This window comes from Epinephelus moara, chromosome 8 (genome assembly GCF_006386435.1).
Source record: "Epinephelus moara isolate mb chromosome 8, YSFRI_EMoa_1.0, whole genome shotgun sequence".
Taxonomy (NCBI): Eukaryota; Metazoa; Chordata; class Actinopteri; order Perciformes; family Serranidae; genus Epinephelus; species Epinephelus moara.
Window position 1 is genome coordinate 12,444,425 of NC_065513.1, and position 144,179 is coordinate 12,588,603.

Sequence of the window (144,179 nt, forward strand, 5' to 3'; positions counted from 1 at the left end):
TGCTTTTCCAATACTGTAGACATATACAACTTATGTAATCATAGCCTTTATTGCAGTGTGAAATTATGAGACATGTGCCATCTGTAAAAAGTGTATCATTTTGTCAGAAGCATTTGAGGCATCATTAGAGGTTAAATTATAAAGTACAGTGCTCTGAGACAGGAGCCCTGAGGTACCCCTGAGGGGGTTGTAGAGTTCTGCTTTTCACAGCCCAGTCAGCAGAACAAAATGTTGTCATTGTACTTTTCTGCAATCCATAAATACGTTACATTTCTACATTTCATATGTATCATATAAACATTTCTAAAGTGATGTAGTATATGAGCTGAATTTTTCATCGGGGGTTGGAGGGGGTGTGGGATGGCATGTGACCTAGCTGAGATACCTGCCAAGCTGCATACCACTGTTAGAGACCAATAAAACAGGCTGTGTTTCAGCAAGTCATTGCTGAAACACAGCCTGTTTTATTTTCTATTGGCTTTTTAGGCTCCAAACATGGGTATTTTTTTAGTGTCCCATTGGCAGGGATAGTGCCAAGAAAAACATTTGTTTTTTTACCAAGACATTGCTGCATTTCCTGCTGTGATTGTGCCCCCAAAACCTGGTATTTTCAGCCAAAACATGATCTTTTCCTAAACATAACCAAGTGGTTTTTGTGCCTTCACCTGCATGTTAACAACAGCATTGTTGAAATGTAACGTTTCAATGTACAGTAGGCTATCCCCTACATAACACCATGCAAATGTAATGTATCTGTACAATGCCAACATTTTTTTTCCTGGCTTTTTGGTCATTTTTTCAACAGTGACACATATTGCAATGTATTACTTACAGTCATCAAACCATTTAAAAACGTTCCCGTTCTTACCTAAATCCGGATAATATGTCACTATGTTAAATGCTTTAGAAAGATTAAGAAGCATGTGTTTTTCATTAAGAGTGTGAATAAGGATGTAGAATTATTTCCACCCTTTCATACCGTTCTGGGAGAGTGCATTTTATTAACTCTAAAGGGCATAAAAGAGTATGTGGTTTATGACACCTGTCGTCCATTAGGTCCCCATTTCGCACAAGAATCCCCACACCCACTCACTAGAGTAATTCAAGACATAGAAATCTATTTCACATGAAAATGATAAAGAATAATATCACCAGATATTATTGTTTCTCACCCTATTGATATTGACATTAAATTGGGCATATGCACCTCCAGGAATTCGGACCATTGAATCAAACAATTATTACGTTTTTCACATGTCTGTGAAAACATGGATGCTTCACTAACATCTTCCCCCCGACAACACAGATGATCTATACAATTAGCAAAGTTTCAAGGTGGACATCGAAGATTAGTGCATGTCACGAAATCAATATCTGATCAAATGTCTCCCCTTCTGTTCCTGAGATATGACATTGAGTAATGGCCAGATAAATGTTTTATATAGAATATTACGATGTCACAGTGAAGTTGACCTTTGACCTTCTGGATAAAATTACTTCATCATTTTATCCTATTAGACATTTGTGTGAAGTTTTATCATAATTAGCATGAGAATTTTTTTGTTACGGCCAAAAACATGTTTTTTGAGGTCACGCTGACCTTGACCTTTGACCAACAAATTCTAATTGGTTTATTCCTCAGTCCAAGTGGATGTTTGTGCCAAATTTGAAGAAATTCCCTCAAGGTGTTGTTAAGGTATCGCGGTCACAAGAATGGGATGGATGGACATATGGACAACCTAACAACATAATGCCTCTGGCTACAGCTATCACCGGTGCATGTCTGTGGTATATTTATGGTTGAAACCAAGATGGATATCAAACAAAGTCTACATACAAGTACAAGCAAATACAGGTTAAAACACTGGTCATTTTGGTCATGATATATGGAAATGAATGGCCAGTGATTCTTGTGGGGAAAAAACCGTTATCTCTAGTTGTAGTCCAACTCTTAAAAATCACTGTACATCAATTCTTATTTGTGTTGTCGAACCAATCTTGTACATCAATTCTTATTTGTGTTGTCGAACCAATCTGACATGACCCACTTTCATATTTCATCTGGCTTTTTGGGGGTATTTTGCTATAACTGGCAGAATGCGAGCAAAGCAGAAATGCATGGATCAATAATTAGGTTTCGCAGTGTATTTATAGTCAACACTGGAAGGAATATCACAACTTTAACTCTTCTTTTAAAGCAACTTAAAGCTTTTCATGCTTTTAATCTGTCTCACTGCTGGAGGTTGACTGCTTGTCAAAACATTCTTTAAATAAAATGACTTGTGTTTTAGATTTCGTGACCCGCTGGCTCCTTGATGATCATCCGTAATTCTTTCTAATGTTCCCACAGGCATAATCAAGTCAAATTTAACCCCTCAAGAGAACAGAATGTGGCTCTCCCGACATGAAAAGCATGGAAACCCAACCCATAAACAACAAAGGTATAGTGCCACCATATGCACTCACCTCACTTTGCAAATAACTCAGCCACCAAATTGCTTCCTATGAAACTTTAATGACTGTCTGTGACTGACTGAGCCCTGAATAATAGAGCAAGGGAAGGACCTGCTTTTTTGCAGCATAATGAATCCCACTGAAACAGAGTGTATAAATGTATAAATTGTAAAGTAATTAGAACAAAGAGAGACTTTAAACTGTGTTGAAGCAGGTCCTATTTACCCCGACGCTGACTCCTAAATGTGCAACTTTAATTACCCGGCGAATAACACGTACAAAATATCTAAGCAGCAGGTAAATATTTCTGAGACGGAGGGCTCGTCCCAAAACATCTGGCACTTTATCCCCTGCTGCCTCTATGACTTAAAGAGAAAGAAAAAAAAGAGAAAAATACTGCTTACACTTCTTTTTCTCTTTTGAGATACTCAGGGCTGTATACTGACTATGCTCGATGTGTGAAGTGACTTGATCCTCAGCTTATCACAATTCATTCATCTTTCTTATTTAAGTAAAAGTTTATGAAGTTGTATCTTTGCTGGACGACACTCAAAGCACTCAGGGGGTTCTTGAACTTTTCTGATGATTTGAAATTGAAAAGTTGTTCATCTGACCTAGATTCATATTCTGTTTTATTTTTAAGCAACTATTTTCTTAGTATGTGTAATGAGCATCTCATCTCTTTAGGCCAATTCCCATGCTGGAACACCAGCAGCAGAGGTGCTACAATAGTCATGAAGCTAATGAGAGAAAGGTGGTTGAAAACACCATTAAAACACTTATATATTAAAGGTGAAGCCAGTACTCTTCTGAGTCTCCTCTGCAGCAACATTGGATAGACCTTTATAGGGTAGTCTACCTTTTCAAATATTGCTCTCATGCATAAGAAAACACACTTCTGCAAAGAAGCCTGTGAGGATCAGCTGGTAATGCATTATAGAGATGATGATAATGGGCTTCTGCATTTAAATCCTGCGTCAAACAACCACTTGATAGTTCCCCGAAAATGAGCACTTTATTGCCTCGCAAATGTAAAGGTTCTTCTTTGGCGACTCTGTTTATTCTATTTTTCATTTGTAGATTTCCTTATATATAATGCATCACGAAAGCATTGCACTGCACACATGAGACCGCAGGGCAACGAGGTTTCTTTATCAAAAAAAAAAAAGAGTTCAGTGTTGAGCCTATAATTCCTCTCCTATAGGGAAAGACTCAAAGACAAGTTAAAGTTGCAACAGGTCAGGCTTTTCTCATGTGCTGTTTGTAGGTATATGTACGAAAAGTAATGCACCAGAATTTGTATATAACCCCTTATTAGGAAGGCTGTGATCATCTGACCAGTGTGCTGACGGGACTAAAGAAGTTAGTAGTATAAAGACTGTAAGTCTACATAAGGAGGAATGGTGGGGTCATGGATGAGTCAAACAAACACAGGACTTTTCCCAGGAGACCAGTGTTTAAAAGCAAGCAAACTTTGAGTTTTTTTAAGGTAAGTCATCATGAACTGATGCCCAACCATGCTTCTTTTCTTTAAACTAACCTATATAACCTTACTTGCCTAAACGTATGTAAGTTTACACGGAGTACGTAATGTGACGACACCCAACCATGATTGTTTTCCTAAAACTAACCAACTTAATTTGATTTCCTAAATTGTAACTTTACATTAGGTGTTAATGTGAAGACGCTCAACCATGATTGTTTTCCCAAACCTAACCTACAACTACGTTACGGCGCCCAACCATGACTGTTTTCCTAAACCTAACCCACAATTATGTAACTTTTCTTCACTGAACCTAATCTGCACGACTTAAAGTATTAAGTGCATTAAGTTAAGTGCATAACTTTAAGTTAAGTATGAATCATGACATTTATGGGATGCTGATTTATTAAATACTATCTGAACCATTGTATGTGGACACACTGACACCTTTTTACATGATCATTTCTTTAGAACAAATTAAATAAACTGTAAAACACAATGAGACTGTGTCGGGTCAGATTACTTTGAAATGTAGTCAGTTACTGAATTCAAATTACAGTTTTGTAATTAGTAACGTAATACATTGGATTACAAAAAAATGTGATCTAATCTGAATATTTTTGGTGTACTTTTGGATTACTTAAATAGTCCGGATTATTAAATTGAAAAATATTGCACCTTATACTAAAGCATTGGTTACCACGAAATAAAGTTTCATAGTTTTAAAATTGCCAAGTTTTAAAGATGTAATCAAAAATTTAATCAAGTATTACTTGACAATGAAACTATAATCTAATTACACTTTTTAAAAAATGTTATCTGGACTGACACAGTAACTTTTTTTTTTTTTTAACAATCCGATTATGTAATCCTAATTTGCATTTTGTCCATAACTAGCCAGCCCTGTTCTGTGTTTAAATAGGAAATGTGACAAAGGAAATTCAGCCAATGAGGAAACGTCGCTCTGTCATGTCAGTCATAACCAAACTTGGGAAGGAGAGACCCTGAGGCTCCGTCCCGTAACACACACAGTTTACAGACTAGTTAATTGCATGTTCATGCACTGCAGGGCATGTATTTACTGTCTGAAAAATGTAAACACGCAGCACAGCTAAACCAAACTTACACGCACTAATACTGCTTTAGAGAATGACATAATGGATTAGGCTCCAGCAATGAGCTATTTCCAAAACCATTCCACTTTGATTAGTTCAACTAAAAATAATCAGCTGCGTTGCTTATTAGGGCAAATTCATCCTATTTCACAAAAGGACTTTATCTAAATAAGAAAAGTGTAATTATATAGGGTTAAAAAAACCAAGGTGACTTTTAAAGACCAACAATGATTGTTCAAAAACATCCAGTCTTTCCCTCTTTGAATCCTTACCTATCTGTTAGCATGACACAATCATCATCATGGCTAATTATGGCCTAATTACATAAAACCCTCCCTTTTTCAGTTTGTGATTTTGTGAAGTATATTCCCTCTCTAAATATGTTATCTCATAGAGACGGCAACATCATTTTTTTTCATCATGATTTATGTACACTGATGCATCTTAAATAAATAACTCCATGTAATGAATTCATATTTTGTATCACTTATCCAGGAGCCTGAATGTTTATTTTTCTGTTATGCTCTTTCATTATATTGTTGATTATAGTCAGAATGCTGTATGGGTGTTTCTACTTTGTTTGTACTTTATGTGCAAATAGAATTTTAATGAAGCACCTGAGTTTGAGTGACTGAAAGTTGTGTGTTTGCATGAGGGACGGTCTGATCTAAAAACCTTCCACACACCATCAGACTTATAATGGGTTGTTAGGCACTCAATTCAATTCAGTGCACTTTGCCTTATTGTAGTAAAACATAAGAATTCAAAGATTTAAAAGAATACAAACAGCCACCACACACAATATTCTGTATATCACGTACCTACACTTTTCAGAACAGTTTTCAAATGTCATGCAAATAAGATAAGTCCATAAACTGCAACACAGCGTCAGCCTCTTATTGCATGAATTGCAAAGTCACACTAGTTTTCCTGCTCTGTAGCTACTCATGGCTTGAAACATGGGCAACAACACTTATGACAGATTTACCATCAAGATCGCAGGTTGCACTGATATGTGTACCAGAGATATATTCAAGGGAAAAGGTTTTGTGGATTACTGTAATGCTATCCACCCAACCCATTTCAAGACAAAGGCCAGTGACTTTTACCCAGAGATTATCTTCCAGATCAGGTATTTCAAATATCATGAAAGGCCATTTTTAAAATATAAGCACGGGTGATAATCTGCTGTTTGCAGGTGGCTGACATGGCTGCACCTTTCGGTCTGACAAATAATTATTGGAGAATCCATCTCAGTGAGAAGAGTAAAAGGTCAGTGAAAGATGAATAAATCTCTCTATCCATCTGTCAGTATATTAAGTTGATAACAATGGCGAGAACCTGCAGATGTAGTGCAGTGTGTAGTGCATATGTACCAAGGCCGTAGCCATGGAGTCATGCCTCCCCTTCCTGCCACCCTCCCATAGCTGAGATCTACATTAACATCATAATTAACACCATATAAGGCACATTCTGATCTCTCTGAATGGGTTTGAGGCAGGTTAACTGCACAACATATCAAAGTGTGATGTGCTATCTACTTTCACTTCTCTGTATGTCTTCTGTAATTGGCAAGCAGAAGGTAGTAGTTGTCACCTATGTGAGAATGATTACATTTAATTTCAGGATCTGACTGGTGTGCACTCATTTTTCACATTTTCATACAAGGTAAGATCAGGTACATAAACTCATCATGTAGTCAGTACAGCACATCCTCCCTCTCTGAGTAAAGCTTTCACGGTGTTCCTCTGCCTAAATGTTGCCTAAAAGGAGCCTCACTTTGCAGCGTCATTGTCGAGCAGCACGTTTTCTCACACTTCAGGTGCACAATTCATGAATGACGCGTGATCTCCCAAGACACATGTGAGGCAGCTCACCCTTTGAAGAGCAGATTTTGTTTGACGTTCAGCTGAAAAATGTGCTACTATGAGTCTGAGAGGTATTATCTAAAACAGAATAGCTCATTTTCACACGTCTTAGTTTCACCCCTGCTGTGGTGTTCATGGAGCAGATTTCATAAATGCATTTCATTCTTAACACAATCCACAGGCATCAGAGGAAATCCTGTTTGACCAAGAATATTACCACACTCTCAGCCAGATGTTGATATGAATTCATTTGCTCATTTCTTTCAACCACAAGTGATCTGGGTGCTGATTTCTCTCTTATCTTTACTGAAGTCATGTATTTGGAGATTAATGTCAACAGCTCTTAAAGCAGGACATTTCTTTCTGTGTGCACAAGGGGTTGCTGTTACCACACATTACGACTCAGACTCTCCAAGGCTGTGCAGTCAAGAATGGTGTTTTCCACACTGTGTCCAATGTGATGAATGTCTGTGCAAGGCAGCATAAGCAAAGTATGAAAAATGAGTATGAAATGACCACAGAATTACAGGTTCCCCTATCTCCTCCTGTGTTTCCCTCTTTCTTCTGCTGTCTGTTGACTGCCCACTTCATAAGGCCCATTCATTTGAATACCAATAATCCCCCTGTCGCCACCTCTTCAGCAGCGTCTCCAGACACCAAGAGGTGTTAACTGTTTATCTACATACACTCCCCCTGCTGCCTGAGTGTGGATGAATGTTGCTCGTCAACATCACACTTAAGCTGTCACCATAATTAACATTATAACAAGCAGCTGATAGGGACCAGAAATCCTCATTACCCAACTTCCTGTAATTTCCTGTCATTTTTGAATGAATGATTGGAGGTATAAATGGATGATCAGGATATTTGGCTCATGCAATCCCCTTATTTTTGGTTGAGGAAATATGATTTCAGTCGCTATGTCATCATCATGTTCAGCAGTGTGTGTTGTTACACTGTGTATGATGCCATCTTCACACTGTGGATCCTCATGTCACCCCTCATTTCAGCAAGCTTTGGATTAAAAGCAACACAAATTGAAATCTGAAAAAAAAAAAATCTAAGGGCTTCTGTGAAGATATACACCAGATTTCATTCCAAATTTATCTCCATTTATCATCATTATTATTATTATTTAATTCATGGAGCCTCCCACTGAGCCATGTAAATAGCTTAACTTACATTACAGCATTTATATTTAATACAGATGTATTTAACCTGTAATACACATGAGCAGACAGTTATTGAAAAATTAGATATTCAACCAATGAATTAAATGATATGATTAAATAATACGTGCTAATTAAATATTAAAGGCTGAACATATATGGTAGGTATACAGTATATACTGTATTATAGGCTTTTATGTGTGCTTAAGGACGCCTACGCCTCTGATAGAGGGGAGAAAGAGAGGGAGAGAGAGAGGTGGGGGAGACGTGGAGGAAGAGAGGAAAAGAGAGAGAGACACTGCATGGAGCGGAGGATCAGTCTATTGGCGCTCAAATGGGTTATTGCGCACACAGCAGGCTGAACTATAGCGGCGACTCCAACTACGACCCAAGTGTGAGGGCGTCCTGTGTCCGCGCGTCACACACAGACCAGGGGGGGCTCGTGCCGCTGCGGAAAACTTGCATATATTTGATTTTCTCCTCTAATTGAAGACATAAGTGATGCTCGTTACGTGGATCGACTCTGAGGCTGCATGAACTGCGATTTTCCTCATCTGTGAGCAGTTTAATGTGCCCTTTATTCATTTCTTTCAGAGGATCACTCCTTCCCTCAGTAAGGATCGGTAAGTCATTGTCCTCTTCACAATTTATTGACACAGTTTTTCCCTCTTGAGACTCCCAGGAGCCAAGATGACAGCCATGACCAGCTTATACTGACAGATGTTAGTTCCTGAACTGATTTTATTTTACATTTAAAGAGTGAGGAGGTGTGTTATTTATTTTAAGCACTGATTTAAATTACCTTTTTCTCACACTTGTGTCTGAGCATTTTCACCTATCCATACCTAAAAAGTAGCAAACGTCAGACTCTTATTAATTCTTCATGAAGCAGGTCTGGTCTCTCAGACATCAACCTCAAGCTGCTCCTCACTACATGATCTGCTGTCTGAAGAATGAATTTCTCACATTTTCTAATTTAAACCTCTCTGTGCAAACATTTTTTTTTTCCTAAAACCAAGTCATGCCTTTGATTGCTGTGTGCCCCACTCTACCCCCAACAGGTTCTGTGATGTTGGACTGGAGGTTATCATGTCTTCTTCTGCAGGCAGCTGCTTTGCTGCTGCTCAGCAAGGGGGAGAGGATGTGCCCCGCGAGTTGTCGCTGCGAAGGAAAGATTGTTTATTGCGAGTCTGGCATCTTCCAAGACATCCCGGAAAATATCACCACAGGATGCCAAGGTTTGTCTCTGCGCTATAACAGCCTGCTGGTTCTGTTGCCATACCAGTTCGCTCACCTCAATCAGCTTATCTGGCTTTACTTGGACCACAACTCCATCAAAGACATAGATGCTTTAGCTTTTCATGGTGTGCGCAGGCTCAAAGAACTCATCCTCAGCTCCAACAAAATAACTCATCTGCACAATAACACGTTCAGCGCTATCCCAAACCTGCGGAATCTGGACTTATCCTACAATCAGCTGCAGTCTCTGCAGCCAGGACATTTTTATGGTCTGCGCAAGCTGCAGAATCTCCACCTCCGATCTAATGGCCTGAGACAAATCTTCATTCGTACGTTTCTGGAGTGCCGCAGCCTGGAGTTTCTGGACTTGGGTTACAACCGCTTGCGGAGCCTCACCCGCACAACGTTCTTAGGGCTGTTCAAACTGAAAGAACTTCATTTAGAGCACAATCAATTTTCCAGGATTAATTTCTTCATTTTCCCACGTCTTACCAACCTCCAGGCTCTTTATTTGCAGTGGAACCGCATACGATCCATTAATCAAGGCGTGCCTTGGACCTGGCACAAACTACAGAAATTGGACCTGTCAGGGAATGAAATCCAAATCCTGGACCCAGCAGTTTTCCAGTGTATGCCGAACTTACAAATACTCAACCTTGAATCGAACAAGCTGAGTAGTGTGCCTGTGGAAGCCGTGGCGGCGTGGACCTCACTGACCACTGTCAGCCTGGCAGGTAACTCTTGGGACTGCAGCCCCAGCATCTGCCCTCTTATGGGATGGCTCAGAAACATCAGAGACTCCAAAGACATCAGTATGATCTGCAGCAGTCCCAAGTCTGTGCAGGGTGAAAGAGTCGTGGATGTGGTGAAGAATCACTCGACATGTGTGGACATGTCAAATGTTTTCTCAACCACTGCTCTTATTGTTTTGACTTCCAACCAATTTGTGAACATCACAACTCAACTCTCTCCCTTTGGTGTTACAGACCCTGGCATTGAGTCACCCATTCAGACATTGACCCCTTCGCCTGGCCGTCCAAGTGGGACTGACAGAAAGACAACTGAGTCCATAAACATGAGCTCCACATCACCCATCTCCCCTGAACACCCTACATCGTTTATCCCAGAACTACAGTTTGAACATATGGCTTTCCATAAAATCATTGCAGGCAGCGTAGCCCTGTTCCTGTCAGTGTCATTGATCCTTCTGGTTATTTATGTCTCGTGGAGGCGCTACCCCAACACCATGAGGCAGCTGCAGCAGCACTCAGTCAACCATAAGCGCAGGAAAAAGGCCCGTAAGCAGGAGCAGGACCTTAACTCTCAGTTGCAAGAGTATTACCTGAGCTACCATTCAAACTCAGAGACAATGGACTCTTTGGTGACTGAGACGAGGCCGTGCACGTGCACCATATCAGGATCCATCGAATGTGAGGTCTGAGCTGCCAACTCCACCTTACGAGACTAAAAGTGCAATTGCTAAGCAGAGGTAAATGGTTTTTCCACAAGATTAAGTGCTTTTATCTCTAATGTGAGATGATAGATTCTGCAGCACTGAAGGAAATTCTTGGGGGCATAGTACAATATCATTATGTGCACAGAAAAGAAGACTGGAACGGAGAGATATATTTGGAGCTAATTATCACCCTGACTGACATGAGAACAGTGGCGGGGTCAGCCAGTTTAGCTGTATATGATCTAACATAACGCCTGGACCTCTGCTACAGTAGAAGTCAGCGCTGTAGAGAGACTGACCTTATTCTTAGTCAAACTATATCGCCATAGAACATACGAAACCAACAAAGCCACTTTTTACTTGCTAGTTTTTTATTTTCATTACGTAGCTTGTGAAGCATTTAGGATGTGTGTGTGTGTGTGTGTGTGCATCTTTGAGTTTTTGTTTGTGTGTGTGAGAGTGTGTTATGGGGATGAGCTGATAGTCTCCTGGTTTACTGACGTCTGGTTGGAAGAGTTACAGTGTTGCACCTTGTTCTCACAAGATATTATTTGTCCAGTTAAACGGTTCTGCATTTGGCATACCAATGCAGCAACTAGAAGTAGCAGTTCATCAAAATGTGGGGGAACAATCGCTAAGAGAGAGCATCTTGTCCTGAGATCTTTTGCATGAATCCACTCTCCTTACTGAAGATGCTCCTCTCTCTTATTAAATGATCAGTTCTAATTGATGATAAAGTTGCATTTTGGTTCATTGTGGCAAACAAACTAACTATATTTAAGTCTAATCTCAGGACTGGTATTTTCCAAGCTGTAAAAAAAATTTGTCAGGCCCATTGAAGGTCTTGATGTGTCAAACGTTCCGATGTTGATTTTCATAAAGAATTTTGTATCGATTATTCCTATCATTATGATTATGCATTGTTTGTGTAAAGACATAACAATATGGGTACTTGGCATTCTATGTGATAATGACTGTGTAATTAAAAGAAACACTTGACAATTGACGAAAAACTGTGTGTGATGAGAATATGGATGACTGGTACATGATATGGAGAGGAAAAAAAAAATCCCATCTCTAAATCCATGCATTGTGCTCTTGATGTTATACAATTCATTGGATCTGCTGCTGCATGCGAGGGGAGCTGACATATTTTCCATCACGCATCTTGTTTTCTGGCTCTTGTCTCTTCTATCCTCTCCTGGCACTCCAGTATCGACAGCAGTATTGATTGTATCTGGGTTACACACCTCAGATTCAGAGTAGGGGGGCCCCCGTGTCAGTCCCTTGAACATAAATGAGTCAGTGTAGAGATGAGCTGTTTTGTACTCTCGGTTTTCTCGTAAACAGGTTTGCTTTTAGTGGAGCCCAAACGGCGGTCCCATTCTTTGCTTGTACATGAGACAAAAAAAAAAGAAGATATTCCAGGCCCTGAAACCAAAAAGAGATTAGGAATCTCTCTCTTTTATATAACCCTGTCAGTTTGGAAATATTGCTCTTGTGCTGTGAAAGGAAAGGGAGAATAGATGCTGGCTACTGAGGGACAGTGGGTGTTACGGGTCAAAGCAGTTCTGCTATTAAGAAGATATCACCCACTTTGGTCTGTCTTCTTCTTCCTGTCCCCTCCTTTCTTTTATCCCTGCCTCGTTACTTTTTTTTTCTCCCCAGTTTGATTGCTGTGAGGAGAGAAAATTAACCTGCACCAGAGGATATACTGTATGTGCATGTGTTAAACCAGGCAGGATTAGGCAGTGCTGGTGGGAGAGTAAGAGCTATCAAAAAGGTTTTTTTTTTTCCCATTGTGAGACTCGACTAAAAACAATTATCTATTGCTCAGTACAGTCCTTCCTCCACAGCTGTCGGTTGTTTTCTCAGACCTGTTGTGAACTGATAACATCTGATTTCTTCTCCTTGTTATCAACCATTAGCATGTTCACACATCTCGTGTGGAGTACGTACAAAGCCTGACTGGTCAAAGGTTGTTGAGATAAGGATTTATGATCTCCCATAATTCACTTTCTAAACATGACTCAGGCTTTCTTTAGCCTCCAGGCAGGCATGGAGGCACGCTGCCAACAGAATTTATATCCATATATTTAGTTTCCAGCACTTGCATATATGATGAATTTCTTCTGAGGGCCAATAGGAAACTCTGCGAGGGCATACAGAAAATGTAATATGAACAGAACAAATGATTTGTTGATCTAATTTTGGCAGATATTGTAATTAGTGTTTGATTTGTCATATAGTGACTGATGAAAAGCAATTCCCTGTGCTTTGAAATCTTTTGGTGTCGTGTAGCTGAGAAAAGAATGCTGATTAGAGAGCTGTGGTCTGCATCCTGCAGATCACTATTGAGGATATTTGTTTGGATGAAGAATTGTGGGAGTGCACAGTATTGACTTAGTACAACAATGCACAAACAGAACCACACTCCATCGGCAAAATCTGAGAAAACGCAGCCTATACGCTCCAAGAAATGAAAAATGTCTTTTTGAGTTAATCGAGGTATACCATAAGGCACTCCAAACAGATGAGCAAAGCCAAAAACAGAATCAGTAAAATCTTGCCTGTGAACATCCAGAAAAAAACAGTGTGTTTTCTCAGTGCTTCCTGTAAACACTCACTGTGAGGGGTAACTTGCTCAGCCCTTATTGGCAGGCATGAAATTTTGATTTACATCTTTCACTGGGGATCTTTTCTAAGGTAACATGTGCGCAGCGTTCTGTTCATCTTTGCCGAAGGTTATGCCGGGGATTTAAAAGGTAGGCACAATGAACCAAAAGCAGCAGTGATGATATTTTATTGTCAATATACCCCAAATACATATTTCCTTTTTATCTGCCAGCCATTTCCATTTATGAGGTAAGTAATTCCAAGTAATAGTTCAGCATTTTGGTAAATAGGCTTATTTGCTGTCTTGCTGGGAGTTAAATGAGAAAATCACAGGCCTCTTTCACCGAAATATGGATATATAGGTCGACCATGCAAAGCAGCTTATTACAACCCATACTTTCATTGCCTCTAGTGGCCATAGTAATTATTATGGAAGCAGAGTAAAAAGTAAAAGTAAGTTAGATGACGTAGTATAAAAAGCAAAGTTTGAGTAATGTTGGGTAAAGATGGAGGAAGTCTCTATACGGTTGGCAGGCAAGCCCCCAGGAAGTGCACCAGGCTTTGCAGCCAACTTTCATAGTGGTCAAACAATGTAATTACACTGCCAAGAGATGCCATGTGGACTAAAAAGACTTTTTCCCATTGACTTACATGGCAGAAGAGACATCTGTAAATCAGTGGCTGCATTTTTTAATGACACAGCCCCTCGAAATGACTCATTTCAATATCCGGGTTTGAACCATGCAATCCAATAACATTTGGAAAGTCTAGAAGAGCCGGACGATTAAATCACTTTATCCCTATTCAAGTTGGTGGAGCGCTACACCGGATGGGCCAATCATCTAGCTAATTTTACATGTGGCAGTTGAACCTGGCTTTGTGCGCCACTGAACAAGTTCCATAGGAATGAACCAGCCCGGCCTCCAGCACTGTATCCAGTTCTCTTTATACATCCATGTGGCGGGAGGGGTGGTGAATGGATCAAACAAGTGCAGGACTTTCACTCAGGAGAACATTGTTTGTGGGAAGAAGTCAATGTGGATTTCTTTCAATAGTAGCGTAGTATGTGTGGTATACTATGCTAGTGAGGAATGTGAGGTGCAGTATGCAGTGTCTGTTAGAGCTCTAAGTCTCTGCCTGTGTCCGACATGGCACAACCTGACCCGATGGGTTCAGGCCAGGCCAGGCTGTAATTTCTAATTATTCATCCCGGCTTGAATCAGGTCAGGCTCTAGCCATTTTACCTTTTTTTTTTTTTTTTTTTTTTTGTTTTGGCAGTTCTGATGCTTAAATAGCAGGAGTTTTAATGACAGACAGAATAAAGAAGGAAAGAGAGACAATGAGGAGACTTGGTTGGCAGTGTTTGCTTCTGCCTCCCCAGCAGTGGGAGAGATGTGCGAAACATGGAGTAAGGAGCGGTGATCATCATCTGTGTGCCCATTCGGCATGGACCACCTTGCACTCTAGACACACCGAGGGGCACGGCCCACTCTGCTGAACCTGTCCTGCACGAGATGACAGATTATTAAAATAAGGGAGAGAAGAAGGAGAAGTGGTGTGAGGATACACATTAGCCCTTAGCTTGTCATGAATGTTTTAATATTACAAAAATATAATGTATAAAATATAATTCATATTTTTTACAATAGAAATTCAGGCTTTTAATCAGGCTTGGGCCCAAATCTGCTGCCATAGGTCAGGCTCGGGTCGGGCTTGGACAGAAACTGTGAGGGTTTATGTGAGGTTGGGCCTGATTTTTGGGCCCAATCAGAGCTCGAACATCTGTCATGTGACATATGTGACGTGACGTTAGTAACAAAAGTACATATTTAAAGCCAAACCATAGTTATTTATAAACCTAACTACCAACTTTTCTTTCCTAAACCTAACCACAATGTTTTATAGCAGAATAGTGACCATTTCATAACATTAAGGTCGTCTTTACAACTGTCATTATGGGGACAGTCATGTTGTTTTGGAAGCCAGTGGAAACAAACCCATTCTGTCATTTAGGTTTGAGAGACTGTTGAAAAATCAATACCACTCTCATGTCTTTTCAATAAACATAATGCTACAGTCAGCAGCTGGTTTGCTTAGCTTAGCATAAAGATTGGAAGCAGGAGGAAACAGCTAGCCTCGCTCTGTGCAAAGTTAACAAAATCTACCTACTTTAAATCTGCCCTGTTTAATATCTTCAAAAGCCAAAGTGTAAAGGAGATTGTCCCCTTGTACCGAGCCAGGCTACCTGTTTCCAATATTCTTGCTAAGCTAAACCAACAGTCTACAGGCTGCAGCTTCATATTTAGCACACAGACGTGAGAGTGGTATCGATCTTTTCATCAAACAAACAAAAAAAGAAAAAAAGAAATGCATTAGCATACTTCCCAAAATGTTGAACAGTTCCTTGAAGCAAATATTTCTTGAGAAACAGCTATCAGCAGATCAATTGTGCTAATGTGCTGCTAAGTTCTATAAATGCTTATAGCTCCTTTCCATGAGCATATTTCATTACTGCACTCCCTATTGCATTTGTACTTACCAGCCTACCATCCACTGGAAGGGATTTCTTCAAGGATGATCGAGCCAGAGAGGTCTTAAATTGGACAAAAGAACTCACTAGACATAGGACAGACACTTTTCTTTCTTTCTTTCTTTCTTTCTTTCTTTCTTTCTTTCTTCCTTGCTTTCTTGCTTCCTGTCTGTCTTTTGTCTTTCACAACAAACAGTAGCATCACGTCTACTCTAATATGAATTTAAGTATCCAACATGTAGTACCTTTAAGCTAGCTAGTCAAAATAATGAGTTCCGGGCTGTCAAATTCAAATGATTAACGTCAGCTGAAAATAGAGTCAGTGAAGTATGAAAGTATTCAAAGACAGTTGGCACAGTTCGGGAGAAAAGTTGTCCCGTCTCCTGTGCCTCACAACAGGATTTCTTTGTTAGTCCACCTTTTGTGCACTGTATGTCACCTGTAAAATTCATTTGAATGCTAATGCTTTTGTTACGTGTCCCAGTGGACCCTCAGAGGAGGAAAAAAAAAAAGTCTCCTTGCTTCTTTTTTGTTCATGTCAAAGTGTTGGTGGTGGTCGGAAAAGAGAGTCGGAAAATGATTTTGTTTTTTTTTTCAATTTATTACTCACTTGAAACTTGAACAGAATGCTTAATAAGAAATTGCTCTGTATTTCTTAAAGCAGTAGGCGGGAGAAACTTCCATCAGTCGACCAATATAATCATCGTGTTGTCAGTATCTTTCTCACAGCTGTGATTTGTGTCCCTGTAATGATTTTGACAATCACATGGTTTTTCACAATAAAATAGCTTTCTATTACAGTAAAGTCCTCTCAGCAGTGTGGTGTGGCATTGTAAAAACCAGGAGCGGAAAGGTTGTTTCAAACATCTAGTGTGATACATTACATTTTAGGAGTTACTTTCTCATCCATATTAAGTAATCCCAGAGCAGCTATAGTTTACTTAACATCAAGAAATCATTTGCAGCATAAAGCCAGTTAACAGCTTGACCTTTATAGCTGCATTTTTACGTCCCTTTGACAAAATGTCTGCTACACTTAAAGTCTTAAATCAAAGTTATCTCATGGCCACAGATTTAGATGAAGTTATCTTGTATCTAACACATGCTGTACACTGTATGATGTAACAGTAATATAGTGCTTTCTTTGGCAATGTTTCATTGTTTCTTTGATTTATTTCCCTTGATTCTTCCACAGCTCTGCTTCCCACACCGGGGAAATCAACCAAAAGCCAACAACAATTAAATGTATAAGATTTATAAGCAGCGCACCTAGTCATATTGCTGTTTCCTTAGTAATAAAACATCACTATGGTGCCTATGATAAAGACAGTGTGGCATGTGTCCGCTGAGGATCCACTTTAGAGGTAAAAAGGGAAAGTCATTCAGTTCTGCGAAAAGAAATTTCCCCTGTTTGGTAATCTTACACTCGAATACACACACACACACACACACACACACACACACACACACACACACGACTCAAACTCTTCTTTCAAAGACAGTCTTGTGATTTGACAGCGGCCTATGTGACTGACAGACAAGCTGACTTGACAAAACCAGAACAAAAAATAACAATAATAAATAAAATATGTGACATAGTTTTACATTCTGCCCAAATTCTCTCCATTGCCATTGTTGTTATTGTAAATCAGGAGGAAATAAAATGCAGTGTGATTGATCATTTGAAGGCAGATTAGGTATTACACCTCTGCGACAACATTTTCACACTGTGGTAAAAGAGGCAACATTCATACCAGTAAATGTTTTGATTCCAACATACTGCATAGTAACAGCAGAACCACAAACACTGCCATTATAAACAGCTGTAAAATATTGCTCTTATTAAGTTTTTTCTGCGTAGGGGCTCCTTTTGACACAAGTCCCTCAGGCTCAATGCTGTGGGCTTCTCTGCTACTGCATGAATGATCGCAGCATTAGTGCAGCAGAGGCATAGAGTGCCACAGTGCTCTGAAACACCCCTAATAAAGATAAAAAGTACCAAACCCATCTTTATTACCACAGAGACTCCACAGTGAATGTTGTTAAAGGGCAGGGGGAAAAAGTTACACAGGACTGAATGGGAGGTGGATTGCTGTTGGATCACTGGGGTTTGACTGTCTTTAACAACTTGAACCTTATAGCAGCTGGGATTTCCACTACAAGGTCTGATTTCCGTGCAGCAGATTCTTCTTCAGTAGTTTGCAAAGTGGCATTGAGTGATGTCTGGCATCTATCAAAATCTATTGGCAACCAAAGAGCTGTAACAACACAACCTAATCATCAAAATAAATGTTGGTATTGTACGGTTTTGTAAACCATGGATATGGTACATTTGTACATTTTGTACGTTAAATTTTTTACTCTTCCTTTGTAGTGAATATGAAGACACTTAATGTTTCTGTACATTTTAATATTCAATTTTATGTTGTGACAACACTGGTTGATATGTGGTGAGGCCTACATTAACCACACATTGTTTGGTGTTAGGAAATGTTTTGTCTCCACACAGCTGGAAATGTCCCAACATCTCGTTAAACATACCTGATTTTGTTGCCATAAACAAAACAATAAAATACAGCAAACAATACATACTGAAAATACAGATTTTGTTTTCCACAAACACACCTTTCCCTATGTCTCTTTTAAAATAGCCGGGTTTGTCACCAGAAACACGGCTGGAAGTGTCCCAGCGCCTCTATAAAATAAGTGCAACTGTTACACAGCTAAAAATGCCCCCTTGTCTTATTAAAGATACCCATTTTGGTCTCCCCAAATGCAGGTGGAAATGCCCCAATGTCTTGTTAAAAATATTCAGTTTTGTCACCACAAACATGGCTGTAAATGTCCCAGCATCTTGTTAAAATACCCGAGTTTGTTACCACAAACACAGCTGAAAAAATCCTTATTTCTCATCAAAAATACCAGGTTTGTGACCAGAAACACATCTGAAAATGTCCCAAATTCTCATTAAAAATGACCGTTTTGGTCATCCTAAACATCTTGTGAAAAATACCCAGTTTTGTCACCACAAATATGGTGAGAAATGTCTAATGAATACCTTTTTTTACCAGAAACACAGTTAGAAATTCCTTGCAGCATTGTTAAAAATACCTGTTTTTACTGGCACAAACACAGCTGGAAATGTCTCAACATCTTGTTAAAAAATCTGTTTTGCTCACCACAAACACAATTAAAAATATCCTGACATTTTATTAAAAATACCTGGTTTTGTCACCAGAAACCCAGTTGGAAATGTCTCGATGTCTTGTTAAAAATAACCAGTTTTGTCATCATAAACATGGCTGAAAATATCCTGACATCTTATTAAGAATACCTGTTTTTGTCGCCACAGACACAGGTGGAAATGTCCAGACGTACTGTTAAAAATACCCACTAAAATCCACTCTTCCTCCTGATGAGAATCTTATCCCATATGTGATCTGAGCTATATCACTGTAGAAATGTTGATATGGTCAGTATAAAAGCTACAATAGTTATTGGTGGTTTGCAGAAATGTACAATACACTTTATATTTGCGACTGGGCTGGACATTAGCATTAGCCTGGCACAGCTGACACCGTGGCATAAATAATAAAACCACATTTTCAGCAGAGCTTGTTTGCTAATTAGAGCAAAGATCCATCAGCTGAAGTGGATGTATATCACATTTGAAAGTAGTGTTATTATAAGGCTGTTTTATCATCTGACATTTTTTTGGCTTGAGGATCAAACCTCCTGGTCTGAGCTCCATCAACAATGCATCGCTCATTTTTGCCAAAGGGACAGTCAGACTCTTACTTGTTGACAAATTGTTTCAGGTGACAAACAATGCAATCTTGTATTGATATGATTGAAGTCCTACGTGTGGTCGTCTAGAGACTCCCAATCATCATTCATCACAGCTAGTCTCGTTCCAGACCTGCCTCCTCACAGCTGACTCAAATTGCCGGTTTTTCTGTAAGAGCTGAAGATGCTCCAAATATTGATCTTTTTAAAAGTTACATATGAGAGTGCCTGCGATGGTTTGATAACAGTGATTATCATCCTGTTTTTTTCTGTATGTTTCAAAATAGCAAGCCAGAGTGAGAAAAGCTGCTTCTGTTGAATACAATTACTTCTCCACAATGCAACGCTACATTTACATCCAGTTCAATAACACACTAATCAGCTGAAGTAATGATTGCTCTGTATTTCCCCAGTCCAATCTATAACTCATGACATTTATGAATAGGCGTTTGGCTATAAAACACCTTTGGCATTGTGCTTCTGAGAGACAGAAGTTAGTCTGTGTCAGTGTATGATTACTGCAGCTAGAAATAGTGAACTAATTAATTAGCAGCTAGCTGATGAGAGTTTCTTTTTGTTGACTTCACTGTCCTGGCAGCTCTCGAAATAATACCATTCATCACCGTTGGCTATTTATTGAATAATTATATTTTGGTACGATTAGCATGATCTCAATTTTCATATCTTCTGCAATATGCAATTTTTGTTTTGTTGTTGGTTCTTTTTCTTTATGAAAATACATTGCTGTAATATTAATGCACTCTGTCCTTAATGCAGTCATCTCTATAATGTTATGATAACTTGAGTGGTCATGTGCAATGAGTGTTGTCGTAGCAAATTGCTCTGCTTGGTTAGACTAGAGAGATATTTTAACATTTTAAACAGATTATATTTATTTATCCACTTTATTCAATGCATGGGAAAATGCGTGTACGCCAGAGCAGCAAGAAAGCTGACATTACTAAGCAACAGTGGGGTTTTATTGGGTCATTTGAAATGTGTGTGTTTGACTTGCCTCTGAAGGACAACTGTGGAGTCAGGGAGTTGTATCACAGTAACTTTTTAACACGCTATCATCTGTACATGACATCTATAATTTGCATTTGAATTGCAAAACCAGCATACAAGTAAATAAAACATGCTCATGTAATAAATTAATATATTAGTCACTGCACTGATCTGCATATTTACAGCAGTATAAAGTCATTTCTTATAAACAGTGTAAGGATGAGACTGCTGATATTTAATATTTATGTTTCTGTCAACAAATCCTGTTAAAAGACCACAGCCACTGATGTGTTAGTACGTCTCTTAATAGGTTTCCCACTTCCCCAGCCTATCTGTTGTTCTCATCCTCAAGCATATTGTTTCCTACTTATGGCGTAATCTTTACAAAAGGGTTACAAATGTATACTTTTATTTTTTTAAAAGGCTTTATAATTCCCTGAGACAGCTGGGTTATGTAGTTTTTATAAAACATTACTTAAAGGAGATTAAATAGCACATCCATTGGGTCTATATTCAGGCACATTATTTGATGCTCTAGTGAGTATTTTCAGCAGCACGACTGTGTACGTGGGACCCACTCGAAATAAACTAAGGTACCCATATTTATCATAATAGTAATAAATAACATATAAAATATTTAAGGCTTTTCCTTCAATACTTTGCATTTATTGGACAAAGCAAAAAGTAGCTATATTCAGCCCAGTTGCCAGAGGAAAATGCTGACATTGTACATTTCTCCAAACCACAGACATTTTACATTTGTGTACTTCATACATGTCATAACAGCATTTCTAAAGTGACGTAGTACATGAGTTGAGATGCCTGCCACGCTGCAGACTACTGCAGACCACTGTTTGAGACCCACAAAGAACAAATCCAGTTTCTTTTAGCGAGTCATCCCTGCACTTTCAGCTGCTTTTTAGCTGCCAAAGGTGGTTGTTTCTCAGTGACCCGTTGCTGTTTCCACCAGGGATAGCGCCGGGAAAAGGGTAATTTTTTTTACAAGACGTTGCTGCATATCCACCAGGTATAGTGCCACAAAAACAGGTTGTTATTTACAGAGGCATCACTGCGTTTCCACAGGGACAGTGCCATGAAAGCCCTTGCTTTTTACCACGACATCGCTACATTTCCTGCGAGGATAGTGGCATGAAAAGTGATCTCTTTACCAAGATGTTTCTGTGTTTCCTGCTGGGATAGTGCCAAAAAAAGTGGTTGCTTTTTACAGAGACATTTCTGCTCCTGACAAGATAGTGCCATGAAAAGTTGTTGCTTTGTCCAAGACATAGCTGCCTCTCCTGCTAGGATAGTGTTACGAAGCAGTTGTTTTTTACAGAGACATTGCTGCTTTTCCTGCCGCCAAAAAAAATGAGCACCACATTGGGTATTTAAACCAAAACTTGATCTATTCTGACCCATAACCAATGGGATTTGGGGCACATCACTGCGTTGCATTTTAACATATCCACTACATAACAATTTGCAAATGTACCACATTCATGGTTTGCAGAAATGTATAATGCCAACATTTATTCTTGCATTTGAGTTAGTATTTTACCTAAATAAAACATGCTTTAGGAATCTTAATCTTCATTTAAAAAAATAACATGTCTCTCCACGATACATTTATGCAATTTAATTTGCAAGCAAAATATTCTAATCACAATCAAGTTGCACATCATTTGCACAATGATGAAATCGTGCATGACAGATGGCAGACACCATCGTTGCAGTCAATGCACCATATGTAACCTCTCACTAGGACAAATGTGCAATGCATCATAACAATGCATCACATCTATATTAATAAAACTTGAAAGGAAAACTTCATTAATCAATAAGATGTAAGATGTGCAACACTATGCAGATCCAAACAACTGGTCATCTCTATAAGTCCATAACCTTATCCTCTCAGCTCATTTGCGCAGTGAGTCATTAAAGCAGTCATTAAACATCTTGATGAGGATTGACCCATGCAACTGCTTGAGCATACAGCACCTTATCACATAGGACACACTCAGGATATTGAACTTCACTACAACAGTGTTTCAACTGCAACATAATAAATGAGACCACATGTTCTTATAGCCTGGTCTACTTATCTTGACTCGTGACCAAATCCAACACAAACAAAGCTTCTTGGTTTTATGCAATGTGTCTGGGAGGAAAAATATTAGTTCTAATGTGGCTGAGGATCTATAGTCTGATGTAAATAAGAAGAAAGATATGGTGCAGTAAAAATCTATGAGGAACAGTAGACTGCCTTTTCCCATGCACTGTGAAAAAGACACAATTACTTATTCTGTTAAAGGTCTGAGAACACCCCTTTGTGCAAACTAATGCAGTGTTATTTTGCCGGTGTCAACTACACTCAGAACTTACATTGTTGTTTCTAACTATTCTATTCTGAACAATGTAGAAAAACCGCACAGATTGGATGGCCCTGCCCATCTGATCCTCACTGAACTGTGTGATATTGGGCATCTGTGTGTCTTAAGTGGAGTAAAGCGAGGGCTTCTCTGGTTCAGTTCACAGTTCAGCAAAATCACAAATGAAAAGCATCAAGTATTTCTGTCCGACTTCTTTCTCTTCATCACACCAGACTTGTGTCAAAACTCTTTTTTTCCTTCCAGGTTAAATGGGCAGCTCAATTCAGAGCGGGCAATCCACCCACACCATCAATTTATCTGGATGAATGGTGTGTGTGTGTGTGTGTGTGTGTGTGTGTGTGTGTGTGTGTGTCTCTGTGTGTGAGAGAGACAGAGAAGCTTTAGACCTTCAGAGTATTATGTGAGGTCATTCCTTGATGTCTTCTGGCCCGTCCTTGCTTCTTAACAGGCTAGTTTATGGTTTGTAGTTTGATTTAAAGTCAAAGTCAGGACCAGGCTAGGGTTAATAATACGCTGAAGCGGTTCTAATCAATATCTTTATATTAACAATGGCTGAAATGACTGTGTAATGTGAAAGGTCACTCGTAATGATAAACCGACAGAGAACTATCACTCTGCAGTTCCCATCAGCTTTACTGAGCGTCTTAGCATCTTTCAGCTTGTTGTTTTGGTTTTATATCCCATGACTTTACTGTTCTGGTTCACTCTCAGTCACGAGATAGCTCTATAAACCAACTCCACACCGCCCAGCATTAAACAGCAGACAGACAAAGTTAGCCAAAAGCTAGTGAGCACAATGGAGCAGTTAGCAGCTAAAGGGACTGATACTGGAAGCTGTTAGAGAACAAAACAGAGCTAGAAGTAAGGGTGGGAATTGATACGAGTTAATAGTTACCAATGCCATAATGGCTTCCCTTTATCGGTCCAATTCTTCATCAATTTCCTTATCCATTCCTGATCAGTTTTCTGTTGTTAAAAACAGTACGCCTACACGTCTACAGCATCAACACAACTGTTTTATTAAATGTGAGTCTGAACACAGTGTTGCAACAGTCTGTCTGTCATCATCTTAAATGGATGAAACGAGAGAATATTTGGACAGCCTTCATTTTCATTTAGGATTTCATAGTCAAAGAAAAAATCTGCTCAGCCTGCCTCATGTTGCCAATCTTGAAACCCATCCGCTATTGGTTTGACAATGATTGAGCCTCTTGGGGCAACGGACAATATTTCGTGGGGTTCTGGTGTAGCCAGTTGATATCTGGGCCAAGACTAACTCTTCTGTCATTTTGGCTAATGTCTATAAAGAGATATCTGCATATGAATGCTGATAATTTTTAAAAAAGCTAACAAAAAACTAAATTGTCAGCAGACGATGGCCAGTGGGTTCCAAGACTGTATTTCAGCCAGTGCGTTCCGCCTCGTCTTCTCTCCGCACTGTTTATCTGCAGGCTGAACATAATTGGTTAATACCACAAACGGACAACAAACACACTGCAGATCGGCCTACCAAAAACTTGTCTCATTGCCTTCAGATTCCATGTTTATATGGAGATACTGATAGAAATTAGCGTGGCACTGATGTTATTGTAACAGAATATCTCCCCTTCGGTAATGGTCAAACTGCTAGGACGCAGTGTCACTATAGCGTAGTGTCAAATACATGGCATTCCTGGAATTGAAGCCCATGTTGCATAGAAAGATGTTTCAGCATATTGCTTGTGTATCCACCCTTAACTGAAATCTTATCTTACAGACATTACAAGCACCACTGTTGTCATTTTTCTTTGTGAAATAAAGCCATGCTTTGGACCAGTTCCTGTCTCAAGCATGACTTCTTGTTGTTCCAAGAATATAAAGGTGGACAGCATGACAGCTCCCCAAAAGTGGAGCCAAAACCTCAATCTGGCTGGCTGCAGTATAGGTCTTAAACTCTCCCTTTCATGTTAGTGAGCATGGGATATGGGCCAAACTAAAAGATTAAAGTGTATAATAAATATCTTTTTCCCAAAAGATGGTTTCTGTCATTTTAGGCAGTTTTTATCACCCTGAAGTGTTCATTTTCCTGATAATTTTGGTTTTAATTAGTTATGTAAAAAGCTAGGCCATAAAAATGCTGTCTGACGTCATGATTGACAGCTGTATGTGCCAATCAGTGTGCTCAGGATCAATGGTGCTGCTTAGGTTGGACGATCGTATTGGCGGGAACTTAATCCCCATCCATACTGTTCAGGCTCCAAATAATGAAGATGGCAGTGTCTGTAGCTGAGAGATTTTGGCTTCACTTTTGTACAGTAGGAGGAAGTGGAGATGTATCATCCATCTTTATATACAGTCTATGGTATTTACTAAAGCCAGAAGTAGCAACTCGAAGTGAAGAGAGGAAACAGGAAATGGAATAAACAAAGAAATGGGGGTAGCGTGTCAATCTTGTGTTTACAGCTTCATGAGCTTTTCCCAAGTGAAAAAGTTATGTGTTGTTTTTATACTTGGAAAGCGAATAAACTACTTTCCCAGAAAGATGAACTGTTCCTTTAAGCTTTGGGTTACATTTAAGGTAAGAGCTGGGATGAGCAGCAGTTTGTAAATGACAATGGTGGATGGAGTGTGTAATAGCCTGAGTGCTTGTGTAATTGCTGTGTGAGAGTGTCATGCTTTTATTACTGCCCAGAACTGACTGTAATAGTCAGACTACAACAAAGTCAAGTTCACTAATTTGTAGCTGTGACAGACAAACAGCATCAAAAGAATGCAAATTCTATTCCACAAACTATTGTTAGTGTTTTGATGAAAATTGCCGTCACTCTATGAATTATTATGTTGCTTTCAAGCATGGCCAAGCATGTATGCAAATCCATTCAACTGAGTTTCAACTCTGCAGAAATAATTTCCTCCGAATGAACGTGTGTGTGTTTTTTTATTGACTGAGGATACAGACAATAAAGCATAACATCGTGCTCATTTTCATCACCAGTCTTTTTCTATAACACAGTCAGTGAACAAGGCTTTTTTTCTAAGAATCTTTCTCTTAATTCATATTAAAAAAAACATAGAGAAGTCAGCATTAAATTACATCATTATATCATAATTCCCCAATGTGTGTGGGATATATGAGCTATCGTAGAAGCAGAGAGGGGGAGAGAGATCTGAAATTCTTTTTCAGAGAATACAGTTTCTATCCCACTCCTGCAAGCGAGGCTTAGGGGACCGTAGTCTCCATGGACTCTCTCTGTGTGCCAGACTTCACTGGGTTTAGCACGAGAAGCACAACTTATTGGATTATGGGGTCCACTGTCCATGCTTATATTGCTGGAGGCTGTGTGTGCATGTGTGTGTGTGTTTGTGCATGTGAGTGAGTGCATGTGCGGGTGCATATGTGGGTGGGCAGCTTGTGAACCGAGGGAGGAATGGAGTAGTAAATACACGATAAATTCTCATTTACTTTCGTATTTTATGTGCGGAATTTCTCATAGAGCCCTGCCTTTTCATGTTCAGAGGTTAGAAGTTTAAGCAGGCCCAAGGAGCAGCCTACTGTAAATGAAGGGAGGCCGTTGGGGCTTTTTTCTTGTTTCATGTGGGTTTAACTGCACCTGTCTAATTTCAGTCCTCAGGAAGTGTTTCGTCTGCATGCGCAGGATAAGGTTTTGGCACACATTCCTGCTTCGATGGACTCTCGGCTGATCATAATTGTCCATATGCGGACAGAGATTCTCAGTGGAAGTGATTTACTGGAACAAAAACGCTCTCTATGGGTGTCCTTGGTGTCTATTCGATGTAGTAACCCTGCTCACCCTCCTCAAATTTGTGTGGGATGTTGTATTTCCACACTGAAGTTAATCTCGCTCTCTCTCTCTCTCTCTCTCCCTCTCTCTCTCTACTTCTCATTTGCCCCCATCTACATTTTCTTTTATAACCGCTTTCAATGTTGCAAAAACAAAATCCTGATAATGCCACCTCTCGCCGCAATAGTTTCAATATCATTAATACTAGAGAATGAAAGCAAAGTAGGCAACTGCTGGGATTTTGTCCTGCTGTGTCCAGCATCATTCAAGCATGCTTTGATGGTAGCTCTGCCCTTTCCTTAGCGGGTTACTTACTGAGAAAAAGAATCACAGAGGCTGGGAGGAATCCTTGCATTTGCCTCTTTATTATTTATTCTGCAGCATGGCACATGGAAAGCATGCAGGGCAGGAGGAGCTGAAAATGCACCGTGCACAGAGAGGGAGTAATCATAGCGGCTTCACAGTATAACAAGACAACACATAAGCTTGATTCTGCCTCTGCAGTCATTATTGCATGGTGTAACTAACGCCACCCAAACTGCAGAGTGTATGTTTATGATGGGCAGGACATCTGTGAATACGGACTGATTGTTGTAAAGAAGACAAAAAAAATCAATTTTGCTGTCAGAGTGGACATTTAATTGCAGACATTCAGCAGGGGTCATGAATATGGTGTGCGGCCCAGAATGTGCTGGCTGTATTCCACTCACGTAGCTCTTTGAGGGGCTGAGTGACTGCCTCCCTCTGCCAGAAGCGCCATCCTTGTCCCAGTGGCGTTCCACCTTAAAAAGACGAATATATGTGCCTGACATTGACACACCGTGACTCACGCAGCCGTGCTATTTCAGTATGGCTGCTGGCAAGCCCAGCCTTTCTGTAGCCTCTCCCCTCCCTGCTTTGGTCATTTGTTTGCCTCCTCTGCTAGGCTGTTTACTTGTAATTTGGACATCTGTCAAGGTGGTTTGTTTGCTACCCTGTGGTGTGATTAGGCTACCTTTGCCAAATCTGGGAAGATGGATGGGGTTATAGCAAATCTTGGCGGTAAAGACGAGGCTGGAGTTTGGCTACCTCTAATCAACCAAGTTTAGTGGGATAATTACGAAAGCATTGGGTGAACAAAAAGGGTGCTGTGTCACTAAGGTCACAAATGTATTCATCACACTCTCTTTTGCAGTCTTAATGGTGGTCTTGTGCAGCGTTCCACTACGGTCTGTTTGGTCCCGCCTTGTCCTGTCACACAGTCTGTTCAGCGTTCCAGTGCCAGAACCTTCTCTTACACCAAGAGGGGGGGCGGGGACGAGTGGGGCAATTAACCACCTGCTGGTAAAGCAGCTACACAGCATCGCTTCACACACACCCTGACATTTTCAGGATCACTCATGAACACATTCATGAGTAGATTTATAGATATGGTGTCACTCCTGCACGCTGTGTGAAGCTCAGGTATAGGGCTTGCAAACGCGGCGTGGAACAAAAGAGGCAAGGGGGTGGCTTTCACATTTGCTCTCTGATCATGTTTCATCCTGAGCGTTACTAATTTGTTCATCTCCTTAATGAACATTATTGGCAGGATCACATTAACCCAGCACTTAGGTTTCCTAATGGCAAACTTCATGCTCCGTGCTCACATCACCTACTGTACACTCTCACAGAATCAATAGCGAATAATTCCACCGCTTTATCCAACTTCATCGACAATGACTTTCTTTTACTTTTTGGGTCATCAGCCACAGTGAGATTCTGTTCGTTAAAAACAGATTATATAAGCCACCTTGAACACTCATCTGGAGCTGTTTAAAGATCCAGTGTGTCGGATTTAATGTGATATATTGGCAGGAATGGGATATAATATAATAAGTATATTTTCACTAGTGTATATCACTTGAAAATAAGACTCATTGTGTTTTCATATCTTAAAATTAGCTGTTATATCTACATATGGACTTAGACTTAGACCTTTAATGTCCCCAGGGGGCAATTTTGTTTGCAGCAATTTTGTTGGAGCAGGTCCTCGTCTACAGAGTCCGCCATGTTGCACTGCCATGTTTCTACAGTGGCTTGGCACATGCAATCTGAAATCCTCAACGCTAGTTACCACCAAATGCTCAACCTTCTCCTTCAACTCCACACTGAACCTCACCATTTTGGTAAATAATTCATAGCTGATAAGAAGTGTTGACACTGTAGGCTGACTCAGAATAGCTCAAACTATTTGTGATCCCTGTGATAAGCTTAGTCATCCAATAAAGGCTTTATCTACTGACTGACTACTGCAGCAGTTGCATTCCAGTATTGCAGCTCTGTCACTGTCTTGTCACTGAAATCAACTCAGGTCTCTTTGTATGACGTCTGCCTGCAAGTGTGTTTTCATGGGTGTGTCAGGAGGGTGTGTTGGGGAAGGGCTGGAGGATATGCAGCAGCAATTTGTCAAACATGAATAAATTACTTTGCTGCTAAACCACCCTTCTTTAAGACCTACATAGAATAATGTGTTATTTTCAGAAATCAATTTGACTACATGTAAACTACATCACAGCGTACAGAAGTCCTATTATACTGCACACGGGAAGTTGATATGGCATGACAGATAATTGATATGTTTACCAGCATAAAATGCAGCGCAGCAACATAAGCTGTCAAACAGCTCAACACTAACAGGTAATCATCGCTCTCGTAAGCTGCTGCACATTAGCCCGTGATTAGAGAACAAATACTAACATTCAAAACTTATTGTTAAGTAAATGAACTCATTTCCAACCTACAAAAAGGAGTTGCCAAAAATAAAACTATTCAAAGGAGGTTTTAAATGTTGCCAACTCTAGGAGTGGCCAACAGATGCACTATGGACAGAGAGGGTGTGGCCACAGTTATTGCTACCGAGTTTCACCTGAGAACAAAATAAGCAGGCTCCACCAGTACTGAGACACTGCCAGGCCTCCAAGGACGTACCTTAACTCTGGATTATTTCTCCACTTTAAGGTAAGTCAGAACTACTTTATTTTTTCCTCTATTTGATTTTCTTCCTATTGTGTGTACTTAAGAACCAAACAGTTGATCTTACCTCTGCTTGTTTTACATTGATATTTATTTTAGAGCAGCTCCAAGGTGCATGGTTAGATTTAAGATAAACAACTGTGTTAGAGAGGTGGATGACGATACTGAAGAGACCTTTTCACTTTTGTGGAATCAAATTAGAGACAAAGGTAGTAGACGTTCACTGGAAATACACCCTCACAGTAATTTCTTCACTTCATGTTGCTTTCAGGGTTATAATGGAGCCTGTATTCACAAGTCTGAGGCTAAAGGTGGCTGTGCTGTTTCTGCTAACAATCCAGCGGAAGACAGGTGAGTCTTATTTTATGTCTAAGGAATATGTTTAAGGTCTCGGATAAGTAAGGCTGAAGTAAATACAGCATTTGTCTTTAATTGCTTTTTCTTGCCCCCTGACTGCCCTTTACACAGGAAGGCACTAATATTCTGATCATAGAGAGCAGAGAATATATGTTCACTGACAGAACTGGTGTTTTTTCTGTCTGCTCCGTGACTCACACAATACAGCGCCCAGTCTGACATGCTCTTAGCTTATGATCCAACAGTAATACGAACTGCTGGATTGCATTGCTGACAATCAATGAACCGTGTACATATAATTTAGGCAGCTGGCAGGTACCCTGCATCACATTCATAGCTTTTTTCATATGTGCTCCTGTTGCTAAGGTTCAAACTGGTGTGTGCATTTGTAAAGTAAGACACTGAGAGACTTTAATTACTTGATTTCAATCCAGGCTGTGTATTGTGATACACAAACAACACAAAAACAGAGGTGAAATTAAATCAAGCACACACAGCAGAGTGAAAGAGTACATAAAGAACACATGTAAAGCTCTTATCACGTCAGGGCCCAAAAGGAGGTGCATAGGATTTGAATATTTGCAGCTCTTTGTGTCAAGCTTAGAGACTGCACTCACTTGAAAGTTAGATGCCTCTCCACATGGAAAACACGTCTTCTGTAGATCACAGCATTTTGCCCAGAGGGGCTTTTGCAGTGTAAACATTTGACTGACTAATTTGAGCCTTTTTTTTTTTTTTCTTCAATTTCCCTTCGTCACATCTGCCATTTACATGCCTTCATAAATACCTCTGATGTAGCTTGTTTTGTGGCAGTGGCATTGAAGTGCTTTCAGAGTGATATAGTGGATTTAATGGTGTCAAAAGAGAGGCTGTTTTGATTTATCAGCGTGGTCCATTCAGACGTTTAGCGAAGGTTAATCACCTAGATGGGAGAAACGGTGGTGAGAAGTTTGCTCCAGATGTCTGAGAAGTTGAATGACAACATTACCAAGATAAATAGCTCCGATCTGCTGAAACACATCGCCACGTAATAACAATCAGCTTCGAGTTCTTTCTATAAACGTCAAGCTATCAGGAATAATTAAAATCCATGGCCATAAACAGTGAGTCAGCAGGGTGTGTGTCAACCCAGAAACAGCTTTTAACTGCCACTTGTCAAGTACATTTTTCATGTGTGCCCATCCATTCACTTTTCATCATCATTTGCCCATATATTTCTGACAACTAATGAGCCTCAAGAGTTTTAAATTAATACATAACCCATTTTCACAAAAATACCACTTTTGCTTCTATTCCTGCTCCAAATCCTCCTCAGTTTGACTTAAGAGGCCAATTAGTCTCAGATCAGCACCTACTCCAATCTGAGACTGTTTATGAGCACAAGCCCAGAGCTTGAAAGCCATTAAGTTGGAAAAATATTAATGCATCTGAGAGAGAAATTATTATTTTTCTGTCTTTTTGTATATTTGTCTTTTGGCCTGGGTAGATGATTATGAAAATTGGAGGGTGGAATCAGTGTATATTATGAATCAGACAAAGCTGACTGTAATTTTTCGGACCCATTAGATGTGACAGAAGCGATGCAGGTGACATCCTCCGGCCCACAGACCATTCAGAAGGCTGAGGGGGAGACAGTCATCTTGGGATGCACGTACACCCCCGACTCCCAAGACACGGGAGAGCTGGACATTGAGTGGTACAACGTGAGCCCGGACATGACACAGAAAGACAAACTGGTGGGTGTGGGTTTGAAGACAGAGAGGAATGTTTCAGAGAAAAACCTGTCTGGGAGGTTGGGCAAATTATGAGAGTGTTCATTAAACATGCAAGAGCTGGGGTTATACATTTTTACCTTTGGGCTCTGTTACTGGGAAAACCTGCTTTTGAAGAAGTGTCATCACTCAACCCAATCTTTGCATTTCAGATCTTATCGTATGCAGGGGGCAAGACGGACAACTACGGTGACCCCAAAAGGCTCAAGTTCATAACGGACCCCAAGCTGGGAGACGCTTCCATCTCTCTCTCTGATCTGAGGCCCTCAGACACAGCCACCTACCAGTGTAAAGTCAAGAAGGCACCGGGTGTCGACATGAGAAAAGTCACTGTGGCGGTGTTGGGTGAGAAGGAACTGCTCTTTTACCGGTTCTACCTGTTCATTTTCTCAGTCTGCTCATTCCTCTTTTAAATGGAGCTCTCACTCATATGGAATGTAGACACTCTCAGTCAGTGATCACACCTCTCTCTGTAGCCATACCTCACATTGTTCTCCTCTCCCACACCTCTAACCCTCCCATGATGAACTAAAGCATTGATGTGTTTATTTGTTCTTCTGTCTCCAGTCCCCCCATCGGCTCCAAAGTGTTGGGTCGAAGGCGGCGAGGAGAAAGGTGGCACGGTCGCCCTCCGCTGCAAGTCATCTCGGGGATCCAATCCTCTCACTTACACATGGAGGAGAGAGAGCAGTACCATACCAGCCACTGCGACCCAAGGTGAAGAAGCAACTTTACAGACAAAAAAAGGCTTCTCTATAGCACTTTTCATCATGCTGCATTTGTATAATATGCTTGTACTGAAAGCTCTCTCCTTTCATTAAGACCTACAGACTGGAGAGCTTTTGATAAGGAACCATACAGACAGCAACGTTGGAACTTACGTGTGTGAGGCAAAAAATGCTGTGGGCAAAGGACAGTGTAAATATGCACTGCATGCATACAACCGTAAGTCTGTGCGACATCATCATCTAATTTTACTTTTAAGTACTTAACACCAAGGAAGCTTTTAAATTGTGGTCTGCATGGTGGAGTAGACTGAGTATTTGCTGCAGTCTGTCATGCAAGTTGTGGAATTACATGCAAGCCCACAGCCAAGTCACCAGAAGTAGGCTAACTGTTGGTGTTTTATGTTTCTGCAAACCACAAAAACATTAAATTTGTACATTTCATGATTATCATATCAACATTTCTAAAATGACATAGTATATAACCTGATTTTGTCATCAGGAGGTGGAGGGGATGGTTGATGGCGTGACACCTAGGCGAGACATAGACCACTTTTTGAGACCAACAAACAACAAAACCAGTTGTGTTTTAGCGAGTCATTGTTGTGAGACCTACTGGGATAGTGACACAAAACTGGGTATTTTAAGTCAAAACGTGATCTTTTCTTTAACCATGACTGAGTGGTTTTTGTGCCTAAACCTAACCACATGTTAACCACAGTCTTGAAATGTAAAGTTTCAATTTATTTGCTACATAATTACACACACATAATGTTTCTGTGGTTTGCACAAAGGTACAATGCCAAGATTTATTCTAGCTACTGGGTTGCGGCCAAGGAAGGAAAGCTGCACTTCTTTCACCTTAAAGGGGACCTATTATGCTTATTTTCAGGTTTCTGCTTATATTTTGGGTTTCTGCTAGAACGTGTCTACATGCTTTAAGGTTTTAAAATAATTAATTTTCATCATACTGTCTGTGCCCTAATGCCTGTATTCACCCTCTTTCTGGGACACATGAACAACATTGGCAACAAAGTTTATATGTGTCCCTGATATTAGGATGTAGCCACATGTAGCAGTGTAGACTACGTAATGTAAACACTTGCAGTAATGTGCCTGGAGTGGATGATGATACAAAGAAATTCGTCACAAGCTGATGTCAGCTTCTTTCGAAAGCAGAGGAAAAACATTTGTAAACAGAGTATTCAGAACAGTCTGAAGCCTGAGGTTTATGCTCACAGGGATTACTTTTACAGTCGCTTATCTCATTATTTGGAACTTTGGTCACGTTCAATATTAACATCCGACATTGTAACATTATGACAAAAAATAAGGACAGGCATAATAAAGCACTATGTCTTTTATTCCAGCTACCAATAAGGTGGGTGTCATAGTCGGGGCAGTGATAGGTGCTCTCCTGCTGCTGCTCCTCCTCCTGCTTCTCATCTGGCTCCTGGTCTGCTGCTGCCACAAGCGTCGCTACGAAAAAGAGGTGGCAAATGAAATAAGGTAACGTATCAGAGCTGGAGACGATTTCAAACATGCATGAGATGGTCTTAAATCTGAGGATCTTTTGATGTGTCACTTGCTTCCTCAGGGAGGACGCCCAGGCCCCAGAGAGCCGACCCTCCAGCAGAGCCTCCAGTTTACGCTCAGTGTTGGCATACCGCACCCACCCTGGGGTGCAGTACAGCTCTGTGAAGAAGCACCTGCCCAGCGTCAGTGAATCAGGACACAGTCCCATCTACACAGGCGAGAGCAACGGCGCATCACAGCCAACCACTGCAGGGGTCGGCCGTGCCCCTCTTAAATACGACCATCGATATGGATACCCTGTGTAAACACAATCCAAATGCATCATAGACTTTTTATCTTTAATATGACGACGCCCCTGAAGAAATGACTTTTAAGTATAACACATATAAAGAACTCCATGTAAAGTATGTATATGACAAATGGTGCTTTGCAGTATATTTACCCGGAGAATAATGGGAGTGCTGGTGTGGAACTACTGGGGACTCATAAAATCTTACCTCAACCCTTAGACAAATACAAATGTACAGCTGGTTGACTTTCATAATGCACTGTAGCACATCACGGCTAGTGAATAGGTTCTCATCGTTACACTGATTTTGCTAAAGCTATGTAAAATGTATTTATGTATATGAAAAAACTCATATTTTTACTGAGGCTTTTTTTCTATGACGCACACGACAATCAATTTATTACTTTTTTAGAAATATGTGTACAATAAAACATGTTTTAATGACCCTCTAAATCCCATTTAGGGTTTGCTGAGCGTTCAGTTTTGTGTCAGGGCTCCATCTTTTATGCTTGATGGTATAAGGGCTGACACAACACAACAACATAACATTTGAAACACATCTCCCATTCACAGGATGCAGGATGTGACAATGTCTTTGTAGAAGATGAAAATTTAATTGAAGGAGTCTTATTTTGGCATCATAATGGAATAAGATATTTTGTTTTGACATGCAAAATTAAATATGATATGAAAAGAAATTATCTATACTGTCAGAGGCTGAAATACAATTTAATTAGAGAGGGTCATAATATTTGGGAGAGCAGTGAAGATGAAGATGAAGATGGTGCGAAACGAGGCGTTAAAATTCTGAACTTTGTACATAAACATGGTGGGAAAAAAATGATCTGTCTGTGTCCGCAGATTGGAGCTATTTTCAGGGCTGCAACTGGATAAATATAAATTCAAACTTTGAGCTGCTCATGAATCAGATTATTGAGAGAGACTGAAGCCAGTTTTGCCCCTGATCCTCTTATGTGCATTTGCCTCCTGGGAAAAAAAAAATCATTTGCAGAACAAAAGAGCTACAAAATTGCATCATTTGTGTTGTGTGTTTCTCCAGTTTTCGCTCGGCAGCCGGTAAACTAGTTATTAGTCTAACAGCTAGTAGTCGAGGCGCTAACCTGCAGCTGCCACTCTGCAAATCCAGAGTCAGCACTTTGCCCGCGGCCCCACCTCTCGTCTGTATTGGCGTGAACCCATCTTCAAAAGGTGTATGCTGAATTAATAAGAGCTGCGAGAAGTGGTGAAGGTTGGTGGGCCCTTGGTAATAAATTCTGCCAAGGGCCCCCTTAATATCAGAATCCCCCCCATCCTGCTTGAAACTGTAGAGGCTGTTGAGAAACAGTGTTGCTATTTCAAATGACCAGAACCAAAAAGCATCAAACTTTCAGTTTTAAGACAGGCTTCCCTCTCTTTCAAATTAGCTTTTATTTAAAAGTTAACAAGCAGCAAGGGGCAGATTATGAGACAATGGGCCCCTGGGCAAAGATGTATAAAAGGCCCCACCACCTCTCCTACACAAGACTGGAAACACACGACTACGTGGTGACTGCTTTTTTTGTTGTTGTCATTTTGTGTCTTTTTTAGTCGTTTTGCCCTTTTTTCCAACACAGTTTGCATATTTCCTCGTCTGACAGGTTGTTACAGCACACCTCACACACCAGGGCTTTCACTTGCTTGTCCAGCTTCTATTTGGACACCTTGTTGACAATCTCCATGCAAGTGTAGGCCTGGGGGGGTTTGACACTTTGAGCCCCAGGGCCTGTGCCTGGTAGACCCGTTCAGTAATCCATCCATGTGGGCGGCACACATACGCACACACACTCACTCAAAACATGTTTACTATGTCTCTGGGGTGTTTTTTTTTGTCACTTGTTTGTTTCACACGAAGACAAATTGAAAACTTGTCAACTTTTGTTGGTACATGCCCACGTCTGTATCTCTCCATTTGCTCGGTCTTTCTCTGATTACTCGAGTATTTTAAGTGGGTACACAAGCCTGTCCTTTGATCCATGCATGGACTGGAGAAACAGATACAGTAATTAATTACAAATGCTTGTCTGGCAACCTCACTTGGAAACCACATAATCTCTTTTTTTAATAATAAGTTTCTTAGAGGGCAGAACTCCTCATAGTGTTGGCATAGTAATTATTTTTTAAAGAGCAAAGGCTCCCACTGCAGAATGTTCTTTCATATCTAGATTCAAAGAGTTTCCACATGAAAAAAGACCTTTTTTAAAAAAAAGCTATTGTGGAAAAAGAGCAGAATTTCTCCTCAAAATTTGGCTGTGGATTGTTTAGTATAAAATACATCATTCAATACAATAATAGAATCAACTAAGTTAAAGCGTTATTCATGAAGATGGATGAGGACCTGGGTAAGCCGTATTAATTGTTCATGAAATCAGGACTGTGTTTGCTACGACTGGATAGTTATGTATGTAGAACAAGCAAACAAACAATCTGAATTAAATACAAAGTAAAATATAATTGAGGTCAACTTCTTGTTAAAAGTCTGTCTACAAAGTTTGTGTCCTCTCCAGCACAAACTATGGTGATAAGGTAGTGCATTATAAAGGCTCCTGAAGGTGATTCTGAGGTGATTTGCTTTTCTTATCAGGTAACTAGGTGTGTGTGTGTGTGTGTGTGTGGGTGTGTGTGTGTGTGTGAGTGTGTGTGCGGTTTGGTGTTTGTGGCCGAGCTGCAGGAATAACCATTTGCATTCGTAGCCGGCAGAGTGTGGTCTGCGGATTGGCTGAGCTGTCACGCCGCACTGATCCACACACAGTAAAGTGACCGGATATTCCTAATGAGCACATATCCTGCCCACCCCGTGTCAATGCAAATACACCGTCACCACTACCTGTGGTCACAACTGATGCAAATCACACCTAAATGCTTATAAATCCCAGCCAAGGAACACGTAAATCCGAGGATTTCACCTTGCTGTGTGCATCCTGCAGACAACTCCAGGCTAGGATTAATGCTTGGATAAACAAAACAACAAAACAAAGGATTCTTCAGCTGCAGCCGAAAGTATTGAGTCAGACAACGTATTGTGACGACAATGAGGCACTGAGAGTATAAGCAGAAATCTTGAGTAGGATTCAAAGTGATAAAAAGCCTCATGGGAGCCGTGTTTGAGGTAAAAATGGTTGTTTTTTGCTCCTAATTGCTCTAACCTTCTCACCTCAGCTACACTTTACTTCATTTTGTGTGTGGCCTCCTAAATTGTAGATTTCACATATATTCTTAACCATAATAGGTTTTAATTGAGCCTATTTGGATCTGTTTTATGTATTTCAAGAGCTAAATGTGTGAATCTTTTCCCCAGGCCCCACCGACAAACTGTGACTGATTTCATTCTGTGGGATCAGAAATGAAGAATCCTCTAGTTTGGAGTCTGTGTGCATAATTTTTTGCCTTCATCTGCTTGAACGAAGCAAAAACAAAACTCGCCAGAACCCCACACAGACTGCTGAGTGCCACATAGAGGAATAGTTATTCTCATAAAGGTTTACTTTACATTACATCATTATGTATGGGACGAATAAATTGGCCCTCTGGGTAATGACAGGTCTTTTGGCTGTCACCACCATCTTTTTCAATGTCTACATCTTCTTGACGAGTCTGTGGAACTACAAGCAGAAGAAGAAGTGGAGTCCCAGTGAAACTATCATCTTGGCTCTGTCGGTGGCTAGCGTGGCCCACCAGCTAGTGTGCTACTTCTGGATGACCATGGATGAGGTGGACAGTAAGTGCCACATTGCTGGGATGCCCTACAGCATCATGCTGCTGGTGATCTACAGCCTCAAGTTCACCATCATGTGGGACACAGGCTTTCTCACTTTCTACTACAGCACCAAGCTGGTGAACACACCCAATCAGTGCTACACACATATCCAGGCTGTCATCCTCAAGCACGTCATCTTAGCTGTTTGTTTTATCCCTGTGTGCGGCCTGGGCACCTGCATGCCAATGCTCGTGGTGTTTCACCCTGACAACTACACCGCAACGAACAGCGACTGCGGAGTTTTACTGCCCGACACCTTCTCTGGCAAGATCTACGAAGCCACGTACCTGCTCCTCGCTGATGTACTGCCAGGGGTGCTCATGGTGAAATGCTGCATCTCCATCTCCGTCCACCTCGCCATCCATCTCCGCCACATGAAAGCCAGCACCAACGGAGCCCATGGGCCAAAGCTGGGCTCCCAGATGAGAGTGATCCAGATGGCTTTATCTCTGGTGGCCGTCTTCATCCTCTTTCTCGTGATCGACCTGTACGTCAACTACCAGATATCGGTGAACCATGAGAACATCATCGTGCTCACGTTCTTCTTCACATCCATCTACACGACTGCAACGGCCATGGTGCTAATCTACGGGAAAAAGACATTCTGGAAATCTCTGATACATGAATATAATGTCTGTCTGGATGAATATCCGTGTTTGTCTTGTCTGAAGGTGCCTGAACAAAAGGATAAACCCAGCACTCCTGCAAAAGTTAAAACTTGAGGAGCCAATTTGCTTCTCACTGGCGGTCTTTGTGCTGAAATCAATTGGTCATTGTCTGAACCTATTAAAAACTTTGAAGTAACTTATTCTTTTATCTTTTGCGCCAGCAATTTCAGTAATGACTACTGTCCTGCTTTATCGCTGTTAATTACAATTTCTTACATCAATAAGGTATTTTAGCTGTGTTAGAGCAGAGCTGTTCAAGTGATGCACAGATCACAGCGGGACAGGTAACCATCCTTCCATCCAAATCACACGCTCATCAGCCTGCACCTATGAATATTAATATTTCAGTAGAACAAATAATAGTCAGGCCTGTAAAATAGATCCCAAAGCATGGTTGCCTGGACATGATGTAACCCCGTACCCATCGAAAAATGTTAAAAAATACATGTGACTGTGGCGAGAGTACAGAGCATATTAATAAAACAAGATAGTACACACAGCCTGAATTCTTCTTTTTTTTCCATCACAGAAGCTTTAAGAGTTTTTCCTCAGTCAAGTTGCAGATAGTTTAAGCTCCGCACGGGGACAACAGAAGGCTGCTCGCAACTGGAAGGTTGCCAGTCCAAACTCCTGCAACAGTCAGGGGAGAAAAAAAAAATCAACTTGATGGGGAAAAGCACTTATAATCGCCACCTTCTCTTGTGTATGTGTTGACTGGTCCTCGACAGGAGTGTACACGCCTGTGCTCGACAGCTCCCAGGTGTGGTTGTGTGTAACTGCAACTGTGTGTGTGGGTGTGAAGCTGGGCGTTCCTGAAAAGTGCAGTCATGCCCAGCAAACCTGCCCTATATAAATAGGGGGGGGGTTGAAAAAAAATGCAGCAGACCTCTTTGCAATGCTCCATTAGTTCGCACCCCCTTGGCATCCCGAAGTAAGGTTCAAAGCAGAGATACAATAGTGCAGCTAATCCCCCTCCACGCAGAGGCTCAGGATCCCTCCAGCAGCTAAATGGACAAAGTAAGGAATGGCATATCTTCCTTTGATGCGGGGGAGTTAAGTTGTACAGAGGCCTTGGCTTCCATCCCATCCCCTGTCTTTCTCTCTCCGTTGGAGGCTGTTGGGTTTGGCATGGCGGGAGAAAAACAGCTCAATATGATACATCTCCAGCCAATATGGATGCAATACTCAATAATGTAATATAATACAATTATATTATTATCTATCTTTATTTGTCTTTGTTTGGGAATGACAGTGATGAAAGAAATATTTTAATCCTTTACTTAAAGGAACAGTGTGTAAGATTTAAGGGGATTTAGTGGCATCTAGTGACCAGGATTGCAAACTGCAAGAATTCCTTCAGTGTTCTTTATTCAGGAGGTCGAATTATTTGCAGAGGCCTTCCCTTTCCAAAACAAACAGACACGGCAATTAAAACTGGTGAAAAACACTGAAAAAGTTACAGATCTGTTTCTCCTTTGGCATTTGGCAAATGGACAGCTCACCCAGCACCTGCTGTTGTGGGCTCAACTTTTTTCTCTGGTAACTTAATAAGCGCTTGTATAGTTCTGATCCAGACGTTCAGCAGGTTTTAAACTGGTATAACTCTGAATAAAGTTTCATGTTAAAAAGAAGTGCTCACGTGCACTAACATTCATGCGAGAAGTTTGGGTTACATCACTCACAGGGGGAGCATTACTTCATTCTCTGCTCAGGACACCATTACTCTATATCTTCACATCGCAACAAGCAATTTGCTGCAATATTAATGTTCTGAATGTCATCATTGATGATATTCAGATGTTTTACTTAGGTAGAAGTAGCCAAACAACAGTACAGACATACTTCAAAATCACACTTATGTAAAACTACAAAAATATTCACATCAAAATTACTCAAAGAACAAAAAATAAAAGCACTCATTATGCAGAATGCCGCATTTCAGAATATTAACCTCAGGCTAATGTGTTAAACTAATTACTGATTAATTATTTTTGAACATCACTCTATTTTTTTTTCAGCTGATAACGATGAGGCTAATTTGTTTTACTATATATACTAATGGGTAGCATGTGAATTTTCACCAAGGGCTCAATGAAGTTTTAACTTATCTTATTCGTTGATTATATTTGTATTAATGATCTGACCTTGCAAAGAAACTGGCAACTAATGTTGTAAAATAAATGAAGTGGAGTAAAAGTATAATACTGGCTTCCAAAATGTAGCAGACTTTAAGTATGAATTGCAGATATACTTAATCACTTTCCACCACTGAATGCTGCATACAGCATATTTAAGCAGAAGTTGAGAAAACTGTGTGCAACTTAGTTTGTTCCATCATTGTAAAATAAGAGAAAAAATTAGCTTGCAACCATCTGTGTAGCTTGTTTGGAGCTTGGAAAAACTCTCCACTACTTTCCATTGAGTACTCGCTCAAGGTAATGGAAACAGTGTGTTTTTGTGTGTGTGACCTCAGACACTGTAACAACTCATAGTTAGACACAGATGTGTCATTGGCGTATTGTCAGTTGAGTGGAGGCTGGAAAGACATCTGCATTGTACATGAAAAGAACGAGACTGTGATGGATGTCCTTAGATTCTATACAGCATGAAGCTGTAAACATGTCTCAGTATAGAGATTGTTTCCATGGAGATGCAACAGAGCATCCAGCCAAACCTGGCAGTTGCAACACTGCTCTCCTTGCATGGGTGAACATCGCTTCAAATGGTTATTGCTCCTGAGACATGCAGGGAGAATGATATCCCATACCTCACTATCTGACAGGAAGGAACAGACCATTAGCAATCCAGATTAGCAAGACCAGCACCCATCACACAACTCTTGTAAACATCTCATAAACTCCTCCCTGCAGACGGGCTCCCCAGATGAGGCTTCTTTAGCTTCGACATCAGCGTGAGCTAAAGAGGCCTCATTTTCTTACTCCTACTGTAATTGTATTTGAAATGCATAAATCACCAGTTCCGCATCAGTTTGTTAGATGTTTTAAGCTTGAGTGGGTCATTTTTCACACTATCAGCAGCATCCAAATGACTGTCTGTGTGAGCGCAGAGTTTCCACTGAGGGCACGGAGAGTAATCTGTATTCACTGTGTTGACAGGATTGTGGTTAAGAGATGGAGAAGATGCCTTTCTAAAATAATCAATGTCACAGAAAATAGGAGTTTGCTGGTCTTTCAATAGGTCTTTATTTTTGTTCAGTCAACAACTTGTTCATAAAAAAGATCATTATATATCTCTTGAGGCATTGTTTGTATAAAATTTCTTTGATGCTTGTTAGGAAACGCGTACTGTACAAAAAACGTGAATCCCTTGTACAACAATTAAAAATCTAAAATACTGACAATTTCATTATTGATTCAATTTTATCATTTTCAAAACAGCTTACATGCATAGATTTAGCACTCTGAAGGCACATTATATTGCTGCTTTTAAAGATTTAAACAGCACACAGTAAAGCGGTATGTTGAAATAAGACTCAATTTATGCTGCATAAAGTAAACCACCTGTGTACACACTGGGTGTGCACAACAATGGGAATATTAAAACTCAATGAATAGCAATAATTTAAATTTCAATAATGAAATGATATAAAAATATCTGCTGAGACCTGAAATATAAAACTCAAGTGAACTTCAAAGGCGTTTCTGTTTGTACCATACAGCGTTTAGAGTTCTTTAAAGGACCAGTTCGAATTATGTCAAGTATGCTTATTTACTTTCTTGGAGAGAGTCAGACGAGAGGATGAACAAAAGTCTCAAGTCTGTGCTGTAAATGTGTAGCAGGAGCCGGCCGCTAGATTAGCATAACGAATGGAAATGAGCAAACAGCTATGTGGCTCTATGTGGAGGTAAAAAATCCACTTACACACCTCTAAAACTCACTAATTCACGTTACATCTCAGCTGTTAACAGTAATTCAAGTGTTTATATACTGGAATATTAATTGTCTGGGAACAGTAATTTCCTTGCCTGGGTCCAGACCTTTGAATCTGCCCGCTCCACTGAGTTCAAGTTGACAGATTCTGGTCCGGCATTGTGACATGAAACAATGGTTTCTTGGTTAAAATAAAAAACAACAAATCAGCGCCACGGGGGGACTGACGATTAACCAAGCAGCACCATGGGCGGGTCTAACACCACTGTCAAGCTGTTATCAAGCACGGTCAAGCTGTTGTGTTGGAACCAGTGAGGAATAATTAAAACCACAGGTGTGCGCCGGCATGGTAATGGTGCAAACCCAGAGTGGACTTAAAAAGATGTTAGATTCAGTCTAGTGATTGGTTAGTGGAAATCGAATCCCCCTCCCCGACAGAAAGCAGTGAGAGCGGACACAATGTCAGACTGAAGATGGAAACAGTGGATGTATTAAGAGACCTGGATACAGCGTTGGCAGTGGGGTACCACTCTTTGCTATTGAAGCTGGTTAGTGGCCCATGAAGCAAAAATGGATCAACTGCTGCGTATAAAATTACCCGGATGATAGGGTACTGCTTTGGCACTGTGCTCATAGAGCAGCTGCACTAGAGATTTCAGCCAGCTGTACCAGCTACTTCCAGTTTAGTGCTCAGTTAACTTGACTGGGGATAAAATAATCAATCATGCAGCACTTCTAGACTTTCCAAATGTTATCCAACTGAACGTATTAAATTCTGATTATCCACTGATTTACAGCTGTTTCTTTTGCCATGTAGGTCTATTGGAAAAAGTATTTTTATGCCGCATCATGTGACCGACCAGTTAGTTGTAATTCCACTGTTTGGCCACTAGGAAGGTTGGCTTCAAAATCCAGCGCACTTCCTGGGGGCCTTAGTGTAATAAATTGACAATTCTGTCTAATATAAGGTGAGTAATCACCACAGGACTCTTCTCTGGTTACCTGGCAACTGCACATAACCACTTGCAAAACCACAACTTGTAGTTAAACAATTATGGTTTATGTACATATTACACAAATAGGATATAAAAAGTGTTTATCAGTGAGCTTTAGAGGTGTTGGTAGGCGAATTTGTTCCCATCACACAGAGCCAGGCTAGCCGTTTTCCCTTGTTTCCAGTCTTTATGCTAAGCTAAGCTAAACTAACTGAGATACATATTCATCATACAGATGTGAGAGTGGTATCAATCTTCTCTCTCAGCAAGAGAGCGAATTTCCCAAAATAAACTATCACTGTCAAAAAACATACTTCCACTCAACACTAACATTGGCGTTATGCAGTTTGAGAGCATCAGTTACAGTATTCAGTTCATCATAAACAACAAAACAAATAATCTGCAGCACATTCATTAATGCCATCCAGTGTCTAAAACTTTGTGGTTTGGGGAAATGGGTTTGATCATATTACTGAACACCATCATCAGACACAAAACGACTACATGTCAAACTAACACTTACATTCTGTACATTGTATTCCCTGCTCTTGATCACGTTCGAATACAGCTTTGTCCTGCTCAAATATGGAATGCTGGTAAACAGCTCAGAGGGGAAAAAAATCATCCAGTGTCACTCCAGCACATAAAAGCTAAATATTACATTGCAGCATTGGTCATTCCTTTTCCCTGCGAGTCATAAAGTCTGTACAACATACTAATTTTTCTTTAAGAAAAAAAGCATCTAATCACTGTTTCATTACCTCTTAAAAAGCCCACTGTATCCAAGGCTGCAGTGACCTCATGTACCAAAAATCATATATCCATTTCTGCGCAGTAGTACCCTCTTACGACAGTAACCTCACATATATTCTTCCTTGCGGCTTCAAAACAAAACATCAGCTAAAACTTGAGAACAAAGGACCGCTCGGCATTAGTGACTTGCATCAGAAAGAATTTTCTTCTGCTGAAATCTTGCACACACACCACGTAGATGGTCCTGCATCTGTACCCTACTGTGGCGTTTTTTACAATGCCACGGATGAAACTGTGCTTTCATCACAGCCAAATCAAAGAATTAGTGTAACTTTAAAGCCCGTGTGTAGGTGTAGCCTTAGTGGGGGGTGTGCTCGTATGTGGGGAACATCGACTTCCGTGTCTTCGGAGGCGGCGGGGGAGGCTTGCTCTCAATTTTCATTGGTAGCGGAGGAGTGAACTGTGGGGAGAGAGAGTTCACGTTAGGACTTCAAATAAAAATAAAAACAGAATATTTTAACGTTTACACGTCATTAAATATGCATTAGTGAGGGGGTGCTATTTTCTCGAAGCAGATGTACCTCTGAAGAGAACCCGGGGTTGTCAATCTCGTGCGGGTGTTTCTTCGGAGGCATGGGTGGGGGGGTCCCAGGGGTGTCAATGGTATTGACATCATTGTCACTGAGAAGCGATGAAAAACCTACGACGGGAGAGAAGAAATAAAAGCATTTCAGACCGCATTTATCTGTGAATATGTGTATGTGTGTGTGTGTGCGTGACCTGATTAGGGCTATAGACCAGAATGTGCTTACACAAGGTTAGCAGGCATGGTATTCTTCCTTTTCTGTGTGCAAGGCATATTTTTTAAGAGAAAATAAAATGATGACACGCAGTGCAGTGTTTGTCTGAGCAATACTTATTTGTTACATACTGGAGCTGCGTGGTGTGCGGGGAGTGTGTGGAGAGGCAGGTAGCGGGCTGAGAGGGTTAGACAGGCTGAGCTGGGATGAAACACCCTGGAACAGGGAGAGGGTGAGCCGTCGGTCCCCTAATTGTAAACTCTTGGGTCTCTGCTGCTTCTCTGGAGGAGTCTGGAATAAACACCGGAAAACAAAGACATAGGCTTCCATGTAAAACAGCCAACCGTAATGGAGCTGCTCCCAATGCACAGCTGAGTAACAGAAACTCAATATTAGGATGATATGGTTTTGTAAACAGCTTATATAATCACCTGAGTGCAAGTGGGGTGTCACGGAAATGAAAATGGCAGAACATCTATAAAAAGATAGCGCCTGAACATAAGGCCTTACTTCGTCTGCATCGGACGGCCTCTCCAGTAGGACCTGGGATTTGCTCACACTCCATTCCTTTCTGTTCTTTCTGGCAATCCTGTTGTCTTCCTCCGAGCGGGACAAAATCGAGGTCCTGCGATCGCTGGGGCGGGACAACAAGGAACTGCTGGTGAATAATCAGGGGCAGAGAAAGAGATGCAGAAAGATGTACAATCATAAAGACATTTCGATTTGACCAAAGACAAAAAAAGAAACAGTCTGAGTATTAAAGGCAACACAGTGTCAGACAAAACCAGACAGGGGAAAAGGTGGACAAAGAAAGCAGGGAGAGGATGCAGGCACTGACTCTTGGGAGGAAATGCAGGAAGGTCCATCTGAGGATGCGGAGCCGCTGGAGAGGCCCGAGGAGGCGTTGGAGAGGGTTGAGACAGTAGACATGCGACGCAGGGTGGAGGACAGGATGTAGGGCATCACTACCGAGCCCACGCGGCTCTTCTTCCTCTCAGTGAGAGAGCAGGGCTGGGACACACAAATGGGATTAAGCATCATTGGGGGAATCTTGGCAGGGGAGGAGCACAATGACAGGCAAAACTCGGGTCGGCGATGGACTGGCTAAAGGAAGATTTATGGTCCTGCACTAATATAACGTACACTCTGCTTTGAATGAGAAGCGTTTGATAGGAAGGCAAGAGGGCCAATAGCTTAAGTTGGCACCCTCTTACATTAAATTGAGTTTGCGGCTGGCAACGCACCAAGGTTATGACGCCATAATGCTTCTCTACTTTCTCTCGAAGGTCTTGGAAGCAAGTAACCAGACGATTGTGTAAGGGCTTCAGCTGCTCCGTCGTCTTCTCCCCGTGGATGCGAATCCCATCTGCCAAAAGAGGGATCTAGAGGGGGAGACGGGCACTTAAGTATTACAAAATGTGCTCTGCTTTGAGGCCAGTGTCAATGACAATGATGGTGGAAGGATTTACCTGCAGGGCGATGAGATGTTTCAGGACCTCAATGCGCTCGTGGTCCTCTGGGTGCTCTTGGATGTAGGTGTCTGTAAAGAATGCCTATGGAGGATGAAAGCAGGATGAAAATTGGGCAGCTTTTAAAACAAACTCTTGAAATATAGCTGCAAGTGATAATGAACAGGTTTCCACAGCATGACAAAGAGGCCACAGCAGTTCCCTAATGAATAAAACTTTGTTGCTGAAAACAGGCTTGAGGCCAGCTAGACCTCATGTTAATGAAAAAGGGATTCACAAATGTATATTAATGTTTACAGTTGTATGATTTATCTGTTATTAGTGTAGTTTGGCAATGTTTGATAGCAGTATATTCCTTTCCAAATTAATTACGCCAGAGCCAACTGTGCACACAACATGAACCTGATTTAGCAAACAGCTAAGATCTAACAAATACAGTGCAGTACAGAAGCAATGAGACAGTGGCTGTGGTTACATGGACAATATTTCTTCAGTCCCATTAAAATCATTTTGATAAGAGATTCCAAATGAGCTGTTACAGTGATCAGTGTTAATTTTGGCAGCTATTTTAGATTTAGCCTTAGTCTTCAGGGGAAATGCTTATCAGTTTAAGTCACATTGTAGTCATTTTTATTCTTATAGTATTAGTCTAGTTTTAGTTGATGAAAAGACATCACATTTTAGTCAATATGTCTTTTCTCTTTAATCCAGTTGGGCTATAACAGCTATCAGAAATCAGTTTTTGACATGTATAAAGGATGATTGACTGATCATCATGTAAAAAGCTCAAAATCTCTACATGTACGGTCTCCAAAACATTATCACCACATATAATTAATTTGAAACAACTCGGCTCTCGCTGTTAAGAAGCAGAAAAATATCTTAAATTCAGCCTGAACTCTTCATAAATCTGCAACATGGTAGTGTAGAAGTTTAAACTCATGTCCTCTCAGAGTCGGTGATTAAAACTGGACTTTGAGCTCTGCCAGAGAAAGCTTCGCTGAGTTCAGACTGTTTACTTACAGCTCAGCTACACTAACAGATGACAGAGCCTTGCACCTCACTGTCAAACTAACAGCCATCGCTTCAACAAACCCCACAAAATCCATTAAACAGCTTCACCATCTCAGGTCAGACACACCCTGCTGCTTATTTACAGCCGGATTACAGCTCACAACCTGCACTAATGGCTGACACTTGGCATGTTTTGCAGGATAGTGAAACATCCTGGCGCTGTCTATTTCCTGGAGTTTACCGGCCGATCTCATAATAATTGCAAGCACGGCCATTCTCAGCTTCCTAGTTAAAAACATTTTTCTAGAAGGTTTCTGCTCTTTTCTCACTTTGAATGTCCGACAGCCCACCACCAACATTTTCGTCTCGTCTCATCAAAAGAAACAAAACATACATGTCATAACAGTTTTTGTTATCAACATGTATTTTCAGCTTGTCAACGTCTCATCTTGGTCACGGAAAAAAAGTTTTCATTAGTTTTCATTAATAAAATGAACACTGACTGGATGCTGAATAAAGTAATCCGATAAGGTGTGTTTATATGCCCCAAAGCATTTAATCAGAATAGATGTTGTAACTGTGATGTAGCAACATAAGTGTAAGTTGTTGTTTTTTTCTGTAGCTACAAATTAAAGATGTCCCCTAAAACCTTGCATGCAGACTTTCAGCAGATGTTACAATTTATCGTAGATGTTACCATTTATCGGTGGCAGTGGCCTGCATTATGTCCAGCAACTCCACATTACAACCTTTAATAATACATTACATGAGGCTACTATTTCAAAAGTAAAGAGCACTTGCGTAAGAATGTAGCACTAGCAGAGCGCTAAAAGTTCTCTGAATTCATAAACGATTCTCTGTCAAAATCAGAAGAAGGAGGGGCGTAGAAACAGCTGCTGCAGCATGTCCTAAATCACCTTATGTTCCCCCCACATGGGCCAAATATGCCAGAAAAGAAAGCATATATTTGTTACTACCTGAGAGAAAAGATCGGATTAAGTGTGTACATGATTATGTAATTATATTTTGCTACTGAACGAATTATCAAAGGTTTACATCACCCCGCTTAACGTGATTGAAAGTTCCTCCCGATCAGGACGGTCTCTTCCAATTGAGGTAGTTACATGAGGCATTTTTGTTCTGATTGGGCTATTATTCCCATTATTATGGTCCATGTTTACACAGCTAATGGCACATTTTTAGGAAGTCAGTACTCTTACATAGTGTCTGTCGAACTTTATCTGTCTATCACACTGCAAAAAAAAACAACTTGTTAAACAAAAAAGTCAAACCTTCTCATAGTTGGAGAAGCCGCCCATGACAGCAGGGTCGACAATGCCGCTGAGCATCATGGACAGTGGGTTGATGGACAGTGAGCGATCGCAGGCTTGCTGCTGCACGAGGTTACTCAGCTTTTCATTGGCCATCTCCATGGTCTCGACAGCGTTCTCCAAAGGACTGATCTCCTCCTGCACATCAGCAGAGTTTCATGAGGATTACTAGGAATTTGAGGAAATTTTTAAAGCGAAAGCAAAAAATAAGAAACAATAAAGTTTAAGAATGGAGTTTGCTTCTTACCACTGAGACAGATTTGACTTCAAACCATTTGAGAATCCCAGGGAAGCGATAGGCTGTAATGTATGTTGTTCTCTCGATCCACATGGTCTGTAAGGCAGAATAAATATCAATAAAATATTAAGGGGTGACATTTTTATGTCTTTATTAATCTTCAGAGTGAGGTGCCCGCAGACACACAGGGTTGTTTATACTTTTTTTTTTTATTATTATTTATGGGTGTGTGCTTATACGTATGAGCTGTGTGCTTTGAAGGAAATTTAAAAAATGCTCACTGCAAATTCATTGTCTGGGTCCTTTTCACCTTTCCTGAAGGGCCTGGAATACTGGAACTGGTCCACTTCATTGGTTCTGTAATAGCTGCAAAAGAACAGGGAAGGACAGCAGTGAGTTAGCAGTTTGACCAGAGAACTATAAATCCCAAGGTATTCACGAGAAGATAAATCAGCCTTTAAGTGTTCTGTTACGCACTTTAATATCTGCTCTGGAACCCCCTTGTCTTTAAACTGGTGCGGCACGGTAAGAACAGGCTTGACAGTAAAGCACTGGATGTCTGTGAAGTTCAGCTAAGGATAAGAACAGGAATAGTGCGGAGGAGCAGACAAAGCAGAGTTGCATTGAATCAGATTACTTTCAAATCTGCGATTGTCAAACAAGTCCATGGTCATGCTCGCAGCTCTGTGAGGCCGTAGTTAGTGCACAGCAGAGCTTTGAGCTAAATTGCAAACATGCTCCAATGCTAACATGTGGATGTTAAACAGATGTACTGTTTACCATGTCCATTATTTTAGTGTAACATGCTAACACTTGCTGGTTAGTAATAGACACAAAGTACAGCTGAGGCTTACATGAATGCTTATAGTTTAGTCATAAACCAAAGCATCAGGCACATTTAAAGGGGACATATTATGATCATTTTCAGAATCATACTTGTATTTTGGGTTTCTGGTAGAACATGTTTACATGCTATAATGTTAAAAAAACACAATTTCCTTCATACTGTCTGCCTAAATATACCATTCACCCTAAAACCTTCCTTTTCAGCACCTTTCTCTTTAAGCCCCCCTCCCAATAAAGCACAGTCTGCTATGAATGATCACCATTTCGGTTCTTTCAAATCTCAGTCTCTACACCGTCACTGCAGCCAGAGGAATGACTGTAACAGAGAATAGCAGCACTTTCTATCGTGAAAAAAATCACTACTTCTTCACACAATTCATCATAACTGGACATGTTCCAGCAGAATTATGATCTGAAATCGGGGAGAAATTAACAACATCTACAACCATGATCACGTTTCCCAGATGTTAACACGTGTAGCACTATAAGCTACATAATCTTAACTCTTGCAGTAGTGTGCTTGGAGCAGATGACCATAAAAAAGAAGTCCGACACGAGCTGACGACAGCTTGTAGCCAAAGTAGAAAAAACAGTTGGAAAAAAAGTGTTCGATCTGAAACCTGAGGTTTTTACACATAGGGATTACCTTTACATACATTTATCTCATTATTTGGAATCTTGGCCAAGTTTAAAGCTACAGTAGTTAACTTCTATAAAAAATAGGTGTCTCTAATATTGACTCTTGGGAGGAAATGCAATGAAACTGTTACTATATTCTGAAAGAAGTGCAAAAGACAGACACTCTGTGGAAAAAAATAAAAATAAATCATGCCCGTCCTCCTCTTCTATTGCTTCTAATAGCATTCGCTAGAATCTACAGCAGTACCAAAAACAACCAATCAGAGGCGAGGAGTCTCCAACACAGCTATCAATCATATCAATCACTGCTCGTGAACTGAAGTCAAACTGTCAAACTAGGCAGCGCTGATCAAATATGAATCAAGAGTCTGTTATTACGATGCCTATCTCTCATCTTATATGTTTTTAGAAAGATATTTTAGTGTACTGTTTAGCTGTGAGATGAGAAAGTTGGTCCGGCCGGTGGGGGTTGCTTCATTTTGGCTCAACTCTTTTCAACATCATAAACTTTCTCATTTTACACCAAAACAGTGCAGTTAAATATGTTTCTGATGACATTCAAGGTGAAAAATAGGCAATGCAGTGACAGATTCTTGATTCATATTTGATCATTGCTGCCTAGTCTGACAGTTTGACCTCAGTTTACCAGCAGTTACTGACATGATTGGCAGCTGCATAACAGACTCCTCAGCTTTGATTGGTTGTTTTTACTCATATGCGGTAAGGCCACTGGATGCACCAAAAAAGAAAATAGAGTAGGCAAAGGAGTTGGATTTTTTTCATAGATTATCTGTCTCATTAGTACCCCGTGAATATAGCAGTTTCAGCAAATATAACAAAAGTTATTTTTTATAAACGTTACCAACTACAGCTTTAATATAAACACCTGACATTGTAACATATTAAGTATGCCAGAAAAATAGCAAAAGCATAACAGATCCTCTTCAAATATTGGCCTGATGATGTCGATAAATTAAAAGTTATGTATAGTAATTGTTTAAAATTTACCCTAAGAGGGACATTAATGTGTGTACAAAACTTCAATCAATCCACCCAATAGTTGTTGAGATGTTTCACATAAAATAACACAAGTCAACCTCATTGTCTTGCTTCTAGCATGGCCACAATGTGCCTTATTATACAAGGATACACTGTCCAGAGGAGTTGCTGATGTTGTCTTCAGGGGGCGCTGTGCTGGTCATCCTTACTGCGTTGGGGAACTGAGACAGCAGCTTTAAGCTGAAGTCCTCGAGCCACTCGTACTCCTTGCCTCGGTAGATGAACATCTTGTTCTGTAGCAGAAAATTTTAGCGTGCAACACAAGAAATGAAACTCAATAAGAAGCTAGAATTATGATGGAGCTTATTTTCCATAATATATTAGAGGTGTGCTTCTCCAGCGCCGTGACAGGACTGTATTCATACTGACATTCTCTTGTGTCATCAAAAAGCCAATAACCTTTATCGACATTATTACACATTGCCCCGCGAAATGTTTCAAAAAGCCAGATCGCTGCATAAGCACGGTGCATGATGGCTTCTTTATTTATTGAAGTAGGTAATCATTTCCTTACCCTGAGGAAAGACGGGAATCCAAGGCCATAATATCCCACAGCAAAGTACTCCGGCTGTGGCCGCATTGCATGCATTATGTTTTCATAGAATTGGGCTTGTTTTTTCTGTGACAGAAGACAAAGAAGATGGTAAGGCTGCAGTACAAACACAGTGTGTTGTAATTAGCCTGGTAAGAAAGTGGTTACAAAATAAAAGCACTCATAATAAATTAATTCCAATAACGTATTCAAAAAATGAATGTGGTTACTCTCATTTGCTTTTATGTAATTATGAGCAGATTATTGGAGCACAATCATACTAAACTACTAACGCTGAGAGACTTTATAAATAGATTCTTCATAATACATTCAAACTCCACAGCATCAACAGACGCTATCTGGGTGGAAATGAGTTCTGTAAACAAGTAACACACATTTATCTCTTCTCCATCTTCTCAATCAATTGCACTCAGCCTTGTAGAAACTGGAACACAAGTCTTGTCCAGTGTTACACAAACTAATTTCAACAGTCTTATGAGGCATTAACAATAAAGTCATCTAGATTTTAAGAGATTTTAAGAATATTGTGTTTATAAGGCTGAATGACAATGCAAAGTCCGCTTACCAGCAGCTGGCTCAGCTCCATGAAGTCAAACATGTGGCTCTCATGCATCTTGGCCAGCTGCTTGCCCAGCTCAATGGCCTTCTCCCACATCTGAGAAGACATGTGCATCGCTCAGTTAAAAGGGGACATAAAACAAAAACATAAAGACACAGGAGCACAAGCTAGACTCCGCCATCTGGCTCCCACGGCTGTCCCTCTGTGAAGCCCCCACCTCGCGGCTTTGAGGGAAGACAGTTGATAGGTGGCAGCCAGTGAGAGATTTGAATACTGACACAACACAGAGCTTAAGTAACTTCCCCACTAGTTTCACAATGCTAACTCGGGGGGGGGGGGATTTTAGACTTTTCTTTGAGTAGTTTATGCATTATACAAAAAGTAAAATCTGAACTTTTGGGAGTAGCTCACACACAGAGCAGTTAATACTCACCTTCCCCTTGTCCAAATAACATATTATCTCCTGAAAGAGCCTCTCTTTCAGCTCCTGTTGGGTCCATACATGCTTCCCATCTCCAGTTATCAGATGAGCTGCGCAGGGTTTGTCAGACCACTGGGGAAGCATAAACCAACATTCAGGTGAACATTTAGAAGCATGATAACATTAGCAGGGGCTGTGGAAAAAGTTAACTCAGTGCATTTACTCAGGTACTGTTGTCAGGCAACCTGCAATATTAAAGGTCCAGGGTGTAGGATTTAATGGCATCTGTTGATAGAAATTATACAGAATATTCATAACTATGTTTTCATTCGTTTTCAATCATCTGAAAATAAGAATAATTGTGCTTCCGTAACCTTAGAATGAGCTGCTATATTGTAGCTACATACAGATGGAGTCTGCATTTTTGTCTCTACAGTAGCCCAGAACGTACAAATCAAACACTGGCTCTAGATAGGGCCATCCATGTTTTTGCATTGGCCACCATAGTTCTCCAACACACTTAACAAGTGAGAAGTTTCAGCTCTGCAACCTCACTGTTAAATGCCACTGAATCCTACACACTAGACGTTTAAAGTGATGTACACATGAAAAGATCAACAACTATAATTCAGTAATATAATATATGATATTAAAATGGCCTATTCTGCATAAGGAGTACTTTTACTTTTGGTACTTAAAGTTTATTTTGATGCTATTACTTTTGTACTTAAACATAAAGGTACTGTAAATGACATTCAGAGCATGAATACAGCAGCAAACCACTTTTTGCTATGTAAAGATATAGTGGAGTAATGGCGTCCTGAGAAGAGAATGAGTGTGTGTCTGTGTTTGCTGTAATCTGAGCATTTCTGTGGTTTACACTGTTGACTTTGTCAGCACTGTAACTGTTGTTTAGCGCTGTTTATGGAGTTAGCACCGTTAGCTGCTAGCTGCCAGCTCAGCTGTGTCCAGACAACTCATGCGCTCTGAATTTTGCACAGAGCCCCTTCAAGTGAGATTTGGAATACAGGACTTCTACATAGAAAAAAATATCTGAATATTTCCCTTCGTTAGGTTAAACTGCTCAAATATAAAAAAATAAAATATAAAAGTCTGAAAAAAAGAAAGACTTTGATGTGTCAGAGACCTCCAGTAATTCAGCATGTAGTAGCAGAGTGTACGACGCCTCTGTGTAGTTCTCACAGTCCAGGTGCAGATCTCGCAGCTTGTATAGGTACCTGGTTACAAGAGCATATTAGTTAGACACAGTTAGGCTTTTGGTCCAAGAACCAGATGCTCTGTGTCTCTCTCTGACTCACCGGATGTAAATGTCCTCCCTCTTTTTTTCTTTGTAGAAATTCTGCAAGAAAAAAAAAATCTTAATTGCATTCACTTGAAAACGTTTTCTCTGAGGCAATTTGCAGAACAGTGCAGGCAGTCACTTCATGTACATGCACAAACAGTGTTAACCCTTTTGTAAATATAGGCACGGGGCGTACCAGCACATTGACGGTGCAGCTCATGCGGTGCTCAGGACTTTCATCATGTGTGATGGTGCGGTACGCCAGGAGATTCTCCAGCAGGCTGCTCAGCAGCAGAGCCAGCTCCTCTCCTGACTGTGACAGGTATCTGTGGCGTCTGCAGTGCTCCAGCAACCTGCACATACAAACAAACTCTTGAGCTCCTCTTTAGCTGTAAAGGGCTATTTCTAGTTTATCAGTATGCCAAAGCCCTGTCTTTCCTCTTGACGAGCACATTAAAATCTGTTTTTGCAATTCTTTGAGATCGTACATTCTGTCCCCGAGGGGGTTTCTATTGATTAGAGGTTGCTTACAATTCTAACAGACCGTCTTGTCCTTCTGGCTCCTTGAGGACTTTTTCAAAAACACAATCATAAATGCCTTTGTTGTATTTTAGAAGCACTCCTATGTGAATTCCCTATCACACAGAATGAAAGGATTTTTGATCGGTATGTTGTACCACTTAAACAACTTTCAGAGTAAAAGAAATATTTTCTATTTGATCTGCTCCTCTGCCTTACGTTTTCTCCAGCAGGACTTTGTACTGCTCATCCCCTCGGCCTCCTTCTACTGCTTGATCCAATTTTGTTATCAGTTCATTCTCAAACTGCAAAGATAAGAAACAAATTAAAAAAACACACCATCATACCCATCACAAATGTCATACTTAGCCAGGAGCGGCTTTGGTCGAATTTTAACAAAAAAGTTCTAAACTTCTGTGGTAGTTTTTTTTTTTTTTTTACCGTTTCAAACGTGCGTCCGGGGTTAAAGTTGTGCTCACACTGCATCATATCAAAGAAGATGGGGATGGTAGCTTTCCTCAGTTCAGGCTCAGGAACCAGTGTGACATCCAGAATGGGCCCAACCATGGCTGGGATGAACTTCATTTTGTGGGGGCCTGAGGGACAACAAAACATTATCACACAGAAATATTACAGTGTGATTGGAGGAGGCAATAAGCTGCATCTTCACTTCTCAACAAACAAGAGGACAAATTTAATAATGTGGTAAACAGAACAACAACACACTGTGAAACTGGACAATAAAAAATATTGTCTTGTTATCCCTCTTGTATTACTGGCAAGCACTGAATAAACAATGCCACAAACTCTATGATAATAGCAGCATTATCAGATGGTGCAAAAATACTCACCAAGATTGTACCACATATCTCTGATCTTAAACCCAATAGTCTTCCTCATGTCTCCATATCTGTGGCAAATTTAAATCAAAGGACTGTTAAATTAAGTTTTCCCCATTTAAATAATCTTTTTGATGAATTGTAAATGATCTCACTTGTTCAGTATCTTATTTCTTTTCTCTTGAGAGAAGGACTCCAGCTGCAGTGTCTTGTGGGTGAGGAACGCCACGGTCAAATGAAAGTAGTTATTCCACAGCTGCGAGGGGGAGCAGGGTTTTCAAATATTAATACCATAATTACCTTCTCATAACACTGGCTTTTGATTTTGTGTTAAATAAAAAATGTAACCTCTACCCAGGCGAGGGAGGACAAAGACACACCTGGATTTCAAAATGTGCCTGGTCCAGGAAGTACATGTTGAGGACGTTTGAGTACTGGTTGATGGCCCTCAGGAAGACCTGCATCTGCACCAGGTTCATGACCATCCAGTCAGCGGGGAAAACATCTCCCATGAGGTCTTTAAACATGATGAATGTCTCCATGAGGAAATCCTGTGTGCAGCAGGAGGATAAAATCTTTACTGCAAAGTGTTTGCAGACTGTCGCTTTAAAAGGATAGTTTCGATTTTTGTTTAGTGAGGTTGTTTGAGGTGCTTATCCTTAGTCAGTGTATTACCTACAGTAGATAGCAGCCAGCATGACTCAAGTTTGGAGAGGCAGACAGGAGAACTGCCATGGAAGCTAAGCAATGTACTGTTGTGGACAGGGGCAGAAGCAAAACGTAGCTGAGTCACCTAAAAAAACAATATTAGCTAAAGTGTACACTATAATGAAATATTTTCAACGCCACCTCACTGTCAGACAGCCCTTTTTTTCGACAGCAACCTGAACCCTTTATCTACGCTCTCTTAGAAGCCCCTAAACTCCGTTGACAAAACAGTAATTTTACCCCATGGAACACTGGGATTGCTGGCCTACTGCTGTCCTGATCAGTTTGTATGTGTTATTGTGTGACTTTGGTGTTTAAATGGGTTAGTTCAGTTTCACCAAACACTCACACAAACCAAGTGACCGATTATGGCAGCGGTAAACCAGCAACTCCCGTTACCTTGGTGGTAATATCATTGTTTTTGTCAAAAGAGTCTGGTGGCTAAACAACAGCATCGCTAACACTGAGAGCATCAACAACAGCTTCAGCAAAGTTGCCAACTTGGCAACTTTCTCACTAAATTTGGCGACTTTTCAAGCTTCATGTAACTTTATTACTAAAAAGCAATTAGTGACAAATTTAGCGACTTATTCAGACCATCGAGGAAAGAGAGGGAAATTCCCTGAATATGTATTCCATGTTTTCTTCTCAGAGTAATCATAATCCACAGCTCCTCTGCCATCAGGGTCTTTCCCACTCTCTCCTCTTGTCTTGTGCAGCAGGTGTGAGACAGGCAGGAGGAGAGGAGACGCAGCTCGCCTCGGGAGTTCAGTTATAGTGAGATTCTATTGTTACGTAGACGCCCTCGCTTTCTGGATTGGAATAGCGGGGAAGTGTATAGTATAAGTACATAAACTGATATTGATTTTTTTAGGTGGCTCAAGTACGTTTTGCTGCTGCCCCCATCCACAGCAGTGCATTGGTTAGCGTCCATGGCAATACTCCTGCCTGCTTCTACAAACTGGGCGTGCACCGACTGATATCTACTGTAGTTAATACACTGACTATGGATAAGTTCCCTGATATGACCCCACTTTAAAAAAATCTGATCTGTCCCTTTAAAGAAATACAATAAGTAATATCCAAACTAAGCAAATCCAAAGCAGCGCTGCTACATGTCAGGCACACATAATGCTCCCACAGCATAATGGAGACCCACTGACATCCTCATCATGTCAGTCCGATCCATTGCACGAAATGTCTATAATCAATATTCCCTTAAGGAGCAGTAAGTGGCCCGGGTGGTTTAATGCCTGTTATTGATGAGATGCTTCAGGACAAGATGTAGCCAACAGGGGAGGAACCAAGACACTTACAACGATGTCCTGTCTCGTCTTGAAGGTGCTGATGTAGTGGGCGTAATGCATGTCATCCATTTGCTTCAGGATGGCCGTCATGCAGGCGAGATAGTGGCCCTGCCGCAGAGGAGTCAAGTATAACTCACATGATTTTACTGTGAAGCATTTGTCCAAAAAAAAAACATCTGCATGTACAGCATTTATGTTATTGTTGTTTTGTTACAGCTTGTAACCTACTATATCACTGATGTCAGTGTACTTAATATGAATGCTGAAGATGTCACCATCAAGGACATATTTCTGCTGTGTGTCTTACAATGAGAGGGGAGGATCTCTCCATGCTGATGACAGTGCGATTAACCCTGCGAAGAAGCCTCTCCATTATCAGCTGAACGTGGCCTCTGGTTGGACCCTGCACAGACAGAACAGCCTCAGGTACAATTACCAGCTGAAACACAGCGACACAGACATGCTGCAAAGTGTTGTCGGTATCAAAGGGTCACTTCACTCAAATTACACAAAAAAGGGGAAAAATAACAAACTCACTTCTCACTTATTTCGAGATAGTTGGGCTTTATTTTCTCAGGCTTTTAGGTATTCTTCTTTGACATTATTCTATTCACTACAATACACTGGAGTTGAGAGAAATTCCTTTGTGGTGCTCACAGTATTGGGAAAAAAATACATTTAAAAAATTCAACAGCAGCATAGAAATCAGCATTGAAGGTTTTCTGTGGGACTATGTCTCCTGTAGAAATAAGCAACAAAATACTGCTGTAGTATTCTGCAACCATTTCGATAAATGATTAACTGAAATGTCAAACATTTCCTGCTACCAGCCTCTAAACTGTGATGATTTGCCACTTTTTCTTGTCCTGAAATTATAGTTAACTCAATGTCTTTGTTTTTTGGACAAAAAAGGGATTTCAAGATGTCACCTCAGGCTTTAGGAAATTGAGATGGATTATTCAGATTAAAACAATCTCCCTCTGTGCAAACAAAGCTTTCATTTACTTTTATTTCACAGAAAGGAAGCTATAAATTGTGAAGACAATAAAGCGTCCGTGAAACTGAACTTCAAGCCTTATGTGTAATTTTTCCTGGCTTAATGAGTAGCGGAAAGTCCACTAGCCACAAGGCTAATGGATGCAACGGGAAATGTCATAGCCTTGTACTGATAATACTAGTGTGTTGTATATGTGGGTAACATGTGTCCCAAAAAAATGTGTTATATAAGATGGTTGTTTTGTCAGTGAACCTTGTGAGTTACAATGGAGCCACATTTTGTACAGTTACCTTCGGTCAATGTTGCTGTTGTTCTCGGCTTCATATGAGTAAATGAAAACTCCACTAGCAGCTACGCTTATTCATGCAATGTAAAACATCATAGGCCTATGCTTATAATGTTAGCATATCGTATTTGTGGGGAAAACATGTCTAGCAAAAGACAACTGTTTTGTCTGTGAACCTTTCGAGTTACAATGGAGCTAAATTTTGTACCTTTTTACTATTGTTACTTTTTATGTGTTTTAGTTGTGTTAAATAAATCAAACATTCCTGCACTTAATAGAAACTCAAAACAGTGGCATAGAAACCCCACTGCCAACAAGCGTTTTGGAGGTGTAATTGCAAAGCAACATAGACACACCACCGCACGATACGGGCTACGAGCCTACACCTTAGACAGCATACTTGTGCTACTATAAATCAATGCCGTGAGCATCACAAACAAAATTGCATTCACCTCCATCGTACTGGGGTAGTTGCAGAATCTCAGAGACAAATATCTCAAAGCTTGGGCAAATAAAACTCTGCGTGAGTAGATGTTCCTACTATCCACCCATTATAAACCACTAAACAGGGTAGCCCAGATGTTCCTCTCCTTAACTTCGTCCTCCAGCTCCTCCTGGGGGACAACTAGGTGCTACCAGGCCAGATGGGATATGTAATTCCTCCAGCATGCTCTGGGTCTGCCCCGGGGCTTCCTTCCAGTTGGACGTGCCCAGAAAGCCTCTAAAGAGAGCCCAGAATCACCTCAGTTGGCTCCTTTCTATGCAAAACAGCAGCAGTTTTACTCTGAGGTCCCCACAGATGTCTGAGCTCTTTACCCTATCTGTCCGGGCGAGCACAATCAAACTCATTTTGGGCACTTACATCCACAATCTCATGCCGACTTGATGTTTTTTCGGTAATTTGTGTGTACTGACCCTTTAAATTTATAATCTCTGTGTGTCTAAACTTGAATTCTGACTCCTCACCACGTCCTTGCGGTCCAGGTTATCCAACACTGTGCTGAGCAGTTGGGCGCAGGCCTCATGGTCTGGTTTACTAGAGTGGTCGTCCAGCTGCCCACTCAGCTGGTCGGTAACAAGTGGCAGCAGCACATCTCGACAATCTGTGGTGGCAGAACAGTGATAGACTGCGATCATTGGATCACACAGCACATTTCTTTTTAATGGAGCTGACCTGACAAACTTGCATGTAGGTGTGATGCAGAGTTTTTTTTCCCTTCATCTTGTGTGAAATGTCATTATGTGGTTTTCAAGCCTCGAGGACTCCTACCTGGCTGCCTGAAAAGGTCACTCTCCACCATTTTACACATGCAGCCCAGCTTCTGACGCACGAGCTGAGAGTCGGGAATGCTCTCAATGAACTTCGTGAGAAGAACGCTGAGGAGAGAATAAAAGAAAAGAGCTCAAAGAGCAGCTGTGACAATTGGAATGCTATTCACATTTCACATCTAGTAATTATTGTCACGGAGGACTAATGAGCAGCACACATGACAGGTTGATTTTACAGCAGCAAAAATTGAGAATAACGCCTCCTCTACTCAGAAGTAAATATGATAATTTGCACTGAGTCAGGCAATTATCATTGCCTGCTGTGCAAACCCTCTGGAGAGTTACCTGAGCTCCACAGGATCAAACACAGTCTGGATGTCATTAATGATGCTGGGGAGGTATTTCAATATTGCGCCCTGAAAAAGCAAAGAATCAGGTCTCATCAGGCTGAAGCACAGGGATGTTTTTTATTCTCTAGTAAAACAAGCTTTTTACCACAGCTTGTCCTCACCTCGCTGAGACTGCCAACAGGGAGCCCACACTCATTTTACAGGTAATTTGTAAAACTTTTCAATAACTTGTCCATAACACATTTTCACAGCTGGACTACTGCAGTCATTTACATGAAACACTCTAAAAATGCAGGCACTGAAAATAAAAGCATCTTCACAGATTCTGAACAGCTGCATTATACTTTTATTTTCAAGCAAGAAAATGATCAATTTTAAAATGTTTCCACGTGATTTTCAGTTCTATAATACAAGAATAAAACATATAAAACAAAAAACATCTACTGGGCACATCAACCATTCTTCTTCAACTTACCTTTATCTTCACTCCCTCGTCCAGTGGTCTGTCCATGAGAGTGTTGAAAGATAGAAAAAGGGTGCGAATGGAGTTGAAGAAAGCATCACCATCCTCACTGTTCCCGTAGAATCTGAGAATGAAGACCAGACATTGCATGAAAAGAAATCATCCTTAGAATATAAGAGTGTAAAGGTGGTTTTGTGTGGAAGCGCCTTTTGATACCTGAGATAGAGGACCCGGGACTGAACAATAAACCTGAACAGGTACTTGAGGGCTTTGAGGGCTGCATAGAGCCTCTCGGTCAGGGCGGGCTCCTCGGCGTGGCCCACATAGTAGTTAAGCACCCGGGTTAGCTTCCTGAGAAAGTGAATGAGTCAGGCATCAAGGTCTGCTGTTAATTTGGGTGTGGGTGGAGAAGAAGAGCAAAAGATGCACTAAAAATAAACGGCATGAAGGGGTGTAAGCAATCAAAGGTTCAGAAATACAGAACTGAGACTCACATGTAAGCCAAAGTGGCACTGAAGTGCTTGTTGATGTAGGTTTCCAGGACAGGGTTGAAGTGCTGGAATTTGATGTCGCCAATAAGTGTGATTATAAATACCTAGTTAAAAACAAGAGGGAGAAACTAAATCAGAGCCATGTCAATGCTGAAAGAACTTACATATACTGAATATCAGCAACTCCAAACTGTTTTACTTGTAACCCGTTTAGGTTAAACACGTTCAAACCTTGTTTTTGATACTATCTGTGGTCTGCATTTTTTCAGCAATAGCCAGTGAATGTATTAACATTCTCTCTTTATACTAGTTGGCATTGTCTAGTGGCAGAGTCCACCATTTACACAGCAGATTTATTTGACCTTCAAATGAGTGAGGGATTCACGGGAAACACTGTTTATCATTTTATCTAACTGATATCAGCCTCAACTGTTTACTCTTGTAATGCCATATCAGAGCTGTATTAAGTTACTGTTGATGTAAACATAACATCATACTGCCGCTGCTCCACGTTAAAGGTCCAGCGTGTAGGCTTTTGTGGCATCTAATGGTGAGGCTGCAGAAACGAAACTTCTCTCATGTGCCAAGCATGAAGAAGAATTATGGGGGCTGACTTGAAATTGCCAATGGCCCTGTCTATAGCCAGTGTTTGATTTGTCCATTCTGGGTGACAACATGGTGGACTCGCTCCATAAGTAGGTATAAACAACTCCTTCTAAGGTAACAAAAAGTCAGCTGTTCGTATTTTCAGGTGCAAGCTTACATTCTGTGAATTCTCCGCTCATGGCTCACAGATCAAAATGTTTAAAGTGTGGGCTCACTTTATACATTTTTAAAGTTATTTTAATAATAATAATAATAATAATAATAATACATTTTATTTGTAAGCGCTTTAAACAAATGCTCAAAGACACTTTACAGTTTTTTAAAAATCATAAAAATAGAGCTAAGTCAGAATAAAAAAACAGCAATAAAACAGTATAAAACACACAAACTTATACATTAAAAGCTGATTTAAAAAGGTGAGTTTTGAGAATGGTCTTGAATGTTGAAAGGTGTGTGCAGATACGGATGGGTTTGGGGAGTGAGTTCCAGAGGGATGGGGCAGCGATGGAGAAGGCCCTGTCCCCCCAGGTTCGGTGCTTGGTCCGTGCAGGTAGAGAGAGGAGTTCTCCTTCGGATGAGCGGAGGTCGCGGGAGGGGGTGTGGTGGTGGAGTAGGTGTGTGAGGTAGGAGGGGGCCTGGTTGTTGAGTGCTTTGTGTGTGAGGAGGAGGATTTTGAACTGTATGGGATGTGTGATGGGGAGTCAGTGTAGGATTTGGAGGATGGGGGTGATGTGGTCTCGGGAGCGGATGTGGGTGAGCAGGCGGGCAGCAGAGTTCTGGATGTATTTATTGAGGAGTTTGAATGATGAGCCATAGAGGATGCTATTGCAATAGTGCAGTCTGTATGTTTTTCATTATTTATTCTTTATTTTCTTTATTATTTATTACTGTTAGCTTCTGAGATGCTCAGGGACTATAGGTCTTTGGTAATATTATTTAAGTTTAGCATCTGGTAGTGAAGCAGCATTAAGGCACATCACAACATGTTGTCTGACCTGTCAGTGACAACCTCTACACTGCATAGCAACACTGTTCACCCACTGAGACTGTGGCTGAGCAGAAAAACTAACCAAGGCGTTGAACACCAGGGTGTCATAGGTGTCCTTTTCTGAGGTCTCCATCATGATGTTGAACAAAGCATCGAGAGTGTCCTGGAGAAACTGTGCATAAAATAAAAACCTGTTACAAAAGTGCCATTAAAAAGTACATTATAGAACATCAATAAAATACATCAGCATATTACGTGTTTAGTGCAGCAGACAACTCACTTTGACAATCTCCCCGCCCTCGACCTCCATCAGCCTCTGCAGAATCTGATCCAGATCCTCAGGGTTTGACCTCCAGTTCAGCAGGCCGAGTAAATCCACTGGAAACAACATTAACACATCAGGATACATTCGGTAAAAGCAACACCTCCTCTGCTACAACACCGGTTACGATAATTATGTTAAAAGCCTGAAATTTCAATATAAACTTAATTAGATCTACATCAATCAACATCAACACATCAGCAAAATATTAGCAACACAGATTAGCTTCATTAATTTCAAGGGAATCTGGGGGGGGGGGGAGGAAATGACGGCAACACTGCACCTCTATCCGCTGTAGAATCTGTTTCATTTCTTAAAGACGACGTGCGACAGGACATCTTTTAATTATCACAGTGACGGAGCCTAGAAGAACAGGGGGAAAATAGAAATGGTGCCCTACGGTACCGTTCTGAGTGAGTTTTGTGGAGCAGGTGAGCGTGGCGAGCTGGAAACTGTCCTTAGTCACGGGAATCACTCCTGAATGGTGGAACTGCTTCCCTGTTTGCTTCTCCTTTTCCTCCACTTCAGCCCAAGTTGCTGGCAAGGTGAGATAAACCTTTGCATCCTCCGCCTTTTTTACATCAACCTAAGAAATTCATGAAATTGGGAATGAATCATGAAGCGTATTGATCGATGGAGATCTAATTTCATATTTATTGATTGGGAGGAGATTCATGAATAATCCATCCACCCACTGTCAGCTATTCAAGACGCCGAATTTCATGTAATTAGATAAAAACAATCTCCTGCTTATTTCAAAGATAAGTGCAGTGAATTAAATTTCATGAAAAACCACAAATCCTGCAACAGTACCTTATAGACGATAAGTTCATGCCTGCCGTCTTTCAGCGTGGTCCCATCTCCTCTCATGAGCCGGACGAAGGCCATACCAAAGGGCTTCTCCGATTTGTCCCTCGCTGAAGGACACACAGGAGCATGAGATGGGAACAGACCCGCCAACAGTCACTGTAGCTGTATTTAACATAGTGACAGGATTACACGTGGGTGTTTGTCATACAAATAAGACACAGTCACTCACAGTCCTGGGAGGATCGGTGTCGAAACATCACCCTCAGGTGACAACGGCAGACATCTTCAATGGGAATTGTCACCTTGGAGGAAGCAGAGGGGGAATTAATGTGAATACAGGATTATACATATGGAAGAAATGCTGTCTGCTGGGACATTTGTATGAGTGGCACGTACAGTGTCAATATCTTCCCTTGAAGATTAGTTCATTGAGGAACTAATTAAAGAACATGAGATATCATGTTGGAGGCAGTGAGCTGCACACGTGGGCCCTTGACATGAGCTTACCTTCACCGTTTCATTCCAACAAGGCTGCTTCACCTGGTAGAAAATGACAGATTTGTACTCTCTGACGCCATCATAACCGGCCCCAGGGAATATCGCTTTCTATCAAAAATAAAAAAAGGAGATTAGTTTACATCAGGCCTATTCAATTGGAAGCCTGCAGGCCACATTCAGCACCAGAAGCAGCCCCCGGTTTGCCCAGCATACATAAATCTGATACGCTGGGTTGACAAAATGTGTAAACTACATAAAGTGTGTGGATGAAGCTAACGAGTGAGCCATCTTGCTTCCCTCTCATCTCTGTTGAGCTACACATGCACAGTATGGATCAGGAGGAATGTACAGATCAGTATAGTGACACAGCCAATCGTATCTTTCACAAATCAGTGTTCTCTCATGTGATGCAGCTCTGACCACTCTTAGTAGCTTTTCAAAACATCCGGGCTGTGATCGAATATGTCCTTTCCTAAACACTTAAGCTTGACCTCAGTGGAAAATATCACGAGGTGAGGTCTGTGTGTGTGGGCAAGAGAGAGAAGAGGGAGGGACGGAGATACTAGTTTAGAGACATAGAGTGTGTTATTGATCACTGTTACTACCACTTGTTTTGGTGCTGTGCACTGAAAGCTCTTTTTTATTCTGTTTCTGCACTTGTGATGTGCCTAGGGCAGGTATGTTGACAAAAAAATAATATGAATTCAAAAGTGAAGCAATAATCTGCTACTTTTTTCTACACTCATTTGCATTTGTTAAAAATGTGTTATCTTTAAAAAGCTGAAAAAAATGAAAATGTCTGGCCCAGCTACATTTTCTGGGTTTAAAATCCAAAAGCCAAATTGAACTTGTAATTGAAGTTTGTGGTTTATGTGATCAGAACTAAAGCACTAAACACATCGGACAACTGAGGCTGATTTTAGGTCGTTACTTTTCCAGGTATTTGGTCATAACTCCAAGTATCAGCAAAGTGGAAATTTTGACCTGGTGAGGGCATAAAAGGAAAAACAGGCAATCAGCAGATTTGTCACAATTCGGGGAGGGATATGAATGTAGTTGGGAGATTCCACTTAAAGCCCCCCTCCAGCAAAATAAGCACTCAACGCCATGACTGCACATTTTTGCCTTGGAAGCACATTGTACCAATGACGGTCTCCAGAACTTTCCAAGGCGATTTTGTCCCAACCCAAAGAAACCAATCCCGTCGACCTGCAGGGCGGGGCTTTCCATATTATTGGTGAAATGAGGGTTAACAAAGGGGAAGCCAGGTGTAGCTACATATCAATATTTTGCAATTTCAATTTCGCTTTTACTTTAACTCATCAGAGCTGGCTATGGGGAAGTGAATCTGCATTTCCTAGGATAGCAACGGCTATTCTGCGTCATGCCTTCGCTATCCTAAGAATGCAAATTTGCTATCCGGAACAAGATTTATCTTACATTAGCAACACATTTTTAGCTGTTTGATAATGTAGTCCAAAGATAAAAGCTCATGTTAGGTAACTCTGTTACTAGCAGAAGTTTGTGAGTTTCATGAGCAGAGTCGAAGGTGAGCCAGGTACACTTGAGCTGCAGGCGCGTGGGTCAGGGGTGGGGCTAAATTGCATATTCATAGCTCCACACATACTAAATGAGGCAAAGATGTAGAGTTACATCTAAGTCACTTAAGGGCATGAAGGGATCTTCTAAATATGTGATTCTGACTAACAGAGGTAGGTGTTTAGGGCTTTCATTAATGCCCAAAGAGGGAGTTTAAAACCACAAATATGAACCTCATGGAGGAGCTCAAGGGTCGGGAGGAGTCATAATCTGGAGACTACGAATGTTGGTACAAGATGTCATGGGACCAAAGTGGTGGACTGACTATCCGCATTGCTACACATAAAGCCATGATATTGGTTTGGCTAGAAAGTACAACATTTACAGCAGGATTACAAGAATTGTTGTAAGAGAATGGTAGAAAAGGAAGCACATACAGCTTAATTAGAAAAAGAAGATCATTTGTTGTTCACTGGTCTATTTTACCTCCATGAAATTGCCTTCGTCATCGTGCACACTCAGTATGACCTCCACATTTTTCGGGGTCTTCTTTTTACCACGGTCAAACTCTCCCTGCAGCAAGGTTACGTAAATATCATTCCTCACGTTTCCTGGAGAAAGGACAACAGATGATCAGGTGGATGTGCTGAGAATTTATGAGCCCCTCTCACGGCTTTGTAAGCAATTAAAATGAACATGGCCATGGTATATGTAGAGCAATGCCCAGCAACAAAGACTTTAATCCACCTGGGAGGATGATTTCTGGAAAGCCCATTTTCCTGACGATAGCGGTGCTGCGGTCGACAAAGTGGGGGTAGTCCTTCCTGACTTGGCCGAGGTCCCCCGGGAGGAGCTTCAGGGTCACAAAAAGCCCTGCCAGCAAACATGTAAAGAAATTCAATGAGGCAGACACCAAAAGGACCCACCCTGTAGACCCCTCACACATCATTTATTTCTCTCAAAACACAGAAGGGTCAATTTAGAGCGACCCTCTGAAATCACAGGGGAACACACTGTCTGTGAGCACTTCATTTTACCCTGGCCTTTGTGATTGACCTCCCGCGTGGCGATGACTTTGTTGAAGACAGCGGTGAGCGGCTCATTCTCTCCTATGACTCTAGACGGGATTAGCGGAGACATGATGAGCTGCCTCTGACGGATGTAGGTTTCCATAGCTATCCTAGGAGAAAAGCAATGGAAGGAGTACAAGAGAAAGCAGCTGCCAGCATCTCTGACAGGTGACAAACAAATGGACAGAGGAGCTGCAAAGGCAACATGAGGCTTTATGGATCTCTTGACAAGATGCTCCATTATCCCTCCCTAAACCCCAATCACCTGAGGTGGCTACCAACATAACAAAGAGTGCTTTGACACTATTGTCAAATGAAAAACATGTTACTCAAAACACTGCGTAACCGTAAAATCCACAGTTCATCTTCTCACAACACTATATGCATTTCTTGTAGCTTCCATACAGAATTCGTATGCACCGTATAAGTACAAATATATTGATCAAGTGGAGCATCAATAAGTCATGGTTACCAAATTGGATTTCACGGTTTTTCTAATGAACTGTGCAGCTCTCAGACGTGACAATTAAATTACAGCACACTGGACAAAATGTCCATCCTCATTTTTTCACATTTTTAAATTTAAGTTTATAGGTCCAACTCAAATGAATGTATACTACATGGGTTCAAGCTCACTTTCAGTCAGTTCATTCGGTCCAATACATAAACAATGGGTATGTTAAACATTGTTCCTCTCCCTCAGGGAACATTCCTAACATGTTGTTTTCTTTACTACAGTTGCAGCATATGGACGGAACAAATGTCATAGAGGGACAAGAAGTCACTCATGCAGAGGGGAATCTGTTTCAGTATACCCTAGTGGTTTGGTTAGAGGGAGAGGCGAACAGAGGGAGGACAGAGTCTACATGTTTCCTGTATGGACGTCATCATTGATAAATGTTTTTATGTATTGCAAGGACATTTATACAATAGTTCCTGATTTGAATTAGGCCCCCAGAGAGTGTTTTGCAGGTTGCAAAAAGCAAGGTGCAGCAGACTGCCTTTTTTTGTTGAAGCTTGCCCTAATCAGACAGAGCGCTTTTTACAGCTTGCTGCGTCTTTTTTAATTGTCGCTAGGCAACCACTGAATCACCTGTCCTCAGCTTTACCACTGTTTTGCTGTGAAGTTCACTGACAGATCTGTACCTCAAAATCTGCATAAAAAATGGACAGGCAGAGGACACTTGCTCTGGCACTGTCTGATCTGGGCCTTTTACTTTTTAATATAGTACCTTCTAGACTGTACAATGTTAACGTAGCTTTCACTTTTCATATTTTACATTACTGTTACTGTAAGGAGATTTCTGTGTATAAATGTTAACACGCTAAGCTATTTGTTGGAATTGGTATTTGTTTTGAGCTTTGATGAATAGCATTCAGTTGGCTGTTGTGGACATTGGACGTTATTATTTGACTGTATTTAAAATACAGAAACAAAATGTCAATGGCACAGCTCCTTGGACAATTGGCAGTGTTGGTTAAGCAATGATATAAAGGGACCTGTCATTTCAGGGGCGGTCATGAACCCACTGATGATATTAATTACTCCTGACTCAGAAGTTAAATGTTTTGACGGTTTTGCAAATTACAAATTAAGTGTTGTAATGCACTGCATGGACTGAATTGGTAATTGTACTTAATGTTTTGGGAAATGCGACAGTGTTTCAGAGAAAATGTGCTTAAGCAAAAATCTGTGCTCTGTTGTTATTTTAATCTAAGAAGTATATACTTTTTCCGTTGTTCATTGAAAAATTCATTTAGCATGACATTTTTGTTATTAATTTGTAATCATCCAGTCCACGATTACCAGTGGCAAATAAGTCACTCGGTGCTGATGAAACAGTAATTCATTTGTCATGGCTGGAAAGCTTAACAGGTTTTTCTGTGGTACAATTTGTGTTTTAAGAGAAACACACTTCAAGAACAAGCATTTATTAAAAAGCAGAAAATTGCATGTCCAGGAAACATTTTGTCACTTTTACTTAAGAAACAGAAACAATGCTTGAAGGGGACCAATTATGCTTTTCCTTATTTACTGCCACACACATATAATATTACAATGCAGGATGCTCATATTAAATGTGGCCAAAGGTTCAAATAATGACGCAAACAAAGTAATCCCTGTGAGCAAAATCCCCCAAGATTTTTTCCACTTTCAAGACAAAGTGACATCAGATTGTGGTGGATTTCTTTATATGGTCATCTGCTCCTGACACCTTACTGCAAGTGCTTAGATTACACAAGTTACAACCACATGTAGCTATATGCTAACGTCAGGGAAACATTTAATCTTGGTTGCTGATGTCAATTTCTCCCTGATTTTGGATCATAATCCTGCTGGAACATTTTCGCTTGTTAAGATTTTAGAATAAATGCCTTCATTACAGTTAGAGTAACTGGTAATCTGTAACCTATTACATTTCAAAAGTTACCTTCCCAACACTGACAGTATGAGGAAAACCAGAATACGAGTATGAACCTGAAAAATGAGCATAATAGGTCCCCTGTCTGGATTAGTAAAAAGCCCTCAAGACACAAACTGCAAAAAGCTTCTGTATTTCAGGTTAGATAAAAGAACACACAAAACCACATTTAGTATTTACGATAATCACCCAAACATTTGATGAGCTGATAAATATTACACCTTACAGAAACATGTCTTTTCGTCTGTACCTCCCCAAGAAGACACAGTGACTGTGACACAGTGAGAGGAGACAAATGGAGGTAAAAACGTTTGGAAATTTGGTTTAGATGTCAAGAATAAGTCAGGATATATTTGGCACTCTTCCATCCAGGAACCCTGTGAACGCATCATCGTCCTCATCCCCCTATTGTTCGGGTGCTATGAAAATGTAGCCTTGAAGCCATTCTTTGAGAAGAGCTACACTGAGGATTGCAAAAAGTTTTTTTATATATATATATATTTGTCCTTGAAATGCAACACAGGAAAAGTTGAATTGCATCCTTCAAACAAATGTGATGGAACCCAGTAAGCAAATATAACTCAAGTCCTGTTCCAATTCTTTTCCATTATTACTGTGTGATGTTAGAAAACAAGGTTGAGCCTGTTAATCGTTTGAGAAGTGTGACAACATCAAGAACACTCACTGCTGAAAGGGGATGAAATGCTGTTTGTCCTCATCGTCTGTTTTGCCATGGGCGATATCTGTAATGTCCATCACTGCAACCACAAAAGGGAACATCACAGTGAGGCAGCAGACTGTTGACAAGGATAAGCTAATTCAACAGATGCAATGCAGTTTTGGTTTTTTTGCTGTTTCAAAAATAACAGCAAAACAGGAATTTACTAGTTTAATAATTCTAAAAGTTCATTTACGCCTCTAACTTTGTAAAATGTATTTTCTACTTCTAAAACAGAAGCTGAGCCAGGTGTTGGATCATACTCACCTGTTGCCTGGCACGGCAGACAGCCAGCATAGTAAAACAGATTGAGGGTTCTTGATCTCCAGCTTGCAAATGCCTCTGAATGGTTCATTCCACCCAGCTCTTTTCCTAAAGTGATTTTTTTTTTCCTGGCTAAGAATAATGTTACTTCTGAGTGAAACGTTCTTTCTGACTTCTGGTTTCAGTCCATTTGCTGAACACCAGAGGAAACCATTCCTCATCAAATCCACTAATCATCTGGCCAAAAACAAAAACACGGGTGCTAAACCAATTTCCACCGACTTTTTTGCCAAAGCAGAATTGAGGCATTTCTAGGTCAGGAAGCAGGTGTTCCCATTTCATCAACACATGGATCCTTCATTTTTATGCCTCGGCAGGACTATTCATGCAACTATAGCACCAGAGAGGAGTGGCATTTTTTTGTTGTTGTTGAGTTGACTTTTGTATTGCCTGAACAAATATTAGGACATTTGAAAAGCTGCTCACCAGCCACACCAAATGGTCTCCGCAGTCCTCCAGTGTGTTTCTTGCCCTCTTTAAGCTCCATGCTTCCCACTCGGATGATCTGACACACCAGGAAGAGGCGCTGCCTCATCAAGTCACTGCTGCTCAGGTCCTAGACGCAAGAAACAACCATAAAGATGATTTATTATGGCATATTAAGTGATAAGGTGCATTACATACAAAGGAAAGTGGGCTACACATATCAGTAGCCTGTTATTATGTGCATTCATATTGCCGGAGCCGCATACCAGATGGCAAATATTACAGGATGGAAGCATGCAGTAAAACCCTCAAACACATTGATTTCCAGCACCTTTATGTATTTATTTTTCTGGAGGTTTTCAAGTCAAAGGAGTCCTAACTTGCGTGCTTTGAGGAAGCAAATATAATGATTAAATTTCTTTTTTTGTGCCTTCCTGAATGTGGTTTGTATCACATTCTGAACCACTATTTCCTCTTGGCCCACATGCAGGTTAACACAACAGCTTGTTTGCAGGGAACTGCTGACTGTGTCATTAACATAAACAGCAGCAATATAATGGAGGCAAATGCATTCAAATTTTCAAAGATGCACCGTGAATGTGATCCATTCAGGGAAACTTTCTGCAAATTAAGAGCGGTCCAAGAGCAAATTGTCTTCTTTGTCACAGATTTCAGACGGCGTTTGGATTGTTTAAATCCGAAGCAGAGGGAATACAGTCAGTGGGCTGGGATTCAGTTACCGTGAATAGTGCTGGCAGGTTGTTGAGTTTTTCAATTTCTTTAGGCATCCCCATACTGTCCCAGCGCACCAGGAAGTTCTCACTGCATGAATTTAAATAAGAATCACAGTTAGATATCACATTATCTAAAGGCACCAGGAGAAATAGAAAAATAGAAAATAACTCATGTAAAAACTTTGCATTATTTTATCCGTCTCACCACATAAAATCCTAAGTGTCAAGGAATTTCCAAGACTTATGCATATTTTGAGCAGCAATAACGTGAAAATCTATCGATCCCTGTGGACCTCTCTCATAGCAGTCATTTGACTTGCCAACACAGGAAATGGCAGAAGGGCCTGGCTTACCAGCATAACACAGCAACCATTAATGATATTAGTTACACCTGAAATGTTCCTGCTATGAAAAGCCAAAATGTTTGCTGTGATAAAATCCTGTGCTGCAGTCGACTGGTCAAAAAATATTGTCCTATGTCGTTTCCTTAACACTCTTCCTTAACCTTGATGGAAAACGTCATAAGTAAAGAGGAAAAGAGAGAATTCATAAGGACTTTGGAAAATGCAACAGCTGCAACTTTTATTTATTAGTTATGGCCATTTAAAATTTGTGACAGATTTGTGACTGACTCATCTTCATCTAACCTCAGTCACCAGCAGCCAAGCACTACTGAGGCTGGGACAGTTTGACCACACGTGATATGCAAGCAAGACGTTGAAAAAGTCAAGTGTTTCAAAATTTGCAAAGATACCACCCCAAAAGTCAAGTGCCAGTTATGCTTAAGGAAACTGGCATATTACAAATGTGCAGTGAGTTTGGCAAAAGCTGAAAACTGTAAATAACAGCTCAGCCATTTCTTAAGTACTCTTATTTCTGCTATGGCTAATGTTACTGTGACCTGCATGCTAACAAAGTGGCTAATAGTCATAGTCACAGACATTTCTAAATGAAGCTTTAATGCCCAAAAACTGATATTCAGGACAGCCATAGTCTAAAATGATAATAATAAGTGTTATGTTTCTGTTACCTTAAAATAAGCCGTTTACATCTATATACAGAGTGGGTCCTTATGCACAGTTTGCCTTGTTAGCCCAAAACAGACAACCTAAACACTGACCCTGGATTGATTCATATTCTCGTGTCGGCCACTGTTGTTCCCCTACACGCTTGACACATTGGAGAAGTTTGAGTTCTACAACTCATCACAAGATGCCACTAAATACGACACACTGGACCTTTATCACTTCAGGGTCATTTAACTAAGTTAGGAACGTTCCTAAGCAAAAAAAGACTATTCCACCGCAGCCCTCCTGTCTTTGCCCTGGCCCTCTCCAGAGGGTCAAAGGTCAGGGTCAGCGGCAAAGACATCCCCTGGTAACTGGATGAGATGTCGTGCTTTTAGTTTTCAAGTTTCACACTATTAACATTCATAAAGATGAACTTACTTTGTAGTCACTTTGATTTTTTTTTGTTTCAGAAGTTCTTTTAAATCACCTCTATTATTTATGCTGGCACCATTTTTGCCACGCTTAGAATAGAGACGTTTTCTACACCAGCAAGCAGAAGAAGCAGCAGCTTCATAACGCCTCAAACTAGTAGCCTTCCAGTCTCGAGTGTTAATTTAAAACACTGCTGAAGCTGCTACATCAGAGCAGTGCAGAGTTATGTGACAATAATGCACAACCTCAAGCCATTATTATTATTCTGCATGACCATAGTATAACTAATTATAATTCTTCATTCTGTATTTTGTAACTTTTGCCACAAAAGTGTCAAAGTAGCAGTACTGTGTGGTTATTTTTTTTTAAATATTCAACAAACCCCTCAGCTTGATACTGAAGTCTGAGTTAAGAGAAATAAGGAGCAAACCTGATGAATTCAGACTGGTCTGGGTCGTACAAAGACATGAGCAGCTCAGCGTCTTCTCCAATGTTGCATACAAAGTTCTTCAGGTTCATGAGTAGACTGTAGGTGTGCACTGTGCTGAACAGGGTCTGGCGCCTCATTTCCAGGTTTTGTAGCCGCGTCTGCTGAAAAGCAAGCAAGGTGCCAGAGCAGCGCACATTGTGTTTACTGGAAAGTTCATGTGTTTTTTGGGGTGACGAGGAGACATACCAGAGTTGGTTTCTCAAGAAAACAAAAAACTGTGCCAGTATTGCTACACTTTGGATTTGAAGCGGCAAAAGAGGTGTCTTGACTGGCTGTGAGTGACACAGTGCACCATTTAAAGCTGAACTTTTATCTGACGCCCCGTTTCTATTTATTGCTATTGCTATTTATTGCTCACTTTGAAATCGCTGCAATGAACAAAGAACAACTGATTCACGAAGTTGAAACATGGAATAATCTGTACGATACCTCCTTATTTCGATACAAAAATGAAAAAGGTGGCAGCTGGCTGGAAAAAGGAGATCTCCAGACAGCTGAAAGTTCCTGGTGAACGACCATCGCTAATAAAAGCCCCCTTACTGTTGGCTACATTGTGTGTCATTTCCAGTAAATATCACAATATAAAATGTGTGTTTCCTGTTTAATAAGTACAAACAAAAGAAGATAGCATGTAGGCTATCAAGCCTTTAAAGTGGTTAGGTCTACAGTCTGATCTCGAACACACAGCTGATAGGTACGAGGTTTGTTTACATGATGTGACAGAAGTGCATATTTAACCGACACAATGTGGACAAAGAGCATGGATGTCATCTGACACTACATGATAGTCAGAGGCTTGCTTGCTGTTAGGACATGGTGTTATTTTGTTCCACACGGGAGCAGCTCCTGAGTCAAGTGCGACACCTAGTGGTAAAATTCTGTCTAAAAGTCTGATTCAGTGTTTCACTTAATATCAAACCAGTTTAAAAGGTTTTACCCCGGCCCAACCCCAACTGGACATCTACTATGGAAAAAAGTGACTGATAAAATAAACAAATCAAAATCATGCCTTTTCCTCTTGTATCCTGTCGTCAACACTGCGGGAAGCCGTCTCGTGTGCCCGGAACAGACTGACCGTGCTGGTCTCGTCAGGATCCAGTGTGTTCCCTGCTTCATCTCGCACCACCAGGTCCAACCCCAGAATCCTGAGCAGCACAGAGAATGAAACAGCGTCAGCAGAGTTTACAGAGACAATCTGAAAGCCATGACTCAAGCAAATAAAACTTTACAATGGTGTTTATGTCACAGGGCAATTCATTGCAGCACAGTAAGGCAGCAGGATTCATACCGGTTCCCGTAATCAATCTTTGCTGTGACTTTCTTTCTGAGCTCCACAAGGTCATCCTTAGGCAGCGTTCCCGACACTATCTGAGATCGATATTCGATGAGGCTGTACGCCATCTGCTGAACACCCCTGAACAAAGCTGTCTTGTTCGCCTGTCAGATAAATATGTACACATTTATAACAACACATCCTTCAGAGGTAAAAAAAAATAAATAAATAAACATGAGTCAAAGTGGTGTGTAACAGAGTAGCACTGAGAGTACTAGAAACAGAGAGGCCGATAAGAGAGAGGCAATCTTCACATACCACGTAGAGCTTGTGCCATATCTGTGCCCATTCCCTCAGAGTAGCCCCGAGCTCCTGCACCAGGGGTAAATCTGCTGGAATAATTATTTCCTGCTGGCTACCAGCCACAAGGAGAGAATAATAAGATATTGGAAAAGTGGCTCATCGCTCACAGATCATGCCACATAATTCAGACAGACTCAAGTGCATTTCTATACATGATAAATAGCTGGATGGTTTCCTTACACAGCCAAGAGAGGCATTACTGAATCTTCACTTATGGTAATTACAAGCGCACTGCTATCTTATTGGCAAATGACAAGGCAGGGCGGCAAACCAAAAGCAAAGTGGATTATCATCATGATGATATGTTTACTGATATGTGATCTCACCCTAGTCCCTCAACCGTAGCCTCCTTTAAGTGGATGTAGGAAGCTGGGAAAATGCCCTGAGGAAACAATGAGGTAAAATCAGTACACATATATCACAGCTCTGGTTATGGGATAATAAAGTGCTAATGATGGTCTTACCTTCTGGGATTTCTTGCGTAGCGTGTAGCCCCTATACCAGCCTGAGGAGATATTAATTAACAAAAAAAAAATTTGTTACAATGATGAAGAGGCAGTGGAGGAGAGAGGAGTGATGACAGTCCACCCCGTCAGGAGGACAATGTGGACTCGTTTACATTATTATGCACAGCATATCGAGTGCCAGGTAAGTTCAACATTTCATTTAAGTTCCTGTGTCAGCTTGCTTTAGAGAAGGAAAAGAGGGATGTGTCTGGGCCTGTTGTGCGTTCAGGCTCACTCACCTTCCAATTTCTCAAGTATGTGCACCGTGTCCCCCACCTGTAGGCACAGCTCCTGCTCTCCACTGGATTCATAATTGTAGATTGCTAGGACAAGAGCAGGACTGTCTCATTATGAGGAACACACATAACATTCAATAAACACAGTTAACAATGGAGAGATTTTGAGCCGACAGTTTGACTGACGAGTTTTATTCCCACTCAAGGTCCAGTGGATTAAGAAAAACCCCAAATCCCTTTTCAATCACTCATTGCACAGTGGAGAAAGTCTGTTTTTTAAAAAAAAGTTCTGGATCAGAGGTTTGCAGTTTCTCCCAGGAAAAAGAAACCAATTCACCCTCCTTGTCGCAGAACTTGGCTTCGCAAGCGTACAGGATCTTGATCTTTGATTTATTCCTCATCTTAGTGCTCTTTCTAACAGCAGGCTGTATGCCTGTGCAGCAGGCCTGTGTGTGACTCAAACCTTTAAAGCATTTTGACTATTCTTAATTGAAACAGATTCCCTGAGGCTGTGTTTAACGTTCCAGTAAATGGACTGTGCTGTAGCAGGTAGCTTCAGAGTAGAAAAAAAAAGAGCAGAGCAAAAAAGGGACGGAGGGATGGCATTACATCCTCTAGATTTCTGATATCATCATACCGCTGTGACCTTTGGTCAATAGTTACTCTCTGCAGGTTGTGCTTCTGCCAACTGACTAACCTGCAAGCCCTGCCCTTCCCTTCACTCAGTTTATTAACCTAACAGCTTTCCTGGAGGCGACTCCTGTCTTTCCCTTTTAACTCTCTTACCACGACACTAATGGGAGAGATCACACAACAACACATCTGCGCGCGCACACAAAAACACATGCACGTACGCACACACACACAAAGCCAGACTGAAGTTGCAGAAGAGAAACCTTGGCAAACAATACTGTAGCAAAGGTCTTTGTCATGACTTGAGGGAGCCGCGATAGCGAACAGCCACTCTCATAGTCAGATAGAGGAACTATGAGCACAGCTCTGCCCTGACTTGCATGGTGATAATGCTTGTTGCTGGAGGCTAGATTTCACAGCACGCTTCAACTGGCTCGGCTTATCACACCTCAGTCTGAATACCAAAACTTGACGAAACACTGAATGTGGCTACCCTTCTCTCTCCATGACATCCTCCTCACCGATAGGTATTTTTTTCTGGCTTTCCATAACACACATATGCCCAGAGTGACATCTCCACGGGGAATCAGTTTTTAGGTTAAGACTGTGTTTTTGTAACCAGTTCATGGGTTCTTAAACTATTAGGTCAGACTCATGCTGGCTATCACCTGCACAGGTTAACTTGAATAATGACTCACTGTGAGATCCCCCATCTGGTCATCAAAAGGAAAAATCTAACACTAAAACCTGCAATACCAGTGACACTTTTCTTACTTTCCTTTTCCCCATTAAAGATCCCACATAGTAAAAAATCTAATTTCCATGTTGTTTTTTATTAGAAAGCAGGTATACTGTGGGTGCATTATAAATACTATAAAAGTTCAGAAACTGTGCCTTTAAACGAGCTGTCAGGACATCCGTGATGTTGTGATGTTACAACTTAAGTATACAGACTGAATCACCATGACGTCACTCTTACAACAACAGTCACTTCCAGGTAGACAACTGGCAGTTATAATTCCAGAGGTACGTGAAATTGGCAAACTTATTGATTTCTGTTGTCATTTTCAGTCGTAGCTGTAATGTTTAAAGATATGTATTTAAACACTGTAGTCCGACCTATGTTTTGTTTCTGCTGTGCTTATTTTATGTATTTGTTGCTTTGCTATTATCTTCAATAAACAAAATTACTGGCACAGACGCTAAGGGATGTACAGCTGTGGAAGGGGGGACACAGCAAAACATATTTTAGACACCTACAAAATCAGTTTCAGTGTAAGTGTACACTATATTTGAATATTTGTTCCACTTTATTTTACACACTAACCAATCAACACTGCAGTAGACCAGCAACTCTATCTGATGGCAAGGTAACGTGGTGAAAATATTGTAAATATAACATACAATTAAACTGATGTTGCTTTTTTGTGGGCCTTTTTAAGGTGGATAAAAACTAAATAACTGAGGCAGTCTTTGCTCGACGCCATTTTGTTTTATGTACACAATGTGAGGATTGTCTACTTGGAAGTTATTGTGAATGAACATTGTGATTCGGTCTATTGACTGTTTCAAACTTGACAGCATAATCATTCTAAATGGCTCCTGTTGAATTCCCTGTTGGAATGTTTGTTAATGGAGTAGCTGACAAGGAAACTACAAAATTTATTTTATAGTTTCCTTGGTAGCTGACAGGAAGTAAGCAGGGATCAAACCTGTTGCCCTAGCAACTGGATAGCAATGAAATGGTTTGTATAGGTTTAAAGTGCCAGTAAAGTGCTGTTACAGTCAATTCCCAGCTGAAATGACAGAACAGAGACATCAAGAGCTCAGATGCAGAAGAGTTGGGAACACTGACCAATCACAGCAGACTGAGCTTTTTTGGGAGGGGGACTTTCAAGGTAAACACATCCTAGTAGAAACCCAATTTACAAATATGAACCTAAACATAAGCATAATATGGGACCTTTAACTCAGAATTTCGATTTCAGCACATCACAGTTTTTGGTATCTCTCATATTATGAACAGAAAGTTCAGGTTTTTCCAGCTAACACGGTGACATGCTGTGATGTTTCATTTAAAAAGAAGTTACTGACACCCTGTGAATCTCTTGAAAAAAGAATATTTGTTTTCACCAGGAAATTATTTGTGCAGCCGGAACAATTTTGAATGAAATGTGCACTGAAGAAATGACATCTGCCTCTGGTCATGCCGGGAGTGACAATGGTCCATTCACCAACTTGACACAGTGTCCGGGCCTGGCAACAGCGTGGCAATGTGCCAATGGCAGAACCCCAGCTGAGCGTGTTGTGATGCCACACTGTCTAAAGTAAAGGCAACAGTCTGGGCCTTGGCAACGCAGCTTATCTGTTCAACTCTGAGACACACTATCCTCCTCTTTAACTTGAAACGCTGAGCCTGAAGCTGCTGTAGTAAATTCCAATAAAGCCTCAATCTGTGTAGGTTCAAGTTAATGTGCATACTAATGTTAAATCAAAGTCAGCCTGATTCACTCTAAAAGATTTATCATAGAAGTGGATTAGCCAACAATTAAAGAACACCACGGCTGAACAGTTTGAGCAGCTGCTGGCAGAGTTCACACGTTTGGATGAGAATCCATCGTTCTCGTCACTGACTGGGTGTGAAACTATTCCAAGCTATGGCCCTGATAAAACACACACAAAAAAATATGAGGCAAGATACAAGGGTCCAGCAATCAATCCTTGAACATACAGATAGGCAGGTCCTCTGAATTCATTCTGATGCTCAGCAGGAAAATCCTTCAATCAAACACATGAAAGAAATGAAATCAGAGAGCCAGAAATGGGCCAGACCTAAGTCATGCTAGATAAAGTGACCTTAACAAAAATAACTACCAGCATTTTCACTCACACAAAGCTTGTAAGCGAAACATTTTACATACATTAAAAAAAAGAAAATCATCGTGATCAAGGGAGTAGTTTTCAGTTTTCAAGTAATGAAAACGGTATTATTATATTCATGTATTCTTACCAAACCCTCATGGTATACATTTTTTTCCTAGGATGGCAAAGCCATAACTGGCCCTTCTCTCTCTCTGATTAGTTAGTGCTCACGGCTTTGTTGGTTGGGTTGTTATTTAGGCAAAAAAGTAAGATTTGTTAGGGTTACAATACAGCGTAAGCCAATCAGGGGCAGAGTATGGCAGAGTAGGGCAGGCCATGCCTTCGCCATTCCTATAAAAAAAAAAAAAGATTCACTCACAGTGCAGGGGAATTATGGTCCAGTGCATGCAAAATACACAATATGTAGAACAGGGGTCTGCAACCTTCGCCATTAAAAGAGCCATTTTTGACCAAGAATAATTTGAAAAAATCTGTGTGGAGCCGCAAAACATGTTTGAGCCTTATAATCAAGGTAAATAGCCTATTAAGTCTAAATTAGCGTATACTTATGGTCTAAATAAGCATTTGTTAATATGTTTTACCACAAGGTGGACACTGTGCAGGGCACTATTTATGATTATTTGGTACTTAAATTTTGCAGAGCTGGCAGTGAGAGCAAACAAATCTGTCCACGCACTACTACATTCTCTATTTTATTCAATTTACTTTTTTGGATTTGGCATCCATAGCTAACCAGCCACTGCTATCGAGGTTCAGCAACATTTGGATTCATAGAATGAATTTCCATAGACTTCTTTTCTCAAAGGCTCAAGGAGCCACTGGACAGGGGCTAAAGAGCCACATGTGGCTCCGGAGCCACAGGTTGCCTACCCCTGATGTAGAAGATGAATGAGGAACCGACGTTTACAAGTGCCAAGGTGGAATTGTAAAAATCCTCCTAATACACAAGTTTTATTTTTTACTACACTTTGTTTTTTTGTTTTTTTTTTCAATTTCATAGCATGACAAATGCTTTCCTGTTTTATAGCTATTGTGACTTGTTGGCTTTTGGGAAAATGTTTGTTCCGTGTTTGTGCAATGTAATACAGAAGTGTTTGAAATGTTCCTTATTTTCACAAAAACATACAAGTAGTTTAACAAAGTTGCCAGTGGGCAAAATGCTCCCAGTCACCAGCAGGAGAACTCTGTCTTTGACACTTGCACTACTGTCTGTTCAAAATAAATGAAAAGAAACATATCCTTATGCATGTGGGGTTTTTTCTGCTGTACTGAACTTGGACCAAACTGTGACTCCTTAACCATATGCATCAGACAAACCGTGACTTCTGTGTACCATTACACCCCTAATGTGTTATGAATTTGTAAAGGACTTCAGTCAGCTACCATTCAGTGATGTATCATATCTTATTAAACTTGAATTCAAGCATACATATTTCAAACGCTACCAAAGGAGGGAGAGTTACAGTATAACTGCAAAAAGTCATTAGGTAAAAGCAAGTGTATTAAAGTTTGTTTTTGAGCCAATTCTCCTCAGGCAGGACGTTTCAATACATAAAGGCCTCGGCAGAAATGCCTTCTGCCTCCCGTCTACTGTCTAGACAGCCGGAGACGATCTGGGGCTCTTAAAACTGTGCTCCAGCTAATAAGTCCTGATAGGTTATCCATAAATCAGAAAGCTAATTCACAAGTTCAAAGCTAATAGTGAAAAAAGGGATAGAGCTAGACCAGTATGGGCTCATCTTTTAATTCTGGTTAAAGACCCGGCTTCAAAGAAAATTACAATTGCCTTCTCTGAAGGAGAAAAAGCACCAATGCTTTTCTCCAGGTTCCTCAAGAAGTACTCAGACATTATGTCCCGAGTTTTAAAAGTCATGACTGACCATCCAACCATTTGGCCTGTCCATCAAAACTGAGAACAAGGTCAACAGTTATATTACCAGCAACAATCAGGTTTGACACCACAAGATGAACTATCAGATGTTTTGACTGCGATCTGTGGGGGCAGCTGTAGATTTGTCTTGCTAATAAGACGCCCACACAGCAGGTAACACCAGCAGAGCAAACAACTTTAAGCTCTTCATTATTTTAAGGAAACTTATTTGTTCATTGCATGTTAAAGTGGAAGTTGTGGTAGTACTGACTATTCACACGACCACAGTGGGCACAAGCATTAGTCAGTCTTTATGACTTCAGTTGCTTGAATGGCAGTTCCCTTAAGAATACTCAAAGTTATTATAGAAGCGAGTAGTGCTGCTCATAAGCAACTGTAAGGCATTATAATCAGTATGAATGCAGAATCTTATTATATAATATTCATAAGAACACACAACATGTAAACTCCAGGGGTTTGCTGCAATGAATCAAATGTCGTCATTAGAACAAAATGTAATAAAGTCCTCATCCACTCAAAATGTATTTTGCTATTTGTTACTTAACTTGGGTGTTTGAGCTTCACGGTACAGAGTTTGGCACTAGAAGGCTGTTCACACATTCATCTGCGCTCACCTGGATTTAGGACATCACAACTTGTTTGGAAGTCAATCATGGTCAATCAAGAGTGTGCTTGTCAGTCAAGTAGGAAACATCTTGCACAATTCTAAGATTGTTGCATTGAAGATGTTCAGTTTTATAAAAAAAACAAAAAGACTGACATCTAGCTCAGATGGTGGAATGTGTGCCCCATATTGGCAGAGTCCTTTGCAGCAGTGCGGGTTCGATTCCAACCTGCGGCCCTTTGCTGCATGTCATTCCCCCTCTATCTCTCCTACCTTTCCTCTCCATCTTCAGCTGTACTGTCAGTTAAAAGGCAAACATCTGCCCAAAAAATAATCTTAACAAGAAAAAAAAGAATTAAAATCATAGCAGCAGATATTGTCTTCCTTATTCCATGGATTCTTCTTCCTTGTCAAAACCCAGTGCCTACATTACCCACAATGCAACTTCACTGCCACCAGTTTGGTCAGAGACTCGGAAGTGTTTTTCTAGTGGCAGATAATGCAGTCTCAAGCTGCTAGGCTCAAGCAGTCCTCAAGTTTCAAAGGGAAGAGAGCTACAGGTCTGTTAACCACACTGTCTCCCAGATTTGTAATTATTTTCAAACTTCAAAAAGTCTTCAGCACCAACCGAAGCTGAGTCAAGTGTAGGACTATGCAATATATATATATATATATATATATAATATTATTATATCAGTATTGTGATATGTGACTATAGTTACTGTCTTTGGGTTTTGATATCTTAATATTAAAAGTGTTGTCTTTTCCTGGTTTCAAAGGCTGCATTACACTACAATGATGTAATTTTCTGAATTTACGAGACTGTTCACACTGTTCTGTTATTTGCCTTTACTCAGACATCATATCAACATTACTGATGATTATTAAAATTCTCATTGTGTAAATATTTTGTAAAGGCACCAATAGTTAAACCTACAATATTGTCACAATATCGAAATTAAGGTATTTGGTCAAAAGTATTCTGATTTTCTCCACAGCCCTACTATAGTGACATCACTTGAGGCAGTTTTTCAGATTTTGTGCAGCTCCCTTTGGAGCTGTTAAAGGCTTTATGCAGCTTTTTCTCACATATGCAGATTACCACAACTGAGTTTCTCAACACCTGTTAGACAGACTTGACAGATGAGTAAAACCAGTGGAGTTCCTCTTTAACTTCCTGGATTACTGTAATTCAGCAATGGCAACAGTTGGTCCCAAATTTGTAATGTTGTTCATGCAAGCTGTTAATAAAGACAGGCCGTTAAGAATCAAAGCATTTACATGACCGCTCGGTAAGGAGACCTTGCCATAAAATCTAATAAAGCCATGGGATTTCATTATGGATGCAAATAATGTGAAAACAGAGATGCAGTAAATTAAACTTCACCTGCTGATTTCAATGCTTCACTTCAGTCTCCAGAGTCTCCTCTTAAGAATGTAAAAATTAAGCTATCCTATTATGATGGCGCCACAAATTCACCATTAAAGATTGTGATATCTTAAGCCCCATATTATCCACATTTCCCTGTTAGCTAGCATGATATAATTGATATTATCATAAACCTTGCAACTCTTCTTTCATCTCAAAATGTAGTTGCCTGTATTGGGGCACAGCCTGGGTTGACTAATCGGATTAAAACTGTAAGACCTTGTACAGGGTCCGATGGCATTTTAAGGATTAAGTACAGTGTTAGTGACTCCTGCCCCGACTCTGAGGCGAATGGCAGGAGAATGGCAAAGTCGACACAATCACGCAGAGCAACACTTTTGAACGCCATACTGGGATCTAAAAGGATTACCATGAAAAAAAAAATCCCCAACATCAGCCGCTAAAACAAGGTCATATATAACCAAGTGGGTAGTGTTTGTGCAGCAGAGCATTCCATACCCACCTGCGTTTGGGGCTTAAAAATGTTTTCAGTCACAACAGCAACAGAGCACACTTTCTTTAAAGATAAAGTCGGTGAGAGCATCCAGGTTAGAGCGAGGTATTTTCAGTCCTGGGCTGTGATTCACACAGAGAGAGTATACACTAGGTGTGCACACAGGCAGGGTTTTCCTCTTGTGTAACACATCTGCTGCACACCACTGTCTGCATTTAAGTGTCTGTAGCCTTCAGCCAGATTTAGCAGTGAGTCAATATGGTAACCAATGACCAGCCAACCTGTGCTGACAATGAAGCCTTTACAGTAAACCTGAAAGGGATTTCTGGTGAAGCCAAGTGATTTACCTTGAGGGCGTGGAGGACTACCTGATAGCATGAGCATGCATGCACAGCAGACCCACAAACACACAGATAACTGAGACGGGGCCACACCTTAGTGCAAGCCACAGTCCAAGTTATGAAGCTGAAAGGAACACAAAAAGGTGCTCAATAGCCTCAAAAGATAGAAACACAAAAGCCTATAGCGTAAGTGTAGCCAAGCGACACAGATAAATCCAATGTCTGTGCAAATACTTTTCTCTTATCTGACATGCATACTGTACAGTCACAGCAGTGGCTCCCATGTGGGGCCCTACAGGAGTACTTGAGGGGGGCTTCAAGGGACCTTCCAGCAAAATGAGGATTCATTTAAGTTCACTACAACTTCCACATGTCAACTCAGCGAGGTTAAGTACAAGAATGGCTGGTATGCTCATTGAACTCTTGGCTCTTTTCCATTCCCTCCTCACCACCTATTATGGACAGTTAAACCAGTTATTTCTTACTACAACCAGATACCTACACACACTAGGACAACAAGGAAGGAAAATATCGAGCACTGTGTGATAAACAAAATACTGGTGAAGCCTAGCTGGCTACAGTATCTACACCCGCCCTATATCACCAACAATAAAGTCGCCAATAACTTGTGTTTCCCAACTTTAGTCCCCTTCCCTTCAAGTTAGTTGGGAGTTTACTCGGCGAGTTTTCCGCTAGAAAAACACACGTAGCCACATGAGAGAACTTACCGACTCCGTACTTCTCTTTTTTAGTGGGAATCCAGCGGGTCATTTCGGGGGAAGATGTAAAGTAGGCTGAATAAATAAATAACTATTTACAATTGCTAAACAGAGGACGGGCGGTGCACTCCTGCGCGTCCCGAGCTCTACAGTTCCGCCATCATGACTTGTAAACGGGGAGGGGAGAGGAGGGCGCTCGCGGCTGGGAGAGGAGAGAAGGGGATAGGCGTGAACCATGGGCTTCCCAAACTACCCCCACAAAAACAACAACAACAAACACTCCACAGACACTCATTTCATCAAGGGTTTGCCTCCAGGAACACTGTCCGTGAAGCCCTGAACATCCGCCAATCGATAACTGTAGCTATTCCTCATAAATCCTCAAATGAACTCAAATTGAATCTGGAGGAATTATAATGAGACTGACCTGTCCCTCGCTGTGCTGCAAGGACTCCTGATGGTGCCTGCACACACAGTTTTAGAGCCACTGGCACACAGTTTGACAATTCAGAGGAGAATAATTAATTGAGACCAGAGTTATAAATCACTGGTGTGTTATAAATAAGTTATCACCAGGTTATTGTTTTTAATTTAAAATGAGATTGAGTTGCAAACTCCATGCTGCTGCTCACATTAACCGGTTTAAAGGAGAACTATGGTGGGGTGAAATCAGGTAAAGTGGGATGCTTCTTAGTAGGGGACTGTTCGTTATTTATGAGAGGGGAGGGGTGGTGCAAATACCTTTCTAAGCACTAAGGAGGGAATTGTCCTTTTTTTGGGGCTCGGGGAAGGGGCATACAACTTGAAATGACTGCATTTAGTATTTATTTTACTGCTGAATTTAAAATGAAAACATGCATATTCTCTTTAAACAAAAAAGAAGCCAAAAGTACACCATTTATCATAGCCAGAAACTGTAAGAACAGAAATTATCATTGGCGTTTCAAATTTCCAAAGGTCCTTGAGCATATTATGTGGGGGCTATAGCTTCCGACAGACCAAAATAAAAAAATAAAATCTGAGTTTAAGATTGAGACATTTCATCAAAATCACAATTTTGTCAAAAATAAGCCATTTGCACTAACAGCATGCACGCTGAGAGTGAAAAACCAAGGCTTTTTTCAACTCCAGGATTTTGCCTTCAACTTTTAACTTTCAAACATCAAAGGGTACATTTTCTAAAATCCAACAACTAATTAATGGTGGAGGGAAGGTCATGCATTTACCTTTAGTTACTTCGGGAGGCTTAAGGAAAAACATTTGTAGCTATGTGAAGGGTAAAAAAACAAACAAAAAGCAGCCACCCTTCAGCTCTGATAAGTAAAGAACACTCCCTAATTCATCCAGGAAAAACACCTAAACTGCTGAAGACTAACTTAAATGTTACTTTTAGACATTCCCTTGCTATATTTTTATGAAAAAAATGTATTGCCGAGTGAAATATTTTAGAAACCTTGGACTGTGAAGCATATCACGAACCTCTACCTCACTCAGATGACATGTTCATGTAAAATGGGACAGTCATGTTTGTTTTTAATGGTTAAATCCATTTATCAGTTAAGTCATTGCTTCATAAAAACATTTATGTAATCTAGCTTTTTATTGAAAAGGATTATCTAACTTTTCTGCAATGATTTCCCTGTTATGTCACATCTGTGTCAGTGATTGCTAATTCCAGACTATTCTGGCTGATGTGGACTGACTTCATCATCTTTAACATCTTGTAAGTGACAAAAGTACCAAAAATGTTTGCAATATGACAGGGTGGCACATAAAAGCAGAAGTCAGGATTTTATGGCACCTCATAGCCAAAAATATGCTGGTTTCACCTCAGACAAATGTCCCATATTAGCTCAATTTTCTGTCCCATTTTACGGGAATGCATTAACTACTACTGTGAAAATGTTTTTGATTATTAGTCAAACAGTTATTAAGATTATAAAGATAACACTGGTTATATGTAAACTACATTTGTAGCAGCAATGCAACAACATATTTGGTGAGTGGCTACTAATATTTAAAAACCACAAGATGTAAAACCATACTTCACCCTTCACGTCACCCTTGTCTGAGGCATAAATGGACTAGACCTGGGAATTATATATTCACATAAGGCTATAGTTGAAGTAACTGTGCAGACTATAATTGTTTTAGGAAGCAAATGGAAGAATAACCAAAACATTTGTATTAAACCTGTCCATCAGTGAGGCTATTGACTTAAATTTAAATGTAATTACAGGACAGAAAGTTTCTTACAAATAACGCCCACCATCCTCCTTCCCTACCCAGTAAAGTAATTTACAGCTGCTGGCTGAGATCTGGTAGTCCACTTAGCCTTTTGTTTGCCCATCATATGTGTGAGTGTGAGCTTTTTTTCTGCTGCCACTGGTCAGCCAAATGGTGCTGTCAATAATGTTCAGCCATCCAATGCTTTTGTTGTTCCCTTTGGCAGAATGATGTCCATTTTTTCCCCCATCTTTTGTGATGTGGGCGCTTTAAAACACGGCTTGTGGTGAATTAGTGCTAACAGAACACAACGCAGTCTGATTGAAAGCTACTATCGAATCTTATCATTTTACAAAGGACAAAGCCATTGAACATATGGCAGCAGCAAAAAAGCATTATGAGAGGCTTTTTACTGGCCAAACTATAATCAAGAAAACAGACATTTTTAAAATGATGCCTTTAGATAATAACATTTTTGAATTGCTGCCCTTTTTTTCAACACATAATGCTAAAGTGAAGTTACACAGAGAAATAAGTGCGTGTCTCAGATGCAGAAGTATATTTTCTTTCTGCTGTGTGTTTGACAAATCCTACACAGCTGAAGGATTCAAACACACTGCCTGAGCTCATCCTGAAAATCAGGTACTAGAAATGTGTTTGCACCTATATGACGAATTTCCAAGGTTATGGCTTGAGCTGTTACACATGATTATTGTGACCTATTTCTCGCTGAGCTGTAGGTGCATGCTGAGTATTAGAATTCATTGTAAAGGGACTTCAAATCTGCCCATGCCCTTTTCACCTCTGATTCTCTTTATTCCTTTGGCGAAAGCGCTCACACTTTTTATTAAATGTGAAGAGTCGCTTTTGGGCTATTAAAAGTTAAAAACAATCAAATCTGCAAAAAGGAATACAATATTGCCATCACCTGACTGCTTTGTGCTATTGCATACAATAGACAGTCCCTGGTAAGGCTTCCAGAATATGTAACTTGTTGTTGTGGTATATTTTTAATAGGTGCTTCTGTAACTGTTACTTAACTATTCTCTACCAGAACCCTGAGAGAGAAATCATTCAATTAAAATGGTGTGTGTGTGTGTGTGTGTGTGTGTGTGTGTGTGTGTGTGTGTGTGTGTGTGTGTGTGTGTGTGTGTGTGTGTCAGTGCACGCATGCCTCGCATTAGCGTGTGTGACAGCTTGACAAGCAGAGTTCAACTCCAGAGTTCATCCGGAGTTGAATGCTCCATAAGCAATAGGAGCAGACAGGTTGAGTCTTCACAGGAGATCCTCACTCCCATCTTCTTCTTATTTGGATCAGATTGTGTTATGTCTCAGGCGTCCTTGTATCAAAACTCCCCGACTAGGTGCACCTATGCACGGACGTATGAGGTAAATGGAAACAGATGCACATACAGATACGGAATGTAAATTCTGATTGCTGACTTTCTGCATGAAAGTGAAAATGTGTTGTGGTGTGTGTGGGCTTTAGTTATTGTAGATTAAAAAAGAGATGAAGCCACTGCTTTTGTACTGAAACAAGGGCATCCTGTCTGTTTACTTCGCCCAAGGGTTTCTCAGTGTGTCACCAAACAGACACATTATGAATGAAAACTTAGCATGACAGACAGCTGGGACAATAAGAAATATGCTCCCTATTTACCATCCACCTTCCTACACTCTAGAGCATTTGATTATTTTGTGTGCGTACATGCTTGAGCGCATACGCCTGTGTGTGTTTTATATTTTATGGGATGAGCAAAGACAAAGCACATCAAGCATCCATATGTATGAAATGTACCATTAGAATAAAAACTTGACCTGACTTGACTCCGCTGTTATTCAGTGGCTGACTTCAGTGGCTGACTTCAGTGGCTGACATTACTAAACTCACTGAACTGTGATTTCTATGATGCGGGGAACTACAATGCTTCAGAGACTTCTGAGTGGTAGGGCTCTAAACACTGGTTGTAGCCCCTGCTGAGGTGTTCAATTGCTGAGACAAAAGTAGACAAAAGGCCTAATGGATTTATGGGTCCACTGCCAGGGCTGCATGACGCCAGAGGCAAATTGGGCTTCGGCATCCACCTGGCTGTCTGGCAGCAGAATCAGGTAATAGCCCGGTCCTGCAATGCTGTGCAGATAGGTCAATGCACTATCTGGGCACAAGGACTCAACATCCTGAGGCAGAAGTTGATTTTCTGTTGACTTTTGCTGCAGGAATATCCAACTTTTTACAAAATGTCACTTAAAAGACATGTTTGTTTGGCTCCTGCTGCGTGACGTCAGATCTGCGTCACCACAGTCACTGTGTAATGATGCAAGCTGTCAATATTTTTCTGCACTAATATTGACGCCTACATGAATTTCTCTGCATTTGTACCGCATGTGATACATCTTTGGATGTGAGAAAGGTACAGGCTGGCCAGATAAAGTGTTATTTTGCACAGAGAGGTCTCACTTGTAGCTCAGCCTGCAGAAACATAGACATGACAGGGGGAAATATATAGCATTGATGCATGTGATCACAGAATCAGTCTTCTGCAGGTAAGTTGGGGTAGCACATTTATATCCACAAGTCCAACATCTCATTTCCAGGTTGTGATGCATGAGAAAAGATGGGCCCTGAGGCTCCCGCATTTGTCTCCATCTGACTCACTGAAGCATCCTTTGTACCCATGCAGTGGGTACATAAGGCCATCTGAAAACTGTGGCTATGTGTACACCAGGAGAAGTGAGTGTCTATTTTTAGAGCAAGAGAGAGCCACATTTTTAAATGAAATAGTCGCTGTCTGCTGTCTTCCAGGCCAGTGTGAAGGCTCGTTCGACAGAGCCTTTTAATTAGGTGATTCTCCGACATCAGCAGAGGGAGCCACAACTCTTATCTGAGACTTCCTTTTCTTTGTGGAGACAAAGCGTGGCTGTCTGACAAGCAAAAAGGCAGACTGCAGCGTGACCACCATAACTGTCTGGACCAGGGCCTTAGCAGTCTGAAAGGAGTGTGCACACCCTCCTACAATTTAAAAAAAAAACAGTCTCAAGATGACAAGTGCTTCTCTCAAGGTTAAAGTATCATCTTTTCAAAGACGTGGAAAGCATTAACTCTGTGAATCTGTTCCCCAGTATTCATTTTAAGATTGAATGTAAATATATGCCTTTCTACTGCTGCTTGTGCTTCAGTGCAGCATTTCACCTCAGCATCAATTTGGATGTCAACTTAAATGATACCATGAGAGTACAAAAGCAAATAACAACCAGTGTTGCTGCTGGTTTGCAGATTAGATTTCTGACATTGAGACCAAAACAGTCCATCATTGCATTCTGCATCCTCCTGAAATGTAATACACATTTGTTGTAATGGAAAGCTGATATTCTGCTCCTTATGCAGACAATGTTTCATGACTCCGGGACCAAGGCAGACTATTGACAACATGTTGTTAAGTTCTAGGAATAGATGAATGTCAAGAAGTATAATGAAACCCATCAGAAATGTGAAATGTGTTTCCTGCTATGCTGTAATCATCCTGCATGTAGGAGTCATGAAAGCCATCACATTTATTTTGGGGTAAGCAGTGGCAGATCTTTTAGGCAGCTGCCTAAGGCACTACCCGAGGAGGGGGGACCCTTTTTTTTTTTTTTTTTTGAATTAGAAAAATCAAGGAGGGGGATAATGATCCAAGGATCTCATGGTAAGGGATGTAGAAGGGATACCACCTCTACTCCTGGCAATGCAGTTCACCTTAATGTGTTCATCAGTGATCATCACAGTCAAAACAAGCTAGAGCATTGATGGGTATGTTGCAGTGGAGTGTATGTGGAGAGCATTAGAGTGAAGGAAAATCAAAAAGCAGGGGGTGCTTGCTTACCAAGTTAGCTCGATTTAGCACTGGGGGTAACTCTCGATGTCTTCTGCTGCACCTTCAGCTCTGTGTTTTTCATCAAAGCATCATATGTCTGGGAGGTCTCAGCGGGCCTCGGTGATGGGCCTCCCTCCCTCTGACAGAGCGCATGCCCACAAGAGGCAGAGGGAGTTATAAGATTTATACAGCAGTCCGTTCACAGCCAAAATGTGACAGATGAAACAGGAGGTGAAACTCAATAACTGAAAGATGAAATGTGATAAAAATAATACAGCTTTGCTTTGATATGCTGCGTTTACCGTGGATCTGTGTCGCACCGTGCCCTGACATGTACCAACACACACACTGCACACACACACACACACTTGCAAGTCTCCAATAGCTGTATGCCACTGTGATATGAGTACCTGAGGGAGTATCTATATATCCTGCTGCTGTTATCTCTTGTGAAGAGAGCGCTATCACTACTTCAGCATTCTGTCTGCAGGGTTGTTTGTGTATTAAAATACAGCCAGTCGTACATCATTAGTGTACTTTTAATCAATAAGGAAACATTTACATTATTGCTATCTCTTTGAGTGGTGAATGGTGTGAGTAAGCGGAGCCAAATTCATAGCAAAGTAGAATTTCTAGTGATTAAACTGAGTGCTCCTTTGGACCGTCTCTGGTCTTACCGTGGCAACAGCAGGAGGAGGATAATGTAGTTTAGCTCAGGGTGGGGTAAACTGAGGACAAGGAGGATGGAGTGGGAGAAGAGATTGCATATACTTTGGGGCATTGCTTTGACACATGCATGATGTGCCATAACATGTACCACATGTAGAAAAAGTGAGGTTATGTTACAATTATGAAATGATGCAAGATTTCAAAGCGTGCTTCAGATACATCAAACAGAAGCTCCCAATCCACATACACTCCTGGTTGTGTTTGTGTAAGTGTACGTGAGAAGCCAAGACAGATAGAGTGCGTGTTTGGGGTTCATTTGTGTGATAGGGATTGCATCTCTGTAGATGCCTAAAGGAAGCCCCCGGTCTCTCCACCTCTTTGCTTGGTTAAAAAAAAAAAACGTCTGTCCTCTGTCAAGGTTTAGTGCAGCGAGATATCTTTCTGCCTCTCCTCTCACTCTCTCCCCGATTCCTCCTCAACCTCTCTCTCCCTAATGAAATAATGAAATGCTCACTCTCCGCCATCTCTCTCTCTCTCTCTAGCTGTCCTGCGTGAGTTGACACTTAGCCAGATTCTTTGGTGCAGCAGACTAAGCTGAGTCATAAAGGTTTCAGTGTGCCCTGATTTATGGACAGTGATGTGGATGGTGGGTGAGGCAGCAGGAAAAACACCGGTGTCAGCTCACTGATCACACAGAGACTGTAGGCACAGAGAGACGACCTGCTGACTTGAGATAAAGACAGAAATGCCACTGTAACTCATTTCCTATAGACTTTGGTTAAGCCAAGACAAGAGAAATCTAATGAGGCTTTATCTGCAGATCATGTTGAAAATGTGAAGCCTAATACTGTCTGATATACTGTGATTTTCTTTTGTGTGTGTGTGGGGGGGGGGGGGGGGGTTTCATGCATTTTAATATCAAAAGGTTGGCTTGGTGTTTTTTCGCTCACAGAAAACAACCCAGACTTGCTGACTTTGCTGCAGTCCTCCCTTCCAGTCAATTGTAGACTGATTTATCAGTATGGGTAGAACCAAACGCTCTTTGGCTGCCATTTATGTATTTTTTCCATTAACCTCCATTAACATTCTGGTGAGGGAGAAACACTCTGAAAGTACAACTATCTATCCTTGCTTGTGAAAGTGAGTCACAGAGCTTGAACATTGAATATAATTTCCTGCTAATGTGTTTATTTGTGCTAAATGTTATTCAATCTGACACCTCATTGCAACTGTTCCTGTTCATAAGTACAAATGAAAAGCTCAAGGCCAGCTCTGGGTTGACAAGGCTTCAAGGCTTTATTGGAGTTCAACACAGCACATCATGGATTTTAAAGCACTAAGTGAGGACTTGAAGTAAGGCATCTCAAACTTGGTACTGCACATACAGACAGTCGCACAGGCATGTATCGGTGACAGTAAAGCACACAGGTGTTTGCAAACAATTCTCCGCAAAGCAGAATTTCTACTCCAGACATTTGTCATATCCTGTCTTCATCAGTTTATTGATTAGCTGCTATATTGTTTTGTTTCTTTGCTGGTACAGTTTGCGTACATGCTGTTGGTCACTGCTGGATTTCAAGAGATTTTCATTTGGTTTGAATTAGAGAGCACCAGAGAAGACATCCCTCAGCTACAATGCTAGCAGGTATTGTTTTAAGCATTTAAATTTAAACTTTTTTTTCTGTTGTTTTTCCATTTTTCTCATCGGCCTCCCCCTCCTCTGGTTTTTCAGTTTCTTCCTCCGTCTTCTCTTCACCACCTTCATCACCTTCATCGCCTTCCTCCTCTTTCTGCCCAGCATCATCCTCTTTCTGCTCAGCTTCCTCCTCCTCTTTAGTTGGGCTTGCCTCTCCACCTTTTTCCTCATCTTCTTTTTCTTCATCCTCTGCCTCTCCCTCTTCATTTACATTTGAGGGGGGTAAAAAAGTTAGAATTAATCCACACATACATATGAATACATCAGTTGAAGAAAATGACCATACTAACCTTCTCCATCTGCTTCTTCCTCTCCTTCTTGTTTTTCTTCCTCCTTTTCTTCCACCTCCTCCTCTTCCTGTTCCTCTCCCTCATCTCCCTTATCTTCCTCTGCCTCCACCTTCTCTTCTTCCTTCTCCTCCTCTTCTCCCTCTTCTTCTTCCTCCTTCTCTTCTCCCTCTTCTTCTTCCTCCTTCTCTTCCTCTTCCACCTTCTCTTCCTCCTGCTCTTCCACCTCTTCCTCCTTCTCCTCCTCCTCCTCCTCTTCAGGAGCGATGGCCTCCGCCTGCTGTGCTTGGCTTGCGGATATTGTTTCCTCTGTTGAGAGGGATGAAGTATAGAAGCGGGAGCTCAGCAGGTACGGAGCTGCAGAGCTCAGCTGAGAGTGGATGAAGGATGGAGCAGCGTACATGGACTGGGAGTAAGTGCTGAAGGACCCTGGTGCCGCCACATTTAAACGGTTTTCTTCTCCTTCAAGGAGCTTCCTAACAGGATAAGACACACATAACATCAAATAAATGAGATGCTAAATTATTGGCATTCATTAAGATCCCACAGTTACAGCACAGTATACAAGTCACTTACCTGTAGGCTGCAATCTCAATATCCAAGGCCATCTTCACATTCAAGAGATCCTGATAGTCCTTCAAGTAGCGAGCCATGTCATTCTTGTTGGCTCTCAACTCGTCCTCCAGTTGACTTATTGTATCCTGCATAGAAAAGATAAAAAGACATGTTAGTGGCACATTATTGGCTGGATGCAATTTACATCTCAGCTAGTCTTCAGGGTATCATTGCATGCTTAATAAATGGTCGCTGGTAATAAGATTCATCTCAAATGCCAAAATAATACACTTTTTTTAATCATAGAAAGAACATAGAGATTTTTGCAGTCTTGTTCCTTTATGTTTTTTTGTCACTCACCTGCAGTGCAGAGATCTCAGCACTCTGTTTCTCCTCCACATCCTGTAGTTGGTTTTCTAGAGCTTGATTCATCTGACGGCAGGCATCAGTCTCCAGGGTCCTAGCTTTGAGGAGCCGGCGGTATTCTGTAGCCTCATCCTTGGCGCTACGTGCACTCTCTGTGTTGCGAGAAGTGCTCACTGTCATCACATTCACCTTGTCACAGAACCATTCTTCGGCTGCTTGAAGGTTGCGATGTGCCAGCTTCTCGTACTGGACTCGGATGTCACGGAGAGCAGCGGATAGGTCAGGTTTGGCGACATCCATCTCCACTGACACCTCTGCGCTGTACTGTATTTGGGCCTGCAGCTCTGCAATCTCACTCTCACAGAGGCGCTTCAGGAAAGCCAGCTCATCCAGCAGATTCTCAACTCTTTTCTCAAGCTCAGCCCGACCCAGTGCAGCTTCATCTGCTCCCTTCCTGGCATCCATTAGCCTACCTTCTGCTTCCTCTCTGCCAAGCACTTCGTCCTCGTAGCGTTTTTGCATGTTATTAAACACGTTTTCCATCTCATCCTTGTGGTGCTGGGCTGCTTGCTTCTCATGGCGGGCCTCTTCCACAGCAGCACGGAGCTGGCGGATCTCATAATCATACAGGGCCCGAAGGTTGGATGGCTCCGTCTGCCTCTGCCTGAGCAGCAGGAGTTCAGTCTCCAGCAACTTGTTCTGCTGCTCCAGTTCATGGACCCTCTCAATGAAGCTTGCAAAGCGGTCATTCAGGTCCTGCAGCTGAGCCTTCTCCTCGGTCCTTATTGCTTTGAACTCAGAGCTGACCTGGGCTGCTTGGTCAAGGCGAAGCTCAGTGGCAGCTGCAGACACTGGAGCAGAAAGCACAGAGGAGTAGCTGGAAATAGCTCGGGTGTGTGTTGGATAACTTCTGCGTGAAGATGCATAGGAAGTTACTGGGGCAGAGTGGCTGGTGTAGGCAGACCTAGATCCTATCCCTCCTCCAGCTCCATATCCTGCACTGCGCACAACTACCCTCCTCTTGAAAGCAGAAGGGAAGTAAGGGTCAAAGCCGCTAGAAGTCATGACTTGAGAAACGGGCTGCTCTCTGTCTAGGAATATAGCTGGGTTGACTGCACAGTGAATCTGCATTACACTGGCTTTTATAGACCCAGTAATGACTGTGACGTAAGCTATTTTTTGCAGGCATGCTGACAGAAGCGATTGATAATGGTGCCTGCCAGCCACTCTCAGCCAAGGGAGAGATGGGGTGGGTAGAGGATGAGTGTGTGGGATGGAGGAGGCGGGGATAAGCGGTGGAGCAACAAGGGACTGCAACAGACAGGGTCACTGAGGACAAAACAGTGCAGTGTTACTCCCAAAAACTGCATTAGTCGTTACTATTTGCCCCCATAAATCCTGACAAAGACATAATGTATCTGTCATGCAACTGTACAGACTCTTGAAATACTGCTTGATGCAAGAAGAGGGGAGGAAACCCACTTTTTGTAAAACATGACACTGCTTTGCACTGTTTGGCATCACCTGTCTCCTGTCTGTGTTAGAATTAGTATTATTAACAATATTATTACGTTCTATGTATCACAATTAAGTGTCACAGTGAGCCAATGCATATCAAATCACCTGGATATTAAACAGTTTGTTCAATCCTGTGATTAAAATACCACCTCAGTCTCAGGAAACATTTTCATGAATTATAAAATAAACGTTTGCCCTCTAGTGGTTGTCTGTTTACCGCACAGGTTACAGACTACAAATACTGACAATACATACACAGTATATAAGAGTACACTAATGTATATATTCCTACATATATGTATATGTAATTATGATTTCTGGGCAACCTACCTGGTTACTCCCTGATTAAGTCCATATCAACTACATGGAAACTCTTAGGTGTCTCAGACACTATAGCAAGGTTGTGCCCTGCTGAAGCAACATTGCAGGTAATAGGATGCGGTTGGTGGATTGAAAATTGAAGAAAAGACAGAATATTGTTCACGTTGATTTATCATAGAGAAACGTTATACCTTTCTGAACTGACTAGGATTGTTTAGGACTGCAGAAAACAACCCTGAAGAGTGGAAACTGTTCCTGTAGACTATTGATTATAGAGGCTGTCGGTCTGATTATCTTTGTGCCACATCTTTGTTATTGGCTTTCCATGATTTAAAAGTATATCCATGAACAAGTTGGTACTTTAAAATATGTTTCAACACAATTTTGACAGGTTTAAAAACGTGATGTTTTCAGAATTGCCATGTGCACGTGTGTAAGTTAAACTGTTTTTTAATTTATTTTTTTACTTTCCAAAAAACAACCATTTTTTAAAATTGAAATTGCAATTACTAACCCAAAAGCATTTACCTTTGAGGATAATTGACATATCAGTGCAGTGTGTATTGCTAGCGTGGGTTCATTTAATATCCTAATATATGATTGGTTACATGAAGACGCCCACAAGCGTTTTGACCAATGAGTGTCGACTTTACTAAATGGCGGGTAGCAAATGTCACTCTGTGACGCAAACGCTCCTAACAGTAACAACAACAAAGGAAGATGATTAAATGAAGTTTCAAACTTCACTGTGCTTCATGTCCCTTTATGACCGCAGTGTTGTTACAGTCTGCCGCCTCGCTGTAGTTGTAGCGACGTTAGAAATGCAGTTGAAACGGAAATGAGCGGTAAGTCGCCCAGCTCTGCAAGTGATGGTCACCCGGTGAAACAGTTTCGTTAGCTATCGTTAGCTTATCATAGCTATGTGTGCTATCAGCTAGCAGAGGTAATAATGTAAGCTGTTAGCTAACGTTAACTCATATACCGTGCCAGTGGCGGTGGTAGTAACGTTACTTACAGTTGAATTTGCTCTCAGGAAGATATATTTACCACCCGCTGTCCGAGTTGTGGTTGTGTTACTTTCCAATGAAGCTAGCACTTATACTTGCGGGGTAACGTTACTAACTGTAGCAGTACCCCACCTTAGAGCTAAGCTAACCAGGCTAAGTTTTGAGTGGCATTTTGGTGAGGTTAGCTAACGTTAGTCGGTCCCAAGCCCCGTCTCGATTAGCACTTGACTTCAGCCGGTTGTCTTGCTCTTCTCTCTGCGAGTTAAGCTCCCACAAACTCCCAAAACTACACAGACTGAATGAATAATACAGAGGCTTTCGACTGGCATTGGAAAATATGTTTATTTTTTGTAGCCGACTGTCTGGTGAAGGGGGAAATAACATTGTTTTAGCCATGTGTGGCGTTACATTTTCTTGCTGAGTTGTTGTCTTGCCTGCTTTTATTTTACTCTCATTGTTCAGTTTCCACACTTTTCTATAGATCCAGTCAAAAGCCACAAACCGTGAATTTGGAAGGTGCACTTGCCACATTGCAAAATGGTAAGGCTGTTAATCATTGAGTGCATCCTCAGTAGCTATCTTGCATCAGTACACTTTCTGATTGTGCAGACTGTGTTGTTTTTACTAGCCCCCCCCTCCTGAGTCATATCTGCTTGCTAAAGGGCTTTGCCTGTTTTTCTGTGCTGGTCTTTACAGATTCGCATAGCAGCACTGAATGCTGCTTCGACAGCTGCTGATGAGTCCCAAGACCCTTTGAGAAGTAACAAGAGTCAAACTAAAGAGGCTCAGGTACAGACCATTTGCAGATGGGTCAGCATAATTTGGCCTGTCACTTGATGCAGACTTCTGCCTCTGTAGATCTAAATAAGTTGTCTGATTTTCTTCTATTTCTGTCCGCAGGAAGCCGAGGCATTTGCTTTATACCACAAAGCTTTAGATCTGCAGAAACATGACAAGTTTGAAGAGTCTGCCAAGGCCTATCATGAACTTCTCAAAACGCCACTGCTCAACGAGGTAAAATATCAGACAGTATATATTCCTGTAACGGCTGCAATGCTCCCACATAATCACAGCAACACACCCCACTTAGTCAGCATGAACCATCACTACTTTGGGTGCAGACTGAGTTCTGCATGATATCCACAAATGGCTGCTTTTTATAATGCAAAGGAAACTCATTTACCCTTATAATATCATAATGCACATTTGTAACATTTGACGAACAACTATTATTATTATTATATAACTACTATTATTCACAGCAATGAAAATACTGATCAGTATTCAGCATTAAGATATTTCACACACGTTACAACAGTCATTTGCTGTAAGCATTATCATTCATATTGGTTGACAGCCTTAAGACGCATCTGGGTTTGGTGCCAAATTGAATGTATTCTGTAATATTTTAGGCCATGCCCTCGGATGATCAGAAAGTGGTGCTCAAGCATCCCGGTCTGATGTTGAAATATTCTACTTTCAAAAACTTGGCTACAATGGCTGCCATTCGGGATGACCTGGAGACTGCTATGGAGTTTTACCTGGAGGTAAAGCAAATGAGACAATGCCAGTTTAATACTCCTGTTATTCATTATTGTTGGCGTTTGACTGTTTTATGCAACTAAATGCATAATTGTGATGCAGATGATACCACATTTTCTGCTCTGTCCTTTCCTCAGGCAGTCATGTTGGATTCCACTGACGTGAACATGTGGTACAAAATTGGTCAGGTGGCTGTGCGACTGGTGCGCATTCCTCTGGCTCGACATGCCTTTGAGGAGGGTTTGCATTGTAACCCAGACCACTGGCCCTGCCTGGACAACCTCATAACTATTCTCTACACACTCAGTGACTACACCTGTATGTAATTCATCATCATAAGCTCTTTGCTCTGTATTCTCTTTAATTATCAAGTGTAGAAAGAAAATAACTGTCAACCGCATACATTTTTCCAGGCTGTTTGTACTTCATCGCCAAAGCCCTAGAGAGGGATCATTGCTACACTAAAGGCCTAGTGTTGAAGGAGAAAATCTTTAAGGAGCAGCCCTGTCTGAAAAGGGACACGATGCAGATGTTCATGAAATGGTGAAGCCAGCTTCCTTTTTATCCCTTCATCTGTTTAGATTGTGCTGTAGCTGCAGCATTGTACTTTTTACATCACTGACAAACCTCTGTGCTGTGATGTGGGTCATTTGCAGCGACATGTCTATTCACTATGTGGACGTGGAGATAGAGGAATGCAAATCCATTGTGGAAGAGGCACTGGAGTTACGTAAGCGCAGACAGGCTCTGTCTCAATGTGAACCAAAACCTGACCTTGTTCTGATTCAACCCATCCGCTGCCTCTCGTGAGTGCTGTGTCTTTGTGATTATGCTTTTGTCTTTCCTGTCTGGGTGGTTTATTTTAAAATATGATAGTCACATTTAGGCCTTTGTTATTTGCTTTAAGGATAGACCAATTAATACTCATACAAAACTGTCTTGCAAAGCTAGAAAATGCAAAAATGGGAAATATTTAACGTAAAATTCCACCTACATTGAAGTAATTGTAAATTGGGCTCAGTTTTGTTAACCTTCACTCCTGAGGGTTTTAATATCTGGTTTTGCTCATGTTAATTATTTTTTCCAGTAAATCAGTGCTGTCTCATTTTCAAGACAATTTGAGCTAGTATTAATGAAATGTTGTTTTTCTTTCTCAGATGGAAGCATGTGGGCGAAAGCCTTCTTGCAATGTACAGACACCAGACCACATGTGAGCCACCACGCCCCAGCCTCGGCCGCAGAATTGACTTGTCAGAGTACCGTGACCCAAACTTCCTCCAGAACCTCCCCCAACCCAGCAGCCCCGTCAGTATGGGCCAGACCACGGTGCTAAGCAGCAGCCCCAGCTCATCTCTGCCGCCGATGGCTCTCCCTGAGCCAGCTGTGCTTCCTCAGCCCGGCACTCAGCCTCAGATTACCCCTGCCCAGACCACGGTGGAGGTCACCACCTCTGCTCCCCCTGTTGGTTAGTTGTTTATAAAGAGAAATTTATTCTTTGCCTGCCTACATACACTGCTGTACAAGAGTTTTGAATCACCTGTTATATTGACGTGTTTTATTTTTCATTCAATAATGGCAATTTCAACGAAGATTAAAACAGTATAATTCAGACACCAAATGTATTATTTACATATGAAATAGTTTTGGCCTTGAAGGAAGAAGACATGAATAATTGATACTTCATCTATCCGATGTCCTCACAGTGGTGCATTACAGAGGAGAATACTGTTGTAAGCAATTTTCACCCAAATACCAAATATAATACCAAAATAAATTGACTTTGTTTTCCTATCCAGAAAAGCGTAAGTGACCCTCAATCATTATTGAACCACAATGGTGCAATTGGGCTCTAACTATTCTAAAAAATATTTTTCTTTTGGTCAGTGGTTAGATTGAATAAGTTTAAACTGTGATATGTCAGTCTGTAGAATGTTCAGCTGATATTTCTTGATCCAATTCCAATAGTGATACACTGGACTAATCTTCTGTTTCTATTGTGAAGTCTGAGAAATAGCTTCACTAAAGCAACACTCCTAGTAGTCCCAGCTTGTTATAGACATTATTGTGCACCTGACACTGAAACAGGAACCTGTCCCCATTTAAATCTGCACACATTTCAATGATAAGCTTCCAGTGACTGGTGATGTCTTCTATTCTTATTGAACTGTTTGCTCAGAGGGATCTTTGTCTCTTTCCAGCCTTTGAGTTGTCAGCCTGTTTGAGACATTGTGGCAGCGTTTTGTTCTACACACACAAAACAAACCCTTCATACAAAATAAATATTTGTAAAAAGGACTTTACAATCTAAATGCCTGAAAGACCATTCAAAAATATAGAGTTGTCCTTTCATCCATCTGACTACACAGTCAAGCTTTTATGGCAGGCATTTCCAAGCAGTGTATGATAATAAAGGATTACTATTATTTGTTTTTTAAGCCACTGTATGACTAATATTCTGTAAGATTTAATGTTTATCCCTCTGTATGTTCACAGTGACAGCAATGGACGTATCACTGACAGATAAAGCGAAGAAAGCTCCAAAAAGGAAACGTGTGGTAGAAGATAGTGGGGAGACAGCCAAGCGACGCTCGGCACGTGTTCGAAACACAAAATGCAAGAAGGAAGAGAAGATTGATTTCCAGGAACTGCTTTTTAAATACTTACCTTCCAGGTAGCATACATTAAACTAAAGATAAACATATAATACATAAATACACTGCTCAGTATAGTCCTGTTGAAAACTATTTTGCTGGTTTGTCTAAGGCTAAAGAAGTTTGATCCTGATAATGACGATGAGAGTCTGAGTAATCTTGAGGCGCAGTGTGATGGGAAGGAGGACATGCAGCCACTACATGGGAGTTGCCTTCCTGCTGATTCAGTTGAATATATGGAATCTGGTATGTGGTGCATTGTGGATATGCATTTATAATAAATTGTTTAGCCATGTTGCTGTTTGTGTCTTATCAACAAACTGTGCATTCATTTCTGCAGAACAACAGGACGTCCACAACTTTCTGCTTAATAATATGACCAATGGTGGTATACTGGACATAATGATGCGCTATCTGAAAGCAGTGGGTCAGAAGTTCATGGTGGAGTGGCCTCGGGGGCTGACTGCTGTGGTACTGGAAGTCTATCAGACATGGAGGAAGCACAGCAGTGGTCTCCCTAACCCTCTGCTGCGGGACTGCAGCAACCAACACATTAGGGTAAATGACAAGACAGCTGTAGCTTCTTTATTATTTTAACTTGAATTGGTTAGTTTTTAGTTTGTGTTAAATTAAAACATTGTTGTCTCTGATATTTCTAGACTCAGTCTGAATCCAATTTTAGAAAAGTCTGCAGACTCCAGGGGCTAGTAGGAACCAGGGGAATAACTATAGCTTTTCATTAGCAATAGCCTCGTGTTTCGCTTCCACAATGACCTCTAATTAGTGCCAATATCTGCTATATGTACAGGAAATGTTGGCAATGAGCTTAGCATGTATGGAGTTACAGCTGGAGCAATGGTTACACAACAAAGGGAAGACTTGTAAGTACCAGTTATCTAACTATCATCATTTCAAACTTGATTTTGACAGAATGTGGTTGATTGTGCTGCAGGTTTTTGTGAAATAGATATGAGAATATGACCTAAATATGATCAATGTCATTGCTTTTTTGTGTTTTAAAAATTAGACTGGTTGGCCTAAAGGGGGTGCTGCAATTGCAGTTAAAAACACGATGGTATACATGATTTGTTAAATTTTGGAAAGTCATCTCTGGGGAATGACATGTTTAAACTTGGCTTGTTAAATTTTTTTCCTTGTCTAGTGTCTCCAAGGAGAAGCAGCATCGGTCCTGGCAGTGATGCGGCTGACTCAGAATTCCCTGGGCAGCACTTTGAGAGCGATCTGTTGCTCCTGGCCTTAGGTTCATCCCAACGAGACCTGTTTGAGGATGACTGGCTGGATGTCATGGTGCGCGTTTATTGGCTCAAGGCACGATTCTTGGCCCTGCAGGTAAAGTCCATATTTCGTTGTTTGTTTTTGCTTGACTTTTGATTATGTGAGTCCTTTCCCCTCTGCTCATCCATATGTGACTTGTGATTCTGCCTTTCTTGTCTCTTGTCAGGGAGACATGGAGTTGGCCCTGGAGAGCTATGATGTCTGTGTGGGCCTGTTGCAAAGCAAGCCAAAGACCCCAGAAGGGAAACATTATACTATCAGCCTGCCTAATCTACGTGTAGATGCAGCAATCTCTGTGGAGGAGGTTAGTGTGCTGATAATCCTTATTTACAATACATTATTGTAGTCATTTTTTAATGAAATTTCCCTCATGATTTTACAAGATATGAGAAGAACATGTTGCCAGTCTGCACTTTATGATACCATTAAAATGCGTGTTGTACTAAATAACAAAATAATCAAACACAGTTGATCAAAACAGTTGTTCTCGAGATTTGTTCTCTTTTATTTTTTAGCATAATTATAAATAAAAATCAAACAAACAAACAACTATTACAAGGCCCTCAAAAAGCTTCGAGCTGTTTTGACTGTGTTTATTTTGGGTTTGTTCTATCCCCATGGACAGATTGACAAGAGGCTGAAGTCTCTGGAACGCTGTCAGTCTTTGGAGGAGATCCAGCGTCTCTTTGAGTCTGCAGACTTTGATTCTGTTGTGCGCCTGCTGCAGCCCACTCTTAATTATGGCAGCAGGAGTAAACCTCTGGAGTTTGTGAGCTCAGCACCAGAGCGGCCAGCTCAGCTGATGCTACTTCAGGTTAGATATGCTACAACACTATCGACTGAACCTTTGTATCTTTTGACAAGTGTGATGGTTGACGCTTCATCTCTGAATTTGAACTCTCTGACCTAGAACTCGCTGTTGAAGCTGCAAGACTACCAGCAGTGTTTGGAGTGCAGTGAGCTGGCCCTGAATGAAGCCCTGCAGCAGCTCAACTCCTCTCCAAGCAATTCTCCCCCTAGTAAGGAGGAGTGGGTCAGTACAATTGGAAAGTTGCTGGATGGCATCGAGGTCTGCTTCACCAAAGACTCAGAGCTTCTAAGCAATGTCCCCCATTTCTCCAGTATGGCTCGACTGGCAAATAATCTAATTCAGGTTAGAAGGGAGCCAAAGACAAAACTGTTAAAGTGACACTATCATAAGAAACAGATCAGCCTCTGGTGGAATTTTGATAACTGTGTCATTGTTGTTGTGTTTTCAGCTAATCGATCTTAGCATGAACAGTTCCGACGATCCCAAGGAGCCTTATTTCTTCTCAGTTCTGCCTTGGATCATCCTGTATCGCATTATCAAACATGAGGAGGCTGCTTTTAATTGTATGCTTCGACAGCATATTTCTGTAGGGGATGACGAAGGTTTGTTGACTCCTTGTTTGTATGACTTCGGTTTTCTTTTGGTGTTTATGCTGTGGTAGTTGTTACACTGAGTGACCCTTTCAAGTCTCATTTCCAGATGACTTAGACACTCCCATGCTGCCCTCCTCCCTGATGCTTCTGAACACAGCCCATGAGTATCTTGGCCGTCGCTCCTTGTGCTGCAACTCAGATGGCGTGCTCCTCAAGTTCTATGTAAGTTTGTAGACTTCCCTCTGTAAATATATCCAATGTTATATGTGAATGCACAGCTTGCATGTATGGCTTTAAATGTTTACATAAATAACTGTTAACCTGATATATATTTCTTTATGAGTGTGACTTAATTTAAAAAAAAAAATTTTTGGATATTTTGAACAGTATGACAGAGCTTTTTTCCTTGCGTTTGGTGTAGGTTCAAGTTTTGAAAAAAGAGGTGGCAGCCTCCTCCAGTAATGACTCTCATCCCTACAAAGAGGAGCTGGAGATGGCCCTGGAACAGTGCTTTTTCTGCCTATATGCCTATCCCAGTAAGAAGAGCAAGGCCCGCTACCTTGAGGACCATTCATCTCCACAGGTCACTCACTCACATGCTTCCAAAAGTCTCTTTGATCACGCCTTTGATTTAGTATATTACAACTTGTGGCATTGACCTAATGTGACTGCTGCTCAGAGGTAAGTCAGTTCAATTACATACTACAAAAGTCAATGTCTGCTAAGCTTGTTTGAAACATCGTCTACTATCATGGCTACATATGAGTCTTGACACATAGGGATGTAAATGTAAATTGTAACATGACTGGTAGGTGGAGACATACAACTGTAAGGCTGTAATTCTAATTTTGCCAATATCTTATGTAATTGAAAATATAAAACTAGAAAAACGTGTGGCTAAGCTGCTATTTAGATAATAGTCAAAGGGTGTTGAAGAGGCGGTGAAATAGTGAAGAGGTGGTGAAAACGGTTGAAGGCTTTGACTAATTGGTATGATTTCTCACGTGTTGGCAAATCTACATAAATAGAGAGTTTGAACAGGAGCGAGCTGGCAGTGATTCAGACATGTGCCCTCATTGACCCTCACAACACAGACGAAGTGTGCTTTATCCATTAATTTTGTTTTGTTGGCTTTTAAGGTACACACATCTGGTGTCGCTGAAATAGATTGAGGCAGTGAAATAGCATTAATGGCATAATAGCATGAAAACACTGAGTGAGAAATGTGATCACACAGAGATCAACCACAGACAACATACCTGCAGAATCTGATATGAAGCACTTCACTCACTGTTGATCAGCATTTTGTGCGCTCTTCTATTTTCACCCTTTCAAATCATTTTCTTCCTTGCTAAGAACCCCAGAAAATGTACAGCGACTGTATAGCTAATTTAGCATTTGTTAAGCAAGAATTATTTGAGTATAGCTAAATTTGGTTTAAATTTTAAAAAAAAAACCCAGAGACAATATCATAGACCTAATAATGTGAGAATTTAACCACTAGAGTGACTCATGACACCATGAAGCTTTGTGGATACAGCCCATGGTCTTGTGTATTTTTGTAATGCATGTGTCCAGCCACCAGGTGGGTGTCATTCCTACAGTTGTGTGTCAGTGTATTTAGATGTCTGGCATTCTGACTGTAATTATGCAATGCTACAGTGCAAGAGGAGAATCCCCAGGAGACCCCGATACCACTAATTTGCTCTGACGCTGTGTGTTACACTGCGGCACTAATGTTTCCTGTGGAATTAATCTGCGTTTTGCAGGTTGAGCTGCTGTGGTGCGATGCCCTCTTCATGTTCCAGTATTTCAAACCCAAGTCACTGCCTGAGTTTGACAGCTATAAGACAAGCACAGTGTCTGCTGAACTGGCCAATCTGCTGAGGAGGTTTGCCGGCATCGCCCCCACGAGTGACACCCCCATCCTCACCATGGATGAAGTGGCAGCATACATTGAGGGCATGACAGAAAAGGTCAGTCGGTGGGCCCACACTGAATGTGAAATACATCAGAGAGTCAGACATGCTTAACAGTTTCAAGTCTCTCTTTATGTCAGTCTCTTAACTTTTAACATTTGTCACTGAGAATCATGATTATTAAAGAAATGTTGAATTTTAATCTTTTTAAGGCCCCGTCCCTTCCTGAGGGTAGTGCTCCTGCACCTCCAATCATTAATGAGATCTACTACCTGCTGGCTGATTACCATTTCAAGAACAAGGAGCAGTCCAAAGCCATCAAGTTCTATATGCATGACATATGCGTGTGTCCCAACAGGTAGCTTATTCCTCTGTACTGATGTCAGTGCCTGTGCACATTACAAAATGACAGCATTTCTCCTCTTGTATTAATGCATCAGCTGCAGTGATTTTACTAGGGACATGTGTCTTTCCTCAGGTTTGACTCCTGGGCAGGAATGGCTTTGGCGAGAGCCAGCCGTATTCAGGAAAAGCTCAACTCTAATGAGCTGAAAAGTGACGTTCCCATATGGAAGCACTCCCAGGCAGTGCTGAACTGCTTCAAGAGGGCCCTGGAAATAGACAGCTCCAATCTGTCTCTTTGGATCGAGTACGGTACCATTTCATATGCACTGCATACATTTGCTTCGCGGCAGCTTAAGCAGTGGCGCAACGAGCTCCCCCCAGAGGTGGTTAAACAGGTGAGGCACATGTTAACAGAGTTATCCTGCTGCTCATCTGTATTCACTGTCAGTTTGTGTTAAGTCTGCTTTTATATCAGATTTTCCATGTGCGAGGTAAACAGATGTCACATCCTGTCACTTTTGCTTGTTCCACACGGGAATTTTTTGTAGAGTAAATTGATCTGTCGCCTTGAGCTAAATTACTCATGAAGGCTCCACTGTGTGTGTGGTTTCAGATGGAGGACAGGAGAGACTCCATGTTGGAGACAGCGTTCCAGTGTTTCCAGGGCGCTTCCCGTTGTGAGGGTGACAGTGATGAAGAAGAGTGGCTCATTCACTACATGCTCGGAAAGATAGCAGAGAAACGCAAACAGCCTCCAGCGGAATATCTGCAGCTTTACAAAAAGGTAAACAGCTTCAGGAATATGGTCAGTAATTTATGTTTAATAATGAACATTGTTAGTGAGGTGTTTGTTAACTGTGGTGTCAGATAAACTGTGTAAACAAATGAAAGAATGTTAGCTGGACTCTGTGTTAAAGGATATATGTACAGTGCTGCCGTTCGGATTTTTTTGCAGCGGCAGTGCTGAAGTACGTGAGTTTTATTTTGTGCGGCTTGGAGTTATTTAGTGTGTCTGCTGGAACAAGAAGAGTTTCAGGCACATAGTTGTACACAGTTGTAGATTAGTTTTGAATTATGTTAATTTAAATGCCCTATATGCCAAGTGCTGTTGCAAACACCCCTGCATGTGGGTGCAGATATAACATTTGACATTTAGTGTTTCAATCAATATTGTGACTCTAACATTGCTTGTGAAAAAAAGATGGCTGTACAAGTAGAACATGGACACAAGGTACAAAAAATGTGTCCGGATAGATCCAGAGGTTTTAGAGTTACGACATTATAACCAAAAATTGTTCCACGCTGTCAGAACAGCCAGACTGGTGAAGCTTTTTTAGTGACGCACAGGGGAATGGTCTGGGGTGTGTGTCATCTGGTCAGCTCTTCTGATCGGCTCTTAAACCTTGTAGAACAGTCTGTGGCCGATAGATGATGCACTCTTAGCTGGGGTGTTGGATTTGTAGTCCTTGCTCGTCCTGACTCTGGCTGATTAAGTAGAGATGGCAAGTTAATTGTATATGGGGAAATACTGCACAATTAAATTTCAACTTGTGCTTTAATTATGTGTTTTACACCATTGCGAAATACTGCTCTCTGAGAGGGCAGGTACAGAAATTTAAGTTTTGAGCTTAAAATGTGATTTACAGCACATCTTCTCACACAATAATATACAGTGCAGTGTGATCTGCATACAGTGTCTGTGATTTCTCACCTAATGATAAACATACATTTGAGTACTTCAGTCTAATAGTCAACAAATCCTAGAAGTCAGTGAGGTAAGTAGGGAAATTTTGATATAGTTGTCATGATGGTAAAAACCAGCGAAATAATAACAGTAGTTGAAGGTAATTGGAATAATGCTTCAGTACTAAGTTGATTGCAGACATTTTTCTTGCTCTCCCTGGACTTGTTTCATAATCCGCCTACGGAAACAAAGATCACTGCCCTTCCACCCTCACAAGATGTTTTTGTTTTCTAGAGAAAACAATGTATGGGGTTAGTCATCGCTCTGTTGTTCTGATTAGATCAGTGGAGGCAGATAAACCTGCATGAAACACAGTGTCATGGAGGTCAGCAGAGGATGAGCGGGGCAGTGTGAACGTAGTGAACCCAGATGTCAGCACACACAGCTGCTTTCTTATTTTAATTATCTCGGTCGTTTGTTAGTGCACTCCTTTTCTCTATTTTGCATGTTTATTTGTATTGTCAGGTGACTGCTGATTTGGTGACTCTCCCCTCTTTATATTTATAGGCAGCACACTATCTGCATGAAGAAGCTGCCAGGTACCCCCGAAAAATCCATTACCATAATCCTCCTGACCTGGCCATGGAAGCCCTGGAGGTAAACTACCTGTGGCTGGTAGCTCAAATAGTTTCTAGTTGTGTCACAGTTAATGTGTTACGTAAGAGAACTATCTGAAAGCATTCCCATTTAAGGATATTGTGCACATACCTGTGCACAGTTAAATGTCTTTTTCCTGACTTCTTTCTTCTAGTTACATTTCCGTCTCAGTGCCACCACCCTGAAACTATTAGAGGCTGACGTGCCTGATCTTGAACACGAGTTTTTGTTCAATTTGCTGGTTGAGGCCGCTACCGGGCCATTTGCCAGGGGGGAAGAGAAGAGTATGCCAAGCATGCCTAGGTCCCATGAAAAGTAAGCGACAGAAATATAACCCAGCAGGAATTACAAAAAAGTATTCAATCTCACAGCTGAACTTTTTTTCTCAATGTTGTTCTTGATACCTTGCAGGGAGAAACCCCCCTCCATGACGGATGAAGAATTTAATTGTTCGTCAAGTTGTATAGGGAACGTCCTCAGCTCCTCCCATCCATCAGCTGCCACCCCAGGTCTGACATCTCCTCCTTACGTGGCCACGCCGTTTGACCATGATTACGCCAAACGCAAAACACTCCGACGGCAGCAATGGCAGCAGCAGCGGCATGAGGAGCAGCAGGCTGATGGTACAGTCCCAGTCCTAGACACTGTTTCTGGGGTTGGGCTCTTTGCCCTTTCTGCACTGGGTCAGGAAGCCCACAGGGGAGCGCTCAGATTGCTAATCACCATGCTTAACGGCTTTGGTTTCAGTTACAATGGTCCCCATGCACTGGGTGATTGGGATGTGGTGAAATGGGCAATATGGCTACTGATTATTTGAGTGATTTTTTTTTTTATGACTAAAAAGCAAGAGTGTTGAAACTAATAGATTTGAAGACTGAGTTTTGCAGAGTGTTGAGGCGTGTGCGTGTGTGTATGTGTGCGTGTGCTGAAATAACATCCATTTCTAGTTGCTGCTGTATTGCTGGTCTTATTTTCTTTCCTTATCAATCATCTTGCCTCTCCTAATGTGTTATAATTGTTGCTTTGCTGTAACTTCCTTCAGCCTATGACATCATGGACACATCGCTGATTATCGCTTCACTGTGTGTTGGTGGTGGTTTGCTTCGTCAGAGATCCCAGATGCTAATCAAGAGTGATTTGCTAATAATAACCACATGTTGGGTACACTGACTACATATTTATCAGGAAGCAGCTGCGTTATTATTATAACCTTTATGTAATCTGGTAATTGATTAAGATTAAGGTCTCTTTTGGAAGAGACATCAGAAAAATGAGAACAAAGAGAAGACACACAACAAAGCAGCAAGCCAGCCAACTGGATGTTGTGTTCAGAACAGCTGGGGTACTCTACATGACAGTTCTGATAAACAGGAAAAGTTTTTAATGTTACACGCAGAACTGTGTATTTTTCTCAAGAAGCTGGATGTGAAAATAGAACATGAGTGTTCGAAAAACAGACTTGATGGTTGCGTGCAGTTATGTGTTAGATGTATGTTATTGGGTTCAGTAATGTACATCTAGTACAGCGCCTGTCTAATGATCATTATTACTGACCTTTTTATTCATGCACATTGACCATTTTTATGTAAGCTCTTGTGCTCGCAGTGTTGCAATCATAACTGTCTGTGTTTGAATTTCAGATAAGACCATTTAAAGTGTGTTTGAGAAAGTTGTAGAGGTATTTTGTCTTGTCAATGTTGCAACTCTGAGCGGAGTATTGTGAAACAGAAGCTGAAATGCTGTTTTAGAGAAAACAATCTGGACCATTCTCTCCACATGACAAATACAGTGACATCTATTCACCCACCCCATGTGTCATGTTTAGCTTTAATGTGCAAATAACGCAGCCATATTGCCCATGTTGCCAGTTTTGTCACCCTTTCCAGATTCCTTCCTACCTACCTACCTACCTGCCTGCTACCTCTTTGCCTGCTTGCTTTTACCACCTGCTTTGCCATTTATATGCATGTAGTTCTAATGGGGTGAATGTCTTCACGACTGGGAAAAAAGTCAGTCCTTTGTCACACTTCACTTAATTGTCTGGTGTGTCATGTGGTCACATTTTATTTGAGTTTGGTGTGGGCTTAATGTCGCAGAGAATCAAACTCTCAAGATATTTCAAAATCTTTTGTGAATCATGTGTTTGCCATTTTCTACTAATTGGATATAATTTAATAATATAATTATGGCCAATTAGTGTGAAGTCGAGAGGAATGTGGTGGGCCTATTATTGGCAAACAACTCTTAGACTGAAGTGGGGAAAAAAACACACCATGCACATGTTTGCTTGTCTGGTTTTTCTGAGCTTGAGTCCTGCTTAAAGGACATCAAGGTGTCAAGAGCCTGATTCAGACATACCTTTATCTTATCATCTGGGAAAATACTTCTTTCGTGATCTCCTGTTGATCATCTGCACCTTCTGTCTGGATTTTTACCATGTGCTGCTCTATTGACAGTAAAATAGGAGATCAGTTATTGGGCAAAATAAGAGAAGTCAGGAGGATTTTCCGGGGCTCTGGATGTCTTAACTGCTTTGCTGGAAAGGGAGCTCTATCATATCACAAGCCTTTTTTTTTTTTACATTTATACGGGAAATATTGATCTTCAGAAATACTGCAAAATTCAATATACTGCCCACATAGATATTTATGTCTGAATCAGGTTCTACTTTTCCAAGGGGAGTGGCATTAAATCTGTATTCAAGTCTTTTGTCAAAGGTAAATGATTGATTTTTGAGGAAAAACTGCAGATTTTTTAAAATATAATTTCAAAGATACAGCTTTTTCTTGATTATATTTTAAAACCAGCTCCCCGTATCTTCAACAGCCTCACCCGAGTTTGACCATGATTACTGCCTGCCCAGGTCTTCAATGTGGCTGGCTTCCCTGAATGGTACTGCTCTTCAAACCCACCAAACTCTTTAAGAGACTTTGTTTTTAATCCAAAATGAAGTGCATCCTTGTGGGAAGCACTGAATACACAGTTGTCAGTTTACACAAACCTTCCAGTACCATAGTAACTTTGCTGTTAACTCATGAGTGTGAATCTTTTGAAAAGTGTGCCTTATTCACTGAAATAGCAAAAGCTTATTGCCCTTCTGATTTAGTTATTTGCAGTTCCCTGCCAAGGACTTTATTTTTGCTGAGGCTGCACAACATGGCAATTAGGAGGAATGCTGGCATTTTGATTTTGGACCACTCACAAAAACAAACCATCTCTCCTTTATAACAATGTGTCATTAGGGATGCACTAATAAGGATTTGTGGCTCATGACCTATTTTTGTTTCATAATTATATTTATTTCTCCACCTCCCCCCACATAATAATAGGAAATGTTTGGCATTTAAAAACAAGTCGCCAACCATCAGCTTGAAAAGGGCCTACACAGCATGCTGTTAAAGTATGCCATTACACATTATGGATAATTGGTTGAAATTTGTACAGTACAATAATCTTAATTTATTGACCAATGAAAGATAATCCCACCTGAAATTACAGTACATCAGTTTTTAAAAAAGAAGTGCATATAACCTACTTTTCAGACAGTATTTATTGTATTGTATTTCTGTGACATCCCCACAGGCTGAAGTCATTTGTCTTGATCTGGGTCCATGCAACTGGCGGCATGACCCATGATGTTTTTTGTTTTGGCAGAGCGCAGTCAGGACAGTGAGGTGGTGATGCTGTCCGACTCCAACTCGACCCAGGATGCCTTCACTGATCCCGCCAGCTCACAAGACAGCAGCCACAAACCTGCTTCTGGGAAAGCCAGTTCATCATCATCAGAAAGTACAACCCCTGTGAAGGACGGGCAGTTTGCATCTGAGGACACAGGTACACACAGACTGAACTGACTAATCTTTTCTGGCTGTATTTTCCTGTACCATTACATTGTTTGAGCTGAGTGTGATCAGATTATATAACAATACACACCAAAGTACTGTATTTAAATCTGCACTAAAACCTATAATCAGACATGTTGTCTTGATGTTTATATGCTCCACATTAATGCCTCATTTCCACATAGTTCTGTGTATGTATACAAGTCAGCTGGAAGTCCATTAATTCCTGTGAGAACCTTGTGATCACTGATGTGTTTACAAAACTCCTCCCGTATTTCTCTCTGCTATGGAATTTGCCTGGTGTACATTGAATTTTTTTTTTTTTTTTTTTTTTTTTCGGATTTTGGATAAGCCGTGTTCACTGTGCCACAGGAAGTTAGTATAAAAACTGTCAAACAGATTGATAAATTGTATCCAGCTCTTTTTGTACATTTATCTACATGAAAATTTATACAGCATGTTTAGTTAGCTAACACTGGTAGCATGCTGGCAGTATATTAATACAGCGTGCAAATCTGGCCAACACACACCTGACAGGCCGACCCTCTAATTTATTCGTCACCATAAATTATTGGTCCTGTTTTTGTGTCTGCACTGGTCCATGGCCATATTCCACAAGACTGAACAGTGAGAAACACTCTGAATGAACTTTTCTGCCGTTTCTGCATGGGTGTTTCTATCCACAAAGAACTGCATTTCCTAGTGTTGAACACTGGGGGCATACTCCATACTATATGGAAATGCGGACACAAAACAGAAGTGTGTGGAAATGAGGCATAAGCAAGCAGAAAATTAATCTAACATGCAAAGCTCTGAATTCAAATCCTAAAGTCTTTAATTTAAATCCTACTTAAGCATCACATGGAGAGCATTCTGGCATCCAGACGGAAGAAAAAGTTATCCAGGAAGTCGTAGAAGCTGTGGTGGTGACACTCCCTGAAACTTCGGCCCCCAAGATCTCTGCAGACCCCTGTCCTCATCCTCTGCCTGTCCCAGCCACCCCTCCAAAGCCAGCCCACTCTCAACAAGCTACTCCTCAAACACCAGCCAGTGAGGGAAAGAAGAAGCCAGAGCCTCCCCCTGAGGTGATCGAGGTGCCCAAGGCCCTGCCCACAGAGCGGGTCGACCAGAAACGAATGTTGGTGGAAATGTGCGTCCGCGCTCTCTTCCTCTGCCTCGGACGTTTCCCTCAGCACTACAAAAGTCTCTACCGCCTGGCCTTCTTCTACACCAATAGCAAGACCCATCAGGTCAGTGTACCCCTGTTAACCGGTGGCACTAGTCTGTTCTCACTGCATTTCAAAGGCCAAGTCATCCATTAAGCCTAAGCCACACACCTACAATCAGTATTCCTCGTCATTAATGGTAACATTTACAGAAGAATGGACTTGCTAAGCATTCCTGCGATTTCCTCAAAAGTCACATGGACCTTTTCCGTTCAGTATTTTGCTGACAACTATGTCAGTGCTATGATGGATATTTTTGTTTTGTTTTTTTGTTCCCTCGGATTTTCTTGTGGGTCTGTGAGCTCTGCAGTAACACACGAGTTGTTGAAACAGCCTGTGCTGGCTATGAGCCGCTGTGGGCAGAGGTGTGCGTGGGTGGTAGCGCAGTGCTCTCTCAGCCAGTTTGGCACAGTGAGGTTGCGTTGAGCTTTCCTCTGGTGGCATCCTTCTGTCAGCACTCCATATGTCCAACCTTTTTAATACAGCCTATGTCCCTACTCAATGGGGGTGAAATGGGAATGGAAAGGTCCAAGCTCCTTTATATTTTATATTTTTTAATATGCTCATTTGACCTCAGAGTACTGTATGTGCAGCATCATGAGTTTTACGGCTCCCATCGGTAGTGTCTGCCTAATAGGCTACAAGACTGAAGAAACCTTAAAAAAAGGTCTTTATTTTATTATTAACAGCCACAAGCACTGAAATTAATTTGTTCAATAATGATCATTTCCTTGAGGCTCAATTAAAAGTGGGGATTTCATAAGTGTACCCCTCCAATGGTGAAAATAATCTACACCTTTGAGTGGAGATATCAGCAGCGTGGATGAAAGCAAATGCTCCCTTGCAGTGACTTGATGACACAGTCAGATGCTGCGATGCTGTTGACACAGGTTGCTTAGCTGCCCTCACAACCCAATACAGCCTGTGTTAAAAGCCTCTGCGCCCCTTTTGTTCTCAGCAAAACTGCTCCACTCACATTGACTGGCCAGCTTTATCCTCACTCCAAAGATGGAAGGAGAGGGAGCCTGTGATTTCATGCTATAGCCTACCGGGTTTGTGAAAGATAACATGAAGTGGCGTTAGCTTGCTATCTTTTTCAAACAGGGCAGTGGTGTAGACACTGATTTGTGAGTCATCACGCTGTGAAAAGAGGACTGCATTTTTCTGATCGCAAATGAGCATAATTTTCTTTCTTTTCTTTTTTTTTTTTTTAAGAGATCTTAAGCACTGTATGGAAAGATACATCTATTTATCACTTCTGTCAATCTATTCTGACCGAGGGGCAGCCCCATGGTTTTCTCCTGAGGAATTCTCTTGTGTATTAAAAAAAAGTGTATATCCAAATTTATATGTGGGTTGTTTTTTTTTCTTTCATTTATTTATTTATTTCTCACCACAGAACCTACAGTGGGCCCGAGATGTGTTGCTAGGAAGCAGTGTCCCATGGCAACAGCTGAAGCACATGCCTGCACAAGGACTTTTCTGTGAAAGAAACAAGACAAACCTGTTCAATGTAAGTCAGTTCACCATGTGTTTTCCCCCTCCTCTCCATGTCATTATGTAACTACACATTGCTTCATACCTTTTGGAGACACCTGTCATCACTCTCTTTATTGGCATCCATTATGGTAACTCCAAAAATATTATCACGTTAACATCAGACTGAACAGAAAACATTTCACTTGACTGACTTGTGACATAAACAAAGTTGTTGATGTTTATGAAAGGGACTTTCATGGCCAGTATTGTGTAAAAGAATTGGCTTGGTGATGAAATTTCCGTCTTGGCTAAATCAGTGTAAATTCCTACTTGAAATGAATGCATTCTTTTTCACAAAGCTCAAAATTGGAATAACAGCACACAGTACCTCTTAGCAAATAACGTCTTATTCCAGAAGCCTGAGCTAAGCCAAGGTTGCTCGGTAAATGAGTTGACACTGAAGTCACTCACTTCTTAATTTACCACTTCTTCAGTTTCTTTCAATTGTTTGTCACCTTTGGCTGAATATCAAAGAACAGACGTAGAGTCATTTCACAGCTAGTGGAGGATTTGGAATTAAGTTTTCTTTTCTACTGCAAACTTAATTCATGTTTCACATACACACAGAAGCACAGTTCATACATGAATGTCCAGACTATAAAATACTCATGAATGTGTCGTCTTTTTACCCTAAAGTTGAGCTGTATCATAATACATAACTGCACAGTAGCAGCAAATGGAGACTCCACGTTTATGACTAATGAGCTGTCTGTGTGTTTGTTGTGAGTGAATGATTGGCGAACTACAGAAAGGTTTACCCTTTTCACACATATTATTCCCATAATTCATAAAATCAGCCCTAAATATGGATCACTAGATGCATGCGCTGCTATAAATGGAGTCACACAGTGAGAGATTGTTGTGAATTATCTGCCTCTCAGAATTACAAGGCCTCTGCTGGGTTCCAGTGGAGGAGATTACTGTCTGGATCTGTCATCTGTTCTGCATGTCAGTTTATTTAACTCTTTTTACTTGAAGCAGATATTATGCCTTTTCAACGTGTGCAGAAATTGGCTCACTTTTCGATTTGTTCCCTGCGTGACTTGTCAAAGCCAGAATGCTCTCACTTTTGTCAAAGAGCAGATAATAACCAGCAGAATGTCACATCATGTCAGCGTCACATATAAGTCAGTCGTCGGGGCACATTTTGGTGGTGCACATTATTTTGGACAGAGCTGATTGTGTAAGCTGTAGAGTCAAATGCTGATTGCAGAAGGTTTCTGGTAACAGACTGTGGAAGCGATCTGGGCCAGGTCTGAGCTGGAGGAGAGCTCTGCAGCGCTCTGGCTCCCACTGGGTTCTCACAGAGCCCCTTCTGGAGGTAAACCTGCCACCCTGGCATACCAACTGTTGGAGCTTTACTGTTCCCTTCAAACGAAGCCCTCTCTCTCTCTGTCTCTCTCCCTCTACCGCGGGGCAATGTAAACCTTTTCTAAATAATCATCAAACGTGCCTGTTTTCATTGAGTCCATGAGTTCTGGACATAAACAAAAAGTTGCTGAAACACAGTTTATAGCCTGCGTTTTCACTCTTCATTTTGTCAGCTTCATGAGAGCAACGGTGGATAAGGATTTCTTCATTCACAGATGGATAGAAAGGTATTGTTCAGCACGCAGTTTTTGCCAAGTAGAAGTGCATTTATGAACCATAACACTCCAAACCAGCTTTTCTAAGCTGTATACGTCATGCAAGTCAATCTCAGCTGACAGCTGCATTAGAGCCTGACTAATCACTGGCGACAGTGTTTGATAGATATATTGTATGTGTTTAAATCATCTCGCCACTGACAAAATTACCAGCATGATAGCTGCCACAAACCATCACATATTTAACATATGGCGCCTTGATGTCAAGGAGACTTGACTCCCAACTGAGTACGCACCTCTCAAAGCCTGTTGGTGAATACTGAGTTCCCTAATGTAGGTCATGATGCCCTACTTTTCCTTCTTGCTTTGGCTGGGCTACATTAGCCAGGGACTGTGTAAATAACCTATATATTGCTGTTTAGAAATGATCCAGATGAGATTGTGCTGCATAATTTATTGGTGTGGTTGTCAGCATGAGTGCTCTCTAGGAGGGGCAGCTCTCTTTTAAACCAACGATAAACTAATAATAGTTATGTAGTTATTGAATGAAGTCACTAAGTCACAGACAGGGGACACATTATTAATATGTCATGTAGGGCTGGGCAATAGATCAAAATGTCACTATAATGGCCAAAAAAAAAAAAAAGATATTATATGGATATGGATTTCCACTATTTCCCATTACTTAGTTAGTCATGATATCCACATTACTGATGATTATTTAGAAAAAATCTCTACGTGTAAATATTTTGTGAATGCACCAGTAGTCCACCATGCAATATCTTTGCAGTAGTGAAATCAAGGTACTGGTAAAATAAAATATGCTGATATTTGTTTTTCTCTTTATCGCCCTGCCATAATGTTGTCGTACTGTTTATTGCGATTCATTATTGATTAACATATTTGCACTCTGATACTAGGTGTTGTGCCGACTTTTGGACTCTCTGTTCTGCTTTGCCACTTAACAGGCTGTTCGACATTAAATAATATCATGTGTGTTCATAATGCGTTTATGTTAAAAAGGTTCAGACCCGCAACTCTACTTAGTACTTAATTTCAGCTGCTTATATAAAAGCTCTCTATAATGCAGTAAAAAAAATCCAGGATATATCTTCTTTTCAAGGAATTACTTGGCTATCTTAGGGGCTATAACTTCCGATTATATCACACATAGGTCTGGGTGATATCAAATATCACTGGGTGATATCAAATATGAGACAATCAAATATCACAATAATTTTGACCAAATACCTCAATATCAATATTGCAAAAGTATTGTAGGGTTGACTATTTAGGCTTTCACAAAATATTCACACATTGATAATGTGGGCATAATAATGAAGTGGGTAAAGGCAAATAATAAAACAGATAGAACAGTCAGGTAATTTTAAAAAATTATACCAGCGGCCTTTAAAACCAGAAAAAGACAACACTTAGGACATTACGATTACACAGATATTATGATGTAACATAGACCTTTGCAGACTATTGCATACTCATCTTGTATTGTGAAGATGTCATCATTGTGGGCAAATAATTGTAATGGAATACCGTAATACAATTCTTCCCAGCCCTTGTAACAGAATATCAAGGCTAAATCCAATGATATTGGTCATAATGCTGCCGTGTTGCCAGGCCCTCTGGCTGCTCAGTACTACTGTTGAGTGATTGTGAGGAGTCCCTGTGTGTTCACTCCGGCATGGTGTTGCCTCCTCCCTCCTCCCCCCAGCCAGACACACCACACACACATACGCTTGCTTACATATTCTTCCACCCACTCACGCGTTCACTGTCTACAAAGCTCCAGAGAAAATGGATGTCCCTGTTGCTTTCCTATTTCAGAAATACACGAATCCATCCCGGTCTTGTAACTTTTTAGAAAGCATGTTTTGAACTGATACCGTCTTTTCAGAGCGAGCATTCATGTTTGATCCGACTGCTTGAATGTAACTTTGCTCATAGGTAGGCCTCAATGTCTTATTATATTAGGTCAGGATAGTCTTCTGGGGAACGGTTATACTTGCGTTACTTGCCTCGGTTTGATCTATGACTCAAACATTTGTGTGTTCAGCTGTGCAATGTGCTGTAGGTGGAGCTGCACTCTGGAGGACCGTGTTATGTTTTTTTTTCTTAGAGGAGGAGTAATGTCCCAATGAATACATTTATTGTAGTAGTTGATATTTTGATTTGCATGTTGAGGTGGTAGGTCTGGCTGCCTGTGGGTTTTACATCGCCTTCTTCTGCTCTCTGTTCACTCGGGCTTGACATTTTTCTGCAGTGTTTTTCCATCACTCACACAACAGGAAACAGGAAAAACAAGGTGTGTTTGCTTAGTATGTTTATCGTGGCCAGCTGGAGAGACACGACCAGAGTTGAAAGAGAGGAAAGGAAGAAGGTGAGGGTTGTTGTCAGTATGCTGCTGGCTGAGGAAATACTGTGTGTGTACACAACACAATCTTATCTGTTCAGACAGAAGTGTTCTTCAGCCTGTGTTCCTGTGGTTAATGGGGGCTTCACTCAGACAAACCTGTCCTTTTTTCACTCAAGTTTTTTTTTTTTTTTTTTCACAATTGGTGTGCCATCCTCTTGATACCTCCCACTACATTGATGTGGTAGTTCATTTTTCAGCCAGTTTGTATTCTCTTGTTCTTTTCCTGTTGCTCCGTCTTCAGGGTGATCATGCTCTACCCCTCCCCCTGGCTCTTATTCGCTCTACTCATCTCCTCTCCCTGTTGCACTCGTTCTGTTTCCTCATTACTCTCTCTCTCTCACTCCTCTGTTTGTGTGTGTATTGTGTGGGTGTGCACTAATGGGCGGGAGTTTCTTCTTGCTTGCCTCCGATTGGCCAGAGAAGGTCTATGAGGATTGGCTGAATGCTGTGGATAGTGCGAGAGAAAGGAAGGGAGGAGGGGGGAGAGAACTCCAGCAGGCTGGGGTCAGGGGAGAGCGGAGATAGAGTGCGTGGGTGTTTTTGTTTTGAGATGGCAGGGTTTGAAAGCAGGAGAGGAACGAGTCAGCTTGTCTGTCAGTGGCATACTGAGCTCATAGGCCCTGACTCCAGCGCTGCTTCTCCTCTTGCCAAGACAGCTGCCGTTCTCCTCCTCTTCTGTTCCTGTTCTGCCGTGTGCAGCTGTGCTTCCCTCCTCTTCTCTCCTGCGGCTCTCGCTGCCCTAGCACCCAAATGCAGCCCACCCCTTGCTCTCTGAGCGTGAACCTCTTTCAGGGTGGAGGCGCTGCCAGGGCTGCTGGTGCTGCTACCGCCAGCAGGAAACTGTCCAAAAGAATACAAACACAGGCACCGTGGAGTAGCTTTCTTTGGTGATGGTGAGTCGTTTTCTCGCTTTCCCTCTGACTTTTACACAGTCGAGCACAAGTTTGTGTTAATTTTTGTGTGAGCAGAGTTCCCGTGTCATTTTCTGAGAGTTTGTGTTACACTTAGTGTGGTCTTTGTAAATCAGTCTTGTTGAATAGTACAGAACTGCAAAAGAAAATACCTTTATGTGAGGGTTTTAATTGTTCGTGTTGCTGCATGTGAAATGCAACAATGTAGAAGAGGAAGATTGAAGATTGTAGAACAATGTAAAATTACACCACCCACCTGCCAAATGCTGGTAGCATAAGCAGGTACCCAGCCATACTGGATTTTAATTTTACAATCTAAAGTTGTAGTTGGCTGATGAAATAGTGATATTGTTGTACTAGTAAGCTGCACTAGTGACTGCTGCTTGCTGCAACACACATGGACACTCAGCTTGTGCAACTTCCCTAGTAAGTTTAGTAAGTTTTACATTGTGTCATATTTGGGCCTGTACCTTTGCTGATGGCATGTTAAGACACGAGTAGATGAAGTTGATAAGACAACAGGTTGAGGATTTCCCTCCAAATGTTGTTCTGTAGACAGCCAGCATTTTGTTTTGACTCAGGCTCTCACACAAGGAAGTAGAGGGACTATCACTACACCACTCTGTTCTTCATCTTCTTTTTTGTCCCTTTTTGTCATGCTGCATCAATACTCCTTTATGTTGCTGTTTGTAATACAGGAAAAAGTGACTAATAAGGATTACTTCATGATTTGACGTGTCCACCGTCCTCTTGTTCCCCTCATTCTCAACAACCAAACAAAGAAACCCTTTTGAACCTGTCATCTGAAGAAAGATCAGATTCCATTTGTACAAAATGATTCTCTTGTCATGCTTTTAGAGCCAATGCATCCCTTGTTTGCCATGCGTCTTAATCTCTGTCTGATTTGTGCATGATGCATCGGCCACATCTGCCAAATCTGTAGCTCTAGATATCAAGCATTGGTCATATTTTCTCTCACAAAAAAAGGGGGGAAAAAGATGCTTAAAATCATTGCAGTTAAAGTCTTACAAATCTGCTTTAGCTGTTGTGCTACAGCATAATCTGTATAAAGCCATGGCTCTGCTTTCCCTAAACAGATTTGCAGTGGTTGGATGGGTCTCTGATGAAGAACAACTCTCCTCCATTAGAGATGTTTTTCTAAGTGTGTGGAGCCCACCCCCCCTCTCATCATACTTGTCCTGTTCCTGTTGGAGGCATTTACTAATCTGTGCATTGAAAGGTTAAAACCTTCCCAAGCCCTGCCTGATTGCATCATATGATAATAAATCTTCTCATTTTCACACAGGCATTGGAGCCATACGCCATTTTTGTTGACCACTAGATCTGAATTGGGATCATTTCACCGGTATTTATTGGCTCCTGAAACATCAGAGCAGCAAAGATTTATTTCTAAATTAATCTTACATGTACAGTAGGCAGGAATTGTTAGCTACAGTATTGCGAGCAAAAAAAAAAAAGCTTTTATAAAGTCCTGACCTAACCTGTGCACTGTCTCCAGGAACATCCTGAATGCAACTAATAAATAAGAAAGTAGAGAGCAGAGTCTCTGCAGAAAAATTCGCTGCTACACACCTCTTGTAAGTCATAAGTGATGATTGAGAGGGATTACATTTTTATGAATCTATGTTTTTTTATTGAAAGAAAAATGCAAAAAGTATACCTTTTAACAAATGCCTGGAATCAAAAGTTTAGTAGTCCTAGTAGTAGTAGTAGTAAAAATGACAAAGGCATCCTTGATTTAGGAATTCCTAAAGGAAGTCTTCAATTTAAACACGAGGATTTTCTATAATCTGTTTTAGATGGCCACATTTGACACTCTCAGTGCACAGGCGGTAAGTGTTGTCCTCAGGAATGTGTTTGTTTTGATGACTTCATTTTGCCTGTCTCTCCTGCTTTGTTCCTCTCCGGTGGCTTTGAAAATGTCATCTGACAATCTGTGAGGAGGAGCGCCACGCTCCCCGGTGCCTTCAGCAGCTGATGGAGCCATCTCATTTGTTTTGTTCCACCCTGATTTGGTCATCTTTGTTTTGTCTCACACACATTGTCTGAAGCCAGAAGCTGCACTCTGCGCCATGTGCTATATGACTGTACACAGCCTAGGCCACCATCTGTACCCGCATCAGTAGCTTCAGAGTGCAGAACCTCGCCTCGCTTCACCTGCTGAGAGGACATGTGCTCACAGAAAAGGTGGACTCGTCCATCAAAAAAACACCTCATCACGCTTACTGCAAAGGAGGACTGTGCTTGTTGGCAGCCGGTCTGCTGGTCTGTTGCATTGCTTGGACAGAGCTGAGCACTAATGAGGCTGCCTATCATGTGTGCCCAGAGAGAAAGCCCCCCCCCATCCCTACCTCCCCACCTCCCACATGGCCAGCCAGTCCGCAAGATCTCTCCTGCAGGCTTCCATCCCCTCATTAGGGCTTTCTTGTTTGAATGCCATGTTTTTAACTCCCATTAATTCTTCTTGCTTTCTCTTCTACTTTCTTTCCTTTCACTTTTTCCATGTCTCCCTGTTGATTATTTCCCTGCGTCATACACTCCATAGACCTTTGAAAACCTTGAGCAGCAGCAGCAGAGAGCAGTTATAAAAACAGAACTTTGAGAATTTTACAAATTAGCCTATTGGCTTGTTGTACAGTCAAATGTGAGAATCATTACATGTAGGAAGCTCCTCCTAAACACCATTTGGTCTCCTTCTCCAAATTGAGTAATACCTTGTAACTTTGTAAGCCAAGGCCACACCAAGTATGTCTATGCCACGTTTCACTAGCAGTTTTTGGAAAACAAAATATTTCTGTTGTTCCTTTGTTGCACTGTCAAACTTAATTCTTCTTCTTAACTTCTTCTTCTTCTCCTTTTTTTTCTTTCCTCACCTCCTTCAGGGCATCTGGCGTATTCCAGTAGATGAGATTGATCGCCCAGGAAGTTTTGCATCTCATATGAACCGATCCATTGTCCTCTTGCTGGAGGTGCTGTCTCAGCTTAAGGATCACGATACTCTGGTGAAAGTGTCTTTCATGCTACAGAGAACCCCTGACCAGGGAAAGTAAGGACCCACTTTGTGTGATACTGCTGTTTCTGTTATGTATTGAATATTTGCTCCATGACATCTCTCCTCTTGCTTCTTTCTCTTCCATGAAGGAAGTATTTACGGGATGTTGACCGCCAGGTTTTGGCCAAGAGAGCATTTTTCCTAACTGTAAAAGTCCTGGAGGACAATCTGAATAGTCTCACAGGGGTAAGGAAGCACAAATCACTGTACACACACATACTAAGAGCTGAGAGCCGCTCAGTGTTGTAGACGTCTGGCATGCACCCACTTTATGTTTTGACAGGTTCTGTTCTCTTTCAGCAGCTTCACAAAGCGCCTGCGCCCTCCATGGGGGAGATGACCACAACGGATGCATCCAACAGGCCCAGTTCAGAGGACAGCAAACATGCACTGCCTAAGAAGCCAGGGCTCACAGAGGGAGCCTGTGCCACTGACACAGGGCCCAGGGAAGCCTCTCAGGCACAACTCACCTCACCACCGCCATCCATAGATAAAGGAAGTAAAGTTCAGGAGATCTACCCTGGGAAGGTGGAGACTGCTGGAAGTGAGGGGCACAAAGCAGGGCTGGAGGAACCCATGGAGCTGGACACTGGCCACTGGAGGAGGCCCTCTCTTACCACAGATTCTCAGGGCAACCAAACAGAGGCTGAGACCTCCCTGAGTGCCGTGGAGCCCCAGCAGAAAGTGACTGAAAGTAGTCGGACACCAGAGCTGTCTCTAGAGGAGCTAAGTATCAGTTCCAGGCAGCAGCAGCTCCAAGCCTCGGCACCCAAGGTCACCGTGGCAGCCAGTGGGACTGATCAAGGGTTATTACGAAGGCCAAACAGGAAAAGGAAACTTCTTGAGGATGTGGAGTCTGGAAAAACTTTATTGCTCGATGCCTACAGAGTGTGGCAGCAAGGCCAGAAAGTCATGACCTACGACCTGGCACGCATTGAGAAGATCATGTCAGAGACTTATATGCTCATAAAACAGGTAAACCTCTCCAAGCTGTACATAATTTCCTGTACTGTGCACACACAGTTGGCATTATCGTTGCGAGTATATGCGCTGCTATCTTTTTTTGTTATTTTGCAAAGTCATGCATGCTTGATATGAGCCCTCCTAAAATAAATTGTTTTTGGGAAACCCCTCTTCTAACTGAATTAGTAACACAACACCCACTGTAAAAAAGGGGCTTTCCCTCTCTCGTTTTCAAACACTGCAACAAATTCTGCTCCTAAAATGTGGTTTTGTTTTACTCTCAGTAACCCAAATTCAACCTCTCTGACTTTGGTCTTCTGCTGTTACTGCTGATACAGGTTGCTGAATCTAAAAGTAGCAGAACTGGGTACTTTTGAGATGATTTGGGGGTTTTTTACACTATCTCACAAGTAGGTGGGGAGCTGCCATGGATCAATCATTGTTAATTTGCAGTGATTGGCCCTCAGGTTACATATTGAACATGCTGAATCAAGCCAGGCTTGCTCCCATACAAAGACTGCTGAATGGTGACATACTTGTATGTAACAGCTGCAGAACTGGTTCCAAAAAGTAAAGATGAGTAGTGGCAAATCGCCATCACAGACTGTCTGACAGACGTCAGAAGGTCTTCGAATGTAGTGACACAATTTTTCTACCAGTTTGGACTCATTGATGTTGCTTGCACCTTGTCACGATTAAGCAAGTCGGAGTGGTCCTGCATTTTAAAAAAATTAGGAACATTTTAAACACTTGCGTATTACACGGTACAAACACTGAACATACACTTTCTCAATAGGTCACAACAGCCTATAAAACTGAAAAGCATCTCTTATGACATGAAACTGAAAATACAAAATGGGGTTGTTCTTTCTTCGTCCCAGTGATCGACATATCTCGCTGATGCCCATGAATGAACGTTAGAACTTTGAATGTGTTTGCATTCACATTGTCCTCGTCTTATACACAACTCTTTCTCCGTGGCTGTTGTAGCTGACTGGGAACCCACAGACGGGCCTTCCAGCCCTGGTGTTTCATTTTTGGTCATCATGACTGACTCACACACCTATCCCCTTTTGCTAACCTTAGCACCTGTTGCTTGTGGGCACATATAAATGTTTCCAGGAGGAAATCGCACTTGTGAACTTTGCTTCCGCATTACGTGCATCTGTCGACATGCCATGTATTCTCTGGGCCACAGCCCTACTGTCTGTGTAACTATGCTCTTTATGTGAAATTGATGAATCATTATGTTAACCTTCTCTTGCGTAGGATGTGTCAAAGAAGCAAGAAGTTTCTTTGTATCTCTCTTAAGCAAATGTTCCTCAGTTGTTGAAAGTTAGTCAAACTCCAGCACTTTGTATGGCATCGATGAAGTAGTTGCAGAGCAGCCCACATCAGCTTATATAGCCATATTGAGCCGAAGATCAATGCTTGCCCTACAGAAGTTGCTATGTCATTAGCTGTGTAATGCCAGAGAGCTGTAGCTGGAGTGGGAGGGTAGTAGGCGATGGACAGCTGAAGAGGAGAAAGAAGAAATCAGAGGCGATGGGCCAGCTTCAGCAGCTCTTGTTGTTTTTGTTTTGTTTTTTTAGGTGCTTGGGTTACAGCGAAGGTTTTCTTTTCCTGTGCTCTTTAAGAGACAGCAAAGAGAATATTTTCTCAGACACACCCAGAAGAGAGAGTAGCCAGAACTAGCCATGACATGTTTCCTGCCACCAAATGAGTTGTGCAATTAATACACCTGGACATTTTCCAGAAGCTTCTGCAGTTTGTGCACCTACTTGCACAAACTGCAGAAGTTATTTGGTTTTGTGGTCTGCTGCATTGCACAGCTGCATGTGGCTATACTTTCGATCTGTATCCTGCATCTACAGTATTTCACTCTTGTTTCATTTTTTGTCATTGCTTCTGCACATTTAAATCAGATATTTTTCATAAGGTGTTACATTTCAAAAAGCCATTAAATCACGTGTTCTAGACAGACAGGGCATTTCCTGGCATCAGAACACAGTATGTCCTGCTATTTTAAGTGACGTGTTAGAGATGTCTTGTTGAAATTAGCCTCATTCTGATAGTTGTCATTATGTGATATTGGTAAGTTATCTCTGGCAAGTGTATGTGGTTTGACAAGGAAGATTTGCAGCGAGCTAGACATGAATTGAAAGCAGAGGGACGTCCTCGGTGGTGCACTGAAGCTTGACTCAGTCCATTTAACAATTGGCATCATTTGAAAACTAGAATGAGGCTGTTGTAAAATCCCTCCCTTTGGGGGTCCCTGAACCGCTGCATACAACAGGCTGCTGGAGGGAACATAACAGCTGTGTGAACAAGATTACTGCTAAGTGTATGATGTCGGGCTCTAGCTAAGCTCACCAACTCCCACACATCCACTCTGTACTGGGTCGTAATGTGAGCCTTCCTTTACTGGTGCTATGATCAAAAGGCAGAAGACATCTTACTGGCTCTGATGCAGAATCAGAGGAATTTGTTGTTGGTTTGGAATTAGTGTGGAGACATAGTGAGTAATTAACATGGTGTGTACACAGGACAGGTCACCTCAGAAGTACATGATGAATTTGCAGCAGTACACTCACAGCTTCAGTGTTGCATGAGGAGATTTTACTGAATAGAAAAGGGTGTGTGTAAAGATATGAGACTGGAGTACAGTATAACCAGCGCTTAACACTAACTTTTAGATGTGGTTGCCAGGCTGCCAACCAAGCATCACCTTTTGGTTGCCAAAACTGAAAATACAGTTTGCACCTTATGTTTTGAGTAACTAAGATACGGTACAGTTATACGTCAGCTTAATAATGAAAATATGACATAAAAGATTGTTTAAAATCTTCATTATATGGACTGAACAAAATTGTTTGGCGTTTTATCAGATACCTCACAACTTGAAACTTAAGTGTTATCAGTTAACATGTCTCCCCTCAACTCCTGGCATACAAAATATCAGTAGTGTAGCCGTTATAATGTCTCTCGTAGATCCCTCAAAACTGAATCCAGCATGTAACCGGTAGCTTGTTCATCCATTCTCTCCCTTTTGAAGTGCTTTACCACTGTCTCTAAAACAACCAACACACATGCAGCATCGTCATGTGTGTTTATGTGTGATTCTGGCTCTAACAGTAATGTTTAAACGTCACTAATGCAACAAATGTTAAAAATGTATTTATTTTGGGGTGCTGTATATGTTAAAGGTCCAGTGTGAAGGATCTGGTGGCATCTAGCAGAGCTAGCAATGATTGCGAATGGCCCTATCTACACCCAGTTTTTGATTTGTCTGTTCTGGGCTACTGTAGAAACAACATGGCGGACTCTGTGGCGAGGACCAACTTTGTATGTAGATAATATAAACGCCTCATTTTAAGCTAACAATTCTTGTTTTCAGGTGATTATAAACTAATGAAAAATATAGTTCTGAATATTATATACCTTTTCTGCCAATAGATGCCCCTAAATCCTACACACTGGACCTTTAAAAGGTGGTTAGGCCAAAATTGGTTGCCAGATTCACAAAATGGTTGCCAGTGGGAACCTGGCAACCATTACTGTGGAGCTCTGATGACCAAGAGCGTATTAAGATATGGTGCTCTGCCCTAATGCCCTTGTTCTGGCTGTATTCTCCTTTCTCAGGTTGATGAGGATGTAGCTCTGGACCAAGCTGTGAAGTTCTGCCAGATACAGTTGGCCACCTCTGCCCAAAGACAGGTAAAACACTTACACTCAGCATGCTCATCTGCCATCTTTCTGCTGCCTCTACAGTTTCTCTCCCTTGTGCACTGTAGCTCCGGCTGTAGTTAACATCTATATCGAAAGCTAAATGTATCTATCCATGTTTTATCCAAGTTGATATAAGTGCTTGTTTAATGGGATCGGATTTACATAGTAAAGCTTTGAAGATTTAAGGCTTTACTGAAAACAAGTTTATGATGCAGCAGCAGTATTTTAGTCACTCGACAAACACGGTTTTTCAAGTATGGCAGAACAAAATATCCAGTCATGAAATTATCATAACAGCGGGTTAAGATTTAACTAAGCAGATCATTGCTGTTAAATTGCAGCCATCGTGGCACTGAACCTGCATATTCAGGATTAATTGAAGTCTGTTCTCCAGCATTGCAAATAGGGGTGGGAATCTTTGGACACCTCACGATTCGATTACGATTCAGGGGCTACGATTCGATTATAAAACGATTATTGATGCATCTTTAATTTATGTATATTGATGCACTTTTTCACAACACACATTTCTTTTTGTCTCACTGAATAAGCATTCAACACTTGCAATTTTTAAAAACAGTGCATTTGTAATAAGAAAGAGTTGAATTCATTTCCATTATATTTTATTAAACATATAAATGGAAATGCTTGCAAACTGGAAAGTTACAACTTCGTTGTACGGAACCAAAGGTAACAACAGGTATCTTAAATCACAAGATAAAATGCGCAGTTAGAGTAACAAATGATTCGGTGGCGACAGACGTCCACGCATCACATGTAACTGCGTTCCTACCTGCCTGCCTTCAACAGTGAGGCCATGACTTCTGTTTTGGTTTGATGGTAGAGTGTCGGTGAAATAGCGTCGGGATGGGATGGTGTATCTGGGCTCCAGTGTATGCAGCAGTGCTCGAAATCCCTGATTTTCCACGACAGAATAAGGACGCAAATCCTTGGCAATAAATGCCGCGATGGCCTTCGTAATTCGCTTCGCCTTTTCCGATGAGGGTGGCAGCTTTCTAATTGCTTCCTCGATTGTTCTCTGGTCGGTAGCGCCACTAGTTGCCGCAGCAACAACAGCCTGCCGTCTCCCTGACTCCTCCGTCAGGTGGAATCGAGTTACATGGCTTCTCATGTTTGTTGTGTTGCCTAAGTATTTTATTTTAGCACGACACAGCTTACATATAACGTGGCACTTGTCCAGTTCGCTTCCGCCGTCAACGTTGTAGAAGCCGAAGTATTTCCACACATCTGCTTTTAAATTAGAAGAAGCTGTTCAGCTCTCACGGTGAGGTGGGTAGCGGTCAGCCATGTTTGTTTTCCTCTGTGCGCGTGTTGGCGTGTCTACTCCAGGTGCGCATCCCAAAGTGTCCCGGAGATGACACGTACCGCGCTTCTTAGTTCCGCATTATTTAGAACCTTCTGTATTACTCTAATTAACAGATTTAAATAATCGAAATTTGGACGTTTGTGAATCGATTCAGATTCGTCCACGTCCGAATCGCGATGCATCTAAGAATCGGAAATTTCCCCCACCCCTAATTGCAAACTTATGCTTTACCAGCCAAGCTAAAAATACTTGTCTGTGTTGTCCTGATGTTGCACACCGACCCATTGTCAATCCAAGTAGACTGAGTGCTAATTTAACATGTCTGCCGCTTAGCTTGTAATAGCAAGTTTAAGGATCAATGTTTAGTTGTTGTGTTATATGTGGGGACATATCAGGCGGCATCTGTAGTAAAATGTGCTTAACTGATAAGGAACTTCAAGTCAATCCTGCGTCAGCCTGCCAGTACTAAATATAGCTCAAAGCGTGGTGTGAATGCTCCCTGTTGTCCCTTCAGCCTCACTCTGTAGTTGCTAAACTTGTCATCAGTTTCAACTGAGCAACGGTATGCATGTTGCAAATGTGCATGTGAATCACAAGGCAAAATGACAGAAGTATCTAAATACAATAAATATCAAATTGTAGTAATTCTAATGGCTTCAGCCAACTATTATCTCAGCTTTGTCTTCAGCAGTCATATTCTTCATCGAATCCTTAGTCGCTCTGCCTCATCCTGTGTCAGTGACTCCCCCTTCCTCACATCCCTCCTCCTGCCCACACAGTCAAAAAGGGTTTCTCTGCCCACATCCTGTTGTCACGGTGATGTTCCCCTGAACCTCAGGCTCATGAGAAGTAGCTGCGGGCAAAATGAATCTCCGCTTTCCTAGTTCACTGATTGTATCATCTTATTTTCTGCATGAATCTTTTTGTCTTCTTGGTTAGTTTGGTCCGTACAATCATTTGTCTAATTTTCACGCTTTAAAACAGACACATGGATAACGGTGCAGATGAGGCACAGAGCTACAAGTCACGTTTCTCAAATGTGTAAAAACCTGGTTGGAATTAGAGTATTTTAAAATGAAACAGCAGTGTGGGCAGATTTGAAACCAGTTTCCAGTTTTTGTTTATTTACATGTGTGTATATATGTTTCCGTAATACCTTGATGCACTTTATTTTTACACTAAATGTTTTAAAATTATCAGGTCTTATTTTATTTTTAATTAAATTGTATCGAAATTCCATGCCAGTATGCTTTATCTGAAAACTGAATATAATTTGGAAACAATTTCTTTCTCAGTCACCTAAAAATTAAAGACATAGAAATAGGTGGTATTAAAAAAGGCCCCCACAGTTGAAATTTTATCATAGCAGCATGACATAACAACTTTTAACTCATCAAAATCAAAAATTGTTTAGTTAATTTGAATAGTTGTTTTATTATGACCATGTGTTGTTTAATTGGTGGTTAATAGTTAAAATCTTAAATAGTTAAAATCTAAAATGTGGCGTCTGAACCTATGGAAGCAAACTGCATTTACTTGAGGAAAAAAATTACTCTGTTTTTCCTGAATTAAAGAGATCATTAACTTAGAATTCTGAGGAAAGTTTTTATGGGGGAAAAAAATCTGCTATTGTTTTTTCCTAATTAGAAATAATTAGGAAGATTTTTTTTCCATGAAAACATCTTCTCATATTTCTGAGATAATCTTGTTAATTCAGAAATAAAAAGCAGATTTTTCTAAAGTGAGTGTGTTACACTGTCATATAAACCAGACACTTTCCAGTCTGCTGATAAGTGCCAGGTAAATGTGATTGCTGTTATAATTGTCAGATATTGTTGAGTTGTTAGATATTATGATAATTAGCCTGCATGTGGTGGTATGTGTTCACGTTGTCTCTCGATGCTGATAAGATGGGGTGTCTCTGTGCACCAGCTCACTCTACAGTCTCATAGAACTGCTGTTTATGTATAATTATTGTGCCACCAGCTGATGTCGTGGTTTGCATTTGTTTGCGCTCGCATATAGTGGGAAATGTGAGTAGGCACCTTGGAGTTCTCAGCTCGGGGGCATGAAAAAATCCTCGCCTGCTTCTTACAGATTCACACATTCCTTCAAGCCCCCACAAGTGCAGAGCGAGATCTGCTCACATAGTGCTGAGCCGGAAAATTGGCTGTGTTGTTCTCTGCGTATTGTTTGCTCCCTCAGTTCGATGCCATATCAAGAGGAAAGCTTGACAAGGCTACATGACCTGTGCTCTTTGTTAGTGTCACTCAGTGATTGTCTGATAGAATTTCTGAAAAAAAAAATTGTTTTGTTTTGAGACTTGGGGTACTTAATTAAAATACTTCAGTCTCAACCTCCTGTGCATCAGCAGACTTGGAACAATGTTGAGGTTTTACTCGTCAAAGGATATGGACATCAGCTTCACAGGGGCGCTCCAGTGTCAGTCCCATTTGTGCAGGCAATTTAATTAAAATGTTTGGTTGGCCAGTCTTTCAATTGTGTTGGAAAGATGACCAAACCTGTGCATGACATCTACAGCTGCTCTAATCTGATTTGTAGTCCAATCACGATAATTGCAAAGAACCATCTTTTCAATTCACATTGTGGGACCTGAGTTTGGCTGCCAGCGGCCCACTCTCACCACACGGCACACACTTGAGGAACCTACAGGCTTGCTGCATGCTATGTGCTGCAATTTTCTCAGGTACAGTGTTCTTCTATTGCACACGGTCCAGCTGACTTGTTGGTGTCTTTGTTGACGATGTTTAATTCATGAGATATGAATCATCAAATCTGGCTGTGGAGCTGCTGCAATGCTCGAAGCTGCTGTGTGCTGCTCTGTGTGGAGCTGAAGGATCTGTGTGAGCTTTTGGAAGGCTACTCTGTTTGTTTGATTTGCCTGTGCTCTGCTGTGTGAATCCCATGGGGAGCTCCATCGTACACAGCTGTGATTCTGAGCACAATATGACTTCAATTCCCAGCAGAGAGCATGAGAAAAATTGTATGAGAGCTCTGTTATTGCCAAATTATTTTGTGTTAACATACTGTATCTGTCAAAACCTGCTTGTCATGACAACGTCGCTGTAGGCTTTTGAAATCTTGACAAAACTGTAATGCATTTAATGATTAAATTAACCTCTGAGACAGAAGCTCTTCCTGTAGCAAGTCTGGAATCACGTTTACTTTTTACATGCTTACATAATAAATGCAGCACATTTCTGTGTATCCTCCTACTGGATATGAAACTCATTATTTCTCAGCTTGTTAATTTTTTGCCACAGTTCATACATGAGAGTGAAGAGCTGGGTTTACAGGCACATACAGCCTAGTTTTCATCCAACTTTTCATCCATTTTAAACTGAAAACTAGAGAAGGTGTATTCATTTCTTTTAACTGTGCTCCTCGGTGTTGCCATGACAGCGGCTGTGGGAGCAGGGCGGCTGTTGTCACAGGTTGTTTGTGCAGCTCTTGTGTTTGTAAGTGGTCCTCAAAAGGACTCACAGGAAAGTAGCTCAGAGGGATGCAGTGTGGTGCAGACTAGAGCCGAGCTCCTTACCAGCACCCAACAACAGAGTCCAGTACACAAGTAAGCCTGTGAGCCCCTGGGGGACGACATCGCAACTCTGTAAAGGATTTCATTACTACTTCTGTGCTAGAGCGTAGACTGATATTGCTGATGCGTGTTGTTTTAAAAGTGCAGTGGTGTCGACTGTGGCTCACTCTGTGCCTCTGGTACTGAGTCTCTGACCAGATTCTTTCTCCAGGGAAGAGGATGTACAGCTCTCAGAATGCTGCCTGAGCAGAGAAGGGTTAACGCTGCAGATGGATCCCCAAGGTCAGTCACAGCTCCTCACGACCACTGCTCTTCTTCTGTTTCCAACAGTCTGCTGGCGATGCCCCGACCACACCCAAGTACACCAAGGAGCACCGAGACCTCTTCTTCCCCGCCTCCCTGCCGACACCCGTCCTGCTCAGCCACACCGCCTGCCACCCGCTGTCCACCCCGGAGGGTCAAGCCAAAGTGGTGTACGAGCCCCTGAGCAAGTTGTCCAGACCTCAAGCCTCGGGCTTCCACGATCAGCCGCAGCACAGGAGAGCAGCAAGCCACCCGTCTGCAGCTATGGCCTTCCTACCACACACAGGTAGAGTGGCCTCCACTCCAACACCACTATATGATGTTGTGTGTTTTTGCCACAATGTTATGTACACACATTTTAACAAAGGTTATTGCACTCTCTGATGCTTGGAAGATAAAATGTTCTTTTGGTAGAAATTGGTAATAACACAGGTGTAGTTTGACACTACTACTGAGGTGAAGCTTTGCAGTCATTAGTTCATTTTGTAAAGATCCTATTGTGACCAGCAGGGGGCGTCTGTGGCCTTCCACAGATCTGTTACATAACTGCAGACTCTGCCCTGCTTATGTTTTGCCTGTTGGGTTTTGTCAGTTCCCCAACAAGAGTTTTAGAAATCAGTATCCTCCAGATTGTGACTCTTTTTCCTGAGCTCCTGGAGGGGTTTGGCATCATCATCATCATCATCATCGTTGATGATCCTCATAATGAATAATCTGGCTTGCTGTTTATGTCATGTTTAATATCTAAAGATGCAGTTCCTACACTCTCCCTGAATCCCTCTGATATGAAACACCAACTCAGGCTGTGAGCTTGAGTCTCTAATATGTCTTATTTAGCCTATTTATCGGTCCGGTTATGAGATGTATTTATTATTTAGAATGTTGTAACAATCATTAGGCTAGTGGAGCCATTAGAGGGCAGTAAACAGCATTTGGGTGCACTGACGGCAATCCTCTTGTTGTTGAGGCAGCTTTTATTTCTTTTCTGCCAGATAAGTGCTCAATAAGTGGAGCTGTTGCATTTGGCTGTCTTCCAGATGGCTCTCCTGTTTTTGGCCCATTTTCAGCTTAATGGTCATGAGCTTTTTACTGAAACCTCTGAAACCTTAACCTAATGTTACCTCTTTGATGGTCTGTAAACATCTTGCAGGTAACAAACTTCACACAGTTGTTGCTTTTGACATGCATCAACACTAACTTTACCCAAACCCTAATTTAAATTGAGCAGAAACATCTAATAACAACCAGCAATTCTTTGACAGGTGTGATGACGTGGGTGCTGTACTTAAATCATAAGCAAAAATTAAGCATACAGAGCTCATTTAAGAAATATATACACATGAATAACCATTGATTTATCGATACATATCGATTCCAAATATTTAAAACCGTTTCAGTACTCACCTCCTGCAGCATTTATACGCTGTTACCAGCTTTCTCGCTATCTCTTAATGTTAATCAAAATAAGCATTTAATGTATCCCATCCACTTCTTCATATGAAGACAAGCATTTCTGATGAAAAGGAAAAAATCTACAACTTCAGAAGTACAAATTCATATTTATGGCTGGTAACAACTTTCTGTTTCATGTGGAGCTAACATTTTCTTTTAAAGTCAATGTGAGAATATATTTGAGAAGTCTCCAGAATAACATTTTTGGTCCTTGTTGAATTTCATTGTGATATTTTCAGCACCTCAAGTGCAAAGAGCAGAGCTTTAATGAATTAGCTGCCAGGCGCAGCGCTCTGCAACACAGCACTTTTCATCTTGTTTTTGTCTTTAATTAGAAAACCCACAATGCTGCTCCACAGTAAACTTTACAGAGCTCTGTTTCAGAGTTCCCCGAGTCCATCTTGTCACCTATTACATCCACACAGCAGTGAATTCAGATGGACTCTTCATATATAAGTGTCTAACAAGTAGCTGCATATTCGCAATGTATTTCAAGTCTATGAAGTTGGATGACTTTTGGAGGTGTTTCAGAAACAAGTGTATATACATATGCACATACACACAAGTTAGCATTAAGCAACACTGCAGTGCTGTGTATTATATAATGGTTTCCAAGGCAACATTAGTGGAGAAGCCTGAAAGAGTATGAGATCATTTTTGTTTTCATTTGTGCCTGTCTGAGCTGCGGAGGGGATTTGCAGTTAGTTGACATATGCACATTTCAGGTAGCTGTTCAATGAAGGGAACTTAAAAGAGGAACTTAAAAGGGAACCTTGAAATCCCCATCAGATGGAAAAATATTGTCAGTTAATTGTCTGCCAAAATGTACAGCATGATTTTACTTTATTACCACACTAAAATACTGTAATCTTTACTCACTATGTCCCAGAAACTGGTTTTGTCCTATGTCACAGGGTACATGGTGATGATAAAAAGTCTGGTAATTAAAGTCTGCTGCGGTTATCTTTGTTGGCGAGGGATCCGCTTAGATTACTGTGTTTTTGTAAAAAGGAAGAAAAAAAAAAGATAAGTATTGTTTAACTGCTAGATACCAGGTGGGCCCTGTGCTGATGGTGTTGATGATATAGCTTTAACATGTATTTTTGTGGTGTATTGTTTGTGCTCACAGAGGAGCGAGGGGAGGAGCCCTCGGAGGGACTTTCGTACCGACAGCAGGAGTCGCACCTTTGTCAGCAGATGAAACTTGCCACTGTATCCCAAGGGCAAGAGTCAGCAGCAGGCTGGTTCCAGGAGGAGCCTGCCACATGTAGCACCGCACAACCTTGCCCAGGTCAGAGCCTGTGAATCAGAGGTGTGACAGAAAGAAATGGCCACAGCAGGATACGTGATGTTCAAACATAAACTGTTGTGTTGTCAAAAATATCAATGTAGCGACACATATCGATTCTGAAAATTTGACACACATACTGCCGCAGTGCCCCCAAATCTCCGCCTCTTCTCATTCACTCACAATTCTCTCTTACTATTTCTCAACGAATTTTCCTCATTTGCTACATGAAAATACATAAAATCACATTGAAAAAAAGAAAGAAAATGAGACTGTGCCTTTATTTAAAACACTTTATCACCTTTTGAAGGTGTGACAATCCAAAGGCTTTTAAACATGTGCACTACCTCAACAAGAATATTGTTTTCACAAATTTGTAATTAAATTAATCATTTAATTAATTAAATATATTTTAATTATTTCATAAATATTTAAAATTTTATGCTCCCAATGTCAATTTTCCCCCTTCAACTGAAGATTTTTCAGGGTACTGTATCAAAGTTAGAATTTCCAGTGTCCTGACAACACTACTAACAAGGACTTCAGTGAATTCACATACCTTAAAAATGTTCTTATGTTTAGAAATGTCCTATTTTTTTCTCTCAGACCAGCAGCAGTATGCCAGCGATGAGCAGTCAAAACTTCCAGACCCCAGCCGAATCCGCTCCCGAGTCCCACCCAACATGCCAAAGCTTTTCATCCCTTCCACCGTTACCAAGTTCCCTCCAGAAATCACAGTAACACCTCCGACACCCACACTCCTCTCCCCCAAAGGCAGCATCTCAGAGGAAACCAAACAAAGACTTAAGGTATGCAGTTTGCCTCCTAATGAGTGTGCTTATGTGTAACTGTACATAACCACAACTGAAGTCCAGTGTAACACTCAACAGTGACCCCTGCTGTCTCCTCCTGTACAGAACGTCATCCTGTCATCTCAGTCTGCAGCCACAGTCAAAAAGGACACTCTGAGCCAGCCGGCGCTGGAGGTGCAGGAGACATCCAGCCAGGAGTCGTCTCTGGAGAGCGAGTCGGACGAGGAGGACGATTACATGGACATCTGAGCCTCGGAAGGCCTCGCGTGCACGCTGAAACTGAACAAGGCTTTTGTCGCAACGTTGCGTCACTCTGCCAAACCCTGCGCCCTCTGTCTTAACAAAGGAATGGTACACGTCACTGCAGCTGTCTCTGTTGATGCTATTGCTCCCTCATGTGCATTACAAACCAATGCACTCCCAAACTGAAAAAAAAATGCAGTATTTTCATCACCTGTCATGTCACAGTGTCGCTCTGCTTGTCAACAGTGATGGCGTGTGTGACAGACAGCGATGGCTTTACTCTCACAGCATGTCTGTAATGTGCCATTTATGCATATCATATATCAGCTTATCGAGCTCTCCTGCAACCCGTCACACACTGGATCTGGCAAGAAAGACTTTTAGCCTTTAAGCCGACCAGTCCCCCATTTATGCATCTTTATTTTTTTTAATGTTGTGCGCTAACTGTATCTCCGAGCTGCAGCTAAATCCTCGTCTGAAAACTTGCCAATCTGAGGTGCCTCAGTCTGGACTGATGCTCGGCAGCATGTACCTGCTGCTCACCACTTTGATCACTTACTTTGGCATGAGAATTTCATCTGCAAGACACATTGCATCGGTACATGATATATTTCAATGAACACAAAGGTGAAATAAGGACAATCGGCTGCATTCGAGGTTCACACGGCCTCACAACCTGTAGCAGATTGGAAATGTTTACACTTAACGTTTGGGGTGTTTTTCAGTTAGCACTTAACTCCGTGCTATTTTTGTATTCTTGTAATATTTTGTCCTATATCAATTTTCTTTTCTTTTTGTGTGCATTTGTAGCTAAGAGGAACAGTTCTTACCAGGAAGACATCCTGTCACCAGCACTGATCTGAATGATATAAGGAGGGGTTTCAGTTCTTAAGAATTAGCTTTTGTACATATCACAATCCAAATATCTTTCCAACGTGTTTGGCTTTAATGGGTTGAGTATTAAGATGGAGACGTGTGTGCATGTGTGAGAGTGTAAACATTAAGGCGAGGGTCACTTCAGTTTCAGTCAACTCAGGAAGCGACTCACGGCGAAACATCTCGTGACGGTTCCTGATTTTAGTGGAATTGAAATGCATGCCAAGGAAGACTTTCTAATACAGATGCCTTTCCATTGAAATCATTTTGGTAAATTTGTCACAATTCTAGCTTAACTCAGAGGAAGACACCAGAATGTTTTTTACAGATTGTTTTCTATAAAAAAAGAAAGATATTTACTGATTATGTTTCTTGAAAGCTGCCTAAAAAAATAAATTAAAAAAATGAATGACACAAATGGATAATTGTAAACTATCACCCTTGATTAAAAAAAAAAAAGTTTTGTATTTTATTTTAATTGTTTTTGTTTATTTTTCTGTTGTAAGATAGTTTTCTATTGTTCTTCTGGGAATGTACCACGGCTTAAGAGGTGAGCGGGTTTCAACTCGGCCCGGCCGCCCCCGGGCTCAGGCTGATGGAGGGGAACTGTTCTCTGTGTCTGGACTGAATGCATTATAGATGTCAAACCAAAAATATATTTGAGAAACACATACTTGTTCTGTGTGCTATTTCAAACGCCATCCAGATCTGCATAACATGTTATCATCATAGGTAGGACAGTGGGTTTGTTTGTACTCTGTATGAACTCTCCGCAGAGAGCTCTGACCTCCTGGGCTCTCTGAGAAGAACATTAAGGTGTCTCAGGGGTTTGGTAACTGTGCCTGCTGTAAATATGGTTTATCATAAGACCTATGGATATACTGTTTAGTGATGCTCATTTTCAGTCAGCAATCATCTGTAGATATAAAACAAGTACAAGTACAAGCATCCTGCAACATGTTTAAGTACTTACACACAGTCTCCTGACAACATCTGATTGCTTCTATATTTATTTTTCCATTCTTGTCACTCAACATGTCACTTTCTCAAATGATTACAGTAACAGAGCAGCATCTTCCATAATTTTTTTTCACACACTTGGGCATTGCTATGTATTGTTTCATGTATTGGAGCATAAGGTGCCTAACTGAAATACAGGTTTGTTGCCTTTGTAGTTTATAACAAATATGACGGGTTGCTAATCCAACATTCAAAAGATGCTAGCACGTTAAGTTGTTGCATGGATAATGTTTTATGAAAGTGGGGCAGAATGCACAAGCAACACTATATATTGTTATAAAGAACACATATGAACACATTCAAAACTTAATAAGAGGTCAACTAATGAGTTACTTCATGTGGTTGAAACAAAGTGTTACTACCGCTACCACTTTGTCAAAAGTTTAAAAAAAAAAAAAAGTTTTTTTAATTTTTATATACTTTATTAATCCCCCTGAGGGGAAATTCATTGACTCAAAAAACAGAGTAGTACTAAGGAAATGAGAGCTTTATCCACATGAGCTGATTTAGATGAATATAGTCTAGGTTTATGAACCAGCAAGATAAAAGGCAAGTTAATTGGTTCATATTTTAAAGGAATACTTCACCCCACTAAATGATCATTTGTATATCAGTTACTCGCCCCATGTTACGCTGAAATTGTAAAGAAACGTTTGCTTTTCTTACATGCTTCCTCAGTGAACAAAGAATCCAAAAAGGCTAGGATTCCTGATGAATTGAACTCATTGGGGTCCACGTTTATGAAAGAAAAACTATATCGAAATATCTGTTTACAAGCTCTCACACAACTCCTGCAGTATAATCCAAGTCTCATTTCTCCAGTCATATGCCCAGTACTTCCCAAAAACATGCGTTTTTGCTTAAACCTTACAATTCATAACATTTTTGCATAGCGTAGTCGCACCACTGGTCTGTGTGTGAGACTGTTTGTGTGTTTTAAATAGTAAGGTTTTCACAAATTCATGTAACATGGGGGGAGTAACTGACAAAGTACAAATGATCATTTGGGGCATTAAGTATTCCTTTAGTGCTTTAGTGCAGAGGTAGGAAACCTGCAGCTCTCGAGCCACATGCAGCTCTTTGGCCCCTCTCAAGTGGCTCCTGGTGATTTTAACAAAAAAAAAAAAATATGGAAACTTTTTTCATTTTTTGTTAACATTTAAATTCTTATTTATCTTTGTTGTAGGCCTAAAGAAATTCATACATTCTTACAAAATGTTTTAACATTACATCAACTAAAATGTGCGTCATTCATGTACGGCCTGGCACCTTTTCCTCTAAATTTTGCTGACCTTCAAAATTGTTGGCTAGTCTTTAGTCTCCCAGCTAGGCTACAGATGGATTCCAAATCCAAAAAATGTAAAAGTCTTTTAGGAAAATAGACAATTTATTTGGGGCAAGACAGATTTGTTTACTTTCACCACCAATGCTGCATAGTTAAAGTACCAAAAATCATAAAGAGCCTACTGCAAAGTAGCCACCTTGTGGTAAAACATATCGATGAATGCTCATTTAGACCTATTATTAATCATAAGGCTTAAATATGTTTTGTGGTTCCAGACAGATTTTTTTTTTTTTCTTTTTTACTATTTTTGGTCAAAAATGTCTCTTTTGATAATGAAGGTTGCTGACCCGTGCTTTGGTGTGACAATACTCTGATATCAAGAGAGATGTGTTCTACATTTACCTTATTTTATTTCCTTTATTTTAACCAAAAGTGTTATTAGAGGGGACCTGTCTGAGAGGGGCAGCATTAAAATACATAGACAGGCTGGGACAACTCACACACAGAGTATAAAATATCCAGTTAAGATGTATGAACGTCAGAATTTTAAACTGAGCAACTTCGTTTTTAAAATTCTAAACCAACCTAATGACGTTTGATTTTAACATTCATTTTGTTTGCTTCATCTTTGCTCATAAGAAATCACCAGGTGAATCTTGGACGTGCTGGGACATCCGTGTGCTTCCAGGACTAACTCCAGTCAGAAGATGTTAACGTATTCTGTGAGGAAGAAGGTGATGCTCTCGCACTAAAACACACAGCAGTTATTTCTGTCACCAGTCGGGGCCACACATGGGCACACAACATTTTAACAGTGACAGATAACTCCTGCAGAGTCATGGTTATATTGTTATAGTGTGTTTGTGGCCTGTGAGACTGAAAACAAACTATTTAAATTGCATTAGTAACTCACTCAGTGTTTGATCCTGATTTCCTGATGGCTGATAGTAAAACACATAAAAGCTATTAATTTTGTGCCATGATTAACTTTTGAAACTGACAATTATAAAATCCCACAGGCTAATATAATAAAACTCTAAAACCACCTGATAAATGTTTTATTGCAGGACAGATAAGTCAATTTTAAATAGTTGCGTCAAAGTCTTTATAATCTGTACAACATACAATACTCTCTATCCTTAGGAGGAAAAACTCCCCAAAAGAAACTTAAACAGGAAACATATATAATAATGGATAGACATTTTTGTAATCTTGCTCTTAATCATTTTAAAATCTAATATTTATATAAAAAAAGCATTCTCTTCCAGTGGAGCTGTGGGCTCTCTGACTCCTGTAGCCGGCGGACCACCCCGCTGACCACATTGACTTTGTGGTCAAAGGGCTTGTACACTCTGGTGTGAAGTCTCTGACACGAGGGAAGTCATTAGTCTTCATTAGCAACTTCCAGGAGTTTCTTATGAAGTGCTGTGAAGTTGTCATTTGCCCCCTTTGCCAGGCAAGCTAGATTTGAGGTTTGTTTTCTTATGTGGTCGACCAAATGTGAGCTCCCCCGGCCCCCAGTCGCTGCATGTAGGATCTCGATCACTGTGGTCAGGAATGCAGAGAGGACACTGTAACTGAAAAAAGCAGCTTGTTTTTTATTGTGGAAGATGTAAAATGACAAGTAACGATAAATAAATAAATGTATAGATAAATATAAGAATAGAGACATAAATAAAAGAATAATACATGCTAAAATTAATTTGGAAATAAATAAATAAATGCTTAAATAAACAAATAAATAACTGTAGTTGTACAAGAATGTAGAAATAAATTTAAGATATTTATTTGTTTCCTGTTTGATTGTGAAAATGTATTTAGTTATTTATGTATGCATTTATCTATCCTTTTCCATTTTTATTTCAACATGTATTAAAGCATATATTTATTTCTTTATTCATTTCAACATTTATTTCAGCATTTATTTATTTTTTCATATGTATCTTTATTTATTTTTACTTTTTTCTTTTTTTCTTTTTTTCTATTTATGTTTATTTATTATACATTTATTTACTTATTTTCATATTTATCCCTGTATTTGTTTATTAATTTATTGACAGTTAAGTGTATTTTTTCCTTCTAAAATTGGCCTTTAACCTAAATTTATATGGGAGTATCATTTGTGTGCTGACCTTTAGATCAAACTTCTCTGCTGTGCCTTAAACCTGATATGACATTATGAATCCTCTCTAATCACAACACAGCATCTCAAAGCAATTAAAGTAAAATCCCAATCGACCTGTGTCAGGTAAAGGCATTCCTCCTGCCATGCGAGATTGTTCAGTCTCCTGTGACATCATGTTGTCTCCAGCCATGGGGCTGCTATCTCTGCAAACCCCTCAAAGTGGCCAATTAAGCATCAAAAGGGCATGCTGCATGGCTAATGTGAGCGAAAGGTGTGAGATTTCTCGTCAGTTCACTCCGGGGGCTCTTTATTGGGCTGCTAGAGAGCCGTCTGATCCCCGGGCCCTGGCTGTATATTGGCAGCTGTTAACTGTGGAGCACAAGGAGGATCTGTGCAGTTAAAGCAAATGGCCAAAGACTGACACCTGGGAGGTGGAACATTACTGCTAAAGGTGACCCAGGAGTAGACGCAGGAAGGAAAGCCACAGTGGAATCAGGCATGAGATATGGGGGTTCAGTTTAAACAGGAGGAATCAGCTGTTTATCTGAAGATGATCAGTCCCAAAGGATTCCTGTCATCCCTCGTTATTCATTCTAAAATGTTATCAGGTAGCTAAATTCATGTGGTATATTTCAGGCCTTTTACAAAATCCACCATTTTTGGTTGGCAGTCCTTGTAAGTCTCCTCCAGATGACCTCCCTGGTGTGTCATCCAGTCCAAATCAACCCCAGGCTGGCTGTTAC

At 41.0% G+C, this 144,179-nt stretch overlaps 6 protein-coding genes across 16 annotated transcripts; 4 read left to right on the forward strand and 2 right to left on the reverse strand.

The window, feature by feature from the left end:
- The first annotated feature begins 9,110 nt into the window (after window positions 1-9,110).
- lrrtm4l2 (leucine rich repeat transmembrane neuronal 4 like 2) lies at window positions 9,111-11,585 on the forward strand. The gene has a single exon (XM_050050883.1). It carries the CDS (start codon window positions 9,111-9,113, stop codon window positions 10,767-10,769), a length of 1,659 nt encoding a protein of 552 aa, XP_049906840.1. The 3' UTR covers window positions 10,770-11,585.
- Window positions 11,586-29,742: 18,157 nt separating this feature from the next.
- On the forward strand, window positions 29,743-35,559 carry vsig8b (V-set and immunoglobulin domain containing 8b). Its single transcript, XM_050052213.1, has 8 exons — window positions 29,743-29,875; window positions 30,162-30,241; window positions 31,814-31,983; window positions 32,172-32,364; window positions 32,587-32,736; window positions 32,842-32,964; window positions 34,115-34,253; window positions 34,342-35,559. The coding sequence occupies exons 2-8, from the start codon at window positions 30,169-30,171 to the stop codon at window positions 34,583-34,585; spliced, it is 1,092 nt and encodes a 363-aa protein (XP_049908170.1). The 5' UTR covers window positions 29,743-29,875; window positions 30,162-30,168; the 3' UTR covers window positions 34,586-35,559.
- A 2,092-nt stretch (window positions 35,560-37,651) lies between these two features.
- On the forward strand, window positions 37,652-39,734 carry LOC126394554 (uncharacterized). Its single transcript, XM_050051437.1, has 2 exons — window positions 37,652-37,714; window positions 37,904-39,734. The coding sequence occupies exon 2, from the start codon at window positions 38,107-38,109 to the stop codon at window positions 39,082-39,084; it is 978 nt and encodes a 325-aa protein (XP_049907394.1). The 5' UTR covers window positions 37,652-37,714; window positions 37,904-38,106; the 3' UTR covers window positions 39,085-39,734.
- A 2,475-nt stretch (window positions 39,735-42,209) lies between these two features.
- On the reverse strand, window positions 42,210-86,044 carry dock5 (dedicator of cytokinesis 5). 7 transcript variants are annotated; one of them, XM_050050751.1, is made up of 51 exons: window positions 85,862-86,044; window positions 76,902-76,985; window positions 76,621-76,661; window positions 76,483-76,538; window positions 76,112-76,208; window positions 75,809-75,957; window positions 75,530-75,665; window positions 74,461-74,618; window positions 72,595-72,676; window positions 71,855-71,984; window positions 71,072-71,144; window positions 67,931-68,010; window positions 67,641-67,766; window positions 67,380-67,504; window positions 65,364-65,462; window positions 65,086-65,158; window positions 64,860-64,963; window positions 64,452-64,632; window positions 64,005-64,102; window positions 63,807-63,896; window positions 62,134-62,234; window positions 61,856-61,990; window positions 61,652-61,763; window positions 61,172-61,242; window positions 60,828-60,934; window positions 60,524-60,660; window positions 58,582-58,677; window positions 58,284-58,382; window positions 56,640-56,810; window positions 56,415-56,515; window positions 56,272-56,330; window positions 55,862-56,016; window positions 55,640-55,725; window positions 55,098-55,254; window positions 54,918-54,958; window positions 54,746-54,836; window positions 53,611-53,730; window positions 53,184-53,273; window positions 52,580-52,684; window positions 52,157-52,298; window positions 49,999-50,080; window positions 49,803-49,887; window positions 49,531-49,617; window positions 49,245-49,421; window positions 46,939-47,022; window positions 46,714-46,851; window positions 46,308-46,480; window positions 45,980-46,127; window positions 45,601-45,760; window positions 45,251-45,369; window positions 42,210-45,129 (listed from the first exon to the last, which is right to left on the reverse strand). In XM_050050751.1, exons 1-51 carry the CDS (start codon window positions 85,902-85,904, stop codon window positions 45,028-45,030), a joined length of 5,556 nt encoding a protein of 1,851 aa, XP_049906708.1. In that variant the 5' UTR covers window positions 85,905-86,044; the 3' UTR covers window positions 42,210-45,027. The 7 variants fall into 7 exon arrangements, with proteins under 7 accessions (XP_049906708.1, XP_049906705.1, XP_049906703.1 ...); XM_050050748.1 differs by having other exon boundaries at window positions 45,980-46,124; window positions 67,931-68,073; XM_050050746.1 differs by having other exon boundaries at window positions 67,931-68,073.
- A 7,850-nt stretch (window positions 86,045-93,894) lies between these two features.
- On the reverse strand, window positions 93,895-98,826 carry neflb (neurofilament light chain b). The gene is made up of 5 exons (XM_050050456.1): window positions 98,360-98,826; window positions 95,500-96,834; window positions 95,161-95,285; window positions 94,588-95,060; window positions 93,895-94,498 (listed from the first exon to the last, which is right to left on the reverse strand). The coding sequence occupies exons 2-5, from the start codon at window positions 96,634-96,636 to the stop codon at window positions 94,269-94,271; spliced, it is 1,965 nt and encodes a 654-aa protein (XP_049906413.1). The 5' UTR covers window positions 96,637-96,834; window positions 98,360-98,826; the 3' UTR covers window positions 93,895-94,268.
- On the forward strand, window positions 97,999-139,678 carry cabin1 (calcineurin binding protein 1). 5 transcript variants are annotated; one of them, XM_050050451.1, is made up of 39 exons: window positions 97,999-98,189; window positions 98,833-98,891; window positions 99,048-99,140; window positions 99,252-99,365; window positions 99,764-99,898; window positions 100,031-100,211; window positions 100,307-100,436; window positions 100,550-100,699; window positions 101,051-101,358; window positions 102,387-102,564; window positions 102,657-102,790; window positions 102,885-103,102; window positions 103,353-103,425; window positions 103,707-103,894; window positions 104,007-104,144; window positions 104,466-104,654; window positions 104,751-104,993; window positions 105,100-105,253; window positions 105,351-105,466; window positions 105,666-105,827; window positions 107,014-107,220; window positions 107,376-107,521; window positions 107,642-107,903; window positions 108,122-108,292; window positions 109,760-109,849; window positions 110,004-110,164; window positions 110,261-110,472; window positions 112,676-112,741; window positions 113,504-113,683; window positions 114,547-114,941; window positions 116,317-116,430; window positions 124,288-124,451; window positions 124,547-124,643; window positions 124,761-125,432; window positions 129,063-129,137; window positions 134,363-134,621; window positions 136,917-137,078; window positions 137,682-137,884; window positions 137,993-139,678. In XM_050050451.1, exons 2-39 carry the CDS (start codon window positions 98,889-98,891, stop codon window positions 138,134-138,136), a joined length of 6,687 nt encoding a protein of 2,228 aa, XP_049906408.1. In that variant the 5' UTR covers window positions 97,999-98,189; window positions 98,833-98,888; the 3' UTR covers window positions 138,137-139,678. The 5 variants fall into 5 exon arrangements, with proteins under 5 accessions (XP_049906408.1, XP_049906407.1, XP_049906410.1 ...); XM_050050450.1 differs by having other exon boundaries at window positions 98,000-98,189; window positions 124,758-125,432; XM_050050453.1 differs by having other exon boundaries at window positions 98,000-98,189; window positions 110,261-110,358; window positions 124,758-125,432.
- The last annotated feature ends 4,501 nt before the right edge of the window (window positions 139,679-144,179 follow it).

Coding starts and splice junctions, on each gene's coding strand:
- LOC126394554 (XM_050051437.1), top strand. CDS start 38,107: ATGTATGGGACGAATAAATTGGCCCTCTGGGTAATGACAGGTCTTTTG.
- lrrtm4l2 (XM_050050883.1), top strand. CDS start 9,111: ATGCCTTTGATTGCTGTGTGCCCCACTCTACCCCCAACAGGTTCTGTG.
- neflb (XM_050050456.1), bottom strand. CDS start 96,636: ATGCAGATTCACTGTGCAGTCAACCCAGCTATATTCCTAGACAGAGAG. Junction 95,286..95,499: donor CTGAGATCTCTGCACTGCAG/GTGAGTGACAAA, acceptor TTTTCTATGCAG/GATACAATAAGTCAACTGGA. Junction 95,061..95,160: donor ATTGAGATTGCAGCCTACAG/GTAAGTGACTTG, acceptor TTATCCTGTTAG/GAAGCTCCTTGAAGGAGAAG.
- dock5 (XM_050050745.1), bottom strand. CDS start 85,904: ATGACCCGCTGGATTCCCACTAAAAAAGAGAAGTACGGAGTCG. Junction 55,255..55,639: donor AAAGTCCTGCTGGAGAAAAC/GTAAGGCAGAGG, acceptor TTGTATGTGCAG/GTTGCTGGAGCACTGCAGAC. Junction 45,761..45,979: donor GGCCGTCCGATGCAGACGAA/GTAAGGCCTTAT, acceptor TGTTTATTCCAG/ACTCCTCCAGAGAAGCAGCA.
- cabin1 (XM_050050450.1), top strand. Junction 125,433..129,062: donor CTTATATGCTCATAAAACAG/GTAAACCTCTCC, acceptor CTCCTTTCTCAG/GTTGATGAGGATGTAGCTCT. Junction 134,622..136,916: donor GGCCTTCCTACCACACACAG/GTAGAGTGGCCT, acceptor TTGTGCTCACAG/AGGAGCGAGGGGAGGAGCCC.
- vsig8b (XM_050052213.1), top strand. CDS start 30,169: ATGGAGCCTGTATTCACAAGTCTGAGGCTAAAGGTGGCTGTGCTGTTT. Junction 32,365..32,586: donor AGTCACTGTGGCGGTGTTGG/GTGAGAAGGAAC, acceptor TTCTGTCTCCAG/TCCCCCCATCGGCTCCAAAG. Junction 32,965..34,114: donor TGCACTGCATGCATACAACC/GTAAGTCTGTGC, acceptor CTTTTATTCCAG/CTACCAATAAGGTGGGTGTC.